Source organism: Haemaphysalis longicornis, unplaced genomic scaffold (assembly GCF_048455015.1).
Source record: "Haemaphysalis longicornis isolate Haplotype H1 unplaced genomic scaffold, Haemaphysalis longicornis Haplotype H1 scaffold_1, whole genome shotgun sequence".
Classification (NCBI taxonomy): Eukaryota; Metazoa; Arthropoda; class Arachnida; order Ixodida; family Ixodidae; genus Haemaphysalis; species Haemaphysalis longicornis.
Window position 1 is genome coordinate 107,439,435 of NW_027526203.1, and position 126,436 is coordinate 107,565,870.

Consider the following 126,436-nt stretch of genomic DNA (forward strand, 5'->3'; position numbering starts at 1 on the left):
GTCATACACACGGTAGCGCGTGTAACCGATAACGACGTACTCAGGTATAGTTTCTGTGGAGAACACGATTTGGACATTCTCTGAAGCTTTTCCCAGTCTTGGAGCGGACTTGACTGGTACACTGAGGCGCAACGCATTGAGAATCTCAGGATCCGAGAGGTCTTTGGCGACTCCCCTGATCACACCCACGCGCGCAGTTGCTGGGCCGTGGCTCGTATGCGTTCAAGGTAATTCCAGCAATAGAAGAGATTTTCAAAAGACGCTCGGTGGCGTCGGCATTGCGTGTGTCAATCGCGAGAAGGTTGAGGCGATAGTTTGGACGCACTTGCAGCACGCCATTTGGAGCCAGAGGTCCCAATCCGTCTTTGCAAGCAAAGGGATTGTACCGCGTAATGATTTTGGAGTCATCGACTGGCTTTATGACGACGACGCCAAGTCTCAAAGGGTTCGCGATTGTGCGGAGATGAAGTGGCCTGCATGAACGCTTAGATGTACGGCCGCGGTTCGGGGGTTGCCCAGGGTGAAAGGGCTCCGTTTTCTCAGCTAACGGAGTGGAGTCATGGGCGTAGATGACAGTTTCGGAGGCAGAGTCAGCCAATTCTGACATGTCATCCATGTCATCCGGCAGAGGTTGATCAAAAACACCAGCTTGCGTTGATCCGCCATGTCGATTGCCTGACTCGCGCTGAGTCGCCGCCGCTCGGCGCCGCCTCCGCTCGCCACTTCGCTTTAAGCGGGTCAAACTCTTCGTGCTCTTCGATTAATGGGGCCTAAAATTCATGTGTTTGGGTTGGGACCAGAAGAAATTTCGAATAAAGTGATATTTCGAGTAAAGCGAGTTTGTTATATCGAGGGATTACTGTAATTGCTATTTTCAGTGTGCCGTGGCAACTGGAGGTAAGAGATTGGTCAAAAGAAGATATGCCCATGCACGCATATGGCGCACATCTGGCCATACACATCCGTTTTAAGAATCAGAGTCAGGTGATTGAAACATGAGAGTTCTATTGGCTTCTGGTGGTGGGAGGAAAGGGTAGTGCGTACAAAAGCAGTCAGGCAGGGAGTTTCGACAGGAAATGAGTGTACATTCCTATACAAAGAGCAGCAAAATCAGAAAAAAAAGAGACAGGGAGACAAGTCATGAAACGAACGATAACAGTTGCAGGTGCACGCGCATGGCTCGCACTTGGAGCCACACATCTGGTAGGCCCATGGTGGCCTCAGGGAACGCCGAGGTGGTCAGCAGTGAATATTAGAAAACAGGAATACAAAAAGGAAGGGGAGAGGAAAGCAATCACACAAGATCGCGTGCACAAATAGATCACAAGGTGAGCGTATCAAAGCTAACAATGGTACCCCAGCCTTCTACCCAGAACATAATGTCCAGATTTGCTGGTCAGATTTGGTTTAGTGAAACCACTGTGCTAAAGAACGTGGTGCTAGCAGGAACTATAGCCGTCTACGGGGGTCACCAAGAGATGGGAGAATATTATAGAGGGAAAGAAATGAACAGGCGTAACACTATCCCGAGAAATGCAGAATTCCAGCATATGAACAAGTAGAAGAGAGGGGGAGGAGAAGGCGAAGGCCAAAAGTTTAATCGGAGGAAAGACACTTCAGTTTCCTATAACCTTCACTGACTCCAAACGACGCTGAGTTAAACTTATAGATAAGGTGGGGCTCACGAACCGCGTGATTGCGATGCGTTTTAAAACTAGATTCAAGAATTGTGGCCTTCAGCTGTTCAAAAGAATGACCAGGAGTGTTAACGTGTCTTAACAAGAAAAGGGCAGGTTTTTGCATGAGAGCGGTGATTGTTAAACCTCAAACGGACGGGTGTTTCGTTCTCGCCGATGTATTGTTTGCCGCAGAGGGTGCATTCCAGCAGGTATACAACGTTGGCGAAGTCACAGTTAAAGTTCCTTTTTACATTAGCATAATAGTTTGAAGCCGTGCTGGCGGCGCGCTGTGTGGTGGTCATTTGTGCGCATACCTTACCCCGTGGTTTGTTGCAGGGCATTCCTGCCCTTCTTTCTTCATTTGTTCAGGACACCCCGACTTCCTCCGCATAATAGAAGAAATAAATAGGGGCGGACGCCTACCCAGTGACACCCTCCTTGACCTAGTTACCGGCTCCTTTGTTTTACCTCCAGCTTACAGACTCCTCCTGATAACAACTTCCCTACCACCTGTTTGACTTCCGGCGTTTCCGAGAGCCGTGTTCTAGATCGCGTGGCGTGCAACAAACAGCATCTCACCGTCTCCTTCCATGAATCGATCAAACCTCCCTTTCCGCTTACCATCTGCGCAGCTAAAATTATGCACCTTTTCTTCCTCCCCAATATCTCCCACCTCACACTCCCAAACCAATCCTGCTCCTACACTCCCTTTCCTTCTCTCTCATTCCCTTTCTCTCCTGGGGAACTACCCCTTTGCAACGCGTGCCAGCCAGGCGAGTGTTTGCCCTGACGAAAGCAAGTCTTTTTGCTGAAACGTTGGCAACAATCGTGGTCGCTGCGTTGTTCAAAGTTTTCTTTTCTTGGGTTTCCTACCATCTTCCAAGTTTTATTGCTCCCTGGATTTCGCGTTCGAAGATGACGGAACAAGGTAAGCTCCCTCTGCTCTCCCTGGCACATGTAGCTGTGGTCGGTGACAGACAGGCAGACAGACATTCACGACCACTTTCATTCCGAACGACACGCACCATACATCACCTTTCAAAGCGGCGCCACAACCCATGACATCAGAAAACTCATAGCCGGCGCCCCACGCAACATCACGGACTTCATTATTCGCTTCGGCACTAACGACCTAAAGAACAATACCGCTGACAGCACTTTCATGTCCATGAACACTATTGCTCACGACGTTCAGACCAACAGGCCCAACGCAAAGGTAACCCTTTCCAGAGTACTTCCCAAGATCGAAAACAAACACAAGCCAGACATACCACAGATGCGCAGACTTATAGCTCAGTCATAAAGGATAGCTTCGCTCAACGACTTTCTCGTGTACCTGTCACACTAAAAAAAAGTTGACGGTATCCATCACGCAAACATTCACCACAACCCCTTAGGACACCTGGCCAAGGACGCGTACTACACCCTAACTTTCGAGGCGTCGAGCTAATTTCCGAAAACCTTAAGTACAGACCGAGAAACTCGTTTAAGGTGACGCTCCCCACTACACGCATCAGTCTCCCGTCCGCAACCAGCACAGAACAACAGAACCAACCCAAGATCTCCAACATTAGGGAAATGTCACGTCCTACTAAGAGTAGCACATGTGACACCAGCACGCAAACTGCGGACGTGGCCGCAACACCAGCTGTACAGCACGCAAGCAAAACACAATCAGACACACCAAAGGCATCCCGCTCAGTATTTACGCAGACCCCAACGCACACTAGAACGCAAACAAGACACAAACAGGCATGAATGTGGACCTCACCCCTATCAGCCCCCTAAAAAACAGACCCCAAGCACAAATATGTCACACCGGAGGTCTGCTCTAAACAAACGCAAATAACTACCACCGAGTAGACCGGATGCTCCAACCCTTAAATCCCGCCCTTTCCTAAAAGCTTGAAAACTCGCAGACAAAACACACCAACTACAGATTTAATCTCAAAACGTACTCCTCGTACCTTCAAAGCAAAAGGTCCCTGAAGGCTTCCGCTTAAAAGATAGCTGTTTTCTTGGTTTGCTCCCCCCCCGAACTAGCTGCCAGGTTGCCAGGTATTCTGAATAATTCTTCGCATTATCTGGTAGAAATTCCTAGAGACCATTGTATCAGCCAACTGAGCCTCTGGAACTATCAGATTCAAGCTATTCTGCTAACTGAGCATGAGAAAATAGATCTTAATATTTTTATAAATCACAAAGAAAATGAACTTTGCAGTACGCAAGCGGTTAGTTTCGACGTGACCATCTCCCCTCCCGGAATACAGCTTCAACTGTAGAACATAAACTTCTCGGTAATCCTGACTATGGAGTATTAGCTCATGTAACGTCCCGTTTGGACACAGAAATTGCTGTTGTAGAACCTCCTCCCCCAGCCAATAATCAAATTGTAGAAACGACCTCCCTTGGTACCTGTACCAGCAACGTTATAGACATTTCCAAAACATCAATGGCAGATAAAAAAAAGTATCCTAGAGCGAGGTCTAACTTTCTGTCCCACAAATAACCGCGTGAATGAATACGCGTTGAACAAACATCTCATTGAATTGCCTCGGAGAATGAGTCTAAGAGAGTTTTTTTTCGGAAAAGAGGACAAACCTGGCATAAACGAGCACGCCCTCTACCCACCTAACGATTGGACTCCGGATGTACAACAATCTCGAAAATACGGTCTGTACTTACAATCAGTATCAAAAGAAATATTGACAACAATGAAGCAGTCAAAAAAGCGCGGAAGAACCTAACTCCGTCGGATGAAGTTACCGTGAATAGCCTATCATCCAAAACCGACATAGACGTAAAACCAGCCGACAATGGTGGTAGCGTAGTTGTTTTACCAATGGGAAATACAAAAATGGAGTTTATAGGCAGCTTAACAAACCTTGCCACTGCAAGTCCTTAGATAACGATCCGAGACAGGAGTACAGAGAAGTAATAAACATCACTGACTTAAACTTCATGACACTGACTAATAAGCAGTCAGGACGTTTTTAGCTACCCCCAAAAATCCCCAAAGTCCCCGTAGAATCATTGTATACTGCTGACATCCCTGGCAGACCCATAGCTTCGAATAACAACACTCCAACCGAAGCATTATCTCTGTTTCGAAATCATTACTTGTCCGACATGCCGGCTCTCCTTCCTTCATTCGTTCAGGACACCCCCCCCCCCACTTCCTCGGCATCAACAAATAGTAAAATAATGGTGGGCGCCTACCCAGTAACACCCTCCTAGTAACTCTTGACGTTGCCGCCTTGTACACCAACTTCCCTCTCGTCGAAGTAATCGAAGCTATTTCAAAAGCTTTGTCACAGAACACGCACCAACATGCACCAGAAGTGTAGTAACTTTGTTAAAACTAGTTTCAACTCTCAATTGTTTTGAATTTGACTTGTCGTACTTCTTGCAAGTTTTTGGAACCAGCATGGGTACTTCTTTCGCGTCGACCTATACCAATATTTTCGTGGGGCAACTTGAAGCCATCCTGTTAAACTTTTTTCCGCATGGACCACAGGTTTACCTCCATAACATTACACTTTTTTACGATTTGGGAACATGGACGCGCTACTGTAGAAACGTCTATATATTATCTCAATTCTTCGGCAAGCATTCTGCAAAAGAATTTCAGCAAGCATTCTGAAAAAGAAGTGAACTTCCCGGATACTACCGTCATTTTAAACAAAGGTGAACTTAAAACCACACTTTTGCGGCGTAGAGCCGTGTGGCCTAGAGCCCTGCTCTAGGCCGCATGGCGTGGCAACAAACGCCTTGTCATCCTGTCCTTCCATGAAACAACCAAACCTGAGTTTCCGCTTACCATCTGCGCAAGTCAAAATATGTGCCTTTTCTTCCTCCCCAAAAACTCCGCGTCCCACTCCCAAACCAACCACACTGCCATTCCCTCTCTCCCATTCCCTTCCTGTCCTGCGGAACTACCCCTATACAAGGCATGCCAGCCACGGAGTGTTTGCCCTTACGAAGGCACGCATCTTGCTGAAATGTTTGCAACGATCGTGGTCGCTACCTTGTTTAAAGTTTTCTTCTCTCTCTCTCTCTCTCTCTCTCTCTCTCTCACACACACACACACACACACGCACACACACACACACACACACACGCACACACACACACACACACACACACGCACACACAGCCTATGTATATATAGAACCGGAAATGAACCAAAAAAATGAATAATATTTACCGGTTCACGATGAAACGGTTCGACAGTATGCTGTTGATGATTTGCGGTCAACGTTATTCGGGATTTTTCTCTTTCATGCACCGCGGACCAGTTACCTTCTCACGCACTTTCCTTTTCATGGGTCACAAGACTATGAATGCTCTCTTCGTCTTTACAAGATGAGGAAAATGTGTGGACCAATGCTGCAATGGCATGCTACTGCGGGCAGTGCGAGCAGAGTGCAAGGCTTAGAACACTAAATATCACACTTTCGGAAGCCTGCAGGCAATATGAAACATCGACTTGGCCTTTTCCTCGGTGCGACTGTATAGGGACAATCGGGCCGCGGGATATCTGAACTGCGCAACGGTGAATGCCAGCACCCGAAATGTGCACCCTTTATACCATTTATGAATCCGCCTAAAAAAGGTCGCACAACTGCAACCAAGCTTCTCTTGAGGGTCGCACTTTACAAGTGCGACCCTCGAGAGATGCTTGGTTGCTGATTCTTTATCTGCTGACCACAAGGATGTGGGTTGGATTACCGCACCCGGCTGCTGTTTTCCTGACGTAGAGAAACAAGGAAGGCTTCCATGTGTCCAGATTTCGATACACGTAAAAGATATAGACGTTGTCTAAATTGCTCTGCCGGCCTGGAATATGCGGTGTGCCTTTTATCACAGGAGAAGGGTCGGGGCATCAAACGCGCCAATATTATGTGAAAAGTGTGTTTCTACGAGAAAACAAAACAGAAGAGGCACACGACGTGGTATTAAATTATTCCGCGCCGAGATCCGACACGAACAATTTCTACTCTTTTTTTTGCGGCGTTAAGGCATTGTAGATGCAAAACACCAAGAGGTCGATTTTGCTCTAGACATCCCTTTCTTCGTCCAACCATTAGCATATCCAAACGGTCAGGTTGAGCGACTACGACATGTCGTAGACGCTCGATTCACGGCCCGAGGGTTACAAAGTAGGCCCCCTTCACCCCGACTAGTCTAAATGGCGCTGGCTACCACTCCCAAGCGCCGGAAACAAGATTGGCTTAAGATAAATACCCGAGAAAGTGGAGGGGAAACATCGATTGATTGATTGATTGATTGATTTGAGGGGTTTAACGCGCCGACGCAACGCAGGCGATGAGGCGCGCCGTAGTGGAGGGCTCCGGATTAATTTTGACCACCTGGGGATCTTTAACGTGCGCCGAAATCTCGTACACACGGGCGTTTTTGCTTTTCGCCTCCATCAGAAAAGCGGCCGCCGCGGCCGGGAATCGAACCCGCGACCTCGTGCTCAGCAGCGCAACGCCTTAGCCACTGAGCCACCGCGGCGGGTGAGGGGAAACATCCCCGCCGGTAGCGTAGTGGTCATCGCACCACACGTATTATGGAGGTCGTGGGTTCGGATCCCACCCGGGGGGAATTCTTTTCTCCAGTTTCGGGCTGTGTCAAAAATCTGGAAATGTTTCAACGATTATGAATTGACCTGCCGCATTGTCCCCTTTGCTTTTCTTGGCATTCTTGACTGCCAAGAAACAGTCTTTTTGATCTGATCAGTTTTTAGAAAGGGGGCGCATTTTTTTAAACTCAGGGTGTATGAATGAAACATTTCTACCAGTCGGAGTGAGTCAGGTATTTTTTTCCAGCAATTGAGAGGTCCTGAAATGCAAATTAGATGTCAGTTGCTGTAAGCTCGTAAGATCAACCACGACAAAGCTTGTCATTTTAATCTTATGAAGCAGCAATGCCGATTACGCAACAGGCTAAACGGGCTCCAGCATTTCCTGTAGTGAGACTTTGACTGTGGTTACCGAGTCCGAGGTCGTCTTCTTCTGCGTGTACCTAGAAGTATGTAGGAAAAACGAAAAAATAAAAAAAATTACGGAACACACAAGATAGTAAGGAAGGTTTAACTTCAGTTTGTGTTCTTAATTTATTGCCCTTCCAGTTTGATGTCAAATGGATTCTTTAATATCGTTGCCATAACCATTTCTTAATATGTGCTCGCGGCAGTCTTTTCAATCGGGTGCGGGTACAAAATTGTGGCTTTTCATGATAGGCCTGAATGTGGTCAGTTCTTATGTTGCTAAAATGTCGCTTTTGCATAATAATGAAAGCTCGTTAATTCGAGTTCAATAATTCCAATTTATGTATAATGCGAACTGCATGATTTGGTCTTGCCAAGTCTCCCTAGAAGTCTACGTATAACAAAGCCCGTTTATTCGAACCGGAGTAGGTTCTGCCAGGGACCTCGCCTTGGCGCCAGGCACAGCCATAGAAATGCACCTTGTGCCTACACACGAGGGTGCGTAGAATGGAGCAGGCAAAAATATGGTAAAAACAATCGAAATCCCGCGTGGCGGACGCATTCTTTGCGAAGTACGTCGACGATAACACGAGTACAATGGCTGACAGTTGTGGGCAGCACATCTCAGGTCAAAAGCGCAGACCCTGTCGCCCCCAGTGACGGCAAGGAGGAGGGGGAGAAGCATAGTGCGGCCGTCCGTTAAGAAGTCATAGCCGAGGGAATACCGCCCGTCATTTCTTTAGTTTTGAAGAAGGCAATGATGAGGCTTTCCGCTACATGCGTTCGCTAAAGCAAAAAGTGATAGCTTTCGCCTACAGGGTCAAAAGGCAGCCTACAATCACTGAAATTCGCAAGCATCAAAATGTTAACATTCCCTACTGCTCGCCAGCTGCACAGTACTGTTATTATTGTTCGCTTTCATTTGTACGGTGTTTCAATAATACTAACTGAGATGGCGTCCCCTTTGCAGTTCGAATATACATAGCCCAATGGTCGTGCGATTGCTGCTCCGAGATTTTTTTTTTGCGTCATATCAGTCCTTCAGTCCCATTCCTTGTGTACAATTATTATCCAAAATTGATGCCTTAATGTACTCGTTGCCTAATAAACACTTTGTCGGACCATGCTCACATTGTTTGATCTTGTCCGCCCTTTGCCGGACATAGGACATAGACATATACCTACTATCACACCGATCCACAACAAATTAAAACGCTACGAATTTCGCAAATTGCGCTGAGTTTAAACTGCCTTGCACGAGTGGTTTGCCTGGGGCCGTCACTGGATATCCGGGTAGCAAAGCACCAGACATGGCCCACAACTGCCAAGAGCAAGTCGTGGGCGTATTCCCGAACTGCCAGTCCCTTCAATGAGCTGAGCACTGAGGATCAGTGTAGATTTTTTTCTTTTTCCCTCCCACCCTTTCGGGATAGTAAGCAGTATTCCTTTTTTATTACGCTGTGTCTAAAGGTACGTCGGACGTACCCGCAATATTTCTTAAAGATACGTCGGACGTACCCGCAATATTTCTTAAAGATACGTCGGACGTACTCGCAATATTTCTTAAAGATACGTCCAGCTGTCCAAACATAAATATTTTCTTTTGTTATTGTTACTTTTGTGAAGCGTTTTTCTGCGTTTGCTTACGAAAAAGTGGAATCCAGTCACGAGTTCAATGAATCCAATCCATTGATCCAACCTTGACTTCGTCGCCTCGTCGTGGCCATGTTGTGGTGTCGCGGGTTGTACACAGAAGTTGCGAACGGGAAAAAAATGTGTGCATTGTGGTGTAGTGACGTGGTGAAGTGAGAAAAAGTATTAAGCCTCAGTGCGCGGAATAATTCCTGGTGCCTAGGTAGCGATTTGTGTGGGAGGGCTATGTTCCATGGGAGAGCAAACAGTGCTGCGCGATTTCCTGTTACGTGACATGCATGTGCTCGGGCTCTAGTTCATCGGAGCTGGCTCAGCGGTTCAAATGTTGAGCCACAAGGTTAGCGATCTTGGTGGCGGTGAGGTGGTGCCCATAACGTCCTCACTGGTCTCCTTGGTGGTCTCTGGTTATTTGAAGTAGTGTAACGCGCAATCGGCCATTTGCTCAGTCAGCTCTAATCTTAAGTCAAAATTAGAACTAATTGTTACAAAAAATGGAGTGCAGCTTGATCTTGCATGTAATTTTAGAGCCTTTGTATGTAGTGCTACTAAATAAGAGTGTACCGCGTGTGCAAAACGGTTTCCTACAGGCTGAAATCGGCATTGCTTCTAGAAGAAACAGGATGTGCAGTGTACATGTGCGGTAGGCGGAATGTAGGCTATAGCAGGCACATTGTGTTTTCTCTGTATTTTGGCTCAATTTAATTTTTAAAAATGATGGGGAATTTTATTAGCTGCACGCGCATGGGTCTTAAGAGAAGATTCGGAAATTTAGGCTTTCCACCTTTTCGTTACCCCCCTTCAGCCAAAAAATTGTCAACTCACGCCAGGCCCATTATGTCAAACAGCCAGGAACACAATATTTATTGTACTTGCACTCTGCGGTGTAGTTCACAAATTTGAAATACACCTTTGGCAAAACCATGGACCATTTTTGTCCTGGCTAGTGAGGGAGGAACAAACTTGATGGAACCAACACAGGCACAGGTCACAGGCCACGCTCGAATCTTCCCCCAGCAGATCTCTGCATTCATTGCACCTCCACTTCATGTTTTACTTCTTTGTTTGCACTGTATCAAGCACAGCTAACCAGCCGTCTTCCGTGAAGTATTTCCGGACACTGTCCAGGTCAACCTCCTCGTCGAGGACTGTCTCGGGAACCCTTGATGGTATCATTTCCACTTGGTCCTCACCTGCAAGCAATTTAAGATACAGTCCTGAGGTGAGGCGACATGCACTCTTAGCAAGCATGGGCTGTGTGCATAGGTACATGGGCAATGAAAACACGTGCAGTCCTAGCTTGTATGTACATGCCGTGACTATATGTATGTTATCGTGCAGGGCAAAAGATTCGCTGATTAATGATACTGATGCTTTGAACTCTAAAAAGCCGTTATGTGAGGTATGAAATAAAATGCAAATACAAACAGGGCTCACCAAGGAGCGCTCCGCCTTCCAGTACTCCTTTGTGCAATCCTTGGGGAACGAGACAGAGGAGGATCCTTCGCTCCTTTTCTTTTGGTGCCAGGTCACGGAACGGCTGCAATTTTTGTGTCAACTTCTGGCCTCGTTGCCGTCGTCGTGGGAGACCAATGACGGTTTTCTCTGCACCTTTTGGTCGACCACGAGGCTTCACCTTGGCTGGCAGTTTCAGTTCTTTCAGCTTTTGATGCACACTGCCATCAGGTACTCGACTGGTGCTCGGGGACGGGACGAGGTTGTGCGCTTCCACACCCTCAAGCGAGCTCGCAGCATTTGCGTTGGCGACACCCGCTCGCTCAGTGCTACCAGCCTCTGCCTCAGGTGCCTCTGCTTCTATCAAATCCACTTCATCAGATACATGACTGTCGCTTGGAAACGGGACGATGTTGCGCAATTTCACAGCATCTACACTGTCGGCACCCCCTAGCTTAGTGCTGTCAGCCCTCAGTTCAGGTGCCTTGGCTCCTATAAAATCCATCAGGTCATTGCCGTTACTGTAGTTGGCAGTCGTCTGCTTCTGGAAATCTACAATCTTCGTCATGCTGGATGTACTCCACCTCAGCCACTGGTGGCGGCCTGTTCGCCTGTTGGGGCAGCACCTCCAGGACTTCAACCTCGTGCCCTTCCTCCCATGCCTTCGCTAGTGCCAGCAGGCCCTGACACGACTGACGCACCTGTCACCAGTCTCCTCTGCAGCAAGCTGAGCTATGTATTTACAAGTCGGAAAGACTTCTCTGTACTTCTCCTGCTGTGACATTGGCTTTGCAGGTTTTGTGGCTTGCTGCAGAGAAACACTGGGCTTGAGTCAACGGTGCAGCTGCCTTGTTGAACAAAAGCCCTTTGATGAGCATAGTAATACGCTCTTGACCATCGTTCCAGAAACAATGCTCTGTCAAGCAAACTGACACCAAGCATCTGCCTCGCTGAAAAGAGGTGCCGACACGGCAGTCTCATCGCGTTCCAAAATGAACAGGTGCAACTAGTCGCCGTTGTCGATGTATTGCCTGATAATGACTTAAAGGTAAACATGTCATCCTGATGGTCAGTTAACACTACATTTGCCGACAGCTTCATTTGCTCCCTCACAAGTTTGTTAGCATACGGTGTCAGTGCCTCCTCGTACATCCTCTCATCAGGGTCAGGTGATGGCTGACAAGGCCTCTTCAAAATGCTGGTTAATGCCTTGTGGTCACGCTCGTCCCCTAAAGCATTGAGCACCGTAAAAAGGGATAGAACAAATTCTTCGAGAGAACTGTTCCTCTTTATGACGCTCTTCAACTTTCCATTCAGGCTTTCAATCCGGTTGTTGGTTGTATTGTTAAAATTTTCCGCCATAAACTTGGGCCCGGTAAACCACTCATCCTGGATTGGACGCCAGTTCTTGTCATAGTAACTGCGGACCTCATTGCAGACCTTCGCGTCAAACTCCTGCTGCAGCTTTTCAAAGGCTTCATTCGATTTTGCCATCACCATCTTTTGCAGTAGTTCCAAAGCCAGATCCCTTTCTTTTGGCGTTATATTCATCTTATTGCAGGCAATTTCCCTGCGAAATGTCTTTAGCGTGTGGAATACACAGATCAACACCCTAGAGTTTGGGAAACTCTCCTTTAGCAATTCCCGCTCTAGAAGATCTTTGTCGGCCATTATGCATTTGGTCTTGCTCCAAGATGGGTGTACTTCCTTGAACTTCTCAAGCATCCACTTGAGGTTTGGGGCTGTTTCACTGACCAAAATTGCTACGCAGACAGTCTCCGTCTGTCCATTCGAGTCTTCGACATGCAGGACGTACACTGGCGTTCGAATTTCTAGTAGCTTGTACGTGGCATCAATGCCCAGAAACTCGGGAAACGCCGCCATGTTTGACTTCATCGACTTGCTTGACAGTAGCATGCCTCGAAAGTCCTCCCCGTCAGCTAGGACATGGTACTCAGTCCCTGCAAAACAGATTACATCCTCCAGTTGACTAAATGCGCCATTCATCCCATAAACCTTCAAAAGAACTTACAACTGTCCCAAGCATGGGCAGAAATTATTGCATGAATAGAATCACCTTGCACTACAGTCAGAAAGTGGCTGTAATCAAGGTTTTGCTTATATGCAGTAAATAATTTATGTGTAATAAAAGTCATGAAAATTAGTAGCCAGTGTGCTGTGATAAAATTGTACAAAACATGGACATATGTTCTGGCATAATTTTTTTACATGGAATGCCTGCAACTTCTCAAGATTGTTGAGGCTGATTTGAAAAAGATGCTGGCAAATCTAAAGGAAAGGGTTGAAAAATTTTTACAGAAGCATACACAGTGCATGTGGGACGAAACAGTCCGACTTACTCTTAACCTTTCAGTCACTGTGGCAGCAGAAGGTGATAAGTTTTCCATACTATATACACCGAAGGCTATCTCTACATGTAGAGCTTTATAAGTGCAATAGAGTACATCAATAACAGCTTACCATACTCCTTGTGTAGAATGGCTGCTGTTTCCATTAGGTCCTTCCTTGTCAGCGGTCTCAGAGAGGTACCAACATTGCTGAGGTCTTTAAGGAGCACAAGCTTCCCTGTCTTCTTTTCAATCCGTTGCTTTACAAGCTTTTTGTTGGCATTTAATGCCAGAAGCTCAGAGGCCTCTTCCTTGGCACCTGGCTCCCTGAGTGCTCGGCTCTGTGGCAGGTGATCGTACAGCGCCTGCAACAGAATGCTTCTGCTTAATTCTGAAAGGTGTCCATAGCCCAATGGCACGTTTGGGCAGCTGCTGAGCACGAGGTCGCGGGTTCGATTCCCGGCTGCGGCGGCCGCTTTTCTGATGGAGGCGAAAAGCAAAAACGGTCGTGTGTTCGAGATTTCGGCGCACGTTAAAGATCCCTAAGTGGTCAAAATTAATCCAGAGCCCTCCACTACGGCGCGCCTCATCGCCTGCGTTGCGTCGGCGCGTTAAACCCTACAATCGATCAATCAATCAACGTTTGGGCAGCTAAAAATAAGACAGCAGTTGAGCAAACATGCATAAAAATTAGGCACTGGTATTGGAAAGTTTAATGCCAATGGAGTAAGCATGTTGCTCATGACGTATAGACCCTTTTGCTGTGTGCAAGCTGACGTCTCACAAACTTGCAGACTTTTCTCTTCGTTTCATGTCAAGCCGGCGTGCATCTTCCCGTTAACTGCTCCGTTTAACAAAAAATCAACGCTTGCACGTGCAAAATCGGGTCCACATGAAACCTCTTACTGTTAACAACCACTGCAAGACAGGTTCTGAAACACGCAAACCTACTTTAAAGTGCTACAACTAAATAAATGCTGCTATTATTGCCACAAAAACAAGATGGTGTGGCCAGGGCTTTCTGAGGTGGTGGGTGGTTTTATCAGTGAGTGTGAGAGGGTCTACGCCCTGGTTAAGCTGGCGATCTCAAAGGCCATCAAGCCAATTGTTGCCATTGAATTTCGAAAGTGACCTTGTTTCCCCCCATAAAACGTAACATTTGGCGCATTGTACTGACTGTTGCATTCATTAGTAACTAATGATTCATGCACCATTTAAACTTGTTTACAGACTGGAGAAATGATTTGCTGCAATATGGCATATAGTAGTTCAGTGATTATTGAAACTGCCTGTGTAAAACACGAATTATGTAACTATAGGGTGTTGTAAAAAACGAAGTGTTGGCGTACATGCTAGAACAATTGCCTTATGGGCTGGTTGCTTTGCTGTTATGAAGTGCAGTTCCTAGCCCCCCTAAAAAGTTGTGCATGGAAGGATGCCACGTGACTGACCCTGGAAACGGGTGCTTGATTGCATATATTGAAGCCAGCAGGGAACTGCCGACACCAATTTGTGCTTGTGCCGTTGCCCATCACCTTGATCCCTACGCACTAGTTCAAAATGAGATATTAAAAAGGCAACGCCATCGCATCAATGTGGGAAAAATGGGTGAAGTGGAATGTGCACCACAGGTAAACTCGAATCAACGTCATTTCTTTGATGCGCTGCTCAGGATCTAGGGGCTAACAGGCACTCATGCGTGAGGGTCTCCATGTTTGTCCAGACTCGCACACTACGGGGTAGGTATATGTCTAATGGCAAATAAAATCCTAATGTAGCAATAATGCGAGGCGTTGCAGTAATTAAAATGCAGTACCTTGGATATGTCGTGATTGTGGTCCTCATTCATCTCAATGACTTCCAGCAAGTTTCCATCATTGGAGGCCCTGTACTTTATAAAGGCAGGGCAGCCTTCTTGAAAAGTACTGAAAGAAAACCGAGCCATTCGTGAGGCAGATGCGGCATGCCTCAAGAAAATCGAATTTCTGCAGCAAAAAACGAGTCTTCGACTTACCTTGTGGTTCTTTCTCCGTTGCTCCTGCTTTTGAAAGCCTTGCCGCCCTTGATGCAGCAGAACAGAACTTGATACTTTTCAAGCTTGTCGCTGATAAAGCGCTTCACTTTTGCCCTGGCCGCAGTGACTGATCTACAATCACGCACATAGAAGTGGACGAGCTTTTCTTCGCCGTACCGCTGGACAGCAGCCTGTAGATCGCCATACGTTGGGAACTGGTCCCCAACTTTCATTGTTCCAAGCTAAAACTGACCATGGGCGCAGAGAGTCGTGATGGGGCCGCGTGCGAAGCTCTGATGTCACAGTTCACTGAACCGATATTTCGTCTAAAAGAACTAGTTTAAATCGATCGAAGATCCGCGAGCGACGTGCGCGTGTGCTCCCTCGAATGACCGTGCGCGTACGTTCTGCGCTTCGGTACGGAAGGACTCCAAAGGACCACACAAGACCAAAAGCCATTTTTGTCTTCATTTTATTGTCAGTGCGCTTTTCAGAACGTAAACAAACACCACATGTGAAAGGGTCCATCCGTGTACGCGCTCGTAAAGCACCGAGCCGAGCACGTAGCTAGGAACAAGGAGGATGGTTAACCAACTCCGTATGTGAGCGTCATCCTGCAGGCGCGCAAGCAGACCGCGGAGAGCTAAACTGGCAGGGCAAGAGCTTTGCAGCGCGCAGGCCGGCCTCGCGCACGGAGCGAAACTTCGACCGACGCGCGCAAACACCGAAACGACGAAACAGAAACATATGAGGGGGTGGAAAAAAAGAGAAATACTAGCGTCGCACATGATTTTGTTTCCCCCTTCCCCGCTCGTAATGCAAAAACAAAAAAAAAAAAAGGTCTCGTGACGTAGTTTTCTCCCTCGCGCTCCGAACCGTCACGGGCATGTGGCGCCGCACGCCACGGAGGAAAGCGCCATCCAGCTGTCTCGTCCAAAAACGGTTCATAAAAGTAATACTAATAACTAAAGAATATATGTTCAGACAGCTGGACGTGACTAAGATATTTTGCGGGTACGTCTGACGTATTTTCAAGATATTGTGCAGGTACACTGGCCTGGCGGACATTCCTCAGTCCTCAATCAATTTTTTTTTGTTCAGCCAGCGATGACGCGGGCGGCGTAAGTGGCTTAACGGCTTAACCCGTAGTGGGCCGCATTCGATCTCTGACCTCGGCGAAGGTGGCGAAGGCTCTTACTGCCCCTTCAAATAATGTCCAACGAAAGAACACGAGGAAAAAATACATGCTGGGTCAGGTTAGGCATCGTTAGATTCGTGGCTTACACAGCTAACGCGTGATCGTTTTGCGGTCGATGGTTCGAGATAAACACGTGTGCTAGTTTCGGGCAACGCCTTCGAATCACTCTGGGCACTGTGCGTCCGAGTCCGACGTATCTTTAAGAAACCTTGGGGATACGTCTGACGTATCGTTAGCGAATAAAGCTCCGTACAGTTTTTTTTTTTTGCAATCAAAGCCGGCATGCATGAAACCAGCTGACCAGACGCCTTTTGACGTTGTGTAAAGGTAACTTAAGAATGTTGTATTCGCGGGTTCAGATCTCATGATGTACTAGTTTTTTTTACGTTGCAAGAGTGTTTTAATAGCTACACTTCACGCCCGTTTTACAGTTAAGGTGGTGAGAGCAACAATCAGTATTGATTTTACTCAAACGGCCGAACCACTACCGTTCACTGAAGCCAGCTGGCCAACGTAGCCGTCATTAAAGTTACGTACGATCATATGCAATTGTTAATAATGTTTAACATTAATAATTAACATTAATTGTTGATAATGGTTAACAACTAACAGTGACTGGCCAGTCAGTGGTCGGTAGCGGTTTGGCCGGTTGGATGAAAATCAAAAGACTGCTGTCACCACGCGTCAGTTGTGTTTCCTCTGGACGGAACTTTAGTGACAGTTGACATTAAAGCGCCTGGATAAGCTCGCTAAGGTGGCTCAGAGGTCCGCGTGCAACCGAATACACCGACGTAGTTTAAAAAGTTTTGTGGATACGTCCGAAGTATCTTTAAGAACGTCCGACGTATCTTTAAGAAATATTGCGGGTACGTCCGACGTATCTTTAAGAAATATTGCGGGTACGTCCGAGGTATCTTTAAGAAATATTGCGGGTACGTCCGACGTACCTTTAGACACAGCGTTTTTATTAACAAGTTGTGCCGCTGCTCTACTTCGCATAACTTAAAACATTCAAGTGGATCTTTGCACTGAGTCACTAAAACGAACCGATCGCCTAGGAAATAACGACCTACCTCTTCATGTTGCCATTGCGGTTTGTTAGTTCGATTGCATTGTGGGTTCGATTCCCTGCCACGGCGGCCGCTTTTCTGATGGAGGCGAAAAGCGAAAACGCCCGTGCGTACGAGATTTCGGCGCACGTCAAAATTAATCCGGAGCCCTCCACTACGGCGCGCCTCATCGCCTGCGTTGCGTCGGCGCGTTAAACCCTACAATCAATCAATAGTTCGACTGCAGAATTCCTAGCTGCCAAGCTGATCACTTCTTAGGAAAGTAAACTTCCCTCTAGCCTCCCCCCCCCCAATAGTTGATCACCGGAGACTCCATTACTTGAGGCAGAAAAGGGGAACGCAAATGTGCGCTCGAACTCGAACTGCGAGTTCACCCTGTGCAAATAATTATTCGCATACCTTGACGTTACACTATAAGGTTGATTTCCTTACATAAATTGACTTCGGGAGCTCTTCTTCTGGACTTGACTGACCTTAGATTTTGTACAAGTGCGCCAGTCGCACACGCATAGGCACCCTGCAGCTTCTCTGAGGCGGAGCTAGCAAAGTGTCGTAAGCCAAAATACGGATATTACATGCACTACTGTAGAGTTCAGGGGCACACACCCCGAAGTTTTCTGAGGGGTACATTCCCCCTCTGCCCCCTCCACATTTCGAGATTTTTTTCGTCCAGGCTGTTCGCACTCCGCATCGGATATTAATTAATATCATGGGGACTATCTCCTAGGAAACGAGCCGGCCCTCATCCACGCACGATTCATGCATCAGACCGGCTCGGTGCTTCTGACTTTCCAAGGTAACCACGTGCCCTTCTACGTAAAGGTCAGCAGCGTCCTCCTTCGTTGCCGACCATTTCGCCGGTGTGTGCAAGTTTGCCGCGTGTGTGGTGAACTTGTGCATCGCATGGACGTGTGTCCCCAACCTGAGGACTCCAAGTGTCCAGACTGTGGCCAATCCTCGCCAGCCAAGGAACATGCGTGCCAACCAGCGTGCAGACTCTGCTCACAACCGCACACCACAGCGGGCAAGGACTGCCCGTGCCGCTTCCTGCCAGCCGTGCCGACCAACAAGACACGTCCTCTCGCCGACAACCAGGTAAGCTGGTCAACTGTAGCTGCGCGCTCTCACACGCTCATTCCTCCCTCCAACGCGACACGCCCAATTTTCCCCCACTCCCTACCTAGTCTCACTCACTCCCACTATCACTCCCCGTCCCACAACCGCTCCGCGATCTCATCAAACAACTGCAGGAACAAAACGGTAAGCTTCTCAGCCGAGTGGAAGCACTGGAAGCAGAACGCGCTGCACTACCTCATCCACCCCCGCCGGCTACCGAGGCTCCCACTCCCTTCACGAGAGCCCAGAAGAAATTGTGAACACGCAAATCACAGCCCACATCGTTCCATATGTCGAGCAGTATATAGAAAAATCCACGGCGTCCCTCACTAAAATGATCACGAGGCGGCCGACGCCACCCTCCGTCTTCTTACGGAACGATTCTCCTCCTCGAACACCCACCCCAAGCCAAAAAACAAAAAGGACAAAATGACCCATAGGCACACAGTGCAACCCCCTCTAACTATAGGGGAACTGTCGATCATTTCAAAGCAAGAAAGCCTCCCTTCAACTCTACACAGCCACCAACCCCGCGGACGTACTGGCACTTCGAGAAACGAACACCCCATCACCCACGCTGCGCGACTACAACACCTACACCAAGCCACCGCACCAACGCAAGGCAATATTTGTCAAGCGTACCCATCCGGCGTCTCCTATCGATCACGTTTTGGTAGATGATGATGATGATGATGATAGTTGGGTTTTATTGGCGCAAGGCCGACTATGGGCAAAGAGCGCCAAAGAAGAAGTTACTGAATTGTGATGAGACCGTAAATACTAGAACATGTGACTAAAAGTAAAAGTGATGCAAAACAAAAGACAATGGAGATGGCTGGTGTATAGGGCCAGGATGATTACACGTGATATGACAAGGACTCCAGAAAGTTCACCTCAGCTAAAAACTTAAAAACACGCTGACTAGAAAACATTGGTTCGTCGGCTAAAAAATATGATGGGTGCAAAGGAATGTGTCGTCTGTATAATTCAGGGAAATGTTTGTGTCGTGTTGTGTCAAGTGCTCTGCATGTGATTAGTATGTGGACTACTGATAGGCCCTTTCCACACCTGCTACACGTGGGTCCCGAAGTTCCAGTGAGCAGGTGGGAGTGCGTCGCATGTGTGTGGCCTATCCGCAGCCTAGCCAGGGCGACTTCAGTGTATCTGTTGTGTGAGGCAGTTATGTAGCGTCCCAGTTGTGGTTTTATTACGTGTAGTTTGTTGTCTGTTTGTTGACTCCAGCGTAGTTGCCATGTGTTACGAAGCTGTCGTCTGATGTGTGTCTTTAGGTCGGTGTAAGGTACTGTTGTTATGTCAACTGTGGTCATGAGAGCAGCAGCACCAGCCATTTGATCAGTGGTCTCATTGCCAGAGATCCCACAGTGACCTGGTACCCAGCATATGGTTATTTCTAAATCTAAAGCATATGCAGTCATTATGACCTCTAAAAGAACATTGATTACATATTTTTTTGACAACCTTCCTGATGACAATGCCTGCACAACGCTTAGAGAATCTGTGTAGACGATGGACTTTGGAATTTGATGTTCGACGATGTGATTTGACACGAGTAAAATGCCATACGCTTCTGCCGTGTAAATACTGCTGTGAAATTTCATTATTTTGATAACTCTAAAATTTGGTCCGTGCGGTGCACAAGAGACAGTAGAACCAAATTTGGACGCGTCGCTATAGAATTCTGCGCACCTGTACTTGTCCTGCAGGAACAGGAAGTGCTGCAGAATTGCATTCCTGGGTACCCTATTTTTTTCTACAAGTGTGAATGACACGTCGCATGTTACAGGACGAAGATGCCATGGTGCGATGAAATTATGAATGGGTGTCTTGTGCGTGTCTGAAAGGGGGACATTGAGTGCAGAAGCCTCCTCCCTAACTCTGAGAAAGAACGGTAAGGGAATAGATCGCCTGTTTAAAAAGAGTTGTAAATTTGGTGTATCGTTCATGATGGGATTAAAAGGATGGTTGGTCAGAGACACGATCTTGGATGCATAAAACAGGTCAACATACTCCCGCTGATGCCCTAGGCACCATTTGTCGCACTTGACATAAAGACTTTCAACAGGGCTAGTGCGGAATGCGCCACATGAGAGGCGAAGGCCAAGATGCAGCACTGGGTCGAGCATTTTCAGTGCTGTTTTTGTAGCCGACCCATACACGACACTGCCGTAGTCGCGCCGAGACCCCACTAATGCTGTGTACAGGCGCAGCAGGAGTTGTTTGTCGGCACCATAAGATTGATGTGAGGGGACCTTAAGAATATTCATTGTTTTTGAGCATTTGCATTTAAACTGTCTGATATGTGGGGTGAACGCAAGTTTTTCGTCGAATAAAATACCTAAAAACTTGTGCTCCTTGTTCACAGGAATTGGCACATTCGCAAGAGTGATGTCTGGGTCCGGGTGGACGCCACGCCTCCTGGAGAACAGAACACAAGAGCTCTTCGCGGGATTAAGATTAAAGCCATTCTTGTCAGCCCAGCCGGCAAGTTTCTCGACGCCGAGCTGGACTTGACGTTTGCAGATGGACAGGTTACACGATTTAAAGGATATCTGCACGTCATCTACATACATAGAGTAAGAGATTGTAGGTGGCAGTGCCTTTCCAAGAGAGTTCATTTTCACTATGAAGAGGGTGCAGCTCCACTCCACCTTGCGGCACGCCATTTTCTTGCACGTGAACATTTGACAGTGCACAACCAACTCTGACGCGAAAGGTTCTCTCCGACATATAACTACAAAGGATGTTCGACATGTTTCCCGCAACACCGATTGACTTTAGGTCACTGAGGATACCGTACCGCCAAGCGGTGTCATAGGCTTTCTCTATGTCGAAAAACACCGTAAGACAAAATTGTTTATGTACAAAGGCATCCTTTATATATGTTTCAAGAGCTACGAGTTGATCGTTCGTTGATCGCCCCACCCTGAAGCCTGCCTGGCAGCTCTCGAGAAGACCGTTGTACTCAAGGAAGTACACGAGCCTGCGATTTATCATCTTCTCGAGAAGCTTGCACAGGCAGCTGGTCAGGGCAATGGGTCGATAGCTAGCAGGAGAGGAAGGGTCCTTCCCTTTCAAGAATGCTACAACTATGGCCTCCCTCCAAGACTTTGGAATGTGCCCCGAAAGAAATATCTTGTTGTAAAGGTGAAGGAGTGTTACAAGAGTGTCTGTGTGTAAGTGCTGTATCATTGTATATGTAATGTTGTCTGGGCCTGGAGCTGAGGGTTTACACGTGCTTAGAGCAGCCCTCAGCTCATGTAGTGAAAACAGGCTGTGATTTGTTGTTGTCACGTAGGGACTTCTTTTCACAAGAGGCTTTATATTTAAGGAAAGTGTTTGTGTAGTGTGCAGAGCTGCTTGACACGTGTTGAAAGTGTTGTGCAAGTGTGTTAGCCTGATCTTCTAGTGTGTCCCCAGTCGTGCTGACCAAGGGAAAGCTATGTGTATGTTGTCCTTTAAGTTTACGTATTCGTGTCCATACCTTGAGTGTGTCTGTGTATGAATTTACGGATGTTATGAAGGAGCGCCAACTATCCCATTTTGCCTCACGGCGCACGCGCTTTCCCAAGGCCTTTGCTCTTTTAAAAGAAATTAAGTTAGCCGACGTGGGGTACCGGCGAAGGACACCCCACGCCTTGTTCTGGGCCACTCGCGCTCGCCTGCAGTCCTCGTTCCACCAGGGCCTCCTTGGGTTGCGTGGGGCACCGGAGGCCTGGGGAATGGTCTTTGCGGCGGCGTCGAGGATGTGCGCCGTGAGCATTTGGGTCGCCTCTTCTACGTGTAGGTGTTTTATGGATGTGTAGTGCAGTTTAGATGTTTCTGTCAATGTACTCCAGTTTGCTCTTCCCGCATTGAACCTTTTATGAGAGGGCGGAGTGTTTGTGCCTATGCTTATGTATGTCAATTTGGTGGGGAAGTGGTCACTACTATATAGGTTTGTGTCCACATGCCACTCAAGAAATGGGAAAAGAACTGCAGAGCCAAGAGCCAAGTCAAGATGTGAATAACTGTTTTGTCCTATGTTATAATATGTAGCTTGGTTTTTGTTAAAAAGGCATGCTCCCGATGATGTTAAAAATTTTTCAACTAGGCGACCTCGGGCATCTGTGCGGGAAGAGCCCCAGATTGAATTATGTGCATTGAGGTCGCCTAAGACTAAGTACGGTTCAGGTAGTTGATCTATCAGGGCCTCAAAATCAGTGTTCGATAGTTGGTAATGCGGAGGGATGTAGAGGGAGCATACCGTTATTAACCTATCATAAATAATTGTTCGAATCGCGACAGCTTCAAGCATGGTGTTTAGGTGGGTGGTGTGACACGCTAAGGATTTTCGGGCTACTATGGCCACACCACCTGAAGAATAAGTGCAAGTGTGCCTGTCTTTTCGAAAAACCAAGTAGCTATTCAAGAAGTTAGTATGTTTACTATTTAGGTGTGTTTCCTGAAGACACATGAGACTTGGCTGATGTGAATGAAGTATCTCGTACACATCAACTAGATTGTTGATAAGGCCTCTACAGTTTCATTGAATGATGTTGTCTGTTCCCATTATTTACATTTAAGAATGACTGGAGTGTGTGTGTGTGTGTGTGTGTTCATGTGTCGTCTTTCGGGGCCGTTACTCAAGGATTGGGCTTTTGGGCCTATCTGTAGGCTTGGAAGTCGGTGGCCGCTCGTTGCGCTGCGTTGCAGGCAGGAACGGCCCGACATCCATCTCGTCGTCGGATGTCCGAGGGGTGCCCGACGGACCGGGCCCCCCGGACTTGGCCCCCCCTCGGGAGCCCTTCGTTTGAGCCGCCACCGCCGAGGGCGTTCGGGGCACCAGAGGTGGCACGGGCGGTGCGGTGGCGGTGGGAGCCGGTGCGGGGCCCGTGGTGTCCATCCTCTCGGCACCCTCCAACGTATTGGAGGACCGGGAGGCAGAGGCGGGAGCGGCACCGGTCGCTACGGAAGAGGTTGGCACCACAACCGCTGCTGCCTCAGCAAGCGGTGTGGCGACGGATTGGGCTGCGTGAGGCAACCCAGCGGGGGGCGGGGGCGGGACCAGGTCAGACTCGCTGAACTGGGTCCCTGTGGACACCATACGCCGCTCCGCCCCCCGGCGAGCTGCGTCGGCGTACCTCCCTAGAGGGAAAGAGGCTCTTTCTCGCCTCTGGGAAAGTAAGGTTCTCAGTGACTTTCACCTTTATGATCTCCTTCTCCTGTTTGAATTTCTCGCATGTTCTAGAGTAGGCCCCGTGGGGTCCCTGGCAGTTAGCACAAATGAGGGTTTGCGATGGGCAGTTGTCAGATGGATGATCGTGTTGTGCACACTTGGCGCATGTTAGTCGACCACGGCAGGCGGTAGTGCCATGCCCACACCGCTGGCATTTAAAACACCGGCGCGGGTTGGGGATGTACGGCCTGACGGGGCAATGAATGAAACCTGCATTTACTGATTCAGGAACTGTGGAACGGTCGAAAGTCAATATTACATGTTTTGTTAGGATTTCCTTGTTATCTCGACGAATCATGATACGCCTCACTGCTGTCACACCTTGGTCCTTAAGGCCTTCCAACAGATCGGTTTCAGTTGCATTCATCAGATCTGACTCAGAGATCACACCATTGGAGCTATTAAGGCTGCGGTGGGGTGTGACCCTGATGTCGAGATCTGCGATGCGAGTTTGAGTCAAGAGATTGGTAGCTTGTTGCTTGTCCTTCACTTCTACAAGAACTTCTCCTGTTCTTAGTTTTTTGGCTTTGTAGGATTGACCAACAATGCCATCAAGAAATTTGGAGATCAAGAAGACAGACTTTGTGGTAAGGAGGTTCGACGCATCAACAGATTCAATTACCAAAAACCTAGCATAGTTGTCCGGCTTTGGGAAACTCGTCGTTGGCAACGGAGGAAAGGATACTTCGGTGCGGCCCCTTTTAGGGGCCGCACCGAATTTGGAAACCATACGGCATAGTATAAAAGCAGGGAGACTGGGGTACTTTCTCATTTGACCTTACCCTGGTAGTCAAAGAGGTCCCGGAGCTCCCTGTCTGGTAGACAGGCAGGGAGCCCATCGGCCGGAGCTTGACCAAGGCTCCGACGGCCACCGTTTGAGGTTTCTACCCTTCACCTTAAAAACACATCACCACGGTAGGTCACAGCTTATGTTGGGGGGCTCCGGGTCCGCGGTATCAAAATGAATACTCAAAATGAATAAAAATCAAAATGAATACTCAATCAAAATGAATACTCAAAAAATCAAAATGAAATGAAAATGAAAAAATCAAAATGAATACTCAAGGTGCCCCGTGCGGGGACGTTTTGGTAGAGCTCATCCCTCACGACAAGCGGGAAAAAAGTCTCTCTATCCTGAACCTGTACAGCCCCCCACCCAGGCTCTCACGGCCATAGAACAGCTACATCATAAAGTGGCCCGACTCACCGGAAACAATCAGTGCATACTCCTCGGGGATTTTAACGCACCGCACGTTACGTGGAGATATCCTCACGCATCAAAGAAAGGAACGGCCCTCCTTCACGCTACGCAAAATAACCATTTCATCCTGCAAAATGACCTCACCGAGGCTACCCGGCTCGGAAACAGCGTAACGCGAGATTCCATCCCCGATCTCACGTTTACACGACATGTTCCACAAGTAGACTGGGAACGGAAGCCGGACACCTTGGAAAGCGACCACTTCATAATTGCCCTATGTGTCTCCAATCATGCGTCCCGGCACCGCACCGGAGTGGCACGACTAGCCGATTGGGAGGCCCTCCGGAAAGCCCCCCTCCCCTCCATACAACCTACGGAAGACATTGAAGAATGGAGTCAACAACTGGCCGACCTACAACAGACTTACACCAAGAACATCATACTCACACAGGATCTACCAGCAGCCGATACCCACCTTGACCACCTGTGGGAACCCCGCCGTGGCTTACTGAATCGATGGCGTTGCAACAAGCACAACCGCTCACTCAAACGGCGCATCGCAAAACTTACACAAGAGGCGCTCACGTACGCCCAACATCTCCAAAACGAAAACTGGCGCACGTTTTCCGACCAACTCAGCCGATCCCTCACTACAAAGAAAGCATGGAACACATTTCGGCACCTGTTGGGCAATACGCCATCCAAAACCGCCATTGCTCAACACATCACCCGCCTCATTCACAATCACTCTCAACCCCCCGACCAGCTGCTTTCCTCTCTTCAAAAGAAGCTTTTTGGCTCCTGGCTAACTCCGTCGTCTGCTTCCCACCCTAATTACCAAGGGGCTCCAAACCCCAACCTTGACGAGTCATACACACGCGAGGAACTCTTACAAGCACTCACAAGCTTAACACGCAATTCGGCGCCGGGGCACGACCAAATTACATACAAGCTGCTTCGGAACCGGAACGACGAGCACTTGGATTCCCTACTTGACTGCTACAACCGGCACTGGAAAGAAGGAACACTACCCTCGCAGTGGCGACACGCTGATATTACCTTACTGCCAAAACCAAACAAGTCCTTGGGGTTCGGCAACCTACGACCCATTTCCTTAACCTCATGTGTGGGTAAACTATACGAACATTTGGTCGCTCGTCGCCTTACAGAACTCCTAGAAGATACTAGCCGCTTTCCCCACACCATGTTCGGCTTCTGGGCACATCTGTCTGGTGAAGACGTACACCTACAATTGAAAGAAACAATCATTGACCACCTCAGCAAAACGAACCCAAGCTGCATCGTAGCCCTGGACATAAAAGGGGCTTTCGACAACGTAACCCACACCGCCATCCTACAACAACTCCAAACCACGGGATGTGGAAAGGCAACTTACAACTTTGTCCGCACCTTCCTTACAAACCGGACGGCTACCTTACACCTCGGACCGTACGAGACAGAGAAATTCCACATCCCGGCCCGGGGAACGCCCCAAGGATCAGTAATCTCCCCTTTGCTATTCAACATCTCCCTCTTAGGCTTTCCGGAACAACTTGCACAGATACCTGGCCTACATCACGCTCTATATGCTGATGATCTCACGCTCTGTACTAACACAGGCTCCGCAGGTTACCAGCGAGACAATTTACAGCAAGCAGTCGACGTCATCTCGCATTACCTCCGTACATGCGGTCTCTCATGTGCCCCATCTAAATCTGCCCTCCTCGTTCTCCGAAAGAGGACCCGAGGACGACCACCGAACCCGACACCCGACCCCACAATATACATCGGCAGCCAACTGATTCCCACTGTCAAGACCCTGCGCATTCTGGGGGTTCCGGCTCCGGAGCTGCATATCTCCCCAGACTACAAACTACTGTGTCACAACTAACGCACCTGATCCGATGAACGTGTTCGAGAAGACACGGTCTCAGAGAAGCCGACACCTGCCGCATTCTCCAAGCAATGCTAACCAGTCGGATCACAAACGGAGCTCCATACCTCGTCCTCAAACCGCGAGAACAGGCCACAACTGACATTATAATTAGGAAATCCTACAAGACAGCGCTTGGCTTGCCCGTGTACACCTCGACCGAACGGCTACTGCAACTCGGTCTCCATAATACTCTCACCGAATTGACGGAGGCCCACATAAACAACCAGTTGCAACGACTGCAGCTCACCCCAACGGGCCGACACCTGCTGCATAAGCTCGGTCGACATGTAGAGCAAAATCCCGATACCCCCCAACGAATACCCACTGCTCAACGCGCGAACATACGCGTGCTTCCCATCCCACGCCATATGCACCCCACCTACAACATTGGACGACGACAGCATCGGACGCGCCTCCTTCTTCGAAAGTACGGCAGTGATTCAACTGCCCTTCACACCGACGCCACTCCCTACCCCAGACAACGAGCACACGTATACCTGCCGTAGTACGCTTCGACGCCACCACCCTCGTTGCTTCTAGCCTGCAGACAGCATCAACGAGCAAGGCAGAAGAAGCCGCTATAGCCCTCGCCATCGCTCACGCTACGACTCCAACTGTCACGGTGCTCACGGACTCTCAAGCCGCCTGCCGCCGCTACGCTCAAGGCAGAGTTTCCACCCTGGCACTCCACATCCTGTCCCAACGCCGCACTCTACCGTTAACCCGCATCGTGTGGACACCGAGCCACACATCCCTCCCTGGGTACGAAGTGGCTCACGCCAGGGCCCGCGATCTTCTTACCCGGGCCCTCCCAGACGAGGCCTGTCGCCACAACCTAGACCACGGTCCCCCTGCTCTGACCCCCCTCCAACAAACCTACACCGACATTCTGTACCACTACAGGGCCTCCCGACGCACTTATCTTCCTCCTCACCCTCCGCTCTCCGTTTCTGACGCCCGCATCTGGCGAAGACTTCAAACTCACACATACCACAACCACGTCGCCCTCCACCGCATCTCCCCCACCTGCTATGCACCCAACTGCGCACACTGCGACACTCCCAACGCGACCCTGCACCTTGTCTGGATGTGCCCACTGAACCCCCAACCATCCGATCCCCCTTCTGTAGAGCGATGGGAGAGTGCGTTGCGCAGTTGCCAGCTCGAGAACCAGGAAGCCTTGATCTCTCGGGCGAAGGCGGCGGCGACCCTGCGCAGCCTACCGGAATAAGATGGCCACCCACCACCCGCCGTGGTGGCTCAGTGGCTAAGGCGTTGCGCTGCTGAGCACGAGGTCGCGGGTTTGATTCCCGGCCGCGGCGGTCGCTTTTCTGATGGAGGCGAAAAGCAAAAACGCCCGTGTGTACGAGATTTCGGCGCACGATAAAGATCCCCAGGTGGTCAAAATTAATCCGGAGCCCTCCACTACGGCGCGCCTCATCGCCTACGTTGCGTCGGCGCGTTAAACCCTACAATCAATCAATGGCCACCCACCGCTCCATACTCTTTCTCTCCCCCTCCCCTCTCCCTTTTTCTGAATAAACGTTTTCCAACAACAACAATGGCCGAAGATGGACAATCGCTCATGTGGGGGTATGTGTGAAGAATGAAATACTCGAAGCACTAAGGGTGACGGTAACAAAAGGAGAGGAGGGGTCTGGGCGATGAAGAAGGGGGATTACGAGAGAGCAAGGCCTCTGAAGGCTGCCTTCAAGACTCCCGCTATGCAGAAGGCGGGATCTTCCGAGCCCATTGGAAGGAGGCTCGGAACTCCAGCCCGGCTGCCGTGCAGGCGAGTCTGCTATCTGACCGCGCATTCAATCGCCGGAATCGGCTGTCCGAAGTAGTGCGCTCCAGAACAACTACCAACAGGGTGCCGACAACCAGGGGTTTCAACTCCTCAGCATAGACTGCGCCATGGGAAACTTTTCATCTAATGCAGACACCTGTCTAATCGGAACTGAGAACTTATATTTCCCGCCCTATCCGAACTTTGTGTGCTGAGGATAGAGTTCATTGTACCATTGTATTTGTAACTGTAATGTCCTTCTCGTAACACGTCTCGTGCAGATGAATGTTCGTCCTCGTCTACTACGCCTTCTCAGGCGCCTGTATCAGTTGTGTGACGCGAATCTCGAGGACTAGCGATCACCAATAACATCACAGGTGGCGTCCGGGGCGGTTAGAGCACCCCTCGAAATTTTCTGAGTGCTACATTCTCCTTTCCGTCCGCTCCAAATTTCCGGTTTTTTGTCCACGCTTTCCGCACTCCGCGTGGGATATTAATTTGTAAAAACAAAATAGGACAATTAGATAAGAAAATTAAAATTAAATTATGTTTGCGCGCAGGCTATCTTTTCTTTACGCTTTTTGTTGGCCGGCTGCATATAAAACCACCCGAAAAATATTTCTGGCTACACCGCTGGTAGAGTTACTTTGCTTTTATGGACTTCACTAGGCTTAATACACTCCACAAACTAAGAAAATAGAGCCACATAATCATCACTGCACAAATCTTGATCAGCCGAGTTCCCTTCGCGATCGATTTTCAACGGCAATTTTACGGACGGGTCGGATGACTGGTTTTGTCGGCGGTTTTGATCGGCAAGCCGCACAGTAAGCCCAATCTGGCGATAATGCACAAAATGTCACCAAATCGGTTATGGAGTACGAAGGAAAGAGGAGAAAATATGTGATGTTGTTATTACTCCAAATTGACGGAGGCTTGTGTAGGGGCTAGGCGGTACAATTTTACGTTAACATTTAGCGTGTTTTGCATGCTTACATGAGCGACAGGGATGAGGGAGGAAGCTACCAACGTATGGTTTGTCGGTACACTACTCCCTGTCACTCGAATAAATATAGAGCGGACACTAAACTTGAATTCAAATCATACGGACATTACATGGAGCTTCCTCTCGCTAACACTAAAACAACTTCGACCGACCATCACCTTTAGATTAGTTTCTCATGTTCCCTCTTACCACAATTGCACGTCCAATAATGGAGTTTTCTCCGGTCAAATTGAGGAGTTGGTCCGACAGGCAGAACGAAAGCGGGCCACTTTCACTGGCGTTGATATTTCCAAGGTCTCCAACGTGTCTGAAACGGGTGGCAGCCGTGGGATTAATCATACAGGGAATTATGGTTTACCAATTTACATCCGTGAGGGGTAAATGAAGTGACGGCTTCAGCTTACATAGAGGCAATGAGTAAACTCGGTTTTCTGCATTACGACCAACACACATTGCGCCGCTTGAAGTAAAAAAAAAAAAAAAACACTGCAGTATAGAACACCGCCCTTATCTTATTTCTGTAATTCTGAATAAGTTGGAAGGTAATGTGCAAAAAAAGGAACCACGTTGAGAGCATCAGTGTATCACACGCTAATTTCATGATACCTGCAAAGCATTATGCAATAAGAGTTCATTGAATTATTACTATTATTTTAGACGTTGTTGTTATTATTACATTACTTCTCATGTCAAATAGGTTTCTGAGAGTGACGTACATATATTGTAAGTCCCTCAAAGCGTCTAGCCTATCAAACCTTCGTCCGCCCTCAGCCTGAATTTGCTGCTGCTATCCCCCTACCACACGTTAATTAATATGCTTAAAGCGATTTCGAATAGGACGACCCTTTTCATTTCACGCATTTCAGAAACAACATTACCGCAGTATTACGCAAATTAGGTACCGTAATTACCCGATTCTAACGCGCCCCCGATTCTAACGCGCACCCGATTTTCCAGGCAAAAAACAAAAAAACTTGCACCTCCGTTTGTAACGCGCAAGGAACTTTGTGAGCAAGAAAAACGAATGCGAGAGAAACGGGCGATTTATTCCCCGAAGTAATCTCACTCATCTCACTCCTCGTCGCTCTCCGAGAGCTCCTTGTCGCCTTCCGCTGACCGCAACATCTCGTTATTAGTGCCGTCAAGCGCGTTCGCGATGCCACACTTCTGAACGAACGTTCAACCATGTTCGATGGGATCGTGGCCCACGCTTCGCATGCCCATCTCGCGAGCTTCTCCAGAGGCATACACTTCAGCCAACCGCTCGTTGTGAACGCGTGGGAGCCGCTCGTAAGCCGCGGAAGCGGCGCACCTTCGTTGCCGCTGCTGCCACTGCTGTTATCAAGCACGCAAGTGGAATAATTTGACGATTTGTGCGAACGCCGATAGAACAAAGCCTAGGCGCCTAGATCCGAAAAATTGTTGCTAAAAGGCTTTGGCGCCATCTTGAGATGGTGATGGCTGGAACGAAATTTCAGCTGTTTCGGCAGTTTTGATTTCGTATCCGATTCTAACGCGCATGCGATTTTTCGGCCTATTTTTGCGGAGAAAAGGTGCGCGTTAGAATCGGGTAAGTACGGTACTGCTTCAACCCCTGAGTATACTCGCCGCAATATTTCCCTTCTTTGCCTCTTTCACAAATACGGGTACAGCAACAGACACTTCCCACTTCACACTGATGTTCCTTCCATCACTTCACGTAGGTGGGGTTATCACTTCGGTTTTACGCGGTTAAATGGGTCAACTGATGCGTTCAACTCATCTGCCCTTCCTTGCGCCATACGTTTGTGGAATTGTCTTCCAGACAACATTGCACCTGTATCACATAATAATACTTTCCGACACTTGCGGCACACTCTCTTTTCGCAGTAAGGTCTTACCACTGTTTTCCACATTGTTTCTTCTGCCAATTCCTGCATACAGCGGATGTGTTTCTAATTTTTTTTTGCTTGAACACCACAAAAATCTGTCATCTTTGTGCCAAAGCACGTGCTTTCTTTTTTTCAGTGTCGCACTTTCTGGCAGATTATGAACGTTTCAGACTGAAAATGTTTTTTCCAAGTGCGCATAGGTTCTGCGTTTTTTCTTGTGCTTTTGCCTTTGTGCGAGTATCAAACTATAACATCTAATTGGTGCGCGTCGCGTCGGTGCATTTGGTTATCTTTGGTCGCTCTCTCCTGTATCCTTTACCCTGATTGTATACCGTACGCTTTGTAATTCTTGTGCGTAGATTTCGTGTGTGGGCTATACTATCGACTTTCCTTTTTTCTTTTTGTCGTCGTCCGACTTAATCTTGTATTACAAACCTCGTCGACATTAGTTGTTCTGCTATGTTTTGTAGCTCGTGAATTTATGCTGTATGATCTGTAACACCTCCCTTCATTACCACCTTACTCAATTCCCTGAGAGGAGGCGTGTAGGGTATTTTAAATAAATAAATAAATAAATAAATAAATAAATAAATAAATAAATAAATAAATAAATAAATAAATAGACGAAATGGCTTCAATGACAGAAGAACACGTTACGAACGCAAAGTTTCTCAAGGTCACTAACTATACACTTTCTTGTTGGGCTGAGAAAGTGGTTTTTGAGTTCTGAAAATTTCTTAGCACCCTGCACGCGCAAGCAGAAAATTTCAGCAAATGGGTAAACAAATGGAAAAAAGGAACAGAAGTCACAAACCTCCTTCTAGACAACGTAACACTGAGGCCACAAACAGCATCATTAAATGCCTCATACATGAGCAGCGGTTACATGACTGCGACAGCAGCCCGTCGCAGCGTGCGAGCGCAGAGGCGAGTGAGCCCGTCGAAGTCTGCTGGCAATGTGACTTCTGTGCTCCTTCCGAGAGAATTTTGCCGTTTACACGACGTCGGCGCTGCAACAACTGGCTTCGCTGCGCGTCTGTCAGTGCCATGTAAACTCGGCTTAAGATAACCACAGCTATAACAGGCGGCGACCACCGCAAAGCGCAGCCGCATCTGACTGCTGCGTAATGTTTGCCGTTCGGAGTGAAAGAAGAATTGGGACCTTCTTTCTTTCCGCGGTGTCAACTGCTGCTGCTATCATAAAACAATAAAAAAAATGGGCGCAGCTTGCACTAGTCGTGCACAGCTGGAGAAACACCAGAGTTGGCGTTGGAGTACGCCACGTGCGCTGGGTATTTTAGATGCGACCGCATCTCATTAACCCGCCTTGTCCCTGCATCCGGCGTCGTCGGCGTCCGCCCCTCCCCCATTCTCCTCGCCGCGCCAGCTGCGCTCTCCGCCGCTCACCCCCTCTCCTCTCCGATAGCGAACACTCTCTCGCGAGGGGCATTGGATTGGATTCAATTGGATTGGCTTGGATTGGCTTGGCTTGGCTTGGATTGTATTTGGATTGGATTAAAGTGGATTGTGTTGCGTCATAGCCGCGGCAGACGCACTGGCGCCGGCGCGTCCCCTCACCGTTATGCGCGCTATAAAACGCGGTGCCTGCGCCGCTCCGCTCCATCGTTCCAGCGCCGTTCCTCCGCTGTCCAACGCTGCGACGTGAACCCCCATGCGTCGCATCTACACAGGGGTTCCCGCGAGGGGAGGTGGGAGTTTTTCTCTTGGTATTTTTTTTTTTGCGAGCTCCGAAATTGTACTCCTTTTGTACTCTTGTGTTACTCCTGTTTTAATCCCAATGTACTCCTGTGTTTTGTACTTTTCTTACAATACTGTGCTGTAGGTGTTTTGATTCTTCTCGTAAGCTGTGATGTATAATTTATTTGGTCATAAATTGATGTTTTATTATTTTTTGTACTCTAACCCCTTTGCAACAATGCCCAATGGGCGATGTAGGTACTTATAATAAATAAATAAATAAACTTGGCGCGAGTCTGGACGACATTGGACGCTCGTAACAAGGTGCACGCTCACGGGCGCTCAAAATTTTCTCTTCGTATTTTTTGCGAACGCTAATAGACCAAGCTAAAGCTTAAATAGCCCTGCTCTTAAGAATTCAGGGCCCTTCAACTGGGTCAAGAAGGATGACCAGCGAAGTTGAACGCAGTCAAAGGAGTGCATGAAACAAGGCACGTTTGTTTGAAATTTGCGATTGAGAATGTTTCGTAGCCAATTAGCTGAATGAAACTGGGATGGGCTCGAGCTCTATTCTAGTGGACAAACATAGGGCTGTCCGTCTCCCGAACCGCGTCGTAGGCATCTAACTGTCTAACGCACCAGCCCAAACCGCTCGATCAAGGGGGACAGCAATCACTTCGCATTGGGCGTTGAGACGTCCACGTTGAAATATCCCACCAGCCCAACAGACATGTCATCACTGATGCTATGAAGTCTAGTTGTGTGGGCACGCCCCCCCCCCCCTCCCCCCTATGCACGCATAAAGTGGCGGCCGGTGATGTGCGCGTGCTTAGGCGTGAAAGACTCCAAGGGAAAGTATGACTCTGAAAGGCGTTAAGCTGAACCTCGCGTCGGCGTTTCACCCGCCGCGGTGGCTCAGTGGCTAAGGCGTTGCGCTGCTGAGCACGAGGACGCGGGTTCTATTCCTGGCCGCGGCTGCCGCTTTTCTGATGGAGGCGAAAAGGGAAAACGCCCGTGTGCACGAGATTTCGGCGCACGTTAAAGATCCCCAGGTGGTCAAAATTAATCCGGAGCACTCGACTACGGCGCGCCTCATCGCCAGCGTTGCGTCGGCGCGTTAAACCCCACAATCAATCAGCGTCGGCGTTACAAGCAGGCAAGTTGCTCTGCATTCGTGAGCGATTCGCAGCTCCTGGGTGACGTGGAACTTGAGGTGGCCGCGGCAGCGGCTACAAGTGCATGCGGCAGCCGCCTTTCCTTGTTTTGCACCCGTCACTCCTCTGTGCGCGCCGCCGCTATGCGGCTGATAACGGCGCGAGCGCCGTTATCAGCCGATTACGCAACTTGTGAAAGAGGCATCGGTGCTGGCGTGGGGCACACAACTTGTGAAACGGGCATCGGTGGTGACGAGGAGGTGGGGAGAAGTGGTGTTGAGTAAAGCGGCTTCACCGGAACGAAGACTGTTGGGGGGTTAGCGACGCGCTTCGGGACTCTTTCTGTGGGCCCTTGGCTGTGACGTTAGACGCCGGGCAACTATTGCAGCGCTAGAAGAGTGAAATAGTGCATATGTCTCACGGCATCAGATGGCATCAGATGGCATCAGATCTCACGGCATCAGATGGCACGATGCACACTTTCCAGCGTACACACGGTTGCGAGCCGGTCTCATTGTAGCTCTTTAACCACCAGCATCCGTTATGGTGGGCTGTTCTCGCCTAAAAGCGGTAATTTGGCGGAAACATAATCGCCACCGTTCATGTGATGCTGGTGTACGGAGCAGACGTAGCTGTGTTTTTATATTTATGGCTGTGCTCAGGACACGTAACGAACCTCCAACGCTTGTTTTTATGCCGCGCAGCCTATAGCAGGTCAACCGCTCAGCGCATTTGACGTGGTTTGCGTCTCCCGGCTCGCAAAGTGTATGTACCAATCCTTTCGTGCGTAGGTCGGCAGCAGTAAAGGTTGGTTCGTTGGTGCCTGATGGTTGCGGCACTGATGACACGACGACGAGTTGTTGAGGGGTTTTAAACTGTATATTTAAGCGAAATACATATACAGGATTTTTACAGGCTGAAGTAGACAGAGTAAGAAATAAAGTGGGGTTCTTGGTGAGCTAAGAATTTGTGCACGCGGCATCCCCGTCAGCGACGGACCCTGACCTAAGACTACCCAAATGGTGAGATCCTCCCTAGCCTGACCTGGCTAGCCTGGCAATACGCCGGCCGTGCATAGCACATTGAAACCCTGAGGATTCGACCCCAAGACCTCGTTTCTCGTGATTTTAATGGGTCACTCAGTCTCCGCCCCCAATACACCGGCCAATCAGCATCCCCTGGCGATATGATTGGTCGGGTTACCTCATCCGGACTTAAACTGCGGTGGGCAACGCCCCCCGCAACCCTGAAAAATTGGTCACCCCCTCTCACCAACCAAAAAGGAAAATATCATAAGCAAATGAAACAGCTACAACAAACATTCAGAAAACCGCGGAAACACGTGCAAGCGCCAGGGCCTGGCTTCTACGAACGCGGCCTGCGTCGCCTGTTCCCATGATTCTCGTCCAAGGCCGGACAGCCACTCCACGCCAGCTGGGACCCATAACCGTCCATCTTAAGGAAAGGCGGCGTGCCTCTGAGAGTGCCCGCCGGTGACAAGCGATGCCCGGTTAATTGGACCGTGCGCCAGAATCAGCGCGTAGGGACAACAGGACACGGCGGCCGCCGCAGACGTCGCATCTCGCGCGCCCATCCCGGGCCGCTACATGAACACCCTCGCACGCCTTCACTCCGCGCGCGCATGGGCCAACAAAGGGAGCACTATCCCCATAAATCGACCGCTGTCCAACCCCAGTTGACAGCTCCAAGCTTCCCCGTCTCCGGCGGCGCGACGGACCGAATGGTTTTACAACCGGCCATTCCGCTAAACGAAAACGCAATGGGCCACACAACCAGCTGCCACCACGCTCACGGAATGCCCTTCAAGCCGCCGGACTGCCGAAGTTTTCCCACAGCTGCACCATGCGCTCCGACCAAAACACCGCGACGACGCGGCTGCGGCCCGACACAATGTGTCCTCACGCGAGCGGGGGGACCCAGAGGCCGTTTGCTCTTAAAAGGCTGGCTGCCATAAAGTCATTCATTCCGAATAACCGGAACCGCCTCTCCCTCCGCGTTCGACACATCCTGCGTCGCTGGCGCCTGGAACGCTTACAGCAGCCTTGTATCCGTTGCTACATGATCTGTTGCTGTGAACCTTATGTTCTCTGGCCACAGGCAAAGCGTACAACTCCACCCATTCCACCACCACCCTGATACCTTCCCCCTCCACAATACTGCCACGTAGCCAAAGACGAAGCAGCGGTCTTGAACGAAAAACAAGTTTATTTGAGCAAACTTGTGCTGCCCTAACAATTCAATCAATAGACAGACGGCGAAGCAGCAGTCAACGAAGTGAAGTGCGTAGGCGAGTGTCGGTGAACCGAATACCATGGCGTATGCTCTGCGGGCATTTATCTTTCGGCGCGAGTGTTTCTCGAGCTGTAAAATTACGTCGAGAACACCGTAGATAAAATATTATTATTCTAGGCTAGTGACGACAGGGCGAAACACTCTGCTTATCAAATGAGACAGTCCGTGTGGCATCAAAAATAAAAAAATCGCCCCCACCTCCCCGAAGGGAATCGTGAGGAAGTGCGAATGCATTTCTTGCGCCGAGAGTACACGGCGTAGTAATTCTGACATCGCCTTGAGAGGCGCCCAGCCAGCGAACGGTCTAAACTGGAGCAGAGCGAGCAGGAGACTGTAGCGAGAGAGCGCGCGCGAGCCGACCCACGGAGGTCTGGCGGTTTATCGCTGCATATATAGGGGGGTACGCCGCGCCGAGCCAGGTGGCTGGGAGAGGAGGCGAGCGCAAGGGGAGAGGGACAGCGGCGCACGGCAGCTGCAGCCGAGCGAGGGGAGAGGAGGTGCGGGTGCGTGACGTCACGGCGCGGGGAGGGAGAGTGACACACAGCGGCGCACGGCAGCTGCCGGGGAGAGGAGGTGGAGTATGTGACGTCACGGCGCGGGGAAGGGAGAGGGACGCGCGCGGCCCACGCCGTCGCGCCGCGAGGAGCGGTGAGGGGCGTGTCGTCACGTGGTGAGTGACGTCACTGCGCCGTTGCTACCGACGCTCCTCTCCGCTCCACGCCGTTGCTAGGGGATAGGAGGACTGCGGACGGACGGCGCCGCCGGCGGTGGAAGGTTTGGGGTCGCTTATAAAGTGCATTGCACTTAAAATGGAACACGCGCGTCACTTGGCACACAGATAAAAAGCTCCGCGCGGCCGGGCGGTAAAAACAAAACATCAACAAACAAACCAAATGCATGGTTCGCGTCATTACCGCCCTGTAAGAATGAATCGACCCGATGCTAAAATTAAACGGCAGTCCAAACAAACAAAAAAAAAACTCCCAAGCATTTCCCCGAGAGTGAACATGGTTAAGTGCGAATGCACGGGGTGATGCTATGAGGGGGAGTAAAGTTCAAATCCGTTGGCATTCGCCCGTGAGCGCGCGCGAGCCGACCCACGGAGGTCTGGCAGTTTATCGCTGCATATATAGGGGGGTACGCCGCGCCGAGCCAGGTGGCTGAGAGAGGAGGCGAGCGCAAGGGGAGAGGGACAGCGGCGCACGGCAGCTGCAGCCGAGCGAGGGGGAGAGGAGAGAGTGTGACGTCACGGTGGAGAGAGAGGCGCGCGGCAGCTGCTGGGGAGAGGAGGCGCGCTGTGACGTCATACCATGACGTCACGGCGCGAGGAGCGGTGCGGGGAGCGGCGCGCACCCGCGCAGCCACGGCGAGGAGGCGGAGCGAGCGCGGTCACGTGGTGAAGTGACGTCACTGCGCCGTTGCTACGGACGCTTTCCCTCCGCTCCGCGCCGTTGCTAGGGAGAGGAGGACTGCGGACGGACGGCGCCGCCGGCGGTGGAAGGTTTGGGGTCGCTTATAAAGTGCATTCGCACTTAAAAGTCCGTCATCATGCGTAGTAAGGTTTAGGCGAACCACGTGGAAGACTACGGAGCGCGTGCATCGTCGTGATGTTAAGGAATTGCCACCGGGAATCACCTCGTAGGTAAGTTGGTCAACACGTCGTAGGATCCGGTAGGGTCCGAAATACCGTCGCAGAAGCCTCGCACAGAGTCTGCGTCGTCGGATGGGAGCGCAAATCCACGCACGATCCCCTGGGTGGTACTCGGTGTCTCGGCGCCTCGGCGTAGGAGGTTGTAGCGTCTTGTATCTAGCAGCTGCTGGTCGGTTGTACGAACTCAAGCGAGCTGGAGGGCCTAATCCGCATGCCTAAAGGGAAGCTGAAGCGCTTTTCAAAAAAATTGAGTTAGAGGCGGGTTTATATAGGTTCTCGCATGCTGACTCCAAATAATACATTTAATTTTGTCATACACGAGTCCAACCGCCATTTATCTTGCAAAACACGCGCTGCCGTTTGAAAGACGCGTGCTCTTCGTTTTTGACACCTCTAATTGATCGCGCGCTTCATGACGTCAAAGGAAAGGCACCCTTCGGCCGCGCAAGCGCTCGGAAGCATTCGGAAAGATCACGCGGTAGCGGCGCTTGCCCTTCCCGTGATCTAGCTTGCAGTTCAGTGTTTGCTCATGGTTGCAAGTTCTTTTTATAACTCCCGACCTGTTGGGCGATGTGGAACTTGAGGTGGCCGTGGCAGCCGCCTTTCGCTTGAATCTTGGAGCTTGAATTTGCTTTACACAACCAAGAACCCCAGAACAGTGACGCTGTGACGTCGGCGGGAGGTTTTCTTCAGAACATTTCTGACCTGAGCAACCAAAATAGGGCGTTTCTATTGCTTAGGCTAACATTAGCTACTGCCTCGACTGTTTGTTCATATGTAAGACACCATTACGCCTAAGAATAAGTAGCGTTTATCGAATGTACCAGGTAAAAGCAGGTAGGTACGTGCCCTGCGCAAAAATTAGCTTTGATGCTGTTTTAACGTGTATAGGGGGGAAGGGGACAGCATTATCTTACCAGTACATGCTCAACTAATAGGCGGACTCTGCTTTACAACTACCTTTCTTCGTAGTCCCCCACCCAACCATTCCCCCTCACACACGCAAGCGGGCGCGCGCAATTTTGGCAGCGGCGCTACGTGCCTCTTCGATCCCTGCCCTGGTTCGTTCAGTGGTGTCTTTCTTTTTGCCTTGCATTTGTTCTCGATATATTGTAGCATACTGGCGCCTCGCCGAATTAGCGGCTCTAGTGTTGCTGGATTTTCGCATCTGTGTTGCGCATTCTGCTATCATATAATACATCCACCTCGTTATGATAGGCAAGCCGTCCTAGTTAGATTGTAGTTAGGTCACTTTTGGTAACATTCACCAAAGGTTTGTGATAATAAATCGTGGCCTTATACCACCATTGTTATATTTCAGCATTACCCGCCAGTCGGACAAAGGCCGTCTATTCACTCTTCGCTCTTACTTTTTTTTAGTCTCATCGTAATTTCTGGGTTACTCTGCTTTGGTGTGCTTCCTATCAACGAATATCGCTAAAGCACAGGTGAAGTTCAACGGAAACAAGTTGCTGCCAGGATATAATATGCAGGTACACGCAATAAATAGCCCCAGCGCACCTTGGTTAGAGATTTAGGCCCCCTTAGCCACTCGCGTATGATACTTTGGGGATTCGGAGTGGTATTCTCCCATTCCAGACAAATATCTCTTTGCAGCATGTATACTTCCAAAATAAGTAATATTGTGGTGCTCCTTTTACTTTAAAGGAATAGTATTTACCTATTAGCCGGAAGAGAATTTCTATCAGGATTGGAACGTTGTTTTATTTTCGCGAAAAGTTGGGTTTTTGAGCACAGTTCCAAGTCCCTCAGGGAAAGAAAACCGACGCTTTTAAATAAATAGGCATTTCCTGAACAAATACGACATTCTTCCTGGAACATGAACGAAGCATCCCGGACCAAAGTACAGCAGTATTCACCATCCTTACTATATATAGCATCAGATATGAACATCAATGTCCGTCGCTGTCAAAACAAAAAGAAAAAAAAACGCATTAGAACGTTTTACAAAGCATGCAACTTAGGGTAATATATTCTTTGTCATCAAGCACCGCCGTCTCGGCTGTCGCTTCCGTATGTTATGAAACATCCCGGCATGGTAGTACCCCCTTAGGAACATGGCATAGTAACAGAGGTCTGATTTGGCGTTCGTGCATACTTTTTGAACACGCAAATTGCACGCGTAAGTGCTACCAAGAAAAAAAAAACAACACAAAAACCGAATGGCATCCTCCCTGTGGCGAGCCTCTTGAGAAAATGGTCGCCATCCCGCCCCGAGAAAGTGGATGTCCATTGAACCTGTTGTAAACCACTACACATGTTGATGGGGGAGGGTCTGAAATGTTCCTTGTGATTTCGGCGCATGTTAAAGATCATCAGGGGGTCAAAATTATAGTGGTGAAACAGTGCGCAAAAAACCAGGACAGAAAGAAGAGGACAACAACACGAGCGAGACAACACGAGACAACAACACGACAACAACAACACGAGACAACAACAACATGAATCTGTACCAACTTGCCCAGTTCGCGACACTTTTGAGGTCAAAATTAATCCGGAGCCCTCCACTACGTCGCGTCTCAACGCCTGCGTTGCGTCGGCGCGTTAAACCCCACAATCAATCAATCAAAAGTTCCTCGTTGTCTCGGCGGAAGTGTCGCTTGCACTCGAATTCTCTGGCGGCAAATGCTGGGTTGGGCCTAGCCTGACACATGCGCTCGGCGTATTGGGCAAGAATTGCTCTATTTAGTGACACTAGCCCTGCCTAGCCTTCAAACATAATCCACAAATATCTTTACCAGGAACACATGGTGGGGGGGGGGTCCCATTGCTCATAGGCACCTTATTAGATGCGACTGCATCTCATTCACTCGCCTTGTCCATGCATGCATGCATCCCTCCATCCATCCGGCGTCGTCGTCGTTGTCCGCGTCAGCTGCGCATGCGCTCTCCGCCGCTCTCACCGCAGCGTTATCTGCGGGTTAGCGCTCGCTCCTTGCAATGCCAGCTGTGCGTCGGCGCGCGCTAGCGCTCGGTTAACGCATGCGCATGCGCTGCTCTCTCTCATTCCCCTCACCGTTATGCGGCGGTATACAACGTGGTACCTCCGCCGCTCCGCTCCGTCGATCCAGCGCCGGTGCTGCGATGCCCAACGCTGCTTTGAATGGAGACTAACAGGCCTGCTATCGCGATGGTCGGCGCAACCGCAACAAGCACCGGCCAGCCCAATAACAGAACTGCTAGCACCACCGACGATGAGGCTGCAAAGCGACGTGCACGGGATGCGGGAACCCCGTAGTAGACGGAAATGAATCGTACGCGTTCATGGCACGTTTCACGCGATGGGAGAATCAACCCAACGGAAACGCCGAGGGAAACCCACGATGCGTCGCATCTACACAGGGTTCCCGCGAGGGGAGGTGGGCGTAATTATTATTTATAATGCGATTCAGATGCTTGTTTTGTGGTTTTTTTTTAAATGAATACTGAGCCCTATGCTGTATGTCCGATTAGCCTGACGCATGCGCTCTGCGTCTTAGGCGCGAACTGTTGAGTCCTGCCTGGTTTTTTGTTTACGACACGACATTTTCCGACCAACGAGAGGGCAACAGCTTCGCTGTAAAACACGGCAAAAAAGAGCGTGGTTGCGTGGCCGCTCCGTCCGGAAGTCCAGCTATGACGTTTCCCGGTCGGTTTTCGCCTCCGCTTTTCTGTTTTCCGGCATCGCGCACCGAGATGGGGGCGGAGCTTCGGGCCACTTTTGTTTGCGTATTGCGCCGCTTCTATTGCAGGTATTGCGGAAATATTTTGTACACGAGAACTATTCGACGTGTACTTACTGCTGGTCAACTTTTCTTTTATTTGTAAAACCTCTTCACCTTCCCTTTAAGGTATCCTTGGACGTCGGCTTTGAGGTCGTCGTCTTCTACGTGCGGAAGCATGGGTTCAAGAATCATTGTCAGCCGTCTTCCATAGACGAGCTAGAATGGGGTCATCTGCGTAGTCTCCTGGGTAGCCGTGTTGTATGCGAACGTGACATACGGAAGGACTTCGTCCCAAGTCTTATGTTCAACGTCGACCTACATAACAGCATATCCCCGATCGTGTAGTTCAGGTTCCGTTAGCCCGTTCGCTTGGGGGTGGTACGCCGTCGTTCTTCGGTGATCCGTGTTGCTGTAGCGTAGGATTCCTTGCATAAGCTCCGCATTGAAGGCCGTTCCGCGGTCCGTGATTAGAAATTCAGGGGCTCTATGTCGCAGCACTACCTGGTTTATGAAGAACTTGGCGACTTCTTGTGCGGCCCCCCTCGGAAGAGCGGCGGTCTCTCCGTAGCGCGTCATGTAGTCTGTCGCTACGATAATCCACTTGTTCTCGGGTCGGGATGTAGGGAACGGGCCCAGAAGGTCCATTCCAGTCTGTTGGAAGGGCTTTGATGGGACGGCGATGGGCTGCAGAAGTCCGGTGGGTCTCGTCGGCGGCGTTTTCGTCGCTGGCAGTCGCGGCAGCGCCGGGCGTAGTGGGTGACGTCGGATTGAAGGTGGGGCCAATAGTACTTCTCCTTGATGTTTCCAATAGTGCGGGCGGTGCCCAGAAGTCAAGAAGGGGGGTCATCGTGGCATGCTTCCAGAAATTAGTCACGAAGTCTGCGGGGATTGCAAGAAGATAATTCGTTCTCGTTAGTTGGTTGAAATTTTTCTCCCCGAGGACGGAGTTTTTGAGGCAAAATGCTGGTAAGTTGCGTTTGAAGGCCCTAGGTACCACGTTGAATCCTTCGAGGTATTCGATCATGACGCGTAACTCGGGGTCGGCACGCTGCTGGGTGGGTAGGTCGCTCTCCGTTACGACTCTGAAGAACCCGCTGACTTCAGTGGGGTCTTAATGTGGTGGGTCGGCGGGGGCGCGAGAACGGCAGTCGGCGTCGGAGTGTCTCTTGCCGAATTTATAGACGATTCCAACGTAGAATTCTTGCAGGCGCAAGCTCCACCGCCAAAGACCGCCAGAGGGGTTCTTCAAATTGGTGAGCCAACACAGTGCATCGTGGTCCATCACAACCTTGAACGGTCTACCATACACGTATGGGCGAAATTTTGAAATCAACCATTTAATAGCCAGGCATTCCTTATCAGACGCTCAGTAGTTTTTATCTTTATTCTGCAGACTTTGGCTGGGATAGACGATTACTTTTTCGTTACCGCTTTTCTTTTGGACGAGGATTGTGTGATGATGTTCAGGTTAGGGCGATCATACCATGCGGAAGTGGATGCCAGGAGTAAGAAATCGGGACACCGGTTCGACGGACAAAGAAGACGAACATTTATAACCAGGAGAATTCTCGCGATTAGAAGGTTCTCGTGGCTAGAAAGAGTCTCACGTGGTCGATACACGGGGATGTCGTTGGAGAGATTGAAGGTGCGAGCGACGCAGACGTCTTCAGCAGAAACAGCCCGGATCAAGGCGCAGCTGCTGAAGAAGTGAGAGGCCCAGGAAGAGAAGATGCCGTGGTACCGTCAGTGGAAGAGCAGATGCACTGGAGACAGGGCCAGGGAACGGCGTTGCAGGGGCCACGTGGTGTCTCAACGTTCTATACCAACGGTTGCAGAACACCTGGGTTCTCGCTGTCCTGACGTCAGGCTTCCGAAACCCTCGGACTCGCCTCGAACATCGATCCCGCTAGGCAGTCTATCTTCCGAGCCCCTTCTTCTTCCTCCTCCTCTTCGTCTTCCTGGTTCCGGTTGCTGCTTCGCAATCCACAATGATGATCCAAGGAGACAACTTGCACTGGTATTTTTCTTCTCTATTTTCCCTTTGATTTTGGGCACCTCACCACAGATGGCACCCAAGCCTATATCACCGGCACCCGTGAGCATTTCCTTTGCGTCGTTTTCGTCGAAATGAGCGAGCACGGTAGGGCTTTGCAGTCGTTTTCAGTCGTCGATTCGTGGAAGAGGCTACACGTCCTTTTTGGTGAGTTTGTTCAGTCACCGGTAGTCAACGCAAAACCTTAATGTGCCGTCTTTTTTCTTCGCGAGTACGACCGGCGGAGCCGAAGGGCTTTTCGATGGCTGTATAATGTGGTCGCTGAGCCTGAATTGGACTTATGCCTGGATGGCTTCCCGCTCTTGTGAAAGACACGCGGTACGGTGACTACCGGGCAGGTCGGGTCCATCTTCGGTTATTATTCGATGCTTCGCTAGAGGTGTCTGACGTAATATTCAGTTCGACGAGAAACACTTGTTGCAGCGATGAAGCAAAGCCAATAATTTGTCCCGCTCTTTTCAAAGTACCGCCGGATTCGCGTCGAAGGTATGCGGACGCTTGAAGGTATATCTTCGAATGCGCGTTCAATCTCGGCAACCGCGATCACGTCACTTGCTTCTTGCGTTTCTTCTAGGAACGCAATTGCAGCGCCCTTGTTTAAATGCTGGTACCCCTCTGTGAAATTATGACCAAAACGTGGGATTGGCGTTGCTTAAAGCGCGCAGTGCCTCTTGCGATGGAGACACCGCGGTCGAGAAGCAACCTTTGGTAACTCCCTACGATAGCGTCGACGTCAGGAGCAGCATCTTTAGAGTAGACAGTGATTATCAAGCTTGCGCGGGTGGCAGGGTGACATGATCATCGGCGATCCTTACAGCAGCACGGTGTTCGGGGTTCGGTTGCGGCGTTATGGAGTGATCGGAGGAGAAATTTATCGACTTTGCCTGCAGATCAATTATTGCACCGTTCACCGTCAAAAAGTTTACTCCAAGAATTACGTTCAGGGAGCGGTTAGGCAAAATGACGAATGAAGCAGGGTACGTGGTGCCGTCTATGGTGACGCATGATTTGCACTTTCAACTTGGCGTTACGAGATGGCCTCTTGCTGTGCGTATGTGCGGACCGTCCCATCTAGTCGTAACTTTCTTCAGCTTAGACATGAATGATTCGCTCATTACTGAGTAGTCGGCTCCCTTGTCTATGAGGGCGACTACATCAAAGCCGTCGATGGGCAAGTGGACGTCGCACGCCGCCTTCCTTGAGTTCCTGGTGCGTCTTGGCATCGTATCTCGGCTCGTACGTGTTGACGGTCGGGCACTATGCAGCGTCGTTGTCCTCGTCTTCTCAGTGGCAGGCTCGGTCAAGTCGGGTACGCGTCGCGCCGTGTGGCTATCGTCGTGTTCAGGAGCAACGTCAGGCTTAGATCGGGTGTTCGGGCTGAGGGCACGTCGTAGACCACGATCTTCGGTGCGCCCTTGCTTCGTTGGAGGGTTTCCGTTTCTTCGTACTAGAACAACTTCACCTCCAGAAGATGCGGCTTTTAGTTTCGCCTGCGTGGGCTTGCGGATCTTCTACGCGTGAAGTCTGCGTTGCTTCGACGGCTTGGCGATAGGTATGGGTTGGGCGACAGCGAGCGGTTGAAGCGCGCTGAACCTCGGTTGGTGCCGGAGAGGTATTTTTCGATATGCTCGCCGGGGAGGGGTCGTGGTGCGTCGACGGACAACCCTCGCAAACGGGACTCTTGTAGGGGCAGCGACAGTAGATGTAATCGGCCTACCCGCAGTGGTAGCACAGCCAACGATTATCGGGCGTTCGCACACGTCGGTATCCATCGGCGTCTGGTTTTGAACTACGGGGTTCGGCCGAGCGGCAGTGGACGGCGGTACGGCGGGGCCTCTTGACGACGAGTTAGAGGTGGGCGGGGTCGACCAACAGCTGCGGAGTACGTCATAGCTTGTGGCTCGCGGGGTGCTTCGGACGGCGTAGAATTGCCCAAAGTGCATTGAACTTCTTCCCGTATCAGGTCAGTCAGGGAAGCTATTCGGGGTTGTGGCGTCGTCTCGAAAAGTTTCCGTAGCTCCTCCCTCACCACTGCATGGATGATCGCGCGTAGTGTGTCGAAGCTCTTAGCCCCCGCACTGATCGTCTCCGAAACCAGCGCATTGACTGGGCGATCGTACTGCCTCGTTCGAGCTTCAAGGGTCTTCTTCATCGCCGCCGCCTTAGACGTTAATACGGTAGCCATCTTAGGAGGGTTATGGACGAACCAAACAAAAAGCTCTTGCTTTGCACCTCGCATGAGAAATTTTAGCTTCTTTTCTTCTGTCATCGCCGGGTCCGCACTTCGAAACAATCTCTTCATGTCCTCAACAAAGATCACTACCCCTTGGTTGGGCTGTTGCGTGCGCGTTTCTAGCAAAAGTGCAGCTCGTTTTTTTTTCGCACGATGGTGGCGAACGTTTTAAGAAACTCGCTTTTCAAGAGAGTACAGTCAGTCAGGGAGATTTCGTGGTTCTCAAACCATGTTCGAGCTACATCCTCCAAATAGAACACATGCTGAAATGTTTCGTCGTCCTCCCACCTGTTAAAGATCCGGACGTGCTCTACGTTCTCCAACCAGTCCTCCAACCAGTCCTCCAACGTTCTCCAACCAGGAGATACGCGGAGCGATGGTGGTTCCCGGGGATGTTGCAGGTCGAGGGGGGTTTGTTTGGTTACGGCTTTCTTACTCTTGCTTTTTTTAACAGGAAACCGAACTCGGCCGGTAAACCTTGAAGTCGGCGGCTTGCTCGACTTGGGCTGGCTTGTCGGCTTTCAGAGGTGCATAGGGAGCATGAAGGGGGCGTACTCCACACCTTCACCAGATTTCACGTAGCCAAAGACGGTGAAGGAGAAGCAAGGTTTGTTGAGCGAACTTCTGCTCCCCTAACTCAATCAATAAACAGACGGCGAAGCAGCAGTCAACGAAGTGAAGTGCGTAGGCGAGTGTCGGCGAACCGAATACCATGGCGTATGCTCTGCGGGCATTTATCTTTCGGCGCGAGTGTTTCTCCAGCTGTCAAATCACATCGAGAACACCGTAGATAAAATATTATTGTTCTAGACTAGTGACGATAGGGCGAAACTCTCCCCAAAAAATGGGATAACCCGTGCGGAACAAAAAATTACGAATGGAACACGCGCTTGACTTGGCACAGAGGTAACAAAGTGCGACGCAGCCTGCCTGTAAAAACGAAACATAAACAAACAAACTCAATGCATGGTTGCCGCCAATATCATTGTTTATCTTTGAGTCGACTGAGCACTCAGAAACATCCGACAAGTGTTCTCCAGATATTCTTCGCTCTAGGAAAGCGCCCAGGTGTTCCAGCTAACTTAAAAATAATTTTTCGCTGTTATTCCCGAGCCGCAATACTTTCTTCACAGTAAAAATTATTAAACTGAACCATGACTGATGTTATTACCTCTCTGCAGCGTCAGGTGCGCCATGTGATTTGTTAAGAGGATTGTAGTGACCTCCAGTCGAAGCGCATCCTGCGGGAACAAAAAGAGTGCAACCAAAAATAAAGACACTTCAATGGGCCTAACATTTGCAGGAAAGGTTATCTGTTTTTTGTTCACCTGAATTAGGTTATTTTTAAATTTTTTGCTTCGGCTAGCGAAGAAGCCTTTTATTTCTTAGTGACATCACATTGAAGGCTACAGCTTATCTACAGCTTTTGCAGTACACTGCAGGACCATGCAACCCTCCTATTTCGTTCAAATGCCACGAGGGGGGGGGGGGGGGGGCGTGGGGGGGATATCTCCCCATGGTTGAAATACTGCTTTACGTGCGCTGGGAAATGCTTATTTCTGGGATATCAAAGAGCATAAAATCATGCACCTCCCCGTCTAAAGACGACGATGGTCGAACGCAAAGATCTCTCGTGAGGGATTCCCTGGTTGTCCTCTGAGTTTGGACTTTGACTCTTAGACGGTTTGTACTCAGACTCGTCGAGCTTTGAGCTTTAACGTTGACTCGCACGCATTTCTGACTTTAGATTCCAACGGCTTGGACTTGGCCATCCGATTCCTCACAAAGAAAGCTTCGCTGCAGCTATCGTCGCCGTTAGAGGGAGGCGTGCTGGATTTTTCTGTTCAATTCTGCACGTCCACGACGCACCCTCCTCCACGTCCAAACCGCTTCGATCGGGTCGGAATGGCGCAGTCCGATAGACGTCGGGTTCACCACACGAAGCGTTTTTTACTTCCACTTCACCCACATTCATAATCATCGTTTGGGAAAGTCGGCTTTCCTGCAGTGCGTTTTCGACGCGCCATGCGCCATGAGTGCGGCATGTAAAAGTTCTTCTTTAAAACAAATATGCCTAAACAGTGGAAATGACGCTCAGCGTATTCCACGTGCACTATTTCTGGGTTAAAAACTAGCAGCACGCGTCAGACCATCTAATATTTTAGTGCACAAGAGGAGTAAGTGAAGCAATTGAAAAATATTTTTAATGTAAGTATAAAGGCAAAGAGAATAAGTGGTCCAAGTCTCCTTTCCACAGGCTTAATTCCTTATCATCAGATATCCTCCCAATGAAGATAATAGGCAACGAGATAGGGAATTCAATCCGCCGATCATTCGAATGAGAAAATGTGTCCTTTAATGCTAAGCTTTCACCGGCAATACAGAATAGAATGAGTCAGAGTACTGAGCTTATTAAGAAGAAAATAAAAAAAATCCCTAGAACGGGAACGAAGTCACTACCTCCAAGTGAAAATAACGCGAGATGCTGTGCGCCCATGTTTGCTCTTCTAGAACAAATGTAGTTCAACGCCTGTGGTTCAAATAGGACCTCGTGTTTTATCCTCGTTTATTTGAACTTGAAAGCAGGATATTCTGCAAAAATGCGTCTAAACGCTCACATTATTTTCCTGATGACTGCTTAATTCCTCTTGTTTCGGTGTCCAGCGACCGAATTACCTCAAATAGGCTATTCTCTTAATTCGGAAGCGTGCAATTTAAAGTGTTTGTTTTCCTGATCACCTGATTAGCTGACCTATTCTCATTTCCTTCAACCTATTCCAAAGCTGTTCTTGTTTGAAGCGGATTTCCAGTGCTCGAGGCACTGTTTTTAGGGCGCGACACAGACCCACTGTGTCACAGAAACCAGCGGTTTCTGTACTGCAGTTTTGAGCTCTTGCCTGTGATGTAACATTTCTCTGCAGCGTTGCATTAATCAAACAAACTCCCCACGAGAATTGTTTTCTCGAAGGTTTCTCCGTACCTCTCGCGTTGTGATGTGCCAATGGCCGCAAAACTATGGACAGAGTAGAACTACAGTCGTCTATAATACAGCTACAGATATTTATTTTGATAGCCGAAGATAGACTTCAACATAGCATCTAGAAAGTCTCGTCTATAAAAACAGTTTAAAGGGACCCTGCAACACTCTTTGAGCAGTGCAAGTAAACCTGCGCGACGTTTAGATTACACTGCCAGGAATACCCGAGCCAAATATTACACGTGCACGTGAAGCGGTGAGCGCGCAAATCGATGTGAAAGACGCGGAAAAACCAACCGCTCTCTCTTCAGTTGTCCTCATTATGCAACCCCTGGCATGACCTAAGGGACGTCACATAGGCCATGGCTGCCCAATAGGCTGTCACTGGTCAACTTCGCGGCTAGATTCTCCCATTTCCGTCGTCGTCATCGCTGTGTACGAACCTCTTCTATGCCTGAACCTGTAGGCACAGTTTTGCCGTTTCCTTTGTGTTTTGAGTGCGCGCGGAGTTTGAGTGATAAGCTCAATACTTCCCTTTCAACGGGACCACTCGACTACAAACGTTTATTGCTTCAAAAACGCTCTACCAGCCCGAGCGCGCACTTGCGAGCAGGCACCCATGCCTGCTTTTTTGCGGCACCAGACCGGAAATAGGCCACTCCGCGTTGCGGAGAAAAGGAGAAAACTACCCGGCATGTGATACATCGAAGACCGCCGAAGAGAACGCCGCGTGCCGCCCCCTCTCCGGGAGAGAGCGCGCAGCTTTCGTCGCGTTGTCCGCGGTCGAGTTGAGAGGGAACGATTATGCGCGATTTCTCATCGCGCGTAGTTTCGTTAATTGTGAACGGATTTTCATAATTCTTGCGGGAGGAGATTTCTGGGGCAATAGACTTTATCCCAAAATACATTACTAGTAGTCGATGGCAAGTGTTGCAGGGTCCCTTTAAAGTATGCAAGCAGCTGCAGAATTATCAAAAGAAAGTCTCAAGTCCATCCTGAGATACCTATAGAAATTGGATTGAGACAACGTATCGACCGTTGTGTATTAGAAAAATTCCGATAGTGGCCTCAGGATCTGTCTATTAGAAGTTGGTCGAAAATTTCTGTACAGCTTTCTAATTATTTTTAATAAGAGTACTACATGGATGAACGGCGTCGTAGATGGAAATGAAAGCCCGGTTTACCGACCATAAGTAAACTATGCGGTGTTATTAGGCTAACGACGGCGAACGTTATATACGTACTCCTCGTCTTTTAGCAATGTAGACATCGTTTGATGCAACATAAAGCAAGAAAAACATCAAACCTACGTTTTGGAAAAATTTATCGTGAGTGAAAAACGGCTTAGTTTCCCTCGCAGTATATTGCGTTGAGCTCAAGGTGTAAGGCAGCTTACACTCTGCATGCGGCTGCAGTGGCAACAGTTGCAGTAACTCGTTGGGCAGCTTTAATTGAAATGTAATTAGATACTAAAATCAGACAAAGTTTTATTGGACGATTATAAGGCTATAGTGCTATAAGTGCTTTCACGGTGCTTAAGAACAGGGGTTTGTCCAGAATTTCGATTAAGGGGGGGGGGTCGAAATCCTTCTTTGGGGGGGGGGGGGGAGGGCAGGGGGTGTATAAATCTCTGGGCAGGGAGCTTGTGGTTGTGGAAGCTTTTTTGGGGAGTGTCGAATTCCTTCTGGAGTCAGCGCGCACTTTTTTGCTTTGTTTTGCGGCCCTAAGTGAGTGCAATCGCTGCTTGTTACCAATAATATGGGCTCGCTGGTGATCCGTTGGGTTATAATTTAAAATAGTTGTGGATTGGCACACAAGACATCCTGCGTAGTGGTTCCCATTTAATTTCCTATCAGCGTAAAGAAAAGTTGCACAAGTGTTTGAAAATATGGCCTGCAATTTCACACCACGGCAGGTGCATTATATCAACGTCGCTTTTAGCGATTTTCCCCTTTCTGCTTTTGCTCCGCGTGTGCGGATGATGTCATAACCCCCCACGAAAGACGTGAGCAAGAAATTTGTCCACACACCATTCCTCAGATCGCCGTACTGATGCACATGGAAACCATGAGGTCCTTTCGGTAGGCCGGTTATGTTTCCTTCCACTGTCATGTTTTCCCCGGGATCCTGCGAAAAGAACATGCAGTGATATTTTTACGACTCAGTTTATTCTGTGCTCCAGCGGACTAGCATATAAGTACCAAAGCTGGGCTGTGTTATCCCGGTGGGAGCGTGGAAATTTTCTAAACAATCAAGTATAGTGTACGAAAGAATGAAAGTGCATACAGCGCCGTTTAGATGGGCGTCATGATGGGTATGCTAAGATTACGAGAACATCTTAGTGTGTATTCGGTAATAGCGAGGGAGAGAGAGAGAATTTTATAAAAACTGTCAGCCCCACAAACGGCAGGGCTTGCTGCTTCAAATGGGGGTTCGGTAAGAGAAGGTGGGTTTGTAATTAATGGGCGCGTTTAAGTACACAGCAACGCCCACTCATTCCGGGTGGAGACGTCGATCAACGCGCCAATAGACTCAACGATGCGCTTTCGTGCAATATGAGCCTGAACTCCGCGCTTAAGAACAAAAAATAGTGAACATCACATGCTTATTATTGGGGCAATCCTTGGCTAATCTTGGGCTTCTTTGCATTGCACATTTGTTTTTTGTAATGCGTCCTGAGCATGCAAGTTTAAAGGTGATGTGATCCTACCTAGCAGATTGCTCAATTATGCTTGCAAGCATTGCTTTGATGGTTAGTGGTGTCAAATGTCCTGCCCTGCTGCCGGTGAAGGGAGACGTCGAAGGGAGCCATCTCTTTTCGACTTTCCCCCGATGGCCACTGGAGGGACACCTTTAAGGGTAGCATGCAAACTGTAGGCGAGACGGCACTCCATGTAGGTTTAAAAGCAAGGATTATACATCGTAAGAATGTAAACAGTATTTAGTTTCTGAATTAGGATGCGAGAAAAAATACTTTAAATGTACAGCACGTAATTGATTCCCCAACTGAAGGGTCATTATGAAAGCTCTTGTGAGTTCCTGTCACAAAAGTGTAATTTTTGTGCCAGAAATACCAGCAGGGGATGTGATTTCTTGAGTTCTCGGCTAACTGACCATGAAAATTGCAGTGTATAATAGGAACACACTGTCAAGGACGCAATAATGTACATAACTTTTGCAACCTGAATTTGGCTGCAGAATTTTTCAAATGACATTCATCGGCATGGAGGCAGTGCGTGCTGCTTTTAGGTTTGAAAAGAGACTAGGGGGCCGTGAATGTACGTAGAGAATGAGCGGGATTAACACCTCATGAGCGCCCGTCCTGTCTTTCTTCAAAGTCCCTTCCTTGAGAAACTTCAAATAAGGTTATGTGATACAGAAAAGCCCAAATATGCATGAATCAGATAAGATGGGGAAGGATGGCCCGGTTATTGCATCCGCATCGGAAGTCGATTTGGCCCCACAATGTCCCACTTATATGCATGTCCCATTGTGGTTTGTCAGGAGTAATTTTCCTTAGGGGAGTGCCTAAGCCCATACATACCTGGCGAAATGTGACAGAACCACTTATGTTGGAGCCTTGAAACACGCAGACCGCTTTTCTGATGTCCTGCTGCGCGGAGAGTGCGCTCAATATGGCGGCTGCCAAATGAAACATCAAAAGGTTTTTCATAGTGCCTGGAAAATAAAAGCTGCACTGAACGTTTATGCTGAAAAATACACAAGCGTTTGTACGGAAAATGTTGCAGCGGTGTCAGGCATCAGCGAGACATTCCCAGCAGGTGTTAAATCATCCAGGCAAATTTCCACGATAAACACCCGTACACCGTCGTTTACGAGCGGTGTCCCACTGTAAGGACATATTGTGGCGACTTGTTTTACCCCGCCGCTGCAGTAGCATGTTCGGTCCGGCGATGAGTTAGTCGAGGACTCTTGGAGGTCCTGGGGTAATTCATTTAGAATACTGACGGTGACATTTGATTACAATTGATTCGAAATATAATAATTAAAGGTCGTACGCTATTTAGGTAAGAACACAGAAATACTTAAATACACTTAGCTAAACTTTTTAACTCCCGAGTGCCTCCTGGCATCTGCCCTCATTCGCTCTGGTTCGGCCGAGTGGACCGTAATCTCTAGGTTCCCACATCGTCTATCCAAAATACTAAAGACTTCAGTTTTATTACACAAAAACCGCCCCTCCAAGGGCGTGTCTCCAATGAGAGTGAGGAGGGACTACTAAGTAACGCACACTGGGCCACTGATTGGCCACATGAACAGCAACCAAAGGTTTGTACGCAAATAATAGCCCCATATACACGGACACCACGAGGGAAGGTCGAGTGGACTAGCAGGTTCGACCCGCCAGTTCGACCTCGACCCATCCCACGTTTATGTGAACTCCATCCAAAGAATAGAGGTGAAGATACCGGAGCCGCTCCCGGGAAAGAACCTATTCAGATCACTGATCTCAACTTAGTTGCTGGATGGCGCTTCGCCGCTGTCGCGGCCGGGCGCGCGCACGGAAGTCGGGCGTCCCGGAAGTCGGGCTCGTCTGCTACGCTTCTCAACCGCTGATAAGCGTCCCCTTTGGCGCATTTGGGCATTTTGTTCTCACTTTATTGCATTTTGGCTATACACATCGCGTTCACATCGCAACTTATGCTATACCGAAACATACGACGTTAATATGAAGCAGAATTTAATTGCGAAGGAGGACGAAAATGTCACTTGGGTCTTGGTTTGAGAGGAGACGATGCATCTCGAACGGGATTTATGCTAAAAATTTATGCTAGGGATTTATGCTAGAAAGAAAACAACGTAGGCACGGCGTCAGGCTGTAGACGAGTTCGTGAGCCCATGCTGTCAAAACAGTTGTCAGTAAAGTGGTCATTGCAGAGCCTGCTGCCTGGGGATGGAGCCCATTTATCCCTTCTTAATGACCTAGTTACACGAGCACAGTTAACCATGGTTAAGCGAACCGCGGTTAGACAAAACCGCAGTTTGCTGCGCTACACGACAGACAAAACTGCGGTTACGTCGCTAACCATGGTTAACGGAAACAGCTTGGCCACCTCAGTTCGGTCACGCTAACCGCGGTTTCCGCAGCCGCAGTGCTCAAAATCGCACAAGTCAGTTCGGACGCAAGTGGCGGCGCATCAGCGTAGGTGAAAAAAAAAAATGGGCCCATCTCCCCGCGAGGGGGACTCGAGTAAATGCGTCGCATAGGGGGTGGGTGTATTGCGTTAACGTTTAGTGTTTGGGGGGTTGGTGCTATCACGTGTACACCACGCAGCTATCACGCCGCTAGCACGCCGCTGAGTCGCCAACGCACGCCGCTGACGACGTAGTTTGAATGAGTCAAGGATATAAGATATAAGGCGCGTTCGTAGCCTTTGATTCTGTGTCGGTTTTGTCGTGCAGTGGGAAGAGCACCATGTACCTTGCGTTCCGCCCGCAGGGTCGTGGGATGGAAACCAGGCGCCGGTAACTGTTATTTCTTTTTATAGTGTAGGGGGAGGCTGGCTGCTGCGGACGCCGACGCACGAGTGACATCGTGAGTTATACAAATGGTCTGCATTTAAAAATCGCCTGGCGTTCGGAAGAGATGAAGGTTCTCAAATAGCGGGCGCCCCAAAGCTGTCCCCAAGACGCGCTTGCGTTCTTTGCATTGCTCTCTCAATCAGCGCGACTGCCCGTCAGCAGCGGCGGCTCATTTCCCTATCCGCCCGATCAACTACGACAAAAGCCGTGCTAAATTTGTAAATTCCGCGCATCGTCCGTCAAAAATGGATATAGCAGGCAATCCTGAAGCGTTTTCAGCACTCGGAAACGATCGGCGCGCGCGTCGGCAGTGCCTGCCAACACGCCGGCACGCCTGCCCGCACGGCACTGATAGCGGCCCGAACCGGCCCAGACCACGGCAGCAACAGCTTATCGCCGCTCTTCGAAAACAATCTGATTGCGGAAAAGAACTTTTACGTGCGAGAAAATGGATGTTAGTGCGGTACCCGCCGCGGTGGCTCAGTGGCTAAGGCGTTGCGCTGCTGAGCACGAGGTCGCGGGTTCGATTCCCGGCCGCGGCGGCCGCTTTTCTGATGGAGGCGAAAAGCAAAAACGCCCGTGTGCACGAGATTTCGGCGCACGATAAAGATCCCCAGGTGGTCAAAATTAATCCGGAGCCCTCCACTACGGCGCGCCTCATCGCCTGCGTTGCGTCGGCGCGTTAAACACTACAATCAATCAATCATGTTAGTGCGGTGAAAAATTGTGCAATGGATTGTAATTCGCAGTTGTAGAGATAGTAGCGGTCAAATATCTACCGCGATGCTAAGCCGAAAGTTCCCAACACCGAACAGACCTAAGCAAACCAAGCCGGTTGCGAGCTGTTTATTCCCTCCCCACCAGACACGTCATCCACCACATCTATCCCACATTATATCCCCGCCCAAACTGCCCGGCATGTGGCGCTCGAGATACCACGCCACACGCCATTTGGGAATGCCCCTCTTTACCCCCGTTCCGTTTACCCAACCCTCCCACTACCTGGCTGGAGGTGACCGGGAGCTCCTCACCCGAGCTACAGCTCCTGACCGCCACTAGGGCTCAGGATTACCTGGCGCGCCTCCCTCACCTGAGGGACACTCGCGAGGACTGAGCCTCGTCAGAAATAAAGTTATTCTCTCTCTCTCTCTCTCTCTCGCCGCGTGCGTGTGCGTTGCGTTTGGGTCAGAAGCGACTGCTTTAACGATATTTTTTTGTCTACACTGCTTCTCTTTTGATTTTTTATCGTGAAGTTAAAAGTGTGGTAACTTATTTTTGTTACGCTCACAATCAAGTGACCGCGGTCACCAAACTTGCAATTTCGCGTGTAACAGCCAAAACCGCAGCTTGCGATAACCGCGGTTAAAGTTTGGTAACCACGGTTCAACTTCACTGCGGTTACTTTCGCCGCGTAACTAGGGTATAACCACACAACACCGGTATAAGAGCGAGGGAATCTGCGTAACAAGAGCCACAGCTAAAAAACGACACTGATATGACATTTGCGTTTCGCTACGTATCACGCACGTCGTACAGAATATCGTAATACTTCCAAGTGGAACGTCTTCCCAGACGACTTCTGTGGTCTGCTCGTGCAGTTGACGGCGCAACAAGCAGGCATTTTTTGCGGAATGCGCGCGAAACCAGCCTATACGTAGCATGCGCCATGCTGGAACAGCGGCCATTTGCCCGACTTCCGGGACGAGCGCTCGAACTTCCGGCGGCCGCGTGCCGGAGAGCTCGAAGCACCATATATATTAGTATGAAAGTGTATGCGAAGCGCCATCCAGCAACTCTAGTGGAGATCAGTGATTCAGATCCTCACGGCCCACCGACTCGAGCGGTAGACACGGGGGCTCCGAGTAAGCCGGTTTCCGGCGCGGCCAACCGGCCCTTGACAACCCCGCACTGCCGTTTTGAAGAATTTGAAACACATGGTGTGGGTGTGCCTGCGTTCCCTAGGGACAAGGAACGCACTATAATCGATGCGTTGACAACACCTCCCCCTCACGTTTTTCGCGTGCAACGTTCTCGCACCTCGCGCTGCCATTGGCTGCGGCCACTAGCACGCTAATTTCCCAAGGAGGAGATGCGGGCGGCGTCAGAGGTTTTAGCTTACTGTGTGTACCATGTGTTCCGCGCGTACCTTGTGTACGGGGGCACGACTATGCATGTGCGAATTCGTTCCGCTATGGTGCTTAAGCGGTAGATACATGTTTGTCTTTGGATCCGGTTTACGCGCCGGTAATCGTTTCGGAAACCACTCTCCGCACACGGTGCGCGAGCGCCGGCAACACGCCGGCCTGCTTTGGTTCGCGCCGTTCCGGCGTGCCTGCATGCATCCTTTGGCCGCCCGCGGGATAAATAGGGCCGAATAGCCGAATTGCAAAATCCAGGAGGAGAGGACACATCGAATAGACGCGCCCCTCCCGCACGAGACGTCATAAACGCCGCTTCCGCTCCCCGCGCTGTTAGTGGCTGCCGCCACATGAAAATAGACGCGAGAGTCTCCGGCCCGCTCCCCACTGTCGCCGATGCTTTTGCGGCACGTTCGCGACTGATATTTTCCGTTTGTATGCGTTGGAAATACATATTTATGTGGAGCAGTAACTCTGTTCGGAAATACGGAGCATTTACGAGACCGTAAATATTTCTGATACGGTCTTAGTGGGGTTAATTGGGTCTGTACAAGCGCCAGGTGTGTGCCACAGGCCGGCGTCACGAAACTGGCATATGCATGCAGCTGATTGCAATTCCACTGCCTTAAAATTTATTAACAGTGTGTCCGCAAGCAGCGTTTGCTCAGATGGTCATGCTACGGCTATACACTATTATGTAAACTGGTTTCGTGCGCTTACATAACCTAGAGGAGCGCTCATACCTATACGGCGTGCCAGTTACGCTTGCCAATCCCATACGTCAGATATACACTTGAAAAGCCAGTGTGGCATAAATTTCACGAAGATTCTACGCAATTGGCACGATGAACAATGCAAAGTTACACTCAGGGATCCGCATACGACAAAACATTTAACGCTGGGTTGTTTGTCGTGAGGTGAGCGCCGGCAAACATCTTTTATCTGCGACAGATATCCTCCCCGAGCAGAACGGACACGGGCTTATAGAGTAATCCGCGTCCGCGATTCAATGAAACATAGTCTTACGACAGATGTAGTCGGCAGAATCTAGCACAAACTGAAATCACAGGGCTTTATCAGATACCACACTCGTCCAACGACACATTTTATCGTTTTTATCGTTTATGAACTGCCTACTGCCTATCGTTTATGAACTGCCAACAAATGCGTCCGCCGAACGATCAGCTGTTCGCATAAGTCAAAAAACGAAAATAATTGAACGCGCAGCTTCTGTGTGGGATCACTAAACCGTTAATTTTTTTATTTCGCTTCACATTCGTACACAACGATAGTTAAGCGTCCCCTGCCCCTCCTCCATATCCTCCGATATAGCAGTGCATTTCGCAACTAATTGCTCTGGTTGTCCCTACCTCGCTTACGTTTAGGCAACTTTCTTTAGCATTTCCGAAGGTCCACTGGTTTTTGTATTCCCGTACGAGCTATTCTGTTTCTTCCCTACATACAGACCATTTATTTTTCCGTAGTTTCACTAACCTTACTTGGTTCTTGCTATAGGGCGTGAGTGTGCACAAACGTAATGACGCAGTGCCTTAGGATATACTTAAATTTTTGTGTAGCTTATATTCCCATAAAAATCACAAGATATTGTCAGGTTTTCGGTAATTACATACACGAAACGTATCTTTTACGACGTATATATTCGAAACCAAGCCACATTTCTTGTCCGCGCTGCAAAACAAAATCAACCTCTCACTGCGCGAATATCAGGTCTAAACGAGGCCACAATATAATTCACTTGTTCCTGACGTATTCAAGAAGGGCTTGTTGTTGGGCGAGTTGGTGCATTTTCTAAAAAAAGGGGGTAAACTGCGCTAAGGAAGACGCCACACAGAGAGAGGTACACAAAGACAGGCGCAGACTTGCAACTAAATTGTATTCCACGCAGAAACACACATAAATACAGACAAGCCTATCATTGCGCACGCGCGAAAAAACAAAACAAAACGCAAAACATAACACATCAACAACATATGGTGAGCATTTTCACAAACGCTCGTCGATAAACAGTACTTGTTCGTTGGAGTTCCGCCTCGCACGCCAACTGGAGGTTGGGGTGGCTTTGCGATCTTCCGGGTAGCAGATCTTCTCATTGCAGAAAAATGGGGCCTCGAAGACGAAGTAGAAGTAATGCAAGGAATATTTACATTTATTTTACACTTATTTACATTTGTACAGTATACAGTCAAAAGCGGAAAGCATTGGGACTGACTACCTTCCTCGGCCAAGCCGATGGTGCACGCACTGTACTGTAAATCAGAACGGCCGGTCGGACTCTCGCGCTCCGTTTTTAGCCCACCAAGAGTCCAGCCCACACGCAGCAAACATCCAATCATGACACACCACCAATATGATGGACACGTACACTCGCTCCCTATATGTGGCAAGAGCGCACAGAAATATACAAGACGAAAATGTCCCTCTACACCCGTGGGGTACTCTTTGACCTGTCCCCCTCGCATTCCCCACCAGGCCGTCGCCCCCATCGTCGCCTCATCGGCTGCGTGTTCCTCGGGTCGGAAAATGACGGGTGCGGACAGGCCGGCGGCACGTGGTACCTTGGCCTCTTGGACGGGTTACCGCGGGTAGCCGACACCACTGCCTGCGATGAGTCACGTATACCCACGTGCGAGAGGCCCACGCGTGTCCGCGCCTCCCCGTTTCCGTGCGCAGCGAGAAATTCCCGGCGGACGGGTTGCCATCCTGCCCGGGTGAACGGCCATCCCGATTCTGTGCAGAACCGTAGACATCTTTACAGTGAGCATTTTCACAAACGCTCGTCGATAAACATCTCACTGTTGGGCAGAACAAGCGACGTATCGCTGACAGAGTCATTTTCCTTTTTCCTGATATGGTAAGCCTCGCGGATCTCTCTTGCTCGGCTATTCTTGCACCTATATAATACGTTAAATTGATTGACAAGTGGCTCACAGAGTGGCTTTCACGTGCCCGCCAGCAATGATTAGGGAGTGTTGCGATGTTGTCATCCCACCGCTGCCAACCCGTTGCTGCGTACGGGAAGGCCGACCCGAGCCGAGCTCCGTCGCCTCCGACATACGTGTGGTAGCGTGGTTTGAAGCGAGCTGCCAGCCAATGTTGCAGCCGTGAAGAAGTCCAGAAGCTGTAGGCAAAACGTAACTTCTTTAGTTCATAGCGAGAGATGAGCCGGAGCCAAAGAACAATGCCCCGACGGGAGAGATTACAGTACAGGACTCGAACAGAGTGACAGCATTGATTCACTGCTCAAACAGTAATGAGCTACAGTGCTTGGGGGGGGGGGGGGGGTGGGGGTCTTATTTATACCCAAAGCGCTAACGGTCGAAACAAGCGTTCCCTCAAGATTGTGCACCCGACACTAACAGCACATACATACACAACGCTCTTTCCAGAGTTCGTGAGCAGTCGGTAGTAGCGGCGCATGCTGAGTCCGAGAGAGGGGAGAGAGGAGGTCTCCGCAGCGGTCGTGGGGCCTCTGTGTCCTTGGGACAGGTTTCTGCGTGTTGCGTCGGCACGCCATCGAAGGTTCATCGCGCCGATAGATAGGCGCCAGAGATCCGGGCTTGTCACAGCTTGCTTGAATTGTCGGCGGCAAGTGTGAGTCACTGACAGGGAGAGCCTGCTTGAAAGGCGCACGTAGTAGAGGCTTCGCCGCACAGCCAAGGAGTGTTGAAACAAAACCCAGTGGCGGGCTGATTCGTAACAGCTTCTCCACTGGGGGTCCGAGATCCCGATGTCCGATGTATAAGTGTTTTCAACTGTTGTCCGGAGGGATGCTTTCGGAGAGAAGTGTTCGCCAGATGATCGACTCCAGGCCTGGGCGTTCGACACCGTGCTGGAGCTTCACCGGGCCGGTCACTGGACGAATAGTGGCTCCCCAAGAACGTGTCTGGCTTGGTCAGGCAAGCAACAGAACACAGGAAGACACAACTGCATCGCTGGCAAGTGCGAAGACAAATCCACACTGAAGCTGTACCAGGCTTTTAGTTTGCGATAAAATACGCTAATAACTAACTGCACTAGTTATATTTTAGCCCAGCAGTACTTTAGACAAGTACACAAACCCGAAAGGTGACATTTCGCGTGATTGGAAATGTCGCGCACAAAAATAAATGTAATCGTAAAGGGCGAAACCTGCTCCAGGAAAAACAAAGGAATTGAGAAAGTCAGGCGTTACAGGCCACTTCTCGCGATTTGAGCTCTGGTCGTTGACCTGAGCTTTCCCCTTTTTGAATCGCACCTTCGGTGCGCCTGTTCTCTGACAGCTGCTGCGTCCGGTCGAGAGGACATCGGCCTTCTTCCGAGACGCGTCTCGAGCGCGAGGAGAAAATAGCTCTATTTTCCAGCGCTCGAGCAAGGCGTGCGCTTTCGTTCTCGGCCGCTCCGAGATCCGCTGAGACCCGGCGCAAAGTGTGCGAGCGGTGCTGCCACTCGGCAGGCCCGCATAGGAGCTCTTGTCGCACTTTGTTGCGACACGTTCGGTGAGCGAACACCAGAGGGTGCTTTCGCTCTCCTTTCGGGCTGTCAAGGCCAATTTAGGCACGGGCGGCCCGGTCTCATAAGACGACTCAACAACAGGTGACACCAGAATCGCTACTAGCTCGGCAGGCCGTGGCTCGACATCGAGTATCTGAGTTGGAGGTGGAACGCTAGCGACTTGCTCAGTTGCGGCGTCGCCAGGCTTAGCTGCACCGTGAACACCGTTCAGTGTCTCCACTGCCGCTCTGCCCCAGCGTAGCTCGGTTCTGAACTCGCGTCCTTAGAAACACCTTTCGTTTCAACGGACTCGTGTTGCCTTCTTTCGCTAACGTAACGGTTTAGGCTTTCCCGCGGTACGTCGTTAGCCTGCGAACTGCGCGCGTTCGGGTTGACAGCCGTGGCGACACTATCGTTACTTGAGTCCTTTGCAGCGAGCCGAGCTGATTCTTTCCACGGCAGTTTCTCAAAATGGTACCCCTTTTCGCGTAACATCTGATCCGACCTGTTAGAGAATAGGGGCGTGTATTCCAGAAGAAGTTGTGGGGATACCGCCGCCTGCGTGACAAGTTCACCAAACGGACCTCCGATGCTGACATTAGCAATCGGCAGGCGCACGTTTCGTGCTGCTACGGCCTGCTTCACCCCAACACTGTCCCGTCAGTTGATCCGGTTCAATGTACGAAGAGTGGATCATGTCTACCGTCGCCGCGGAGTCGCGAAAAACTCGGCACGGTTTACCGTTGACAACGAGCTAACGTACTACACGTACGGCTTTAGAAACTGCCTGCTGTCCTCACTCTGAGCTAGCATGTGAAAGACAAGCCTGCCCGTTTTGCAACTCGCAGCGAAATGCCCCGTCTCGCCGTAGTTGTAACATGCAGCCTGTCTGCGCGCTTCAAAAGCTTTCTTTCTGCGTTGCTCCTCAGCGTCTGCGCTCTTCTCATTCTCGCGGCCAGTTTCACTATCCACGAAAACTACTTTTCTAGCTCCACCGTCTTCCTGGGGAGCTCTGCCTTTCGGCCCTGACTTATCAAGCCTCGGACTGAACTATTTTTGGCCGTCTTTCGGCCCCTCCGCACCTCGTCGTGCGACGAACTCGTTGGCTAGCTGAGCTGCATGATCCACAGTATTTAACCCTGGCCTATCTTGCACCCACAGTCTCAGGTTTTGTGGTAGACGGCGGTAAAACTGCTCGAGCCCGAAGCACTCAACTACCTTGTCGGGCTCTCCGAAAGCCTTTGCGTCTTTGAGCCACTCTGCCATGTTAGCCCTCAGCTTATAGGCGAACTCCAAGTACGACTCGCTCTTAGCTTTGTCGGCTTCACAGAACTTCTGGCGAAACGCCTCTGCTGACAGCCTGTACTGTACTTCCCTCTAGATTGTGCACCCGACACTAACGGCACAGACATACACAACGCTCTTTCCAGAGTTCGTGAGCAGTCGGTAGTAGCGGCGCACGCTGAGTCCGAGAGAGGGGAAAGAGGAGGTCTCCGCAGCGGTCGCGGGGCCTCTGTGTCCTTGGGACAGGTCTCTGCGTGTTGCGTCGGCACGCCATCGAAGGTTCATCGCGCCGATAGGTAGGCGCCAGAGATCCAGGCTTGTCACAGCTTGCTTGAATTGTCGGCGGGAAGTGCGAGTCACTGACAGGGAGAGCCTGCTTGAAAGGCGCACGTAGTGGAGGCTTCGCCGCACAGCCGAGGAGTGTTGAAACAAAGCCCAGCGGTGGGATCATTCGTAACAGGAGATGTCCGCCTGCGTGATTCTCAAGCCACTATGTAAGCCACTCTTCAACTAAGTTAAGATATTATGTAGGTGCAAGAATAGCCGAGCAAGAGAGATTTGCGAGGCTTGCCATATCAGGAAAAAGGAAAATTACTGTGTCAGCGATACATCGCTTGTTCTGCACAACAGTGAGATGATGTCTATCGACGAGCGTTTGTGAAAATGCTCACGACATGTTGTTGATATGTTATGTTTTGCGTTTTGTTTTGTTTTTCGCGCGGGCGCAATGATAGGCCCATCTGTATTTATGTGTGTTTCTGCGTGGAATAAACTTTAGTTGCAAGTCTGCGCCTGTCTTTGTGTACCTCTCTCTGTGTGGCGTCTTCCTTAGCGTAGTTTACCGCTGGCGTATTCGTAGGTGACACTGGTGATATGCTGCTGCCGTCGCCGACGCCCGTAAGAGCGGCCAACTAGCGCGCAGAACCGCATCCCCTGATCGTTCTCGGTGGCGTTTAAACACTCTACCAAGACGTAGCTGTTTTTTGAAGTGCCCTAAATGCTCATTTGCTAAGAGGCGTCACCATAGCAAGTTGTTTAGGGCGCGGAAAGGCAAAAAGAAGCGAAAGAACCAAAACATTGCATGAGCCCCTATCAGCCACACAGCGCACTTCCCGCAAACGCCGCGGAGAAGTGGCGGCAGGCGGCGGAGCGATAGCGAAGCTCGAGGGCTTCGGGCACGGTCAGGCTAGGGAGCCTACATGCCAGGCTTCCTAGCCCGGCCTTGACTCGGGTACAAGTTAAGAACAGCAACAGTCTATGTAGTGTATCACACCGCCGAAGCACCAAACCCGCGACGATCAGTGCGCGCGCATTTTGATAGAGGATTGCTGTAAATGCATAACAACTGCTTTTGTGACCGAGTTTGTTTATTGTCGCTGCAGTAATTTATAAGCAGATTAAGTCCAAAATGTCAAGGAAACGACTCGTGTCTGGTGTGCCTATTGTATGCGTGCACTGGTGGTAATTATTATTGGTTGTATGTTAAATCTGGCGTCTATCATTTTAGAACTGATCGATTGTTTACCGCTCACCCCACCAGTTCGTGGACGGCGCGAGATTTCGTCATTATGACACACGAGTAAACAAATTATTTTTAGTCTAACGCGCAAAACAGTGCGTGCGTCATTAATTTGTATAAGAAACACCACGTTACGAAGATCGATGCAGTTATACGTAGGTGAAGTAGTCGTGCTGAAGCATAAATTTCGCGAGGAATGCAACATCATGCGCGTTCGACGACGACGAGGAAAACAATTGTAGATTATGCTGATGGATGATAACATTGGCATCAAACGCTCTTGTGTTCAGTCGTGTGTGCACAAAAGCCACGCCATTGGAGGTGCACATGGGTACGCGCTGTGTGTACGAAGAAAAACAATAACAGAGTTTATCCTTTCAGATTACCGTGAAAAATAATTTGGCTTGCGTTTCGTTATAAAACGTCGGTTTGTTTCATTTCCTATTCCTAGTTATTGCTTCTTAGATGTGCATTGTGTAACCACTAGCCTTCCGAGGCGGCGACCTGCGGTTCTATTGGCTGCCGGGCCACAGCGGCATCTGGGGCGACGAGGACGCCGGCGCCTGAGCCAGGGAAGCCCACAAGGGGAGCACCACAGTTTCCCGGGACGTCACTGCCTTCGACGAGGCCCGCACCGTCGTGACCCGGATGGTGCAGACGATGCACCCCGACCCTCACGTTGTGAGTGGTCTGGCCCGCGTAGACCCCGTGAGGATGGTATTGCGTTGAGAGTTGATGAAATCTTCGACGCTCACAGGAAGCGATCCTGAAGTGTGCACGCAAAAATCGTGCGTCACAGCGCTGCACTTTTCGCGGGAAAAACATCTTTCAGGCTTAGGTTTCCTCAACTCTCAACGCAATGCCATTCTGATGGAGTCTACGCAGGACTTCCCAAATGCATAGCAAATTCTCCATTTCTGAAAAATGTGCTTTCGCAGCTGCCATGCCAGTTGTGATTCTGAGAACACCATTATAGGTTATAACAGGCCATTTAACTTTTTTCAGATGTGTGAGTGTCCTTTTACGATAATGGGTAAAATGCCTGTACAGGAAAAATGTTGTTTTTGCGTCATAGTTACAGCTCACTCTTTAATTTCCGTTGTTTGAATTTACATCTGCTGGGACGAGCTCAAATAAATCGTAGTTGAAGCAGCAAAAGAGTTTGATTTTCTCTTAAATATATATGGGAGTGAATTATTCACACCTAATATGATTAGAGAACTACCACTTATAGACATCATTTGTTTTTATTCTCTTTTGCATTGACATTTTTGAATGGTAAGTTTAGTTGCTTCTATGCAAATTCAAGTGCATGATGCAAACAGTCTCACTGACAGACACTTATGGATAGGAGCTTCAGGCACCAATTTGCAAATATGTAAAGGTTATTACAATCCAGTAACCTTGTCAGGCACCGCCCCCTCCACAACCGAAATAAATTGGGCTAAAAAGTGTGCTTTTGACATGGACCTTTATTGAACAACAGAAGGCAGAGTGCGGCAGGTGGCTCCCTGTAAGCCTGCCATCTTAATTTACCACTAGGGCACTACTGCAGGGGTACCGCATCGGTACCGCAGGGGTATGAAGGCCTTCACAGCGCCCGTACGCAGTTTTGTTCAATGTTTCGTAGACATTATCCCAATAACGCACTGCTAAGAACCTTGATAGGTCGCATTACTCTCTCAAGTATGAATTAAAGGAGCCATGAAGAGAAAACAAAAGTTTGTTTTATTCGAAAGATTAGGTGTTTCATAGTACCCCAAGCGCTTTCCCGGAAGCAAATGATGCTTGATTCACTGAGAAATAAGGCAATTTAAGCCAAAATTTTAAATCTCCCGCTAAAATTGCACATTTCGTCACGTGAACAATGGCGTCACGTGAGCCGGTCCATGAAACAGATACTTAGTATGTCGACTCCATATAGCACCTACACGCGGGAGTCGACCGAGACGGCGGCCATTTTAAAAATACTAGTAAAACCTAGTGCACCCGCAGCCCTACTCATGGAATCGCCTGATCCGGAGAACAATACTCTCGCCGAGGAGCTCGGGCTTGCATTTAACAACCTCACACCACTTGAACGCTCAATGCTTCCAAGTGCACGAGCGGCAAGAGTTGTGAGATACGCGGTGGACGGGAAAGCGACCATTCCGCGATAGCCACAACAGACGAACACCCAGCCGTCGGCACCGCTGCCTCGTCAGCCCCGTCGCGACGGACGAATACACACTGGTACGTATGTGCCGTATTTTCAATTTCAGTAGCAGTATCGCTTATGCCAGTTGGCCGGTGTCGTGTATGGAAAGCCGTTCGCTCGAGCTCTCTGCTCCGACCAGAAAGATTCGAGCGTCAATGCGCGGTGTGTACGGCAATTTTTTTCCCCAAGGTCAGAGCGCTTTGACGAAGTCGGCGACGAGCGCCAGCATGTCCGGGTCCCTGCCGTAATCACTTCCTCGGAAATGAAGCGAGCACACTCGTCCTTCCTTTAGCTCTCTTGCTCCTCCGTTTCCAAAGTTCACAAAACGTAGCCACTTGCTTCGCCGAGGTTCGTCGTTGGGCAGCACATGAAAGGAGATCTCACCGGCGGGGATGTCGCACTCCCTCGACGATTGGCCCGTACTACATGGGCATTTCAAAACGCAGCAACGAAATTTCATTGTAAAGTACTCGAACAAACTGAAGTTTTCAGTGGTTGTAAACTGTAAACGAGCTCGTAACGACAGCAGCAAGCCAACACGACCTCCATACCGAAACCTGTGCGACGAGTGGCACTATCTCGTTGCTGCTCTGTGTTCCTTACTCCCCTTGTTTCTATTTTTACCTTTGCTTGTTGGCGATATGACGGCCAACCTCCTGTGAAGGGATTACGATACTAAGCAAGGTCGCGGCTGTGCGTGCTGGGACGGTTCGTTGGCCCCGAAGAGCCTTGAACCCGAAAATTCGTCTGCGCGACGATGGCAACGGCGAGATGTCGAGCTCGGCCAGCCGTAGTTTCGTACGCATTGGCATACACGCTTGCGTGTTCGTTCGGAACTTCAACCGTTTACTCCACCGTTCTTTGTCATAAAAAGAATGTGCAGTATGTTTCACGGGCATTTAGCTCGCTATGCAAACTGTAAGCCCTGCCCAACATGCGTTTGCTTTTGCCGGCCTCCGCCAATCGCACAGCATTCTCAAGTGACATCATAGGTTCTGTTGCGGAAAATGAGCTGGTGGGTCGCATGGTCATTTCCTTTTTTCCTAATTATGTAGCTTATTTGAGCGAAGTTTGCGTTATAAGTGCTGTCGTTATGGTTCTAACGAGGCAATCTTTCGAATGAACCAAACTTGTGTTTTCTCTTCATGGCTCCTTTAAAGCCCAGATGTTGAAACAGGTGCATACACCACTTTTCCAACTGCTTGTTTATACACCTGAGGCACGTACGACAAACTTGACACTAAGCAGGCCTCTCAAGCTTGGACGTTCCCTGTTTTCCCTGTAGGAGGCGTAAAAATCGACGCCCCACGTGACCAACCTACAGCGCAGTTTTCGACCATCAAGTCCACCAGATGGCGCAACCGAAAGGTTACATTTGATGGAGAATACAAAAAAATTAATTCCGTGACTCAGAGAGCCAATACAGTTCGCTTACAATGTGTTGTGTAAAAATATTTGAGCAAAAATGTACGGAACTTTTTGCAAACAGCCAACTGGTGCACCACCTCGCTTCTGAATTCGCAACCACAAAGCCGCCAATTCAAATTGAAACCGCTGCAACGGCCCATCGTTTCTATGTGCGCGGAGCACTGGTTTCGTGACTATTATTGCTGTTATGTACTTTTGCTTCCATAAGTTGTTCAGAGGACTGGCAAAACACGGGAACTGAGTGCTTGTGGAGTGACAAATGTGGGAAATTCCGCATTGGAAGACAGCTTAGGCCGGGATATTTGATTCTTCCAACAGAAGGTGAATGTTATGCACTCCGCTAGAAAGACGGTGCAAACGAAACCGTTGTCGCCGTCAATAGCTCATTTGTGCATGACTTCCGCTGGAATATTGCCTTATTATATGATTCAAATATTAAATCTGCATTCCTCGGAGCTTTTGATCAGAGTGCATGCAGAGTTAGCTAAAAAAATCTTGAAAGAGAGAGAAAAACCCTTAAGAAACAGCCTCTCAAATTTCCTGGCCGCTCTCGAACATTTCTGACTATCTAGAACCCGAAAATTTGTTTCTCGGAATTCGTGTGACATGATTCTGTTAAGTATTCGTTCTTCCTATTTAATTTACCTTTTTCATTCATTCCTTGTTTTTTTGCAGATACAACCAAAGAACAAAGAAGCATCCACCGGAAGGCGACCAGATCAAGTTCTCAGCACGAGCAAATGTATTAGGTTCCCTGCAGATAAATGTTACAAAGTGCCAGGTATTTTCACCAATAGAAATTTCATTTATGAAAATGAAATTTCTTGTCGCATTTTTACTGTGTAAATATGAAGGTAAAGTTATATAGACCTAGCGCGTTTAATTACATTCCGTATGTCATCAGCATGTGAAATATCTCGTTCATGAATATTAATTACAGCACATGATTCGTAACCACCCTAGAGCGTAATAAACAGCTGATACCAACGTTATGTACATCCTATTGTTGAACGGTAAAGCTACTGTTTATGCCAGCATCAAGTATAATAATGGGGCAGTCGTATTGGTCGTACTGTCGTACTGGTGAAGAAAAAATACGGCACATTAAGGTTTGGCGTTGACTACCGGCGACTGAACAAAATCACCAAAAAGGACGTGTACCCCCTACCACGCATCGACGGCGCCCTCGACCACCTCTGCCATGCGAAGTACTTCTCATCGATCGATCTGAAGACCGGCTACTGGAAAATTGAAGTGGACGAGAGAGACCGAGAGAAGACCGCATTTATAACCCCGGAAGGCCTATACGAGTTCAGGGTGACGCCGTTTGGGCTGTGCACGACGCCAGCAACCTTTCAAAGAGTCATGGACACTGTGCAAGGAGGCCGGAAGTGGTACACCTTCCTCGTATACCTCGACGACGTTGTGGTATTCGCCCGGACTTTCGACGAACACCTTGAAAGGTTGGAGTCTGTAGTCGAGGCCAATCGGACGTCGGGATTAACGCTGAAGCCTGAAAAGTGCCGTTTTGCGTACGAGGAGCTCAAGTTTTTGGGCCAAGTCATCAACGCCGCGGGAGTCCTACCTGACCCGGCAAAAACTTCAGCCATTGCGCACTTCCCAAGGCCGAAAGACAAGAAGGGCGTGCGAATATTTCTCGCACTGTGCCAATACTACAGGCACTTCGTCGCAAACTTCGCATGCATTGCAGAGCCACTCACACGCTTGACGAAAGATAGCACCCCTTTTAGCTGGGAAAAGGAGCTAGAAAAAGCATTCTGCGAGCTGCAAAAATGCCTGCAAAGCCCGCCAGTGCTCGCTCATTTCGACGAAGACGCCGAAAGGGAAATGCACACGGACGCCAGTGATATAGGCTTGGGTGCCATCCTCGTCCAAAAACAAAGCGGTTGCGAAAAAGTAATCGCCTTTGCCATTAGTGGTCTGTCGAAGGAGGAGAAAAACTACTCAGCCTCTGAGAAGGTTGCGCCTCGCTATTATATTGATGATTTCAAAATTTCGCCCATACGTGTACGGTAGACCATTCAAGGTTGTTACAGACCACCATGCCCTGTGTTGGCTCACCAATTTGAAGGACCCCTCCGGCCGTCTTGGGTGGTGTTGCTTCCGACTGAAAGAGTTCGACGTTACAATCGTCTATAAATCCGACAGGAAACACTCCGACGCCGACTGCCTGTCCCGCGCTCCCGTCGACCCACCACTCTGGTGAAGACAGCGCGTTTTACGGAGTCGTGACGGAGAGCGACTTAGCCGCCCAGCAGCGTGTCGACCCCGAGTTAGGCGTCATGATCGACTACCTCGAAGGATGCAACGTCGCCGTGCCTAGGACCTTCAAACGGAATTCCTACTGCATTCCGCCTGAAAAACTCGGTTCTCGTGAAGAACAATTTCAGCCCCTGAACGAGAATGAATTATCTTCTTGTCATCCCCGCAGACCTTCGTGACGAAATTTTGGAAGCGTGCCACGACGACCCATCTTCCGGAAATCTCAGCACAGCCCGCACAATTGGAAAAATCGAGGCGAACTACTACTGGCCCGCCTTACATCCGACGTCACCCACTACGTCCGGAGCTGCCGTTACTGCCAATGACCAAAAACGCCACCGACGAGACCCGCCGGACTTCTGCAGCCGATCGCCGTCGCATCGACGCCCTGGGAATAGACCTTCTGGGCCCGTTCCCTACATCCCGACCCAAGAACAAGTGGATTGTCGTAGCGACAGACTACATGACGCGCTACGCAGAGACCGCCGCTCTTCCGAGGGGACCGCATAAGAAGTCGCAAAGTTCTTCATAAGCCAAGTTGTGCTGCGACATGGAGCCCGGAAGTCCTAATCACGGACCGCGGAACGGCCTTTACTGCGGAGCTGATGCAAGGGATATTACGCTACAGCAACACGGATCACCGAATAAGGACGGCGTGCCACCCCCAAACGAACGGACTAACGGAACACCTGAACAAGACAATCGCGGATATGCTGTCAATGTACGTCGACGTTGAACATAAGACTTGGGACGAAGTGCTACCGTACGTCACCTTTGCGTACAACACGGCTATCCAGGAAACTACCCAGATGACGCCGTTCGAGCTTGTCTACGGAAGACGGCTGACTACGATGCTCGACGCCATGCTTCCGCACGTAGAAGACGACGACATCAACGCCGACGTCCAAGGATACCTTCAGCGTGCGGAGGAGGCCCGGCCGCCAGCTCGCTCGAGTTCGTACAACGAACCAGCAGCTGGTGGATGCCCGGCGGTACAACCTCCGACGCCGAGACGCCGAGTACCACTCAGGGGATCGCGTTTGGGTTTGGACTCTTATCCGACGACGCGGACTCAGTGAGAAGCTTCTGCGACGGTATTTCGGACCCTACCAGATTCTACGACGTGTCGGCCAACTTACTACGAGGTGATCCCCGATGGTTATTCCGGAACATCACGACGACGCACGCGGCCCGAGGTCACCCACGTGGGTCGCTTTAAACCTTACTATGCAAGATGACGGACTTTTTTTTGTTGTTTGTTCGGACTGTCTTTTGTTTTTGCATCGGGTCTAGGCACTCTTCAAGGGGGGTAATGCCGCGAACCATGCATTGGGTTTGTTTATGTTTTGTTTAGCCGACCGGCTGCGCCGGGCTGCGTTATCTGTGTTATCTGTGTGCCAAGTGAAGCCCGTGTTCCATTCTTCGTTTTTATGACGCACGTCTTATCTCTTTTTTCATAGGGAGAGCGTTTAGAACTAACGTGAACAGCCAAGAATAATCTCATTTGATCTACATTGTTCTGTATGTAATTAGACGGTTCTAGAAACACTCGCGCCAAGGCATAAATTGCCGCAGGGCAGACGGCGCGGTATTCGAATCGCCGACGCTCGCTTGAGCACGTCACTTTGTTGACTGCTGCTTCACCGCCTGTGTATTCATTGAGCTGTTAGGGGAGCACAAGTTCACTCCAATAAACTTGTATCCGTTGAAGACAACTGCGTCGTCTTTGACTTCGGGACAATATGTAGAGGATTGAGCATGCTGCAAAGAACGGAGGCACTCTGAAAGAGGTGAAGAGGCGTCTAGGCATAGGGGAAAATCAGGTGTATGCACTTAAAGACAAGGAAAGCGATGTCATTACAAATAGGGATAAAATAGTTATAGTAGCTGAGGAGTTCTATAGAGATCTGTACAGTAGCCGCGACATCCAGGATAATACCGAACGAAGGACTAGTTAAAAGGAGATAGACATCCCACCAGTAAGGACAGCAGAAGTAAAGAAGGCTTTAAAAGACATGCAAGACGGCAAAGCTACTGGTGACGATTGATTGATTGTAGGGTTTAACGCGCCGATGCAACGCAGCAGATGGGAAGGCGCTCTGTAGTGCAGGGCTCCGGATGAATTTTGACCAACTGGGGATCCTTAACGTGCGCCGAAATCTCGTACACACGGGCGTTTTTGCTCTTCGCCTCCATCAGAAAAGCGGCCGCGGCAGCCGGGCATCGAACGCACGACCTCGTTCTCAGCAGCGCAACGCACTGGTGAGGATCAGATAACAACAGACCTCTTGAAGGATGGCGGGCAAATTGTACTAGAAATGCTATAGTGCACGCTCATTGTTCGGCAGCTGTAGCAAAATTAACCACTATGATTGAACTAACGTGCATTAACCGATTTAGAGGCCGATCAAATTCACTTACTTCTGAAGGGAGAGTCGGGTTCGCCTTGCACGAAATACACGATCGGGCCATCGCTACCCGAGAGCGCGCATATGTACCTGTAGGTGCTTCCAAGGTGGTATCTATGAGCTTACTGAGAAATTTTGCCCAAAATGGCAGGAATTAGAGTGTAATACGGTATGTTGTTGCGCTAGTTTGTCGATCATACTTAGGGGATGTGCAGCGTAAAAAAGACGAAGGACAGAACTGATACACAAGGACAAAGCTTTTCGTTACAGACCTTCAGGCGGGGTGGTCCTGACCCCTGATAAAGGGTGCGAACGGAAGCGGCCGTTATAGTTGATTAGCTAAGCGCGCATGGGATTTGAAGTGAAGGACAAAATAATCTGTGTTGTATACCAGAGTTACACTCTGGTATACAACACAGCTGTGTTGTATACAACGGAAGCTGTGGCTCCGTTGTTCGCATATCTTTTAATCCCCCCTGTACGTATACAAGAAAAAATATAACTTTGCTGACCCCTCGCGTTGCGGGATGTGTCATCGGGATGTGTGATTGCATATGGATGCACTATATCTTTAAAAACATATGACTGCGTGTTTTAGGACCGTCCATCACTCAAGATATTGTGCACAGAGCTCATTTACGCACCTGCGGACGGAATTACCTTTCTGCTTTGTGCTGCACACCTCCGGAAAGCCATCTTATTGTGGAACTCAAATCATTATTTTTTATATTATCAGTTTACGCTTGATACAGCTCTTGCTCAAACAAAACTTTGTTCGGTGAAAATATGACAGCACATACATAAAAATTTACTGGTTTATTGTACGCTATACGTTGCATATTGTTTCAGACATTTGCTCGTTTTTAATTTAAATATCATATATAGTGAAAGGTAGCCGAGCTCCAAAGCAAGATATTTCGCGTAACATGGCATGAAATGTTGACGGTGATCGGCAGTAGCCATCCCGGGTGCGCAGTGAATGAAATACAAGATAGGCGGCGGCTATTGCAGCGCCACCTAACAATTGGGGATATTGCAGCGCCACCTAACAATTTCGAAACGAAACAAATACAAGGCTGTTGGAGACTCAGAATAGACAGTTCTACTAAGCAGCGACACTAGACCTACGGAAATACCCTCGTATGAAACCAAAACTGGCCGGTGAACAGCTGGCAGTGTTCAAGGCCAATTGGAAGCATTCTCCTTCTCTGAACTGATACCCGACGACTTGGTGTCATTTTTTTACTTTCAGCGGAAGCTGTTATCGCAGAAGTAAGGCGTAGATAAAGTGGAAGCATGAGCGGCATGCTTGTTTCGAGGAACAGTAGCGGGCAACGGAGGCTCCATGGCAAATGAGCTTGTAGTTGGGTAACTGCGACGAAACAGCTTGCGCGGCCCACACCCAATCTAGTGTCATCATCCCGATTCCTTTCTCTAGACGTGACGCCGCGACACTTGCGTACTCCGTGGCGCGGCAGTCACAACTCTCCACATGGACGAACGGGACAAAACATTATCAGCCACTATACAGAATCGATACCGCCTGCACTTTTCGAATGCCGTGTTGCCTGGGAAAGCGCGACGAAGGAGTCGTTCACCGCATTCGCCTCAACGTCGCTTATACCAGCCACTACTTGCACAAGACGCGCCGAGTTGCCTCCCCTCACTGTCAAGTATGCAGTGTCCGTGAGGACATAGAACATGTTCTGTGTGTGTGTCCCCGTTATGACACCCCGCGGCTAACCTGGAAGACAACTTTGGGACTGCGTGCTGATGCACCATTGAAGCTTTGTGACGCCATTGGTCCTTGGCACTCAACTGCCGCGGCAACACGGAGTACACGGGCTTTGGTGTCATTTCTCCGTGACTCCGGCCTGAACGAAACTCTGTGAATGTGTGCCTTAACTTCACTTCTGTTTGTGGGCCGTGTGCGTGATCCTGCATTTGTCAGTTTGTGTGCTTATTTGCTTTTGTAGTGTCTGTGTGAGTTTTTCTGTTTTCGTTTCCCTTCACTTTCGCACATCTCATGTTCAAGTGGAGTAGCAAGCCAAGCTCGCTGCCAGGCTGACTTCTCTTCATTCATTAAAGGCATTCCTCCTCCTCCTCCTCCGTAGTAGCGCCAAATATGAATTTCGTAACGCAAAAACAAAACCTCTGGAAACTGGCTGAAAATGCCAGGCACACTTGCTAGACATGCGGGGGACCATCTGAAATGAGCTTTGGAATAATAAAGCTGCCCTTTCTCCGAACCGAAGATCACTAGTGAATACCTGGTGTCATTTTCAAGTAATTATCTCCTCTCAACGCTGTCAGATTACGAAGCTGACAACATTATTTGGTACTTAACTTGCCAGGAGCCTTTTGACAAAAAAATATTGTAATGCAGCCTAACCACGACCTGCATCCTTTTTTGTCAAGTGCAGCAGCCACGCCCCGTTCCTCAAAAACACACCCACCTCAGCTCGCAAAAAACTCGGTCAGAAATCTCAGTGCCGCCGGAGCGGGAAAATTTAAACTGATTCTAAAAGTGCAGTGCCTAGACTAACCACTGGCCGCATTATGTGTACGAGAAATGACTAAAACATGTTAAAATAGGCAATATAAATCATCGATCACCGGTGATCGATTTGAATAGGCGTGGTAACGAAAGAGTTAACGTGCCGACGCAACGCAGGCGATGAGGCGTGCCGTAGGGGGGGCTCCGGATTAATTTTGATCACCTGAGGATCGTTAACGTTCGCCGAAATCTCGTACGCACAGGTGTTTATGCTTTTCACCTCCATCAGAAAAGCGGCCACCGCAGCCGGGAATCGAACCCGCGACTTCGTCGCGAAGCAGCGCAATGCCTTAGCCACTGAGCCACCACGGCGGGTCTCCCATATGTCTCGCGCTCATAACAAAAATCAGGAAATGAATTTAGCGCCCCAACCACCATCTCTGTTGACTTTATATTTTATTTATTCTTGTATATTAATCTTGAATGCGCGTAAGAAAACAAAAAAAGCATCCAATACGTAGTAATTATGCACAGTTATTAAAATAAAATTGGCTACATTTAGTTTAGGGCCCTAAATTTGTACTTGATTTGTGCATAATATTTAGCCATATTTTGAACTAATGATATGGCAACAACAACGTGGCATCTTGAGGGTGCCCGTGTTTAGAGCGGTTTTAGAGCCAGCTTTAACTGCCTGGTCCATATTGTGGGGCCTTGTTTACCGCCAGTCCTCCTAGATGACGCCAACATACTGCTGCGCGCCACCATGACTACTTCAGAAGTCACGAGGAGAAACTTAAAAATAAAGGAAACCGAAACGCAGTTATAATGAAGCATTGAGCTCTGTGGGGATGTAGGCGGACTAGCCCTTGTATCCGTTGCCATTGCCACGCTGGTGGACCTGATTATGAAGTTTGGTGGCCTGAACGCCACGGATAACAATCAAGTACCCATCCACCCGAGAGTAAACTACATCGTCGTCAGCACTCCTGACGAAGACCGAGCCAAGAAATACACCAGTATGTTTTCCTTGGAACTCAACAGGCCACAGTGCCTAGTGGCAACTCATGTTTCCGCCCCCGCGAATACCGCAATCGGCGTGATCTTCAATGTCCCCAGTACGTCATGACACCGCAGAAGAGATTCTGCATAGCCTAACGCATTACAACCCAGACCTTGGAATATTAGACGCGAGGCGGCTCAACACATTTGGTGGTTTAACACATTAAAGGGCTGGTGAAGTGGTTTTGAAAGTGGGTAAATATTTGTTTTTTACAATTAGTATGTTGGATAGTTTATGACTGTAAAAAAATTTTCGTCATATCTCGCTTGGGGACTGGGATATTTGTCGATAAAGTTGACCCGGCGCCCCGCCCACCGTTCGCGGCTGTGCCGCCGGAAGAGCGAGAAACCGAGAGGCAGCGACCGGAAGTAGCGTCATATTCGGAAGATGGCCAGCGGCGTGCGCCGCCGCTTCGCTGTGTCCCAGTTTTCTCAGCGAAGTTCCGAATTAAGCAGACGTGCAATGTGCCCTTTATTAATCTCAATTGTGTAGAGTTGCTACCGCGTCGATTTTCAACCGTAATGCTACTGTGTGCTTCCCTAAAGCGACTCCTAGATACCAGAGATTTCCTACCCGAGCGCCCGTGGCTACTACATTGCCTTCACGAGTAGTCGCAGGGCCGGCCGTGTCGTCGGGTGCTCTGTGCTTCATACGCGAAGAGACTGGCTTGAACAAATATGCAGGTACCCATAGTTTCTGACCCATTATTATAAGGGGATTAAAAAATTCGTGGGACCGCCCCGCTCAGGGCTTCGCGAACTTCTTGCTCGTTTTGCCGATCGACGTTGTTGGCTGTGACGGAAACTTAGCTGAGTAGCTAGATTTTAAGAAGAAATCAAGCAAGCTGAAAGCATGAAGCGTTTTCTGCGCGCGGAAGCGCTCCGCACACTCGCCGGTCGTGCATTCCCGTACGGCGCACGAAACGGCTCGCACGCACCACGCAGCCGCGGCAGCGACCGCTCTTCGCTGCCGGCCAGAATTAGGGCCGTCGCCAAAAGCAACTGAACGTGCGAGAGAGTGGATGAATAGTGTGGTGAAAAATTGTGCTAGGGATTGTCATCCAAGGTGATTTTGAAAGAGGTGATCGAATTTGTATCGTTTGTATCGCGATGCGGAGGGCCGACCGGTCTCGCAGCGCGTCGTCGGCAGCAACCTGCCCGAGCACGAGATGCGGCGAGGGGCCGACGGATGGCGTTACCTGCGCGCAAGAATGAACATAGCACCGATGGCTGGACTGACTATCAACGTGAAAATAAGGTTCGCACGCGAGAAATGGGATGATAGTGCGGTGAAAAACTGTTTTAAGGATAGTCATTCGCGATTGTAGAGGTAGCAGTGACCAAATATCGGTCTCGGTGCTAAGCATAAAGTTCCCAACCTCCGAGGCGATCCGTGCAACCGAAGCTGGCTGGAGCTGTTCGGGAAGGTGTTTTTCTATAAAGTTCGTCGGCGACAAGTGTGCTGCGTTTTGGTTCCGCTACCTTTCGGGTGACCACAACAGTTCGGTTCTCCTATTCTAAAACTGCGTTTGTGCAGCACTGACACGTTCCGCTGACCGGCCGCGCAGCGACCCGGCACCAGCACCTCCGCGCGACGCAGCGACCTGCCGCTCGCTAGCTGCTGCTTGTACGCATCGCAGGCCGCTGCAGACAGCTTGTTGTACCGCCTGCCCGAATGAAAACAACCAAGTCGCACATGCGAAGAAGGGGATGATGGTGTGTCGAAAAAATGTGCTAGGAGTTGTGACTAGCGCTGGTGGTAAAAGCGGCGAACCAATATCGGCACAACTTCCTTGCACCCGAGAAGCATAAGTCGGCCATGAGTCGCCGGGGGAGAACCTCTTTCTCAAGCTCGCCGAGAGCGAACTTGTTGCGCTTATACTTCCCTCAGGCTCTCATATTCTAAGGAAAGATTGTGTGAACTCTCCATTCACCAGAGGTCCTTCTGGCCCGTATCTAAACGGGAACAGAATGAGATCAATGAGATCTTCAGGCCGAGCGGTCACAGCACTTCCGAACATGACGTCATCTGCAGCCAGCCAATCCTGAAAGGCAGCCAGCGCTCTGACCACGCCACCGGGCAGGCGTCGTTTATTTTGACGAAAAAAGATGGTTTGGGTGTATTTACACATAAAATAAACATGTTTTTCGAATTCAGCGTCAAGAAAACCATAAAGTAATGCCCCCAACAAAAATTTTTTGAAAAGCTCTTCACCAGCCCTTTAATACAGATTCTATTTAACGGAACAAGAGTGCCGTTTTGGGTTCCCTACCGAGCGTCAACGTAGCGCTGCAAGTCGTTGAAAAGGAAAACAGAAGCTCTCAGCACATGCTGGCGTCCCGGCCACCGCGAGGACGTCTGCCCAACAACGCAAGCACAACAACGATACACGCTGTCTGAACTACTGAATCCAATGGACAATCACCCATGCGTCCCTAAATGCATAGTACGCGATTGTGCCCACTACACCAGATCAGCGGAATGCCCACTCAGCTTACAGCCACAACGGAAGCCCCTCACCTATGCCCAAGCAGCCATCAGTGCTACGCTCTCCGCGGCTGGCAGTCTCCAAGGAAATCGACGGAGTTCGAGGCCACCCTTCCACAACCTATGCACAGCGCACAGAAGAAAAAGCAAGACCAGGCACAGCGACCTCCTATCGAAACAGCCAAGGTGAGCTTCCCCCGCTTCTCCTCAAATGTTTCGCTGCAAACGCCCACTTGTTCCCCAATTCCTATAGTCCCAGGCTCTTTCGTGCGAGAGCTGCAAACTATACGCACCGAACTTTCAGAGCTCGGCCAAGAAAATGAATAGCTTAGACAGGTAAACCAGGCTCTTTAGCAAGCCGTGCATAAACCATGGGAACCCTCCCATGCTCTCGCGTCGCAATCATCCTCCAACGTCTCTTCCCAGTCATCCAACCCTCCTCCAAAACGTAGGGCCATTCAGGCAACAGTGCCGTCGAACTAGGGCCCAGAGCCCACACAGCACAGGCTTGTCACGGTTCAAAGAGCATGTCAAAGCGCTCTCATTCACCTTCATCAAACACTTCTGACGAACCAGGCCACCATGCAGGCCACGATAGAGTCGGTACGAACTGATTTGCACAAAACCATCGCGGAGCTGGCGACAGCCACGGACGTCTCGGTAGCTACTCAGGCAATACCACAGCCCATGTTTGATTCAACGCATGACCCAAACCAAAGCCAATAAGACGCTACGTGTGTGGTAGTGGAACTGCAGGGGATACAAACGCAAGCGAGATGCCCTAATACTACATATTCAATCACAAACGAGAGCTCCCGACATACTCGCCATGCAAGAAGCGGGGAAAGAAGGTAAACTGCCCGGCTCTAAAGGCCTTCAAAGTTGTAAATCCTCACCTACAGCCATTCTCGTGCAACGGAATCTTACGGCAGAGCTTATACAGCTCGATGAACTTGAGAGCCCATACTATCTGGTTAGGATATTTCCCCCCCATATGACAGATCCCAGCTATTTAATCCTGAATATCTACAGCAGCCCAATAGCTTATCATCACAGATTGGGCTCTCTTTTTGCAGCAGTTAAAAGGAAAGCAAACAGCCACCCAATAATCGCGGTAGGTCACTTCAATGCCCCCCATACTTCCAAGGGATACCCGTACACTACAAAAATGGGCTGATTGTCGTGAGAACAGACTCAAAAGTACAACCTAACTACTGAATCCGACCCATACTCAGCCACTAGAATAGGCACTAGTGTTCAGCGCGACACTACACCAGATCTAACACTAACAGCCGGGATCACGCGAGCACACTGGGTATGCACGGAACACAGATTAGGAAGTGATCACTTCATCATTCAGACCGAGATTACTACCGCGCAACAACTAATAACACCACCCAAACACACATACATTACAGACTGGGATAAATTCCGCAAAATTAGAACGCAGCAAATTAATGATGAGGCGCCCGCAAGAGTAAACACAGAGGCTTGGACTAAGGCACCGATGCAGCCAGCAACAAAGTAGACCCAGAAATAACATGGTGCCGAGTTGATTCACGACTCCTGCACCGCTGGCAAGCGTACCGCAGTATGCAAAAACAGTGGACGTGAAACAAGTACAACAGAACCCTTTGCCAAAAGATTGCGCATTTAGAAACCCCGATAAAGCACTACAGGAAACAACTAGCTGAAGAGCAACGGCATTATATCTTTAATAAACTAAGAGGAGCACTCCGTATGAAGAAAACATCGGCTCTTCCTCGACCACTTTCTTAATCCCCTACAAAACAAGACAGATCAATTTCATCACATCCAGAAGCTCATTCAGAAAACTACCGTATCCGTTCCATATCTCATTAATCAGCTTCTTAAAATTTATATTCCGGAAGGCGAATAAAGAACTCTTCCGAACCACCGTGACCCAGAAAACACATTCCTCGATGAAATCATCACTGAGGCAGAAGTTAGGAATGCTATCCAAAACGTCAGACATGGCTCAGCGCCAGGCCCGGATTCCATCACTAACAAGATGCTCCGGAATCTGGATGATTTATCTATTGCAGATTTAACAGTATACTACAATTACTATTGGTGTAAGGGCGAACTACCTAAGGAATGGAACTCAGCAAAAATCTCTTTTATCCCTGAGCCAGGCAAGCCCATCGCCTTAGAAAACCTTAGACTAATTTCATTAACATCCTGTGTTGGCAAAGTGCTCGATTATAACATATTAGCTCACATTAATTACTCATCATATTAACCAAACCAATGCACTCCCGTTTGAAATGGTAGGGTTTCGCCCGAAATTTTATTCTCAAGATATCTTTCTGAAGTTATCGAACGAGGTCATCCCGCCGACTTGCAAGGTAGGCACTACAGCCATGGTGGGCCCAGACCTAAAAAAGGCCTTCGACACAGTTACACATGTTGCTATCCTTACTGGCTTGGCGTCTATTAATCCTGGACACAGGACGCATAACTACGTCCAAGCATTTTTGACAGCGCGTACCGCTCAAGGAGGTTGTATAAAACTTCATTATACAACAGTTTTATTATACAGAAAAGAATATACAGAAGTTTTATACAACCTCCTTGGTACCGCTACACTACGGATAGGTCTCAATGAGAATGGTGCATTTAATCTCTCAAACAGAGGCACTCCTCAAGGGGCAGTTATATTGATCCTGCTCTTAAATCTGGACGTCCTTCCATTATCATTGCAATTGAAACAAATCCGAAATATCCGTTTTAGTTTGTATGCTGGCGACATTACGCACTGGGTAGCGGGGGTAGCGACGCACGCATCCAAAGCACCCTTTTGGCTGGCGCAGACGTGGTCTCAGCACAAGCTGATAAGGCAAGTCCCATGTGCTCTCCCACAAAATGAGAGCTTCTCATTCTTCCTACCAAAAGGACAGCCTCTGCAACATCTAAGTTCGAAATTCTGGTACAGGGTCACGCCGTTCCTCAGGTCCCCAAACTCAAGGTGTTAGGCCTCATTATCCAACAGAATCTGAGCAATTCAGAACTCCTAAGGCAATAACGTTCCCAAGTAGACCAGCTGATAGCACTCATCAGAATGGTATCCAATCGAAACCGAGATCTGGGCGAGGAAGACAGCTTCAGCCTCGCACAGGCATTTTAGATCAGCAGGCTGCTTTATACCTTGCTCTATGTTCGCGCAAGTAAAATAGAGTTCACTAAAATCAACTGCCTCATTCGGAAAGCTTATAGGGCAGCGCTTTGGCTACCTTAGCATGCTTCCACTGCCGGGCTTAACAATCTTGGTGTCTACAATGCTGCCGAAGAGCTCACCGAGGCGCACCTCTCCTCACAACAGGAACGCCTTGAGCACTCACCCCAGGTCGAGAAATACTTAAGGCACAGAATATCATTGTTTGAGACCTGGGGCAGGAGGCATGTCTCGTCCCGACAAATATCCGAGAGCACCTTATTATTTGGCCTGTGCCCAGGCATATGCATCCGATTTACAACGCACCACCACGACTCTCAAAGGCTCCAGCTCTTGCCCGACAGCTACCCATCCGGCCTGATATCGTCTGTACAGATGCCGAAAATACAGGCATCAATATGCGTATGCGGTGGCAGTTTTCTGCACTGCCACCGATTGTCGGCACTGCCCCAGTTAATGCTGTTACCATCCGCACTGATTCCACAACTAAGGCGGAAGAGACGTCAATTCTCTGGCTCTTGTCGGCCACAACCTGGAATTATAATCTGACTCGAAACTGGCCATCCAAAATTTTGCACAAGGCAATATCACCTGGAATGCGCTCCAAATTCTTCAGAAAAATCCGCCAGCTCTCTTGGTGGAAGTCGTGCGGGCCCATGCAGGGCTAGAGAGAAATGAAACTCCACTCATGCGGCCCGAGAGCGTACACAGCGGGCCGGCATGAACACCTTCCCCAAACACGGCGCCAGATCCACCAGAGACAAGCTAAATTCTTTTAAAGGAGCCATGAAGACAAAATACAAGTTGTGTTTATTAGAAAGACTGCTTAGTCCCGATAACAATGATACCAATATCATCGCAATCTTCGAACAAGTAACGGAAATAATAAAGGAAACATGTGAAGCAGTCGCGACCCCCTAGCCAATTTCCCGCAACTTTTCTATGATGTCACGCAACCTTGTTTGTGCGATTGGCGGCCGCCTAACTGACCTGTCGCGACGACACATGACTGGACGTCCGTAATGGGGCCTCTAGTTCCATTTGACCGCATCACTTGAATGCTAACGTGGCGTTAACGCACTGAAAATTATGTTTTATTGTTGGCCAGTATGACGTCATTCTTGCTCATAACACGTCACTGTGGCGCAAAATTTGAAAGTTTTTAAATACTTCTTGCCTTTTTTCGTTAAAAAAACATCTTCTGTGGCTGTAATGGAGCTGAGTGATATACTGAATCTTAGTTCTTTCAAATTAAACGAAGTTGTATTTTCTCTTCATGGCTCCTTTAACGATATCACAGAGCACTACCCTGTCTCCCGTCTGCTCTATCCATTAGCCCATGCATCTCTTCCACAACATAACGTACGAACACCGAGACTCCTTCAAACCGGAGCTTTTCCAACGAGATCCCTTCTCCATCACCTTCACCCGTCGGAATTCCCCTCTCCTGTATGTACCCTTTGCGGTGCGTATGCGTCGCTCACGCATTGCATGCGGGAATGCCCTCAAGATCGCTTCCCCCAATCACCATCAGCGAGCAGTGGGACGGGGCGTCTGGCAGCTCTGACCTGGCCACCTGTTGTTTGAACACCTGGTTGGAAAGAGCGGGGGGGAAAGTTTGGTTGAGCAGCGGTGGTGCAGCTTCTGCTGCACGATCGCTGCCCTACGTTAGCTATTTCCCAACGACCTTTTCAACCCATTGTGAATCACGTAATCAGAACAGTGGTGCAGCCAAATAGGAATGTAAAGCATTGAAACTTAAATGGTCCCTAAATAGGCTACAGTACAGCAGGGCCCGCACAAAAATGCAAAAGAGGTCGTCTGCCTTTCTTTCCTTGTTTACCTACCGATTCGTGTCGCCACACTGCCGCACTCTGACGTAAATGTGTGCTCGGACGCAGCCTCTATGACGCACAAAGCACTGAACAGTACGGCGGCGCTATTGGTGGGAAAATGTAAATGCTGTAGCCAATCAGCGTTCCCGGCTCTGGGGGAAACGCGGGTGCACGTTTCAGCGGTTCCGGAGACCGGCGCTCCGTCACCGGCGGCGCGGCGTTTCTTAGTAGGGACGAATGCCGAACGTCGCCATCCGCCAAACGAACTTAGCTGATTTTATAAATATAGCGCGGCGTTGACATTAACGGTGAAAACCGCGGAGCATCTCTGCAGGCGGAAACGCCGCTACACGCGCAACCGTGGCAAGCATCTGCCTGCACGGTCGACAAGGAGCCCACTGTGCTGTGTATGCTCGATACGGCATACACGGCAGCAGCTAAAACTTGTCGCCGTCGCCAGAGCGGGACTGTTGCTGAAAATCAATTTATAAATGCGTGAGAGGTGGTCATAAGGCAGTGAAGGATTGCGCTGGCGATCGTCGTCTGCGACGCTTCGTAAAGCGGTGATGGAATAACTACGGCGATAATAAGCCTGTTCTGCCAACCTCGCAGGGACCTGTTCACCGCGACGGCGCATGTTAAAGCGCTATCGGGCCGAATTCAATTGCTGTCGTGGGCGAGCATGTCGTTTTTGGGACCCAATCGACCACAAGTCTCACACATGTCGTTGATTTTGCCTTCAAGAGCAAAAAGAAGCCACGTTGCTAGTCAAGTGAGGTAGGCGAAGAATATCGCTCGCTGCTATGGTGGCGTCCACGACGGCACGTGACTGCAGCGACAGATTTCTTTGTAGTATATATTAGCTTGAAGCTCTATTGTCCCACTCGTACCGCAACCGAAGGGTCGGCCGGGGCAGCGACTTGTGGGGGAGGGGGTGTCATTGCAATCCCAGTTGATGAGAGAATTACGTTCTCTGCGCTTTGAGCTGATGACAGCTTCTCAAGCGACAATGAAACATTGAAAGCTTTTCATTATGTCAAGTTTTCTCTAAGCCCTCCTAGCTCACCGTTCTAAAAAATCAGTGACTACGCTAGCACAAGGCCACTCATGAAAATGCCACACACAAGTTCGTTTCAACCCTAGTGCGCCATGATGCAAGATTCGCGTTACGTCGATTCTTGCCTGTTCCTCAGATCTGCGTTCAGACTTTCGCCCTTGGTGCCGACAGCTGTCTTAGACGTACAGACCGACCAACTTAGCCCTTAATTGTTATACAGATAAATAAGAACGGTTGAGCCATCAGTTATCCCACAGTACAACCCTCTAAATTAAAAGTAGAGAAACTTCCTCTCTGTAATGGAAAAAAAATATTATTTTGACAACGTAAAATACTAGCTCCGATCTATGGAGTTAAATTAATCGATTCTTATTTAACAGAGAAGCAGTTAAAGAAACTAAACTAAACTAAACTAACAAAGCCCCAGAAACTAAAGCCCCGAAATAACGTACTACGACGCTACAGCTGCGGCGGGTGCCAAAGAAGAGGTCAGAGTTATGCTGTAGAGCAACAACAGGCTTCAAGTGGCGAGACCTTTCAAAAACGTGCGGATTTAGTAAATGTCGTTTGCTGCATACCAACTTCATAGGCCCTAGCCGCTAGACTCTAAAATTTTAAACAACCAGCTGTGTAGAGAAAAATGTTGGCGATTGCCGATTAAAACAATGGTTGTAGTCTGATATGGAGTTGTTCAACGAACTTTAGCTCGGGTTCATTGACACAGGTTGCAACGGTTTGTTCACTTGAAGATATGTTCTGTTTACTTCATGCCAGATCGTTCACACTGTGCCTTCAGCCTCCCCGAATTTTTTCTTCTGTTTCAACGCCCGCACACAAAAAGAGTTGTGCATTCAACTAAGTTTTATTAACGACACATACTTCAGCTCCCGAGCCCTCCACTATCTTCCCCCTGTCACTTCTGCCCTTCTCTTAATACCACTTATAACATGGCGTGGGCCAGCCATCACACCTCATTTCATTTCATTTTATTTCAGCATTCTTTAACAAAGAACAACACGAATGCTAGGGCAAGAACAAAAAGCTGCCATGCAGCAGCTTGACAAAGGTCCTTGCCCCTGAGTTTGGCAACGGGCACATTGGCAACTAGCACTGAACACAGACAAGAAAAGAAGACAAAAATTTCTAATTACACAAGTAGCAACCAAATACACAGGAATACATAGTTCTACGTAAACAATGGTACCAGGATATACAAGCACAAAAGGAATTTCACATCAATATACGCAAACAGAATTACACAAACTCTGACGATTGGCAGCAAACAAAACTAACACTTTAACATCCCTTAGAACGCAATGCGGAATAAATGAGTGGATCATTAGCCAAGTACTATAGAAAAATGGTTATAACTTACAAAAATATTTTCCCAAATATTTAGGGTTGCAATTTGTTATATGTTTATATTTATTAAGGTTGTGTGGCAAGTTGTGCTGCAGTGACTGAAATTTATAGTCATTACAAAATTTAGGTATGGACCAGATATGACTATTTCGCGTTCATAACGTGTTTTTCCTATGCTTAAGGGAGGCTGTGGCCATCAAAAAAATGTTTGAAATAATTGGAGCTAAAATAAAATGCACGTAAAATTCGAAACCTGTACATGTGTTCTACTCTGACTAAGCTGAGGTCTTTGAAGGCTGTGGCTGTTGAAGCGAAATATTCCAGATTATCAATGTGGTGGGCAATTTTCTTTTGAAACATAAAAATTTTGTTAATATTCTTTTTGCTTGTAGTTTCCCTTACCAAACTGCAATAGTAAATATGCGACATAAGCAAAAAGTATGGTAAATTTGAAGTTTTGCCTTCATAGGCAAAAGTTGTTCACAGAGAGATAACGCATGGGTAACTTGAGCGAGCTTTTTGCGGATAGTTACTACATCTGAATCCCAGTTCAGGTGAGCGGTAAAATTAATCCCTAGAATTTTGTGTTCATGTGTAATGCAAATTTTGCTTCCAGCGTATTCAAGCCCATGATTAAGTTGTACTGGTTTATTCATTGCCCGATATATCATAACTTTTGTTTTATTGGGACGGATTTTTATGCAATTTATTTCTGACGAAATAGAAAGCTTGCGTAATATTTCATTACGTTTCATTGCTAAGGTATTAATACCAGGCCCAGAGATTATGTACTACTATCGTCTGCATACATTACATATTTTACAGTGGCATCAATATTCACGATGTCATTAATGTAAGTACATCAAGGCAAGAGGTTTCCACGAATTCCACCTAATAAAAGCTTATCCAATAAAATGCAGTGGTTCAGATGGCTTGAATGAAGTGTATAAAGATACCAAGAGTAAAAAAGATTGTTTTCAATGTTTTCTGATGCGCGTTCTTTGGGAGTAAGTAAAGCTGTTTGTAAACCGTAAGTTTGTAAAAGTGTAAGTTTGTCGTCCTCATCTCCAACCCCTCTCCCGAGAAGTGAGGGAGCCTGCTAACAAGTTATAGCCGTCCTGAGTACATCTGTATAGTGCTGGTCACCTGTTCAAAGGCTGCAGCGAAGGAAGAAGGCTACCCAGACCGAGGAGAAACAATACCATGTAGGGATGGCTCAACCACCGCAATTTGTTCTATTAAACTTTTCGTCTCCCCCCCCCCCTCTCTCTCTCTCTCTCTCTCTCTCTGCCTCTCTCTCTTGGTAGTTTCCCCGCACGGGGTGCCTTGAGCAATCTTTGACGGTACTGGCGACACGGCGGACCCCAAGCCCCCACACTCACGCTGTGACCAACCGTGCCAATGAGCGAAAGGCGGAGGGATAGAAGCCTCTAACGGTGGCCGTCGGAGCCTTGGTCAAGCTCCGGCCGATGGGCTCCCTGTCCGTTCAGCGGGCGGGGAGCTCCGTGACCTCTCTAGTTTTCAGGGCAAGGCTGGAGAAGGAAGCACCCCTGTTTCCTGCTGTATACTGTTTAGCATGGTATTTTATAAACCCTTTTCTAAACCGGATCGGGCCCCCAAGAGGACTCGCACCGAAGCCATCTTCAAGCCAGGTTCAAACCTTGTGTTCGCAAACCCGGAGAACTTCCCACAATTTTTGGTCATGCATTCAGTGGACAAAGAAACACCAATCACGACCAAGTACGTGTTCCTGATCGCAAAATTTATCGAAAGTGTTGTAAAAAACTACGAGGCAAAAAGCTAACCTCTGGTGACATGCTGATTGAAGTACAGAGTAAAGAACAGTCTTGTAACTTACTAAAGCAAACAAGCATTGGAGATATACCGATCACTGTGACACCCCACCGTACTCTCAATAGCTGCCAAGGAGTTATCTCGTCAGTTGAACTTCGCAATGAAAGTGATGCTGATATCCTCGAAGGCCTCCGTGAGCAAGGTGTTACGGCAGTCAGACGTATCACGATGAGGCGAGATGGAAAAGAGATCAGAACCAAACATATAATCCTGACGTTTGACCGTAGCACCCTACCAGAGTCTGTAAAAGCAAGTTTCCTCCACTGCCAAACGAGACCATACATCCCGAATCCGCGACGCTGCTTTAAGTGTCAACGGTACGGGGATGGTATTAACAGCGGTCGAGGCCAAGAAAGATGTGCAAAATGCTCAGAGCACGATCACAAGACGAACGATTGCCGCACCGCACAGTTCAAATGTTGTAACTGTGATGGGCCTCACGCCGCTTAGTCTCGGTCATGTCCGAAGTTGAAAGACGAGAAGGAAATAATAAATCTCAAAGTAACTGAAAACATCTCATACCCAGAGGCTCAGAAAAGACACGCAATGCTTCCTTCAGGAAGCTACGCCGATGCTGCTCGCCGGTGGGTGGGGCGGCGTCAGGTTTCGGTGGGAACCCAGTACAGCACTGCTGACTTGGTCCCTCCGTGCTGCCCTCGGCAGCCCACGCCGCCACACTGCCTGCGGACTCCGCAGTCACAGTGGCGACAAACACATTCGGAGGTGGTGTCGCCTCTCCTGTGCCCGTTCCAATGCCCCTCTGTGGCTCTGGGGGTACAGCGAACACTGACTGGAAGCAGCGGCTGCCACCGCGTCATCCGCACCGCCGTGGCCTGCACATGGGCCTCGGCCACCAAGCGTCCCTCGGAGCGCCCGTGCGAAGGAACGTGACCCAATGGCAACTCCGAAGGCACCAGATGATGAAATCGATTTAACGCCATCCTCACAGGCACCACAGACGTCCAAGGAGAGACGGAACTCTGTTGAGCGCCAAAAAAAGCCATTGCCCAGGGTAACAGCTCCTACACAGAACGCATAATACGCAATAAAATACCCCTTGAATAATGGAACTACTCTACTAGCAGCATCAATTTTCTTTGTGGACTTTTATGGCAGTTCACAACATTGTCCAATGGAACTGTAGGGGCCTATTGAGAAACCTCGATGACGTCTATGAAATCCTGCACAAACACCAGCCAAATATTATGTGCCTACAAGAAACACATTTAAAGCCCGCACAAACCAACTTCCTCACTCAATACGCGGTATTCAGGAGAGACAGAGACAGCTGCACTCACTCGTCTGGTGGTGTAGCAATTGTCGTGTAAAAATCTGTTCCCTGTTAATCTCTTCAGCTACTTACTCCCCTCGAAGCAGTGGCTGTACGGGCAGTAATTTTCAATAGGTTAGTCACAGTCTGCTGCTTATACATTCCTCCTGACTACCACCTGTCAAGTTCAGAATTCGAATCCCTCATTGCCGAGCTTCAGGAACCTTTTCTACTAGTAGGTGACCTTAATGTTTACTGTGAACTCTGGTGGTCGGAACGCACGGATGCCCAAAGTCGCTGGCTGGAAACGTTTCTTTTATCATCCGGAGCCAGCCTATTCAATAAAAAACAGCCCACATATTACAGTACAACACACCACACATACTCGCACATCGACCTGCTCTTCTATTCTTTTTCCCCTTGTTGAATGGGGAGTGGACACTAACCCATACGGAAGTGACCACTTCTCAGCCACCCTACGATGTCGAGAATCTGACCCCCAGAGTTCAATTCCACATAAAAAATTCAGAGAATGTGATGCCCACTGGGGGAAGGTTAGGGAAAAATCAACACCCCCCCCACTACTATCGGCCATTTAGGCATTGATGAATCTTGTAGCTTCCTCACATCGCATATTCTTGAGTCTGCCGAAAGCGCCATTCCGCAGAGCTCGAGCGGTGCTCGTAATCTTCGGAGGCCTTGGTGGAATGAAGAATGAAGACTTGGGCGAAAGGCCCAAAATAAGGCATGGGGTGTCTTACGCAGATATCCAACGGCTGAAAACTTAGTAGCCTTCAAGCGATCAAAGGCACTGGGTAGGCGCACTCGACGGCAGGCCAAAACAGATAGCTGGCGGTCTTTTTTAAGTTCAATAAATTCGTATACAGTCAAACCCGGTTATAGCGAACTGAAATATGCGCCATGATTAGTTCGATATATCCAATAGTTCGATATAGCCCAACCCGCCCATAACGAGTTTATCGTTACGAGTTCGCAATACGCGTGAATCTCCTTGCCATCCCCGCATGCGGAAATGAGCAAAATAAAGTATCTCATTACCATACACAAAACAACCGATTTATTGCAAATAATAAGGATACTTTCCGCCTTAACAGCATACTTCCAAAAAAAAGCGGTGATTTTTGTTTTCCCTTTCGTTTTGGCAGCGTCAACTAGTACGGAATTCTTTACTCGATACATTGTAGCAGTTCGAGTCCGTGTCCTTCAATATCGAAAAAATATTGGCGGAGGACATCGACTGCCGAAAGCACTTCATTAAGCGTGGGACGGCTTTCACTCGCGACATCCTCTGCGCCTCCTCGGTGCTTTTCATCAGCATTACGACTGTGCTGCTGACGGTTCCCGCATCCGAGGGGCTTACAGTGACGGCAACGTCGTCGTCGACACTCAGGAAATCTTGGAAGGACACTCCTTTCGGCACAGCATCGGGAAGGTTGGCGAGCTGCCGTCTTGGTCCGGACTCACTGACTGGGCGGGTTCCGTAGTGAGTTTAGCGCGTCGGAAACAGTTACAGAAAGTGCCGGGCGTCATTTCACTCTATACGAGGCGCAATGTATCAGCCACGGCCTTTGCTCAGTGATCGCGGCCAACAATCAACATCTCAATCGCCGCACCGAAACCATGCATTTTGGCGGCCATTCTAGGCACGCCGAGTTCGATGTATCAGATGTAAAGTTCGTTATAAGGAATATGTTTCGCGGTATTTCCGTAACTGATTTATTTTTGTTCGATATATAGCATAATTCGCTCTATCCAGGTTTGTTATAGCCGGGTTTGACTGTACAGATGCGCGGAAAGTATGGAATAGAATTCGAAAGTTGAAAGGACAGAAAACGCACAATGTACCTTTGGTGTGTGCTACTGGTGACACGCTTTTAGACCCCGCAAATGCACTTGCACAACATTTTGAATACATATCCAGCTCTGCCAATTACACAAATACATTCATCCAATACAAGAAATCTGTGGAACGCAAGCCGATTTGGGATAACAGACAATCAGAAGAGCGGTACAACTCTGAGCTCACAATGCGGGAGCTGACGTTTGCTCTCTGCACGTGTAAGGCTTCTTCACCTGGCCCAGACAGCATGACGTACACCATGACCCAGAATATTCACCCAGAAACCCTCGAAACACTCATTTACCTTTACAACAAAATATGGCTAGCAGGACGCTTACCTACCTCTTAGAGAGAGGCAATTATAGTGGCTACATTTCTGAATGGGAAAGATGCCTCGTTCCCAACAAGCTACCGGCCAATTGCCCTCACCAGTTGTCTAAGTAAGGTATTTGAGAAAATGATAAATAGAAGACTGACATATTTCCTTGAGTATAATGGCATCCTGGATAACTGTCAGGCAGGATTTCATTCAGGTAAATGCACAACAGACCAGCTGGTAGCGTTTGCGTCATATGTCAAAGATGCCTTCATATTTAAACAATATTGTCTGTCTGTATTTTTTGACCTTCAGAAGGCATACGACACTACTTGGCGCTACGGCATTCTTCGTGACCTCAAATTGATTGGTATATCAGGAAACATGCTTAACACAATGGAAGGATACTTGTCAGAACGGACATTTCGTGTAACGGTTGGGACGGCACTCTGCAGAGTGTCTGTACAGGAAAATGGGGTTCCTCAGGGTGGAGTATTGCGCTGTACTTTATTTATTATCAAAATGAACACGCTCAGAAAGTCGTTGCCACCTTCAATATCATGCTGCATGTACGGTGACGACCTACAGATTAGTTACAAGTCGTGCAACCTCTCAATGTGTGAAAGGCAGATTGAACTAGGTATAAATAAACTCTCTAAATGGACAGAAGAGAATGGTTTCAAATTAAACCCACAGAAAAGTAACTGTATCCTGTTCTCAAAACGTCGAGGGCTCTGTCTTGAACCTGTCCTTACTTTAAATGAACTACCGTTAGCTGTCACAAAAGAACCCAAGTTTCTGGGCCTTGTCCTTGATCAAAGACTGACGTTTATATCACATATAAAGAAAACCAAATTAAAATGCTTAAAAACAATAAACATACTGAAAGTACTGTCTCATCAGTCCTATGGTGCAGATAAGGAGTGCCTCTTGCATCTTTTCGCCAGCTTGGTTAGGTCCGGCATGAACTATGGAAGCGTGGTATATGGCTCAGCCAGCAAAACTGCTTTAAAATGATAGACCCAGTTCTACACCTCGGGCTTCGTTCGCGTCTGGCGCTTTCCGTACAAGCCCCGCTGAGAGTTTGTATGTAGAGTGTGACCGGTGGTGGTTGGAGGATCAGCGCATGTTTACGGCCCTAACGTATGCTCTTAAGATGTCTTCAAATATAAGGAATCCGTGTAACACTATTATCAAAGAAACATCCACTATGAGCCCGTTTTCAAACCGTCCTTCACTTTCTCCGCCTTTCGCTTTGCGAGTGAGAAGACAAGCTGAAGAACTAGGAATATCCTTCAATGAACTCTATGAAACCAGTGTAACAGACCTTACTGCACCCTGCGATGTGTCATCATTTGCCTGCGACTTTTCCTTTAGAGAAATTGTTAAGAGGAATGCACCAAGAGAGCTCATTGTAAAACATTTCCTACACACACAACACAAGTACAACCAATACAAAGCTTTCTATACAGATGGCTCGAAAAGTGCTACTGCTATTTCATGTGCTGCACATGGCCCTAACTTTTGCAGTGGAAAAAGGGTGAATGTAAATTCTGGAATTTTCACGGCAGAAGCACATGGAATTCTTCGAACAGTACAGCACATTACACGAACAAAAACACAGCAATCAATTATTTTTACAGATTCTCTGAGCGTCGTCCGGTCACTACACTCACGAAAATATAGTCGCAATGTTGTCATGAACCGAGTCAGTCAGGTAATGGTGACAGCACATGCTCTAGGGCTGAAGATAATAGTATGCTGGGTTCCAGGGCATTGTGGTATACGAGGAAATGAGATCGCTGACAAAAATGCTGCACTGACCACTTTGCGCAATGATGTAGAAATCTCAGAGGTACCATACGAGGACATGAAACCAGTAATACGGAGACGTCTCCGCGAACGCTGGCAACAACACTGGCATGTTCAATAAAATTGACAGTTGGGCTAGTTGGTTTTGATTCATCGTAAGTAGCGCTAGAGACGGGACACAGAAGAGGAGACACACACAACGGCGCTAACTCGCAACTGACTTTATTAGGCGAAAACACAAATATATACCCAAAAGAAAGAACACGTGCCCAGGTCAAACCCGAAAATGCAGTTTGATAGACACAAAGGTCATAGGATTACGATTCGAAAAAAAAAATCGCCCCAATCCACCCTGTGAATGTGGTTGGAAAGCAAAGCTGTAAACGGCACCCATAACGATTACTCATGCGACGTCACTTAAAATCACTCACATTGCTCTACAAATAGTAAAACCAGAGAGAAGTGAAATGCACTTAACCACCCCATTTATTACTTCAAAGAGATCTTCTTGGTAAGGTTAAATCAATGCATGATGCATGAACGGTGTTTGGTTGAGTTGTATTGGTGTAGCAAGAGTGGAAACTTTTTTTATAAAATCAAAGTAAGCTCCAACCAGGTGTTAGACGATCTGACTTCTCTGTCTCTGCGCCGCGGACGGAGGCGACGAGCCTTGCGGCTGAGATGGAGGAGGAAGAAATACTTCTGTTCAAATTTCTGAACGGCCCAGAGTGCAGCCTTGGGGAGTGATTCCTTCTTCTGTGGGGCCCATATGCACTCCGCGCGGCCTGTGTTCCGTCCACCCGCTGAAGTTGGGTAGGTAGAGAGGGGCTGGACAGCAGCATCTCCCATTGCTCTTGTTGGGTAGTTGACAGAAAGAGAAGAGGGTGCTTAGGGCTAAAGTCGCACACCCCGATTACGGGGCGGAGTGTTCCTACTTCTGAGCAAAATTTACATTCAGCGTCGTAGCGATTCGGATGCATTAAGTGAAGACGCGTAGGATGTGGGAAGGAGCCCCGATTGTTTGAGTCGTTGGGTAGTTTGTTGTTCTTTGGAAAGGTCACGGTAAGGCGAAGGTACGGTCTGTCTCAGAAGGCGATAGTGCTGGGTTATCTCCCTGAACGTGACAAGCGGGTGACTGTCCTCGCGCAGCTCCATAGCACGGGAGGTAAAAGCGCAGGCTTGTTGGTTGGGCGTATTTGTTGCCCTCCATTGAAGCGTGAGGGGGTGTCCAGATGAGCTGAATGTAACCGTTTGGGGAGGGGTTTTTTAGCACGCGCAGTGCAGGTCAGGACACCCAACCCGACTGGTAATTACAGTAGGCTTGCTGTAAATCGGTGACTACCCTCCGAACCCCTGGTTGAGTGAGAGCCAAAGTGATGGCTGCCTCTTCTGCTGCCGTCATTTCTTGGGTCCTAAGCGAGGTACACGCAAGGAGGTTGGTTCTGGAGGTAGTCACCATGATGGCGTATTGCTACCCTAGATATTTGCAGGCGTCTGTGTAAATAACTGCGTGATCCCCACCGAGGGCGGCGTTTAGCGCTTGAGCCCGTGCTTTTCGGTGACCCTCGTCATGTGAGGGGTTCATATTTCTAAGCAAAGGGAGCATCTTTATTTTAGTCGCCAAGAGTCTGGGAGTACGTCAAGCGGAGTGACATTCTGGGCTGTCCAGCCAATCTGGTGAAGCATGCGGCTGAGTCGAACCTTCTGGTTTGAAAGATGGCCTTCTATCAGCTCTTCCACAGTGTTGTGGAGTCCCGTGCTAAGCAGCCTCTGTGTGGACGCACTCATGAGAAGACCAATGGCCTGCTCGACCGCCTTTCTAATCATTATATAAGGCATCTCTATGTCTTCCTTGTCGAGAAGAAGACATGGGGTTGACGTAAGTGACTCTCGAGAGGACAAAATTTTCAATTAATCGAAAGGTACCGGATTCCTTTAGGCCTCGCTTCTTGGTGGCAAGTCGCCTGATCATGTGTATGATTTGATTAATGCTGTTTTTGAGGCGATGCAAGGAGACGTCCCTCTTGGTGTTAGCCTCGAGATGTAGTCCCAGGATCTTGATGCTGGGGCTTTTAGTGATGGTCTGGCCATCAAGGAGTATTTGAATGTATTCCTTGATTTGGCGTGAGGGCGGACGACAAGGAGCTGTGATTTTTTACGTAAACACTGGAGGCCACAGGCTTTAGCACATTGGCGAACTAGAAATGAGATGCCATGCATTGGTGTGAGCTTCCTTTCATTTTTGTAACTCTTAGCACATGAGCAAGGTGCGCACAGGGCCGCTAGACGGGCGTGAGTGGTCGTGTGACGCTTTCACGTGGCATTCAGCGAGAACGAAGGGGGTAATCCCGTAGATGTACTTAGTGAGTACACCACCTGTCTTCCCTCTCTTCGTGTGGGCTCGTAGTTAAATCGGTAAGACGACGGGCTCTCGCTTTGTTAGTCTGTTAGTTCCAGGTTCGATTCCCGGCGGTGCCAGTAAATTCTTTTATTTGTTCGCTGGAGTTTTCTGGTGACACCAACGGTCGCGAAAGAACCCTTGGGGGGTAGAGGTAAAAAGCTTTGCTTTAAAAAACACACAAGATTACACTGCACATAGTCAACAACCAACCAGCGAAACATCTAAGTTAATGCATTTGACAAGAACAGAAATTCCTTTTCATGAAGTGCTACCGACGCGTGGCTGATACACTTATCCTCGTGCTTTCTTATATAAAAAGCTTCGATTACCTCGCGTGTCAATTGGTGCCTGTGTCGCCATAACACACGGGTGTTTTCAAAAAGTGGACAGCATTGCGCCTGGGTCTTATCTTTGTGGGTCACGCAATGTCGAGTGATATGTGCATGAGGGTTGTTTTTGAGCGAACTCCGGTGTTTCATCAGACGAACATTGATGCATCTGCCTGATTGGCCGATATAAACGTTGTCACATGATAATGGCAATGAGTACACAATTCCTGTCTTGCACGGGACAAAAGGCGAAGCATGCTTAACATTGCAATATCTGTCAGACTTCTGACCGGACAACCTTCTTTCCACCATGTTACACAACTTACCAAGTTTATTCGGAGCGGAAAAAAGGACTCTAACCCCGAAACGCCCGGCAACATTCTTCAAACCATGTGATAAACGGTGGATATATGGAATCACAGCAGTTTTCAGTTTTTCTGCCCCGAGCCCATCTTTTCTAGATTGCGCTGCCGCACCCACTACTTTAATTAACTTCTGGACAGTCTTGTGCATTATGTGCACCGGAAAACCGGAGGCGTCCAGCCTGGTAATTTGCGCCTGGAAACTATTTTCAGTTTTATGCAAACAGGACTTCAAGACCGCAGACCTTAACACGGAAAAGGTCCACTTTTTACCAATTTGGAGTGCCCTGAACTGAAATTTAGAAGTGGTTTCGCAGATCTAGGGCAATACTCCCAGCAGACATGCCCAGGTTTCAAATGTCAGCGCAAATCAAGGAATTGTAGGCATCCCTTTGTCGGAAGCTCACACGTGAAATTAAGTCCAAGACTGTACTCTTTAAACAATTTAAGCACATCAACGGCTTGGCGCGAAACATTACAGTTCTCCACAAACACAAGAAAGTCATCCACGTATCTCACTATTTTGAAAGCCAATCCGCACAGGTTTTGCTGTATATGTCTGGCAATTGCACTCAGGAAAATATTGCTGAGGACGGGAGCCACCCTGGAACCTATACATATTCCAGTTTTCTGCAAATGCAACCCCCCGTTCCACTCTACAAAGGTGGACTGTAAGTAAAAAGACAGGATTTCGAGAAAACCACTTATAGGAACACCGCAATTACTCGCAAACCGCATTTCATCATTTTCCTCGGTAATGCACCTTTTCACACTGTTCATCAGTTCATCGTGAGGAATAGAGTAATACAAATCTTCAACATCTATGCTGAACATTTGGCACGTGACGGGGTTGTTGGAACTCAAAAATTCTACAAGGCTGTCCGAATTCGGGATCAAAAACGGATCATCAAACCGTAGGCAGTCCAAGTGCTTTTGCAAATACCCCGACACTAACATCTGCCAGGAGCTCCGCTCAGAAACGATGGCTCGAAAAGGCACATCGGGCTTATGCGTTTTAGCGGAAAAGAACAAATCTAGCGTCAGACCTTTTTCATGCTTTACTTTTCCCGCAAGACGCTCAAGGTTGTGCGTATTTAGTAGGGCAATCGCCCTTTATTTTACCTTTGAGGCTTTAACATTTACGGGGTGAAAATTCTTACGAACGGCGTCTAAAGCTTTCTTGGAAAACATTTTGTCTGGAACGATGACAAAACACCCTTCCTTATCAGAGGTCATCTTGTGCAACCGGTTACTCACAGCAAACTCGACACACTCGCGTACCGGCTGGGGCTTGCGCCGTGCGCCTTGAGTCCTGGAGATGACATCAACGGTCTCCGCGATGAATCGTGGACGGTCTTCTTCCGGAACGCACCTCGAAATAGACCTGTTAAGGGCAATCTTCTCAGCTGGGCCATATGTTGGTTCGACGCAGAACTTCGGGCCGAGTCCCAAGAGCTTCTTGTGGCGATCGGGTAGTATCTGGTCCCCGAGGACGATGACCCTGCCTTCAGCAGCTTTAGCCCTGTCTGGCTGAGGAAGGTGCGGTAAGGCGTTATTCCAAAGCCAATCAACTGTTTTCTCCGACGTTTTGCACCAGTCCAAGAAGAGCTTCCTACCGCGCCCATCTCCTTGGATTTGAGCGCAGGTCACCCTCAAGCAGTCCTTGAAATGTCGGGCCTGCCTCCACAGCTCCCCTCTCAAAATGAGGCATAACCGTCTGCAGTGTCCTCTGGAAGGCGTCATGAAACCACACAAGGCCTGAACTTCTTGGGGGCATACGCCGTACCTCAAGTGCCACGAAACAATCCTCGCTTTAAACTCGCAAACTGCGGTCAACGAGGCAAGAACACTGGGGTTACGTAGTTCATGATTGTTAGAACACAGAAAAGGCACCTTCAGAAAAGGCAGAACACAGAAAAGGCACCTTCCTCGGCCAGACAGGGCTAAAGCTGCTGAAGGCAGGGTCATCGTCCTCGGGGACCAGATACTACCCGATCGCCACAAGAAGCTCTTGGAACTCGGACCGAAGTTCTGCGTCGAACCTACATATGGCCCAGCTGAGAAGATTGCCCTTAACAGGTCTATTTCGAGGTGCGTTCCGGAAGAAGACCGTCCACGATTCATCGCGGAGACCGTTGATGTCATCTCCAGGACTCAAGGCGCACGGCGCAAGCCCCAGCCGGTACTCGAGTGTGTCGAGTTTGCTGTGAGTAACCGGTTGCACGTGATGACCTCTGATAAGGAAGGGTGTTTTGTCATCGTTCCAGACAAAATGTTTTCCAAGAAAGCTTTAGACGCCGTTCGTAAGAATTTTCGCCCCGTAAATGTTAAAGCCTCAAAGGTAAAAGAAAGGGCGATTTCCCTACTAAATACGCACAACCTTGAGCGTCTTGCGGGCAAAGTAAAGCATGAAAAAGGTCTGACGCTAGATTTGTTCTTTTCCGCTAAAATGCATAAGCCCGATGTGCCTTTTCGAGCCATTGTTTCTGAGCGGAGCTCCTGGCAGATGTTAGTGTCGGGGTATTTGCAAAAGCACTTGGACTGCCTACGGTTTGATGATTCGTTTTTGATCCCGAATTCGGACAGCCTTGTAGAATTTTTGAGTTCCAACAACCCCGGCACGTGCCAAATGTTCAGCATAGATGTTGAAGATTTGTATTACTCTATTCCTCACGATGAACTGATGAACAGTGTGAAAAGGTGCATTACCGAGGAAAATGATGAAATGCGGTTTGCGAGTAATTGCGGTGTTCCTATAAGTGGTTTTCTTGAAATCCTGTCTTTTTACTTACAGTCTACCTTTGTAGAGTGGAACGGGGGGTTGCATTTGCAGAAAACTGGAATTTGTATAGGTTCCAGGGTGGCTCCCGTCCTCAGCAATATTTTCCTGAGTGCAATTGACAGACATATACAGAAAAACCTGTGTGGATTGGCTTTCAAAATCGTGAGATACGTGGATGACTTTCTTGTGTTTGTGGAGAACTGTAATGTTTCGCGCCAAGCCGTTGATGTGCTTAAATTGTTTAAAGAGTACAGTCTTGGACTTAATTTCACGTGTGAGCTTCCGACAAAGGGATGCCTACAATTCCTTGATTTGCGCTGACATTTGAAACCTGAGCATGTCTGCTGGGAGTATTGCCCTAGATCTGCGAAACCACTTCTAAATTTCAGTTCAGGGCACTCCAAATTGGTAAAAAGTGGAATAGCCTTTTCTGTGTTAAGGTCTGCGGTGTTGAAGTCCTGTTTGCATAAAACTGAAAATAGTTTCCAGGCGCAAATTACCAGGCTGGACGCCTCCGGTTTTCCGGTGCACATAATGCACAAGACTGTCCAGAAGTTAATTAAAGTAGTGGGTGCGGCAGCGCAATCTAGAAAAGATGGGCTCGCGGCAGAAAAAATGAAAACTGCTGTGATTCCATATATCCACCGTTTATCATATGGTTTAAAGAATGTTGCCGGGCGTTTCGGGGTTAGGGTCCTTTTTTCCGCTCCGAATAAACTTGGTAAGTTGTGTAACATGGTGGAAAGAAGGTTGTCCGGTCAGAAGTCTGACAGATATTGCAATGTTAAGCATGCTTCGCCTTTTGTCCCGTGCAAGACAGGAATTGTGTACTCATTGCCATTATCATGTGACAACGTTTATATCGGCCAATCAGGCAGATGCATCAATGTTCGTCTGATGGAACACCGGAGTTCGCTCAAAAACAACCCTCATGCACATATCACTCGACATTGCGCGACCCACAAAGATAAGACCCAGGCGCAATGCTGTCCACTTTTTGAAAACACCAGTGTGTTATGGCGACACAGGCACCAATTGACACGCGAGGTAATCGAAGCTTTTTATGTAAGAAAGCACGAGGATAAGTCTATCAGCCACGCGTCGGTAGCACTTCATGAAAAGGAATTTCTGTTCTTGTCAAATGCATTAACTTAGATGTTTCGCTGGTTGGTTGTTGACTATGTGCAGTGTAATCTTGTGTGTTTTTTTTTTCGAATCGTAATCCTATGACCTTTGTGTTTATCAAACTGCATTTTCGGGTTTGACCTGGGCACGTGTTCTTTCTTTTGGGTATATATTTGTGTTTTCGCCTAATAAAGTCAGTTGCGAGTTAGCGCCGTTGTGTGTGTCTCCTCTTCTGTGTCCCGTCTCTAGCGCTACTTACGATGAACACTGGCATGAACAAACACACAATAAAATACACACAATAAAACCACAGATAGGCAAATGCATGACAGACAAACAAAATAGGTTCAATGAAACATCCATGCGCACTCTTCGAATAGGCCATACACATGGCACACGTTCGTATCTCCTAACTGGCTCATTACCCCCAGTCTGCAGCAGATGTGCCGAGCGGCTTTCAGTACTGCACATATTAATCGGATGCAAATCCTTAAACGATGCTGATCAGACAGCGACACTTCCCTGATTTATACAAGTACAGAATTCCACTTCATCCCTTTTTGTTTTTAGGAGACGAACCAGCGGTCACGAACAAACGTGTATTATCATATCTTGCTGAAGCCGATTTTTTAAATATCATCTCGTACAACATGTAACTTTCGGATCTCTCAGCATTAAGAGAGCTACCGAGGGTTATGCACCCATCATGGTCACCTTCATCCCCCATTATGACCATCTTCATATTTTTAATATCAGGGCACCTTACGCCCATATATTAAGCTCTTTTAGTAATAGGATCATACTCATACCATACACATTTTAGACACTAAAATGACAGTCAAGGACCACTAAATATCATCTTGGCGCTCTTTGGCCTTGGCTGCCCTTGCGCCATAAACACCCACATACTACTACTACTACTCTCTTTGTAGTTTGTCTATTTCTGTGTATCTTCTTTCTTTTCTGTTAGTAAGGTGGCCCAGTAGGCTACACACTGGTGGCAAACGTCTTGGGAAAGCGACAGTGGGTAGGGGGGGGGGGTATTAATGAAGCTCTCTTTGCAAGCGGAATAGTGGAGGTGCAGGGACGACAGAAAAGGCCGTGGAGGATGTCCGATCATTCTCAAGCCTCCAACGACAATCGGGCCAACCAACGGAACGACGGAAGTACACCAGGACGCCCGCTCCGCAATAGCGAGAATCGAAAGAAGACTTTTGTAGACGCCGGTCCCCTCAGGAGAGGACTAGACCAAGCCTATCGTCGTGTGGGTTGTTTCTTAGCCTAGCCAGAAGAGGGAGCCATGGAGTTTCGCCCCCGTAGGATAAACTAGTATCCCCCATAATACATTAAAGGGGCACTGACACAAACATTTTGCATCTTGTTTTTTTTTGTTGCGATAAGTAGCTAGTGACCTACTTACAGCCTGTAGAACCCTCATTTGCTTCAGCGTGCGACGGTTGTTTAATTAGAGGCATTTTCAATGCGGCCAGTCACAGTTTCGGTTTCAGCGAGTGCCGCGAAACGATGGCTTTTGTGGATTTTGTGTGAACGAAGCTGTCCACGTGACCGTCGGAGGGATATCACAGAGCAGAGCCGCCGTAGCACTGTCGAATCCGCATCGACGGCAGTTTCTGCGAATGCCCCCACGTACTGATCTCGTGAGGCGCTTCAATTAAAAAGCGACCGTGGATGTGACGCAGGTGCTGCGAGTGCAAATGCTACCGCGGCTAAAGAACGACGTGCGACGCTCGAGACGGTGGGTGGCAAGACGCGCGCTGGGAGCAGCCGGCCGGTCTGCCTACAGGTCCGCCTACAGATGTGTTCGGCTTAGCACTGCGGCGGATATTCGAGTGCCGCTCTCGTAAGCGGTGCAGATGACAATTTTTAATGCAACCCGCCATCGCATCATTAACTCCTTTCTCATGTAAGCCACCATGGTCGGGACTTGGGGACAATTTCGTGCAGCGGTAACAAGCTATCACTCGAGCTACCTGCGCCGGCCTGGGCCACTTCGCGGCCGTGGCCGCCGCCTGCGCAGCGACCGTGCGGCTAGCTCAGTGGGCTTTTCGTGCCTCCGGCGCGTTTTCGCATTCAGTGGTAATAAACAGTAATAGAAACAGAGTGCCTGGAATCGCTGTAGAACTTTGGTCCCGGCGAGCTGCCCGATGAGCTGACGAAATCACGGCGCCTCCGCCACCGCCGCCAACGATCGGGTCGTTCGTTCTCGAGAGCAGAAGCTCCGCCCTCCGGCCCTCCGATTGGAGCGGCGAGCCGGGCGAGCCGGCGAAAAACGCCGGCAGTGCGGAAGCGGCAAACACAAACTGGTGACGTGTTTGAACGTTGTTTATTTACACAATATCCTCGGGATGTCGATTGCGTGTGGTCCTCTGCTGTCTGCTCGGTTGCGTTTCGCACACTTTAAAATTGATTTTAAATATGCTCTAGGCTGTATTCGCCGCTGATATTTTGCAGATGATGTATATGTGTTCCCACCAATCTATCTCCGTAGTTATCTCGCCTTCAAAATTTTGTGTCAGTGCCCCTTTAAAGAAGGCAGTAAATTTGTTTAGTCGATTCAGTGAACCCTGCACTTGCACAGCTCTGATTGCTCATATCAATAAATGGTGCACTTTGGCCGGCTCCTCCCTGGGTCTGTTGGTATCGCGGCAGTACGTGCTACCTTTTCTACTATTCCTACTGTCGCATTAAACCTTCATCCTTTCTGTATGTTTCCTCCTTGTTTACATTTTCTTTGCCCACCCCTTCTTGACCCCTTCCTGTTTCTTTTGAGCCCCTGTCTTCCTGCCTTTTTAACCTGTTATGCTCAGGAGGTTAGGCGCCTAAGTCACTTTAATCAATGTCTACTTCAACTGAAAAGATGTAATGAGCACTTAGAGAAGCCATGTGGAATAAATAAAATTTTCATTTATTCGAAAGAGTTGATGTTTTATAGTGCCCCTAGCGCTTGTCCGGCAGCAAACGATGCTTTTTTCAAGAAATTAAACAATCTAAGCCAAAATTTTGATTCTCCCGCTGAATCGTGTTTTGTGATGTGTGCGATGACGTATCCAGTGCAGCTACTTAAGCGAAAGTTAGTAAGCTGACTAGGGCTGCAGCGAGCGGCGAAGCACCTTGTTTACCGTCAGTCTTCCTAGATGGCGGTACTATAATGCTCAGGACCGCTGTCCGCACTCGCTTTGGTTTTGACCGGATGTGTACCTGGATACTTTTTCTTACGGTTGGTAGTAATCCTTTCGTGAAGCACTGGGTGTGATCGACAGATTCAAATAAGACAATCTCGCTTATGGCAGTCGGCCAGAGTAAGATCGACGCGCCGGAAGGCTGTGCCGGTGCAGCCGGTACAACCGGTATAGTGCGCGCAGTACGCACTGGTGCGTCTATGTTTACATATGGGTTCGCAACCTGCATTGTTCACCCCAGCATCTTAATCTTACTCCTATAAAAAGAATATATATGCTAGTTAAACGCAAATACCTCATTCTACAAGCTGATAATTATTTTTTAATTTGTGTTTGCTTTTTCCGGCTTCAGCCAAACGACATCTTCCCTTCATACGTTACATATGTGGTAGTGCGGCAAATTAGCTGGTGGGTCGCATGGCTATACTTTATTTCTTTAATTAGACACCTTATTTTAAAGAAGTTCGCGTTAAAAGCGGTGTCAGTGTTATTAGAACAAGGCAATCTTTCAAATTAACCAAAGTTGCATTTTGTCTTCATGACCCCTTTAAAATGAGACAGAAAAGTTTATTTATTTCATTTTATTTATTAATTTTTACATATTAGGCTATTACTGCAGTGGGCATGTACATAAAGGGCAACAACAATCATCTGGTCAGATCAATTGAGACATAATTCACAACTCAATAAAACTCCCGCGTGTTTCGCGAAGTTCAGACACAGCATGTAACAAAACATACAGGAAAGACTGAATTATTCAAAAAATCACGCACACAATCAGCGTAAATTAAATAAAAAAATTTCTAAAGGCAATGCCCCACTCTAACGTGGTAGTGAATTTCATTTTCCAAATGTTAGGTGGAAGAAGCTGTACTTAATAGATTAGTATGTGGTTAAAAAGGAGCAAGGTTCAGCTTGTGGCCATTTCTAGTACATTTGAGTTTATCAGGAGACAAACAGTTGTTCTCTAATAAATAGCGTGGAGTGTTCGTGAGAAACAGTGTTCCTCATGAAACAGGCCGACCAAACCGAAGGCGATTTTAAACACAAATCCTTGCGCCGCAATGCTGAACCGAATAATGAAGACGTACCCGTCATTTCAACAATGCAACCTGTAGTAGAACGGTATTGATATGTTCAGAAGCGATGCCTAAATTGGTAACACTTTGATGGAGGGCGCTCAAATTATCCGTTCTGATTGCTTAAGTTGAGATGGCTCATAGTGTGATCCTGCTTATTAAAGTACGGTGAAGCCCCGAAGGCGTTTACCGTGGACCCTACCAGAGCAGTGAAGCATTCGCGCGAGGGGAATCTTGACGGCTGCTGAAAAGGATAATCGTGCTGTGGCAAGCGTCCCCGCTAGTGAACCATAGGGTATCTCCCGGCGGGCAAAGGCGCATTTGTGTTTTCAAGAGTACGCGGTAGTGGCCAGGCCGAATAGTTTTCATTTCTGGAAAGGAGGGACGGGCGCCGCTTTCAGCGTATGCGCTGAAAAAACGGTCAATACTCCCGCGCACTCGGACTTTTCTGTCAGTAGGAAACTAAGCTTTGCAAGCACTCGAGCAGCCAAAAGCTCCAAAGCATGGTGAATTGCTTTATCAAAGAGCTTTTCAAGCTGACTGTAGTCGAATGGGCTAACTATATTCCCCTAAATTTGGATAGCTTTTTTTTCCCGAGCGATCCGTAATACCCCCCCCCCCCCCCTCCACCCCCCGCGAGTCCATGGTGACTACAATACTTAACTATACGCGCAAACTAACCCACAGAAGCAGTTCCCAAGCAATTCTAGAAGAGGTCGTAGGGCCGGAATTTGCTAAATGACGCAAAGGTGCAGATGGGCCAGCCTCTAGTTACGGTTGTGATCCGCTCCTCTCCGGCACTAATTTTTTTTCCGTTGACTTTTCTCAAGCTCAAAAAAAAAAAAAAAGAGATGTCGACGCACACTACCTACTAACAAAATTTCTTGCGGAAAACTCGGTTTCGTCAATCGCACCATAGAAATATTCTTAATAGTATACTTAAGCACCAAAGCTGGGCTTCTAAGCTGTAAGGAACAACTTAATGCACCCCTACATTCTTGCAATGCCTTGAACGATTCGGGCGTAGTCCTCTAGTGCACAAAATACGTGACGATTGTAGCTGCGGAGTTACACCCACCAAGGACTTTTCATGTGCACCGAAGACCTCTACACGCAGCTTCTTTTTTGTTTTCTAGCATATATAAAGCACTACGGGCGCCCAATCGCACTCGCAACCTCGATTGCTGAAAGATAGCTGCTTAACCAGTGATCACGAATCCGCTCTTGCGGGTAAGGTTGTTGGAAAGCCCAGCGCAATATCGGGACTAGTGTGCACACGGGCCAATTACAGTTAGTGAGGCGATTGAGGCGCGCATGTGATGCAGAAAAAAAAATATTTCGAAGGGTGGACACAACATTCCGAACGGAGACTCAAAGCTAGCATCCAGAAGCACGCAAAATGCAAGCCGGGTCTATATACTCCCTCCAAAACAAACACACCCGCGTGCGCAAACACATGCACACACACATGCTTGCGCACGCGCAAGCATGCCCCCGCACGCACGCACGCACGCACGCACAGGAAATTACTTTTCCGCTGAGGGGCTGTTTGCAACTTACTTTTGGGGACTCCCACGTGGCCGCGGTCGATGGAAACACCAAATAGAAGGAGTTGCCTTAATTTCCAACAGATGGGTTTGTTCTATATGGCGTCAACGACGACATGACCGCGAATCTATTTTTCCAGGTTTTTATCTATACATGTACGCACATAGACAGCTGCACTAGCCCTGTATGCACGTCACGCCTCTGTACCTAAATGCCATCCTAACCTTTCAGATTGAAAAAAGGTGCCCCGACCCTTCTCTTCTCCTGCTTGTTTTCAGTTGCTCGAATTCAAATAAATTGAATGTAGAGCCTCCAGAGCTAAGAAGGTCAGCATTGTTAGCGCCGGTCAAACGCCACCGGGGATACGCCTGTGGCTATCGGAAGCTTCCGCGATGTGCATAGGCCGCTTCTGGGCCGTTCAACGAGTACACGTGCTTCATGGTTGGAGTTTTGAGCATTCCTTTCAGTCTTAATTTTTCTCACAACGGGAGGGAATTATGATTATATAGGTCAAAAATACTTTTTTTTGCTTAAAGGTGTTGTGCCACCAAGTTTTAACTCTGTAAAAAGCCTGCTGTAGGCTTCCTCTGCATGCAACGACCCTCAACACGAAGTGCTGGGTACAGCAAGCGCTTAATATATATTTTAATTCGCTTCTAATAATTACCTAAATGCTCTTCTGGAAACGGGACCCATCGCTAGCGCCACTAACCATGACGTCAGTGAATTGCCAGCACAGCAAAGTTTGTGACGTCATACAACGTTAGCGACTCGAGCGACGTCAACGTGAACTCCAGTTACCACAGTTTGGTCGCTTGGTCGTATCGACACACTATGCCGATACGAAGGCGACGCCGACGCGACGCCGACGAGTCGCCAAAACATCGGCCAACTGCCGAATTGCCAGACCGCGTTGTCACACTACGCCGACGGCGACACAAACACGTCGGCCGATGGAAAGTCGCCGTAGTGTGACTGACTCGCCGACCGAAGACGCCAACAGAACCGGTGGCCTGACTGGTCGCACGACGCGTCGTCAATCGACCGAGAAGCGAAAACTGCGCCCCGACAACATTCGTGCCGCAATGAACGCGGCTCTATTTTGTTAGTTTCTGGAGGGTAATAAACTCAGTAAGTTCCATTAAGCCCATACAACTCAACACTAGCGCTAATGCGATCCGTATTTTGGCGTTCGACGCGTCGGCCGTGCTCTTCGGCGACGCCGCTACCCCGGAATGCGTGTGCGATCGGCTCGCCTGTAGAAAATATAAGGTCAGTTTCGTGCAGAAGAACAGTTACGTAGGGTAATTTGGGTAATAAGAGGTCAGTATCGGCAGAGGTTTTTAACGTAAAACGTAAAACCAAAGTACAGCAAGCACTATCCCTTCAGTGCAAAATCGCAGCCGCAGCCGGGCACACTTATTTTTGCGAGCGCTTTCGCAGAAGAGCAGAGTTGATAGCGATAAGCTGTCGTGGGGGCTTCGCGGAACCTTGCTGCGGAAGCGCTATTTAAGAAATTTGAGTTTACAAGTCAGGAATTCTGTAAACGAGCTAGTAAACACCGACGTACGACTGCAAGGATGGGCCTCCATCTAGTACACCGGCTATATCGCGGTGTGAAACCCGTGTGTTCGCTGGCTCAGTGGTCTCGCGCGTTCCGCCCGCCCGGTCAACGTTGCGGGTTCGATTCGCGGCGGGGGGCAGCATTTTTTTTTAGCGTTTTTTTTTAGCATTTTTATGGTTTGCATATCCATGGGTTTCATTTGTCTGCATCTGAGGATGCAGACAAAGAATCCGCGTCGGAGCTGTCGCGGCTTGACGTGACGAGTCGGCATGTTTACTTCCGTGGTGAAGCACGTATGTGGGGGAGCAGACGCCGCAGTAAAGTCGCAACGTACCGCAGCGCCGTCGTGGCAGAGCCTCCTCGCAACACTGTGACGTCACTGCTTGAATCGGCGCCCAGAAACCGAAACCGAATCCTGTTCACATGAATCGTGCGATAATCAATTTTTTACTCAGAATATGCTCATGTGAGAGCATGTATCATGCTTTCTAACGAATTATAAAACGTTTGCAACAAAGAATGCACAAGCAACAAATTTGGTGGCACAACGCGCGTTGAGCAATAACTACAATGCTCTTTATTACAATAACAGCCGAGAACGCATTTCGGCAAATTGCCTCTTCACTTATGGGAAGAGGTTTCGCCGTGACAGAACCTAAACACAGGCGTGCACCTGATGACGGGACGTTTGCATGTTAAGGTGTCGACCTAACCAGCAATGGACCTGAACCTCGCCATGTGAGGTGAGGTTGAGGTGATATTAGCACTCCCACCTGGTGTGTGAGTAAGGTCGGAGGATTTGACCTCAACCTCAGCCGAACAGTTTCACTTTGTGTGTACTAGTTGAGATTGCATCTGAGCTTACATGACGTAGAAATTTAGCAACCTTAGCTTTCAAAGTACCCACCAAACTCAAGAGTATGGTGGCTACGTAAAGACGAAAATCGCAGAGATGGGATGGATGAAGATGAGACGCTACGTAAGTGTGTATGTCAGTATTGACATTGAATACAAATACGCAATTTATTTATATAGCAATGGAGTACGAACGTGCCCAGGACGCTACCCTTATGACGTTTCAGATCCCCAGGTGGTCAAAATTTTTCCGGAGCCTTCCACTACGGCGCGCCTCATCGCCTGCGTTGCGTCGGCGTGTTAACCATACAATCAATCAATCAATCAATCAACCAATCAATCAATCAATCAATCAATCAATCAATCAATCAATCAATCAATCAATCAATCAATCAATCAATCAATCAATCAATCAATCAATTAATTAATTAATTAATTAATTAATTAATTAATTAATTAATTAATAATCAATCAATCGATCATTAATTAATTAATTAATTAATCATTCAATTAATTAAAATTAATTTAATTGATTAATTTTAATTGTTAATTAAAAGACAGATTAACTAACTAACTAATTAATTAATTAATTAATCTGTCTTTTTGGATTCCACTGGTGGTTGAGAGGCTTGCGTGTCAGGTACACCATAAAAAGTCAGGTTACAACGTCGACTTCTATTTTCTATATCACCCATCTTTTCGAGTACAACCTTCATTGAAGCGCTTGTGTTCTCGCACCTCTTTCTGCAATTGGTAACTGCAGCTTTCATGTCGTCCTACTGAAGCATGCGCTTCTCATGCTACTCAATAGGCTCATTTAGATCACCTATCGCGATTCTGCTTTCATCCTTCCCAGCTTCGATAGTTTCCAGCTTTGTTCAATTTCAGTCTGGCCATTTAAAAGTAGTTCCAAAGTTTCTTCCACGATTGGTCGGGGTTCAATTCCACGTCACCACACAGAAGAAGTAACAAAAAATAGAACGCATGTCTACGAAGCAACACGAGACGTCTGCGTACACGACAAGGCGCGGGGCGTGTTGTCAACTGCGCAAATACAATATGGGGTGGAACCCGCAAAACTACAAGATGTACACGAGACGACTAGTCAAAACAGTGACTAACCTGCAGAAGCAGAAGAAAATTCCATGACACCTTGTCTTTGTGGACATAAAACCGAAGGTGTCCGTTATATTGCTCCTTTAGGCGACCCGGCGTTAAAGTACGAGTTACAAGCTCAATCTGTTATTTAGGAGTCCTCTATCTTTCTGAGAACTGTTCGGTTCATGGAATAATTCGCAAAGACAAGAGATTACCTGTCTTCCTTCGACTGAGGCAGTTTATGCCGCAAAAATATGCGGCCACTGCTAGTGGCTGTTTTGAATGCATGCATTTTACTGCGCATGGGCGTGCAAACACGCATCATTGTTATATATCCTTCTGCATATAGTTGGAACTACAGGTGCTGCATAAAGCCATTGTATTGTGCGTATATGGGGTGCGCAGGTTTACTGTATTAATTTTTGGCGTTATAAGAAAATGCGTGCTTATAGTTGAGACATTTACACTATGCAGGTGCATATAGGCGTAGATATGTTGTACTGTATACATATTTTATAAGAGTACGCGTGCATTCTATGCACATACTGCAACTGAAATGCATGCACGTGTATGCGCGGCACATAGCATATCGTAAACTGCACCACGCAAGACCTTTCGATGTTAATGTCTTTTTCAGCGTAGTTGTTTATGAGCACTGCAGCTGCACTATTTGAGTACTAATAAAGATCTCGTCTCTCTCTCTCCAAAGCTTCAAGTAGCCGGGTTTTTGTTTTGGTTGAGGCTATCCTGTTAGATTTCCAAATGTCTCGTTCCCCCGGCAAATTTCGAGCAGCAAGAGATTCGAGACGCCTTAATGGCGTGAATACGATGACTTTGATGACATGAATGCGATGATGAGATGTACCATGCCACGAAGCTTGGCTAATCATCCAAGTGGATTGCTGAGATAATAATACTGAGGGTGACAGGTTGTCCATGCGTAAGAAGGCTCTCCAGTAAGAGAAACTTTCAACTCTAGCCCGCCGAATGCAGACGTCGGTTTAGAAGACCCGGTTTCTTTACTATTTATTGGTCAAGCCCTTTATGTGGCTTTCCAAGCTCGATGAGAGGTAGAGTACACCAAGATATTTGAATGAAGATGCAGGCTTTATTTCGCTGTAATTTTTGTAGTGACTAAAGGGCCAGTCAAATGCAAAAGATTTTGCGTGCTTTCTTTGTTCGAATCATATATATATATCTGGCAAGGGCCCCATTACTTCGCTCAATTAGTTTGGTTGAACTCGAGCTCAGATACGTCAGCAGAGTAGGTTACGATTGCCTGTAAATTCCACAGCCCAGAGAACGGGGCGTAAAGAAGTGAGTATGCCATTTCAGGTATTTTTACAACTAAAAGTAAAATGGTCCCAAGTACAGAGCTCCACAGAACACCCGAGGTAATGTCAGAAGGACGGGAACCCAGGCAAACATTTGAAGTGGGACCACTTTAAAGTGGGGTATCGAACAGGGACCACCTGGGAAGTGGGACCACCTGGGCAAGCGGGCAACTGGAACCCCTTGTGAAGCGGGACTACTTGTTAGTGACACACTAAACACCTTCGGTGGGAAGAAAATCGCAGTTTTGTTTTCAGGTTTACGCGATTTGTTTTAGGCACCCAATCATACATTGCAACTTGTACTTCATGCTTTCTGGCAGGTCCTGAATTTCCTGTTACACGAGATCAAAGCAATCTGAAGGACTAGTTGGTCTCACATAATTATGAGGAAATCTGCTAACAACAGGGCAAGCAGGAAGAAATGGCACATCAGACATCGCAGTTCGTCCTGCTCTTAGTGCATTTTCTTCTACCAATTATACGGCCACGAATATACTACATGCCATCCGAGGACTTCAACTGGAAGGCATCGCCATCCGCATCGTCTGGTCCCCGGGAAAAACGCCTGAGGCACATGGCAACCACGCGGCTCACACCGCCACCTGGGAGAGACTTGACACACCTCCACTGGTTTCCAGTGCCCCGCTGCAACACCTACCACTACCAGACTGGCAACTTTCCCTGCGGAAATTCAAGGCAGAGAGTCGCAAGAGGCTTCAAGATACCACCCCCGTGGGTGTACTGGGCCCGCTCAAGACGCTCACCGCTCGGGGGAGGTGGTAGTTAATAAGATTTCTGCAAACACCTCCCTAACCCGTCATGTACTACATAAATGGACCCATGGAGCAAGCTTGCACATCCAACGCTGCCCGCATTGTGACGAGAAGTTCATCCTTAACCTGTATCATTTGATATAGCACTGTGTACACTTCAAGACCGGTCGCGAGCCACTATTCAGGGAGTCCGACGCAAGGGAGTCCGACCCGCATTGTGACGAGAAGTTCATCCTTAACCTGTATCATTTGATATAGCACTGTGCACACTTCAAGACCGGTCCCGAGCCACTATTCAGGGAGTCCGACGGGGTGTCAGCTCAAGAATAACATGCTTTGTCTGTTATAGCTGCATCGCCCGCTGGCCTGCTGTTCGTCGCTGTGGAGCGCTTTCCGGATCGCCGGACCGTTCGTGATTTTGCCTTGGCAGTCTTCGACCAGCCCATGCGCCGAAGCCCCCCGGACTATCTTGCTCTAGCAACCCTTCGGCAGCGCGGGTGACGCCCACAGCGGGCCCAACAGCGGGAACAGGCCAGCCGATCGCAATCCGACGGGGTGTCAGCTCAAGAATAACACGGTTTGTCTGTTTTAGGTATGCGAAAACCTTGGTATAACTTTCCCATTTTTGTACCCCGTCGGACTGCGATTGTGCTGTTTGAAACATGTCAAACTGTGTGGTTTGCTTGAAACCTGTTCAGCGTGACACGCCTAGGTTGAGTTGTTCTGAGTGCAATGGTTTGTGTCACGCTGGAAAATGTTCTAGCATCGCGAAGAAGGACGCTAAACCGAACTGGCGATGTCCAGGCTGCGGAGGAAAAAAACTGCCGCCTCAGGCTTCTGTTGACACCGGCGAGCAGCAGCCCACACTACGAGATGTCATGGAAGCGATACGTTCGCTTGGAAACAAGCTAACAGAAGTTAGTTCCCACGAAAATTGACTCTGTTCTGGAAATGGTAGAAAAACAAGGAAAAGTTATCGAAGGCATCGAAAGTTCAATGGATTTGCTGTCCACAAAATACGAGGAAATGAGAACTTCCATTGACGTTCAAAGTAGTCAAGTTGCTGCTTTTCAGAGACACTCAGATGAACTGAGTGCTAGCTTGACTGCTAAGAACAGAGAAATTGTGGAGCTGCGTGCAGCAATACTTAACCTGGAAACATATCCTCGAAGGCATAACCTTGAATCCACGGGTTAGAGCCAACTGACGGAGAGGACATCCAAGTGGTACTGAAGTCCTTAACTGACAAGCTTCAGGTTTCAACAGAGGGTATTGAGGTGGCACACCGGTTCCCGGCGAAGGAAGGAAATATACCGCCAATTATCGTTAAGTTTGAGAGACGAGCTGTACGGGACAGCTGGTTTGACAAGCGTAACGCAATGAAACCGGAAAAAAATATTCATCAATCAGCATCTTCCACCTGAAACAAGACACCTACTTTGGCATGCCAAGCAGGTTGCCAAGACCAAGTCATTTAAGTTCACATGGGTTAGAAATGGAAACGTTCTGAAGAAGAGGAGTGAGGGATTAAAAAGAGTAAGAATACAAAGCGAACTCGACTTGTTGAAACTAAGTTAGGAATGCTCGGGGAAGTTGACTGCTTCGAAGAATGGACAGAAAATAGACTGGTATCCAGCGACACGTTGTACAGACCGTAGCTAAACCTTGTACATATTAACGCTCGAAGTCTTAGGAAACACTGGGATTTGCTGAATGTTCATTTGCAGGATACGCGTACTTTCTTGGATGCATTGTTAATAACTGAGACTCACCTCCTAGATTGTGAATGTACTTCGTATGCGCTACAGGGTTTCCACCAATATTCTTTATGTCGCCCCGGCGGAAAGGGAGAGGGTATAATGGTATTTATAAAAGAAGCATGGCTGACGGAAACAATTATCTGCAAGTTTAAAAGTGCTGAGGTTCTTTCTTTCACTATAAGCAAGCCTGAAGCTCGTTTTGTTATTGTTGCTTTGTATAGGCCTCCGAATTCAGACCTCCACTCATTTTTTGAGGAATTTTCAGTGTTTTTGAGAAAAATTACCCACCAAAAGCCCGATTATAGCGGGGGATTTCAATATTGATATCAGTGACCCACGGAAAAGAGGAACCTCGGATTACTGAGATTTATTGGCTGGTTTTGGCATGGAAAGCCTTATATACAAGTTCACTAGGGAAGAAATCTTGGCTTCGCGATTAACTCAGTCGTTTATTGACCACATAGATTCGGGATGTTCTAAGTTTGAAACTTTGGCCAGTGTCTAAAAAAGTAGCTGATCATTATTTTACGGTCTTGTGTGTCTTATCAACGCAGTCTGTGGATAGTAATTCAGCTCATTTTATCGACTATATTGATAACAAAAGAATGGATGCACTCATACAAAAATATGGCTGGTCTCAGTTATCAGTCACGGACAATGTAGCGGCTTATGATCAGCTGATAAGTCAGTATAACACGTTTCTTTCACTCGCAACTAAAAAGGTGAAACTCAAAGTCGTAACCCGCAAAAAATGTATTACAATGCCTATACTGGATGATCATAATGAACAAATCTTTATTTGTCAAGCTGGTGCAGATGTTAGGGCACCCGCCCGGTGGGGGGCTTCCCTATTCCGGGATACCCTGAGCTCGGCTGGCGGTCCAGGCCCTCTTCACCAGTTCACTCTGGATCCCAAGGTCCGGGCTCGTCAGGCGGTTCACCCACTGCTTGTAGGAGGGGGAGGTTATTGGGGCAAGGCCTGGGGTCTTCTGGCACTCCCAAATCTGGTGGTACAGTGTACCGGGAGTTGGACAGAAATTGCAGGTAGACGGGTATTGGGTGGTAAATCGCATGGAGTAGGCTTCTGTGGGGGTACGTATTTGTCTGTAGTCTTCGAAGGATGGTGGCTTCTGCTCTTGTTAATTGGGAGTGCGGAGTCGGGAAGGTTCTTCAGCCTTGACGGTAGTAAATGAGAATGTCAGCATACCTGACAAGCGGTTCTGTTTTTGGGGGCGCAAGCGGTTTTTGTCCCTCTATGGTAATGGCCCGGTGTATAAGCGCGCGGGCAGTGGCGTGAGCCGCCTCATTACCTTCGAGAGATTCGTGTCCAGGTATCCAGATGAGCCGCGTTTCAGGTATGTGGGCAGTATTCTTAAGAATTTGAAGTGCCGTTTTGCTGATGCGGCCTCGTTGGTAACTGCGGCACGCCGCTTGCGAATCCGTTAAAATTGTAATTGGATCTTTTCCCGTCGTGATGGCCAGGGCAATAGCGGCTCCTTCAGCAGCTTCCGTTGATGTTGTGCAGACGGTGAGGGCGGTTGTTACTTGCCCTGCTGCATTGGCGACACACACGACGTGGGCTGGCTTGTTTATGTATGGAGACGCGTCCCTATACCTTGTTATTGGATTGTCGCCGTATTTATTATTCATGGCTCGTACTCTTGCTATGCGTCGATCTTTGTTGTGGAGTGGGTGCATGTTTCTTGGGATCGGGGCTACCCTGATGGCTTGTCTGAGTTGGAGTGGAACCCGCTCCTTATGGTCTTGCAGTGGCGGTATGGCATATCCCAGCCGTCGCAGTGTAGCTCGTCCCGTTGGTGTTAGGCGTAAGCGTTCCAGTTGAGAGCAATGATGCGCCTCCTGTATTTCCTCCCATGTGTTATGTAGTCAAAGATGCAATAATCTCTTCGTCGGTGTTTTAAATGCAGAGCATTTCAGTAACTCACGATGTCACCCGCGTTGACGTCCGCAGTCGTAGTCCGCACCCCTCCCCCTACACTATATAAAAAAAAATACTATCCGGCGCGTGGTTTCGATCCCTCGACCCTGCGGGCGGAACGCAATGTACATGGTGCTCTACCCACTGCGCCACAAAGCCGACACAGAATGGGAGGCTACGAACGCGCCTTATATCGTTGACTCATTCAAAGTACGTCAAGAAGCTGCTTATACAACGCATTCACTACCACCAACTCCCCAAACACTAAACGTTAACGCAATACACCCACCCCATATGCGACGCATTTACTCGAGTCCCCTTCGCGGGGAGATGGGCCCAATTTTTTTGGTGCAGTCCTTAGGCTGTCTTATATGCTTGACGAATCATGACATTGAGCCTGGATTTTTTTATGTTTTCACGGCCAACTAAGGGGTTCCATAAGCTACCTGGCTTATGAGTATGGCTTGGACAATGCGCACTGTGTCTGACTCTTGCAAGCCAAATCGGCGGTTTGAGACGCGTCTTATGAGGCGGATTAGCTCCTTGAGTGTCTGTTGAAGCGGTGCAACTGTATGAAGGCCTGATCCATTTTTTGGTAGTGTAAGACCTAGGATGCGCAGTTTAGATACATTTGGCACTGTCTGGTCGTTGATGGTAAGCTCCGGGTCGGGAATGCTGCGCTTTCGTTGGTGCACCGTCCCGATGCAGAGAGTGAGGAGAGCCGACTTCTCCGGAGCACATTCGAGCCCTTTATCGTGAAGGTAACGTTGGGCTTCATCTATGGCTGCTTGCAGAGCATCTTGTTGTTCCCCTATTGATCATGTTGATGTCCACAGGGTGAGATCGTCCGCATAGAGAGCATGTCTAAGATGCGGGATATCTTTCAGTAGGGGAGGAAGGTCCTTCATAGTAATATTGAATAAGAGCGGGGAAATAACTGAGCCTTGGGGAGTGCCTCGGGAAACTGTATTGACTTTTGTTGAGCGGAGGTGTCCGATGCCAACTGTTGCCGTACGGTCGGTTAGATAGGTAACGTAGTCATACATGCGTGTCCACAATCAATGGAGGCTAGACCTTGGAGGATGGCCTTATGACTGATGTTATCAAACGCGCCCTTGATGTCCAGGGTTAAAATGCATCTCTTGTGGGTATTGGTGAGGCGATCAATGATCTCTTTCAGTTGCAGCAGGACATCTTGCGTGGATAAGTGTGGCCGAAATTCGTACATAGTGTCTGGGAAGTGTCCACCATCTTCGATATAAGGAGAAAGGCGATTGTGCACCATGTGTTCCAGTAGCTTTCCTACACATGATGTGAGGGAGATGAGCTGTTGGTTGCAGGGAGCGAGCGGTTTTCTAGGTTTGGGTATTAGTGTGATGTCTGCGTGCTTCCATGAAGAAGGGAGCTTGCCGGTCATCCATTGTTCGTTGATGTAATTTAGAAGAACCTCTAATGTTTCTGTATCCAGATTCCGGAGTAATTTGTTGGGAATTTTGTCATTTCCTGGCGTTGTATTTCGGGTTAGGTGGTGTGCTGCTGACTCTATTTCGACGAGGCTGAAAGGGGCGTCCATTTCTGGGTTAGGAGCGCCCGCGTATGGTGCCGTAGGGAGCGGGGCCGTTTTTGATTGTATCCTCCCACGGTTTCTTCAATTCCTCTATGAGGTCTTCGTCTGTGTCTTGGTAGTTATGTATCAATCTTTTGAGTTGATGTGTTGTTGCCATTTTACTCTCTCTGTTTCCCATTAAAGATTAATACTGGAATTGGCGCACAAGAAAGATAGGCTGTGGAAGCGATGTAAAAATAATTAATCTGATTTGCTCCTGCAGCAAGAATATCGAATAATTCGTAACAGGCTGATGGCCAAACTACGGCTAAATAAAAAAGCAATATGTTGTGGCAGAGTTTGGCAAGTGTAGAAATAATAACAGAAAAACTTGGGGTCTTTTAAATGATCTCATGGACAAGCCAAGGCAAAAAAATGTAGATGATAGTTTAATGAATACTTTTGCTCCGGAACACCCATTTACTCTCGCGAATTCATTTAAAGAAACTTTCGAAGCTTCTTTGGAAAGGTTGAAGGAAAAGTCTAGTGTGGTGTCGGGTTTGTCATATATTGGCCCTACTCTTGAATTCTGCTTACCTGCCGTCAGTCGATGGAAATGTGGAAATGAGCTATGGAAGGTTATTGATACACTTTTCCTAGTTAAACCGCCAGGTTATGACCGATTGAGACTAAGAGACATAAAATATAATTATTGTAAATTTAAGGACTTGCTTGTTTTTATTTTAAACGGGTGCTTTGATACTAGTGTAATTCTGCAGGGCATGAAGGTATCGGTGATTAGGCCCATTCGTAAAGCTGGCTGGAAGGCGGACAAGAATAATTACAGACCAATTTCAATTATCCCTGTTCTCAGCATTATAAAGGAAAAACTTGTTCATAAAAGCATGGTATCTTTCTGTGATAGATTTTCTATTATAAGTCCAACGCAATACGGCTTCAGGAGTGGACTTAGTACTACTGATCTGCTAGAAGAACGCAGCGACTATATAAACAAGCATACAGATCAAAACAAAATAGTAGTTGGGCTTTTTCTAGATTTAACTAAAGCATTCGATACCATCGACCAAAACATAATGCTACACAACTAGAAAATATAGGTTTCCGCGGTCCATACCAAAAATGTTTTACCAGTTATTTTTCTGATCGCATTCAAGTAGTGGGTGTTAAAAACGTGCATAGCGCCTTCATGCATGTTAAATACGGAGTGCCACAAGGATCCGTGCTCGGACCTCTTTTATTTAACATTTAAGTTAATGATATTGCAAACCTTCAATTGAATGCCCAACTCCTTCAGTACGCAGATGACATGGCACTAATCTTGCCACGGGAATCTTACAATGAGGCTATAGAGCTACTTCGAAATGATGTAACCAAAGTAGTAACATGGCTGGATAAAAATCAAATATTTTTAAACAAGAACAAAACCACGTTAATTTGCTTTAGAAACCCGCATAAGACAATAATACGTAACGGATTTATTGTGTTGCATTCTGATTGTTGTAAAGAATGTTCGTGCGTACCGCTACAGCTTTCATTCACAGTGTTAATACCTGGGTCTTCATTTTGACGAGCACATGTCCTGGGTGCTTCACGTTGAAGACATTATCGAACGCCTCAGAACCGTGTCCGCCCAGTTATATAAACTAAAATTTAGTTCCGCTCGCAACCTGTGCCGTCTGGTTTTTAAGGCCCTAGGGCAGTCTATTCTGCGATACGGAATTTCAGTCTATGGTTCCTGCACACAAACCAGAATACACAGAATCGAAAAGTTATTGGATCGAATATCTAGTAACATATTATATGGTACTGACCTCGAAACATTGAAAAAGGGGTAAAAACGTACATTGCCGGCGTGTATTCTTTTGTGGATCTGTATAATCAAGTAGTACTTCTGCGAAACTTCTTTTGTACACGATATAGAAAAAGTAGTAAAAAAGCCTAAGGTGCTACGCAAAACAGACTGTTACGAATTGCCTAGAATATATACCAACTATGGCAAACGGTGCCGAGAATACTACGTTCCTTTTTATTTCAATCAGTTGACCGAGGACATAGAAAGGCTATGCTCAATTAAAAAGGCGAAATCTCAAATTAAACATTGGTTAAATTATGTAAAGTAAGGGAGTGTCGTTGAAAGTGTGTTAGCCGGTAGAAGCAGTGTGATCTACTTCGAACAGCTCCTTCTGTCCATTCAGTAGTTTTATTTGTTTCATTAGTTTTTACTGCCTCATTCGTTTATATTCTGTAAATTTTATCAACATGTGTGTGAACTTCAAAAATGGGAGATTTCGTGAACTTTCATGAGTGCGAATGTGCATCTTGTTATAGTTATGTGTATATGGTGTTTTCGTTTTTGTTTTGTCTTTGGCAAGAGTTGCCTCTTCTATTGATACTCCTGAGTGATCATCCTGAGTCTGCCGTGACCCGCCCACAGGTGATTTGCGCTTCTGCGGGCACGAAATGTACAGTGAAATTTATCGTAAAATAACGTTCTATGTATGTATGTATGTATGTATGTATGTATGTATGTATGTATGTATGTATGTGTGTATGTATGTATGTATGTATGTATGTATGTATGTATGTATGTATGTATGTATGTATGTATGTATGTATGTATGTATGTATGTATGTATGTATGTATGTATGTATGTATGTATGTATGTATGTATGTATGTATGTATTGCACGAAACAAAACACTTTAGTTTGTAATTTGCGATCGAAATGTTAGCACTTAACCCAATGAAACTTTGAAGGACTCGATAATTTTTCTAGTAGACAAACCCGGAGCTGTCTGACCCGCCGCGGTGGCTCAGTGGCTAAGGCGTTGCGCTGCTGAGCACGAGGTCGCGGGTTCCATTCCCGGCCGCGGCGGCCGCTTTTCTGATGGAGGCGAAAAGCGAAAACGCCCGTCTGTTCGAGATTTCGGCGGACGCTAAAGATCCCCAGGTCGTCAAAATTAATCCGGAGCCCTCCACTACGGCGCGCCTCATCGCCTGCGTTGCGTCGGCGCGTTAAACCCCACAATCAATCAATCAATCGGAGCTGTCTGTTCTCATCCCGCGGCGAAAGCATCTTACTGCCGGCGCAATACACCCACCCAATTTGCTCGACCACTGAGGACACCCGAAAATTTGCATTGGGGCGCTGGACGTACACGTCTAAACCTTTCGCCTGCACAACGGATATGTCATCAATGAGCTTGTTTTCAGGGAAAGAAGCTTGTTTTCAGGGAAAGAAGCACCTTCTGGTCTCTCCCGGAAAACCAGCACCCATTCCTGCATCATGTCGATCCTACTTTGGCGCTGAGGTTACCGGAGCGACTGCCACGTCGGCTAGAGACTATGATCCATCGATTACGTCTCAACGTAGCGCAAACAAATAGCTACCGGTATCGCCTTGGCCTAACCTCGAACCCGTATTGCGACAACTGCGGTTCACCTGAAACAGTCGAGCATATTTTACTGGAGTGCCCTACACACGGTCAACCAAGAAACGACCTCGTACAGAAGATCGAGTGCCTCAACCACAATTCCCTAACTTTAAAATCACTTTTGGGACCATGGCTATCTCCCTCGTCTCAGCGTAAAGTGCTACCCGCATTATTAGAATACCTCAATGACATCGGCGTTGCTGAGCTAATATAGGACCAGAACATCCTTGCACTGTGCAACCACCTATATACTTTTCACTTGTCGTACTGACGGTCCCCAACACACACGATACCTCTATTTTTTACATCGTTTATTTTCTTCTTTCTTCTCTCCCTTCCGCCTTACTTCCTTTTGCAACTTTATTCCCTCCTGCCCACCCCGCAGGGTAGCATATAGGTGTTATCATGCCGGCAGACCTCTCTGCTTTCCTCTAATAAAGAGCTTCTCTCTCTCTCTCTCTCTCTCTCTCTCTCTCTCTCTCTCTCTCTCTCTCTCTCTCTTTCTCTCGCACCCTTTCACGCTTCTGTACCGGCAGACGCTCCTTCGGTTCTCGCGGTTCTTCCTCCGAGAGAACGACACGCGTCTGTCCATGCGGAAGTAAAACCTGGAAGGGCTCTAGCTTTATTCTAGTGGACAAACATGTGGCTGTACGTTTCCGTACCGCGTCGTAGGCATCTTACTGCCTCTGTAACCCACCAACGAAAACCGAAACCGCTCGACCATTTAGGGCAGCTGACAGGTTGCATTGAGCCGCGAGACTTCCAAGTTTAAATTTCCCGCCGGTGTAACGCGCATGTCCTTAGTAGCGGCATGAAGACTAACTACGCATGCACGCCCCCTGCTTCCACCCCCAACCAGTGCCCGCATAAAACGCAACCAATGATGGGCGCGTGCCTAGGCCACGCCTAGGCTGGAAATAAATGGGCGAAAATGTATGCGCGGAAAGCCTTTCATGCTAAACAGGATTACGGCCTCACGCCGGCGTTCAAAGCAGGCAAATTGCTCTGTTAACGCCTGACAAGGGCGCTAGGTGCCGTTATCAGCCGATAGCTCAGCTTGTGAAAGAGGCTTCGGTGGTGGCGAGGAGGAGTGCCGCAGCACCAGGGGGATGAAACTCCGCCGTTTTTCTGTCCCGTGACTGCAGCGGTCATAACGTTTGGGGGCTGTACTACATGCCAGCATAAATGAACGTTGTTGTTGCATCTTATATTCAATACTAGGTTACTTATTAATTACGGTGTTTTCAATATGCAAGTAAACTTAAAAGTTACAGTTCGAGATTGCGAAAATACGAGCGCCATCAGTAGTGGAAAACAGGAACCGCGCCTTTCTGCGGCGCACCGCTGAAAAGGAGCGTTTCTTGTCGCGCCCATAGTTATGCTACGATCCACGTTGTTCCGAGGGCCATTTTTACCACCGTAAAGTCTGTTTCATCGAAACAGACACATGAATGGATTCGCGCCGTCATCACAGATCGTGCTGTACTGAGTGGTGTCAAAATTTCAAAATTCTTCACGCCAGGCCGGCATAAACTTCTTTTGGATCCCGGCGGACGAAAGGTACGGTCTCCATACTGCTCGTTTTGTTTTTGTATGCTTGCACGAGATAGCAGGATGCGGTTGCAGCAGTAGCTGTATAATTTAAGCGAGCATGCACGTGCACTATCCATTTATTACATTCTTATTGTCTTCTTTGACTCTTGAATGAAGCATGAAATGGGCGGCCGAGCATCTGGTAATTAATCCAATCACTACATTAGCTACACACGTTTGTTTATACGTGCGTTATTGATTTAATGCGTTTCGATCGCGTGTTTTGCATTTTAGCGCAAGTGAATGCACGGTATGCAGCAAAATGTATATGAATCAAAAGATACAATAACTAATGGAACACTGCGAGCTTATCTGCACTATTTTGATTATGTTTTGATTGCCTACGTTTAGTTTGTTTTCGTAGCATGCGTTGCTGTTATTATTATTAATATTATTGTGATTATTATAATTATTACCAGTATTATTGTTATCGTTATTATTATCCACAGCTGGATAATAGATGTCCACAGCTGGAGGAAGGCATCTCCCATACACTTATGGCCCAAAGGCTGGGTCCGCAGGTTCATATCGTGTTAGCAATATGTTAAGTAAGTAGTGACTACATCAATTATTTTATAGCGCGTCAATGGTGTGTTCTGTGTGTTCTGCATTTTGTCGTCACGTGAATCAACGGCACATAGCAGAATAAATTTGTAGCAATAACTATACAAAGTAAGCAATTACTTTACATGTTTATAATACAATCATAACTATTATTACGCCACTTATAATTTATAATTTAACCTTCAGTTCCGTGCTTGCAGTTTCAGCTTTAGCACAAGAACGATCAATATATTCACAGGAACGCGGTTACAGCTATAAGCCGATAAATAATTAGACAGTGCTAGGAATTTATTAGAAGTTTTTAAATAAGGTTTTTATAACCGGTTTATTGCAGCGCCCGAGAAATACCTGATGAATACATAGGGCGCCAAAAGTATATATGCATGAATAATCGCTTAGCGATTCTGGTGTGGGATGGCTGCTTTTGTCTGCAGAAATGTATTTTGGATTAGGAGGAAAGGTGGGTCGTTGCCACCGAACATTATCATCGCAGAAATAGAAAAACGTATCTGCGTCTCTTAATAATAAAGGCTGATTTTAATTTAAAATTTGCCTTTACAATTGGTCACAAGTCGTCTTTGTAGCCTAAATCAATTTAAGAAAGAAAGATTCCTAATATATCAGATAACGTTTATTTCGAATACAGATGCTAGTTTTCACTCAAAACTATGTGCGCCTGAAAGCAGCAGTAAAGCTAGTATTCATTCTAACCCAAATATACACACGTGCTTGTTGATGTTCCAGATCTCGCGTTTGGCTCCAGTGTGCGAGAAGGCAGAACCTGGCTCATTGACCACCTCGACAGATCTACAGCAGCTACCGGCTGTGTCCTGCCCATTTCACCACCAGAGACTACGCGGACCTTGGACAGACAAGGCACTGGACAGATATGCACTGGCTGGATACCTAATTAGCATGCGGCCATGTGCCATACACTTTTGTTTGCGACTAAACTTGTAAAATATCCAAGTTGTGTTTTTACTGTATGAATGGTACTTAGCAATAAAAATGAAAATACCTGTACTCTTTATCCTTGTCTAGATTGTGTGTGCTAATAAACCAAAACAACGTCGTACTTAGAATGAGTGGTGCAAAAAGAAGTGGACGCGTAAAACTTCATCAATCCGAACAAAACAACTGCCTTTTCGATAATGTGGCGGGTTGCGCAACAGGAAAAAGGTCGTGCGCTGGCCATCTGAATATCTTCCACTCGCTCAATTTACCTTCCATGTGCGTCCCAACTGAATTTGGCGCTAACTTGCCCCCCCCCCTTACCCCACCCCGCTCGGCTTGTCAGTCCTAATCAAGATGGCGTTTCCCAGTGCATGTCTGCAACGCGCCGCCATGTTTTTAGTACCGCCCCCAAACACCAGGGGTTTGTCCAGCGCTTCGAGCGAATATCGCGTCCCATGCAAGGTATAGGAAGTTTCACTCCCCTGGCAGCACCGCCGAGTAAATCGGCTACACAGGAATGAAAACTGGGCGGGTTAGACATATCCGGCTATACAGTAAAAGCCTTCTGAAAAACGGGGGCCATTGCCGAGACATCTCGAGCTGTAAGTGGGATGGTCAAAAAGCCAATGAATAGTTCGTTCTGGTTGGGCAAAAAAAATATTTACGTCCAGGTGTAAGCATTGACTGATACATGATTTTTTGAGCAGTAAATATACGCACGGCAGAAAGCATCGCGGTTGCTAAAAACTCATCTTTCTACAAACTCTAAAAAGAAAGTCAGAAAGCGTTTTGATTCTCGAATTTGCACAAAGGTTCCGTGGTCGATAACTTAGCTGCTTAAACTAACCGGTCCGAACAAATTTTGCCAATATGCAGGCCTTGCTCTGTCTGTACAGGTGTCGCCGTTATTATGGCGATAATATAAAAATGTACTGCTTAATCGCTGGTGTGCGAAAGTACATCTTTATGAGGAAGAGGTCACTCGTGCAGTGAAATTGATTTAATGGGCACATTATGACTAGCCGTGTTTGCCTAGTGTGTATGGCTTACCCGTAGTTAAGTTTCGAATTGTCTTTGAAAATACCCTGAAACGCAACGCTGTGAGTGAAAAATAGTTGATTTAAGTTAGTAGGGGATGTAAACCGCGGAATAAATTACACCCTACCGCATGCGGGATCGGATAGGAACTGGTGTGCGCGGTTTTAAAAATCAAATGCGAAATGCTTCGTACACACTTAAAGCATGCAAGCTATCCGCGTATTTGAAAAGCATGGTTTGATGATTATTGTACTTTGTATGCCCCACCTTATTTTATGCGAATTGACTTGGGGTCGTTTGGTTCTCGGTAGACGTCGACGTTACAAAACTCCAAACACTTGCTTTTCGTTGTTTTTAAATGCAGAGCATTTCTTAGCCTCGCCTCTTCCTGCGTCGGACGGCGTCCACAGCTCCGCGTCCGCAGCAGGTGCGCGCATGCGTCGTAGTCGGCCCGTTCGCTCGTCACCCCCGGAACGCTCCGTCGCGGTCTCGGCCACAGCCGGGCTGGAGGAGCGGCGGGCGCGCACTTTCATATGAAAGTGCGTGCTCGCCACTCCTCCAGTCCGGCCGTGTCTCGGCGTAACAGGTGCGTGATAGCAGCGCAGTGGGGCGTAGAAGAGCGCGCGCTGCTTGCGCATGCGCGCTCTCTCCCCCCCCGTACCGCTCTCCCTCTACTGCGCGCGCTGCAAATATAAAGCCGCTAGCGGTCGCTCGTGCTTCAGTCACTGCGTTGCTCCTTCCTTCCTTGGTTGACGCTCGCTCCCACGTTTACTCGTGTCTGCTACTCCAGCATCACGGAAGAAGCGATGGAAGCAACACTGCCTTCAACCAGTACAGAGGCCCCAATGCTCTGCATTTACTCGTGTTCCCCTCGCGGGAAGGCGCGGGAATTTTTTTCTGCTGGACTCGGGGACTCCCTTCCTTGGCTCAACTTCCGTATTCTAGAAGGCTTTTTCCTTGGCTACACCCGGTTCCGCGCCTTTTTCAGTATGTGTGCATTTATTCGTAATTTTGTGCGAACCCCTTTTTTTAGCAGAGCGATGGAATTTCACAGCACAGAAGTTTCACGGTTGTTGCTTAGCTTCTTTTTCAGTGCCTTATTTGTGAAAAAAAACTGTGGTTGATTCCTCTGTCATAGGAATCAGTCGAACACGAAAGTGAAATGTGCAGTAAAATCTGCAGCTGAGTATGATTTGCGGGTCGGCGGCTGACTTGATGGTGTGCTTGGCGAGCGACGTCGTGCTGGCGGTTCGCTTCGGAGAAGGTGTACTGGCGTTATTTTCGTGACGGATATACGTCAGTGAAATATTGGTGTATCCCGGCATAAAACACTTTCGTGTTAAAATATAAAACCCCAAAACGAACAACCTTAAGTATAACGTACTCTTTTGTACTAAAGGTCGCTTCCCCGCAAAAAGCCACTGTGTGCATGGGTGCACCCTTTACAGGCTGCTTGCTTTGTTGTACTGGCGTCACTTCCGTGACGGATATGACGTATGTGGAATCTGCTGGTATCCGGGAATGAAACACTTCCGTGTTAAAACGACCCCAAGTGTTACGTTACTGCTTAGGTACATACGCGTACGCGTTCTTGGAGTTGTATGACGTTATCCGTGGCTTTAAGGTCTAATAAAGTCCTTGTGCACCCGCCGCATGACGGCAACATAAAATATGTTAAGTTTTCCTCGTAATTTCAAAGCATTTTCGTAAGCAATTGTGAAAATGTCTCTATGTTTGCTTTGCAGTGCATGGGCTCTTCCATCCACAGTTTGTTTAATGTAGAATGTAACTGGCACACTTAAGACAGTTCATACATTTTACAATTTTTAGCTGCCGAGGCAAGGCGGTGCATGAAAGTTATTGCCCT

At 48.4% G+C, this 126,436-nt stretch overlaps 1 protein-coding gene and 1 pseudogene across 5 annotated transcripts; both read right to left on the reverse strand.

Moving 5' to 3' along the window:
* Nucleotides 1-7,568: 7,568 nt before the first annotated feature.
* LOC144178855 (superoxide dismutase [Cu-Zn]-like) lies at nucleotides 7,569-106,354 on the reverse strand. Of its 4 annotated transcripts, none has more exons than XM_077707006.1 (6): nucleotides 106,109-106,354; nucleotides 52,913-53,060; nucleotides 51,399-51,495; nucleotides 47,563-47,632; nucleotides 29,883-30,000; nucleotides 7,569-7,709 (listed from the first exon to the last, which is right to left on the reverse strand). In XM_077707006.1, the coding sequence occupies exons 2-6, from the start codon at nucleotides 53,039-53,041 to the stop codon at nucleotides 7,599-7,601; spliced, it is 525 nt and encodes a 174-aa protein (XP_077563132.1). In that variant the 5' UTR covers nucleotides 53,042-53,060; nucleotides 106,109-106,354; the 3' UTR covers nucleotides 7,569-7,598. The 4 variants fall into 4 exon arrangements, with proteins under 4 accessions (XP_077563132.1, XP_077563124.1, XP_077563139.1 ...); XM_077706998.1 differs by having other exon boundaries at nucleotides 52,913-53,046; nucleotides 106,109-106,347; XM_077707013.1 differs by lacking the exon at nucleotides 106,109-106,354 and adding an exon at nucleotides 97,620-97,746 and having other exon boundaries at nucleotides 52,913-53,046.
* LOC144178845 (zinc finger SWIM domain-containing protein 3-like) lies at nucleotides 9,943-16,460 on the reverse strand (annotated as a pseudogene). Its single transcript, XR_013324069.1, has 4 exons — nucleotides 14,944-16,460; nucleotides 13,261-13,492; nucleotides 10,762-12,740; nucleotides 9,943-10,517 (listed from the first exon to the last, which is right to left on the reverse strand). The product of XR_013324069.1 is annotated as a zinc finger SWIM domain-containing protein 3-like (transcript).
* Nucleotides 106,355-126,436: the final 20,082 nt, after the last annotated feature.

Coding starts and splice junctions, on each gene's coding strand:
- LOC144178855 (XM_077706991.1), bottom strand. CDS start 98,105: ATGACGCCTTCCAGAGGACACTGCAGACGGTTATGCCTCATTTTGAGA. Junction 47,633..51,398: donor GTACGGCGATCTGAGGAATG/GTGTGTGGACAA, acceptor TTGTTCCCGCAG/GATGCGCTTCGACTGGAGGT. Junction 7,710..29,882: donor TTATTGGACGTGCAATTGTG/GTAAGAGGGAAC, acceptor ACATACTTCTAG/GTACACGCAGAAGAAGACGA.